The 144179-nt window shown below is 44.6% G+C and overlaps 3 protein-coding genes and 1 long non-coding RNA gene across 4 annotated transcripts; 3 read left to right on the top strand and 1 right to left on the bottom strand.

The window, feature by feature from the left end:
* Positions 1 to 12066: 12066 nt before the first annotated feature.
* Positions 12067 to 40379, top strand: SLC34A2 (solute carrier family 34 member 2). The gene is made up of 13 exons (XM_081924491.1): positions 12067 to 12236; positions 18840 to 18933; positions 19060 to 19194; positions 21935 to 22063; positions 23720 to 23863; positions 25389 to 25500; positions 27715 to 27910; positions 29117 to 29212; positions 30371 to 30491; positions 32658 to 32825; positions 34813 to 34929; positions 36194 to 36318; positions 38222 to 40379. The coding sequence occupies exons 2-13, from the start codon at positions 18843 to 18845 to the stop codon at positions 38777 to 38779; spliced, it is 1992 nt and encodes a 663-aa protein (XP_081780617.1). The 5' UTR covers positions 12067 to 12236; positions 18840 to 18842; the 3' UTR covers positions 38780 to 40379.
* Positions 40380 to 40475: 96 nt separating this feature from the next.
* LOC309377422 lies at positions 40476 to 45529 on the top strand. The gene is made up of 2 exons (XR_014171553.1): positions 40476 to 45000; positions 45044 to 45529. It is a non-coding gene; the product is annotated as an uncharacterized lncRNA (long non-coding RNA).
* Positions 45530 to 57639: 12110 nt separating this feature from the next.
* On the bottom strand, positions 57640 to 103555 carry SEL1L3 (SEL1L family member 3). The gene is made up of 24 exons (XM_081924398.1): positions 103355 to 103555; positions 100342 to 100909; positions 97092 to 97218; positions 94101 to 94222; positions 91083 to 91198; positions 90184 to 90239; positions 89428 to 89560; positions 86180 to 86303; positions 84312 to 84458; positions 83447 to 83658; positions 80666 to 80845; positions 78423 to 78542; positions 76490 to 76630; positions 74576 to 74638; positions 73947 to 74123; positions 73575 to 73702; positions 72670 to 72753; positions 69036 to 69126; positions 68852 to 68936; positions 67771 to 67880; positions 66428 to 66555; positions 63702 to 63804; positions 63548 to 63620; positions 57640 to 58471 (listed from the first exon to the last, which is right to left on the bottom strand). The coding sequence occupies exons 1-24, from the start codon at positions 103427 to 103429 to the stop codon at positions 58305 to 58307; spliced, it is 3330 nt and encodes a 1109-aa protein (XP_081780524.1). The 5' UTR covers positions 103430 to 103555; the 3' UTR covers positions 57640 to 58304.
* A 6256-nt stretch (positions 103556 to 109811) lies between these two features.
* Positions 109812 to 115142, top strand: SMIM20 (small integral membrane protein 20). The gene is made up of 3 exons (XM_081924666.1): positions 109812 to 109987; positions 113526 to 113582; positions 114574 to 115142. The coding sequence occupies exons 1-3, from the start codon at positions 109879 to 109881 to the stop codon at positions 114609 to 114611; spliced, it is 204 nt and encodes a 67-aa protein (XP_081780792.1). The 5' UTR covers positions 109812 to 109878; the 3' UTR covers positions 114612 to 115142.
* The last annotated feature ends 29037 nt before the right edge of the window (positions 115143 to 144179 follow it).

Here is a 144179-nt window from a genome sequence, read left to right as displayed (position 1 = left end):
TGTGCCAAAAACAATTACCTCAGCCCTTTTCCAGGTATTTGCTGGGGGTAAAATAAGACCCCACCTGGAAGTGGGATTAAAAAGGTAAAGGTAGAGGACTCCTGACAGTTAAGTCCAGTTGCGAACGACTCTGGGGTTGCGGCGCTCATCTCACTTTATAGGCCGAGGAAGCCGACAGTTTTTCCGGTTCATGTGGCCAGCCTGACTAAGCATGGCAAAACCAGAGCAGTGCATGGAAATGCTGTTTACCTTCCCGCCGGAGTGGTACCTATTTATCTACTTGCACTTTGATGTGCTTTCGAACTGCTAGGTTGGCAGGAGCTGGGACCGAGCAATGGGAGCTCACCCCGTCATGGGGATTCGAACCGCCGACCTTCCAATCGGCAAGTCCAAGGCTCAGTGGTTTACGCCACAGCGCCACCCTGGAGGTGGGATAAACATCCCGCCAAATTTCCATGGCTTTTGGAGGGTGTTGTCATTTCATGCACTGAACTTTAAGAGGTGGTTGAGGAGCTTTTTTAGTTAGTTTGTCTTGCTTGAAGTGATGAAGAAGAAGTCCTCGCAACTTGTAAATGTGAGGCTCCTTGAGCCTACCTGCTGGAGTAATTCTTCACTGCGGTCCACATTCAGCATATAAATGCCAGCTAAGGCTGACCCCAGGGTCTGCAGTTGCCCAAAGAACACCCCTTCCTGCCTGCCTGATTTAATAAAATTTTTGTTTTGTATGCTAACCTCTCTTTCAATGGAGTTTTCAAAGGACATGGGTGGCGCTGTGGTCTAACCCATTGAGCTTCTTGAGTTTGCCGATCAGAAGGTCTGCGGTTCGAATCCCCACGATGGGGTGAGCTCCTGTTGCTCAGTCCCTGCTCCTGCCCACCTAGCAGTTCGAAAGCACACCAGTGCAAGTAGATAAGTAGGTACCGCTCCAACGGGGAGGTAAATGGCATTTCCGTGCACTCTGGTTTCCGTCACGGTGTCCCGTTGCACCAGTAGCGGTTTAGTCATGCTGGCCACATGACCTGGAAAGCTGTCTGGGGACAAATGTCGGCTCCCTCAGCTTGAAAAGCGCCACAACCCCATAGTCGCCTTTGACTGGACTTAACCGTCCAGAGGTCCTTTACCTTTACCTTTTTTCAATGGAGTTTGCTTCTCCTGTGAGGGCAGAACTGTCTTGGCAAACACAAATTCCCAAACCTGATTTTTGACAGTTCATGAAAGTGCAGGAGTGATTAACCCTTCTCTTCCTTGGTTCGGCTGAGAGGCAGTGACTGGTCCAAGGTCACCCAGGGGGTTGCATGGCTGAGTGAACCCTTGTCTCCTAGGTTTTGGTCCAACACACTAACCACTAGGCCACACTGCTTCACATTATTGTTAATATACTGTTGATAGATTCTGGGGAAATGCTGTTGCTTTATATTATGTACTGTATCCCACCTCTTTAGGAATGATTTATTCATTCTTATTTCTTATTCACCATAGTGAACAAAGGACTGTATGCTGCAATCCCTTACCTGGGAGTAAGTCTTATCAATCCAGTGGATGAAACTTATTTCTGAGTTGACATGTGTAGGATTGCTGTGTGAAACGGCAGTTATCTGCACACCTCTCTGTGTGTAGGTGGTTGGACTTTTTCTAATTAAACATTAGATAGGATCAGCTTGCACATCGCCATACCAAAATACTCAGGTTTAAAGTATGAAACAAACCAAGGGTCAGATTTCAAATCTCCAGGTTTAAAAATACATGCCATGAAGCAATATAAAGATAACCTGGAAGATTGCAACAGAGGTAAAATCTGATAAGAAGCCCAATAAATGTTTACTTTCCATACATTTAGTCAGATGCAGAGAATTTATAAATAGGAACATCACTGTATCAAAGTTTGTAGGTCAAGGGCAGTACCATATATTTTTCCATTAAGTCTATCAGTAATAAAAAGTTGTGTGTTTTACCAATAAACTTCTTTTTTAAAAAAGGAAACGAACTTTCCCCCATAGTATCAAGGTCTTTCTTTTACATGTCAGCAGAAAAAGATGCATAATTACAAATGTATATATGACCAGTCACACCTGTTGCCTTTAGGTTAGAAAGTTTCATTTCTATGGAAGTCAGTAATTACATATTTGTTGACCAGATGGGAACATTTTCTGAGTGATACACTGCAGTGAATTAACATAGTAACTCCAGTACTTTCCTAAAATGTATCAATATTTTAGTATTATTGAGACTATGATCACAAATGGTGTACCGTGCAATATTACTTGCAATTGATTATTCCACCAAATAATGGTTTAAGTTCTAAAGCAGAGCACAGCTCAAGCCCCAATAACGCTCTACACTTGGTTAGGCAATGATATAATTTGTCCAAACCAGAGCGTGCATGTGCATAATAAACTCTGAGACTAACTAGGTGGATGGGCTCTTAAAAACGATGCAGCCAGACATTTAAAAATATCTTTTAAAAAGTGATAGTTCACAGCAAACCAAATTTAAACGAAAGGCAAGTACTAAAGGGGGAGTTTCCTGTAGATTTAATACAGGGATAACAAATAATCAACACAGCCCATCTTTCAAAGGAACAGTGGCAGTTGCGTGGACAGGCGGAGTCCCCAGATCCCGCGCGGTCCCCCCCGTCATGTGGAATAACGACTCATGACAACGTGCTATGGGATTAAATTGGCCACAACTTTATTAAATTTCAAATGTGGGTAGACCTTGGCTCAGGCGTTGGGCGTTCTCCCTCCCCAGTCCCCAGCCGGGGACCTAGGGAGCATCAGGGTTATCCAGTGGGGGGGGGGGGGTGGGCCGGCTCTGGAGAACATATGTTCAAGCAGAGATAGCCGCCCCCGTAACGCTGCCGCCGCAGGGGAGAGCAATGACGACCTTTTGGCGTACGGTCAAAGCCTCCCTTCAGAAACCCCTTTAACGGGGAACCCTGGTATCGCCGCCGCAAAGAGGAAGATGGACAAAAGGATTCCGCCCAGTTGTGACGTTTTGCTACGGGAAAGGCGAAACCTGCCAATGCAGGGAAATTCCTTTCCGGCCCTTTAACAGCGACCTTAACGTAGCAGCGCCCGCATACCTGTGAAGAAAAGTTAACCTGCAAAACCTGTGAAGAAAAGTTAACCTGCAAATAAGACATTAACTGAGGGTGGGTAGGGTGGGAGAAGCTCTGGAGCCAAGTGAGGATTCCCAGGTAAGATCCTCCCTCTATTGTGTGGGCAGGTAATCCCTCCCTTACCTGGCCTGGTCTCCTTGGCAACGCTTCCCCCAGGGGGGATTGGACAAGTGACTGAAGTAGGCAGAGACCTCCAGGTATCCCACCTGAGGGAAGGTAAAACAAGCCTATGCTGATGGAGCCGCTCCAGATCTAGGGGCTGCGCGCGTCCATGTAAAGGGCGCCCCCCGTTTTAAGCGGGGAGCGGTCATTCTAATATCCCTTATCCAAAATACTTTAAAATAGAAGGGAAAAAGAGGGACTTTGAGCTTTTCCTGGCTGGTGTCACTTTATCTATATGGGGATAAAAGTCTGGGCCAAGGTTCTGGTTGTTGACCTCAAGTGAATCTTCCACACTTTAATTCCTGATCTGGCAAGTTTCAAGAATCGAATGTTTCTAGTTGTCATGTCATAATCCTGCCCTAATCACATGAATCATCAGAATAATCTGAGAAGACTTCCGTTTTTTCTTCAAGTGCATGTAGATAAAGTATTTAATGGGTTTATATTTTCATGCAATATATAAGTATAATGTGTGTGTATGCACGCCACTCCTAGGGCCAAACTAGGCAGGATGACAGTTTGCAATTTTATTTTCCATTTTTGAAAAATTTCTACACTGCCCTTGGGTCCCAGGGCAGCTTCCAAAATAAAAATCCTAACATAAAATAAAAGCCATGTTGAAAAAATATATGCTACGTCTATTCAATCATGATAACAGTAGCATGAGATGGGCTTGATTTAAAAACAGATGGATGCAGCAGGCAAAAATAATTTTAAAAGTAGAATAAAAACAGAATAAAAGTACAGTGGAATAACACAAGACTTTGTCATCCTTCTGAAATGCAAAGGAAAAGTGGCAACTAAGCCTATTTTGGGAGGTAGTTCTGCAGTCTGGGTGCCAATATCAAGAAGGTTTGCACTCCCTTTCCCATCAATAATACCTTCAAAGATGAAAATAATACTATAATATAACACAACAACAACTCATCCATCCAGAATGCGGCAGCTAGACTGGTGACTGGGAGCAGCCGCCGAGACCATATCACACCAGTCCTGAAAGACCTACATTGGCTCCCAGTATGTTTCCGAGCACAATTCAGTGTTGGTGTCGAGCTTTCAAGCCCTAAATGGCCTCAGCCCATTATACCTGAAGGAGCGTCTCCACCCCCATCATTCTGTCCAGACGCTGAGGTCCAGCGCTGAGGGCCTTCTGGCGGTTCCCTCACTGCAAGAAGCAAAGCTACAGGGAACCAAGCAGAGGGCCTTTTCGGTAGTGGTGCCCGCCCTGTGGAATGCCCTCCCATCAGATGTCAAAGAAATAAACAACTACCTGATATTTAGACGACATCTGAAGGCAGCCCTGTTTAGGGAAGTTTTTAATGTGTGACATTTTAATGTGTTTTTAATCTTTGTTGGAAGCCTCCCAGAGTGGCTGGGGAAATCCAGCCAGATGGGCGGGGTAATAATAATAATAATAATAATAATAATAATAATAATAAGTTGTTGTTATCATCCTGTTCAGAAGGCAGGGAGTTACACGTGCAAGGAGCCATTACCAAAAAGGCTCTTCCCCAGACCCCTACACTACATGCTTATCCTGTGTTGTAGTCACTAGGTAAAGGTAAAGGGACCCCTGACTATTAGGTCCAGTTGTGACCGACTCTGGGGCTGTGGCGCTCATCTTGCTTTATTGGCCGAGGGAACCAGTGTATAGCTTCCGGGTCATGTGGCCAGCATGACTAAGCTGCTTCTGGCGAACCAGAGCAGCGCATGAAAACGCTGTTTACCTTCCCGCCGGAGTGGTACCTATTTATCTACTTGCACTTTGATGTGCTTTCAAACTGCTAGGTTGGCAGGAGCAGGGACCGAGCAACAGGAGCTCACCCCGTCGCGGGGATTCGAACCGCCAACCTTCTGATCGGCAAGTCCTAGGCTCTGTGGCTTAATCCACAGCGCCACCCGCGTCCCCGTTGTGGTCACTAGGAGGTCCTTAATTGCTAATCTTACAGCATAGGCAGATTGATATTGAAGAAGGCATTATTGCAGATATTCAGATCACATGCTAGTTAGGGCTTTAAACATCAAGGTAAGTGCCTTGAATTGGAATGCAGAAAACATCAGTGTAGCTGCTTTAAGACAGAGACCATATGCCTGCAGCTTGCTCTCCCATCAGCAATTTGAACTAGTCGCACGGCTAGCATCCCTGACAGATGGCTGTCCAACCTGAACACCTCAAGTGAAGGAGAACACAGCACCTTTTGAGAGAGTTATTTCATTGTCAAATAGCTCCTACTGTCAGGAAGCTTATGCTAATGTTCAGCCAAAACCTCCTCTCCTGCAATTTACACTCTACCCTTGGGAACGACAGACAAAAATCTGCTCCATCTTCTGCTTTGCGGTCCTTCAGATATTTGAAGACCGCTATTATGTCCTCCCTTAATCTTGGACGTTGAATCCCTCGTCTCCCTGGTTCTGCTTCTGTGTACCTGATGCAATTGGTCATTATCCTTCTTAAAACGTGGTACCCAGAAGTAGAAATTGTGCTTCAGATAAAGAACGAGGGAACAATTCAGCTCAGTTTAAAGATTTAAAGATGAACGTGTTCACACTTTCCAAAACAATACACGAAGCAAAATACAGCGGTCCTTTGAAATCCAATCTTCTCAGAATTTTGAAATGCGGTTCTCCTGCCAAGTGATGTGCTCCAAAATGCATATACTAGTGTAAAGTGTGCATAGCAATGCATACATTAGTGAAAACAACATTCAAAAATGCATAATATTGGGGAGGATTGCTTGCAAAAACATGTATATTATGCAAAATTGCAATATATAAGGATATATTTGCACAAATATACTTAGAAATTTTAATGTGGACTTTTTTTTAATCACTGAGTGACGTGAAGGGCTGAAGACTGGAAAAATGAGATGAAGAGAGTAACGAAAATTGACAGATTTGTCCGATTTTACTCTAGATGCAGTCTCTGACCAGTGTAGAATGGAGAGGAACTATGACTTTCTGACCCCATGCTCCCAAAAAACCATGAGCAGCAACTCAAATCTTTTTAATTTGATATGAATGGTCAAATTATTATAATCCTGTAAATATCTATGAAGCAGTGTTCAGTCTCACCCTTCTCCTTAATTTCTGGCGTTGACTAAATTGTACCCGTCTTATTGGTACACTCAGTGGCGTAGCGTGGGTTGTTAGCACCCGGGGCAAGGCAAGTAATTTGCACCCCCTAACCTGTGGATTTGCGCCCCCTAACCCGTGGATTTGACCCCCTAACCCCCAGATGTTGCGCCCGGTGCGGCCGGCACCCCCTGCACCCCCCACACTACGCCACTGGGTACACTTTTGGTGAAGTTCAGCTTCAAACATTCTTCAATTTCAGAGTTTCTAAGTTTACAACATTCCTCTTCTAACAGTGACAAGAAGTGGAATATTTAACTTAAGATTGCATTGTGGACAGGTTGAATTGTGTAGAAATGTTCAGGTAAATAAAAGTATTAGTATTTTTTTCTAGTTAGCTGCCTTTATTTGAAATAGCAGTATGTATCTTCTCTGCAGAATATACAGTGGTACCTCGGGTTAAGTACTTAGCTAAAGTGGTGCTTCAGGTTAAGAACAGTTTCAGGTTAAGAACGGACCTCCGGAACAAATTAAGTACGGTACTTAACCCGAGGTACTACTGTATTTGCACATAACCGGGGGTCACCGTTGCAGAATTGAAGGTGAGTCACCTCTTCACCCCCAGGTCATAAGAAAGACTAAAGGATTCTGACCAAGGCCTAAATTGCCAAAGTTGCAGCGCAGAAAAAATTCCTTCCCACCTCTGAATATGGCAACTGCTGAGAAACCATAGCAAAGTCTGCAAATCTGAAAAGGAAAGGTTAAAAGAAAATAATGAGAGCTACAGTGATTCCTAGAGGGTGGGCTAGGTGGTTGATGCTCCTCGCCGACTGAGCGGCTGAGAGAAGCGTCAGCCATCTTTTATGCCCGGGGAGCAGACCTAAATGAAAACTGCAAACCTCAGGTCTGCTCCCTAAGTCCCAGGCTGCCGCAGAATGGCCAAATTTGAACTGAGGGCCTGGCGATGCCCAAGATGCTCAACGGTGGCCGGGGGGGGGGGGAGAGCGAAAACAGCCTCTACAACATGGCAAGGCTCTGGAGGCAACAGCCACACACAGAGAATTGGACAAGTGACCATTCTCATCAGGAAAAACTCTCTGACATTAAGAGCTGTTTGACAGTGGAATGGACTCTTGTGAGAAGTAGTGGACTTTCTTGGAGGTTTTCAAGCAGAGGTTGGATGGACATCTGCCATGGATGTTTCAGACCCTTGGCATCCCTTCCAACTCTACAATTCTATGACAGCATCTTAAAAAGTAGAGACATAACCTTGCCAACAAAGGTCCGTATAGTAAAAGCTATGGTTTTCCCAGTAGTGATGTATGGAAGTGAGAGCTGGACCATAAAGAAGGCTGATTGCCGAATAATGGATGCTTTTGAATTATGGTGCTGGAGGAGACTCTTGAGAGTCCCATGGACTGCAAGAAGATCCAACCTATCCATTCTTAAGGAAATCAGCCCTGAGTGCTCACTGGAAGGACAGATCCTGAAGCTGAGGCTCCAATACTTTGACCACCTCATGAGAAGAGAAGACTCCCTGGAAAAGACTCTGATGTTGGGAAAGACTGAGGGCACAAGGAGAAGGGGACGACAGAGGACGAGATGGCTGGACAGTGTTCTCGAAGCTACCAGCATGACTTTGACCACCAAACTGCGAGAGGCAGTGGAAGACAAGAGTGCCTGGCGTGCTCTGGTCCATGGGGTCATGAAGAGTCGGACACGATTAAACAACTAAACAACAACAATGACCATATTCACCCTCTGTCCCTAGGACACACCCTTCACCAACCCAGCTTTTGCACCTTCCTGGAGAGTTTTTGCCTGGCTGGCACGTTTCCTTCAACTCAGTGCCTCTGGGCACATCCATTGCTCTGCCAACTATTTTCTCTGGTTCTTCCCTCTCCAGCTTGCAGTCCCGGAAGGTTGCAAAGAAGAGAATGATTCGACAAAGTTTTCCTTCAGATTTTCACATACTTGGCACTTTATGAATAAAGCATTGTTTTGAGATTGACTTCTCAAAACAAGCAGATGAAGCTCCTTAGGACACTTTTTTTGGTTTGCTCAATATCCGTCTGTATTACTTAACTTTTGCGCTGTAACATTGGGGAGGTCACCTCAACATTAAAAGACTAATCCCAAAGGCTTATTTTTCACAATTATGAGTCAGAGGTGTTTGCCCCTAAACTTCTCTGGTCATTTACGGATCTTTTACCTTGTTCCTCCTTTCTTCACATCTGACTAAAATTCTGGCATAAATTCAAGGTTGCCTTAGCAACAGATAGTGTCATCTCAACCTCCTAAACTCTAATGGGAATGGGGATTGGTTTGGGTGGTGACCAAATATAGTAAATTCCAGAATTCCCATGCAGAAGAAGAAGTTTTAGCAAGTGTGGTTTTTTAAAAAACCCTCATATTGCTTTGATAAAATGGCTGCACTTGCCAGAATTTCGTGTGTGTTTTTACATCTGTTTGACCCATTCAGTTCTCTTATTCTCCTATGCAGGCATCTGGTTTTCTCGAATTTGCATCTAATTCTGTTTATTTCTATAATGTGTAAATTATCTTTCCATTCTTTCCAACACTCCAAAATCTGTATGAGGTATTTTGAATCACAAAAACCTGTTTTGCCCTGTCTAGAGAACAGATTCTGACCATTTTTCACTACATTGAACTTTCAAAATTCTGATAACTTCAGTATTTGAAGAACAATTTTGCATGACAATGGAACTATATCAATTTATTTACCCCTGTGCTTGGAAGTGTACTTTCTTGGGGTGGGGGAAGAGAAATTGATATTTTGAATAATTATTTTATGTCATTAGATCTATTCTTTTTAGAACATTTATAAACTTTTTTCCAAAGTAGCAAAGAAATTTAGAAGAAGGTGCAAAATAAAGCAAATAGAACCAGAAACCTGCCAAACATAAATAATAACCAAGTTTACCACATTTAGAAGGGTTGTGAGAATAAATGAAGTTTAAGTAAAAAACCATAGTTGCATATAGTTTGTTCACTAACAACTCAGTTTAACCTTACAAGCTGTTTTCACACAGTGGCTAAAAGTATGATCCACAAACTAAGAAGTTTCAGGTTCAAATATTTTTTTCACCCCAGAACCTACTCACTTTGGTAAGCTACTGTCTCTCAACCTTGACCTCCCTACATCAGGAAAATGATGATGTTATCATAAATTGCCTTTCAATATCGTAAAGGTAAAGGGACCCCTGACCATTAGGTCCAGTCGCGGACGACTCTGGGGTTGCGGCACTCATCTCGCTTTATTGACCGAGGGAGCTGGTGTACAGCTTCCGGGTCATGTGGCCAGCATGACTAAGCCGCTTCTGGCAAACCAGAGCAGCGCACAGAAATGCTGTTTACCTTCCCGCCAGAGTGGTACCTATCTATCTACTTGCATTTCGACGTGCTTTCGAACTGCGAGGTTGGCAGGATTTCAATATTGTAGCAGGTATTAATGGGCAATTGTGCCATAGGTAATTTTAGACTCTGGACTGAACTGTCTTAGGGGGATCTATCGATGGCAATGCATATTATTTCTGTTGAAGATGTGGTACCCAGCCACGCAGTGCACTAATCTCTCTGCATCTCTTGCTTGTTCTGCTGAGTGGGACATTGGACTTCTGCCCCCAAGTCCCGCTTTGCTGTGATAGTGACTCTGGAATCTTTTGACACCTAAAATATGCTATTGCTGCATGCCACCTCAGTCTCCAATCGGTGATACTGTACATGTAATGATGTGTGGGATTCAGCCAGATAAAGGCTGCAAAACAAGTCATAGGCCTTAATTATTTCTGCGACACCCATGGCTGCAGCAAGATGATGTCACCATTACATGTGAACCAGTCCTGGGTAAATTCTGCCAAATACTGTAGCGTAACCAGTCCACATGCATGATATAAGGAGGACAATAACTAATCTGTTGTGTGTTCCGACACACAGAAGGAAGATGAGTGTGCTTGCCAAAGGAAACTGCAGTAGATGTTGCTAAAATTTACAGGGAATTTGAAGCTTCCTTTGGTCTGTCAGTTTGAGCTTTGTGCGACTCCTATTTACAAATTAAGGTATTTACTGGCAGTACAATCGCAACATGGCACATTTGGGAATGTGTACTTACTTTGAGTAAAGGGGGGGTAAAGGGCTCCCTGACCATTAGGTCTAGTCGCGGACGACTCTGGGGTTGCTGCGCTCATCTCGCTTTATTGGCCGAGGGAGCCAGTGTACAGCTTCTGGGTCATGTGGCCAGCATGACTAAGCTGCTTCTGGCAAAGCAGAGCAGCACATGGAAACGCCATTTACCTTTCCGCCAGAGTGGTACCTACTGATCTACTTGCACTTCGTGCTTCCGAACTGCTAGGTTGGCAGGAGCAGGGACCGAACAACGGGAGCTCACCCCATCGCAGGGATTCAAACTGCCGACTTTCTGATCGGCAAGCCCTAGGCTCTGTGGTTTAACCCACAGCGCCACCCATGTTCCCACTTACTTTGAGTAATACCATGCAAACACTGTTCTACTCGGACACTTACATCACTGGTAGTGCTTCCAGGTTGTGCTCCAAATCACAATAACCCAACTAGCTGCAGAATTACTTTGTCCTCATCACTTTGATATTTCATTGCCAGATATTGGGATTGGATTTGGAAGGTTTGGATATAAATGCTTGCTCAGCCCTGAAGTTCAACGGAACAACCATGTCACCACCTCTCAGACTACTTGAAGGCTTGTTCAGAAATAATAATAATAATAATAATAATAATAATAATAATAATAATAATAATAATAATTTATTATTTGTACCCCGCCCATCTGGCTGGGTCTCCCCAGTCACTCTGGGCGGATTCCAACAAAGATGAAAGATACACTAAAATGTCACATATTAAAAACTTCCCTAAACTGAGCATTATTTAGCTGTTAATCCACTGTTTCCCCTTCAAATTAATCAACACTTGCACAAATCTGCATTTGCATATGAGGAACAATTTAGGTCTTTCCCCTCATATCAATAGGCATTTCCTTATGTGCTTGTCTCTGCCTTCTAATTTGTTTATCCTGTCATGCTGCTTAAGGACCTTGTTTTTTTTAAAAAATCATTTCCCCATCTGGGAAGTGTTCAAATGCCTACAGTTAGGCAATTGTAAATTCTCAGCACACTGTTTTTAATGCGGTTTGCTTGCGCAGTTTTCTCAGTTTTGTGCAAGGCTGAGGGACCAAAACGCCGGAAATAATTACTAGCCCAGCTGGAAAAGAAATGAAAACATGAGTATTGGCCATGGAAGAGGAGTAGCAGGAAGTTACAGTTGATCCATCGCCAAAATAAATTGCCTGTAACCCTGAGTGAAGCAGTTCGGAGCCCAATTCCCCCCAGTTTATCTGACTATCTATGTATTGGGTGAACCTAAATTTACAGGGAGAAGGCATCAATATTGGTGTTTGAGCGTAACATCATGTGGACCGTGCAAATTAAGTGGGAACGAAAACAAAGTGGACGAGCTCTTATGTACTGTTGTGATGGCAAAATGAGGCGAAGGCATATTCTAGTTTGCCTGGAAGCCTTCAGCTAGGGTGGAGGAGAACGTTAATTATATTGTTGACCATGCAAATTGAACACCCTTAATCCAGAGATCCCCAGCACTCATTGGCTAGCTAAGGTGCAGCAGCAACAAAAAAAACTGTCTGTGATGCATGCAAAGGTAGACAGTTCTGTTTCCACCTACTCTAGGTGTGATCCACTCAGCAAGCTAATAGAGATAAAGGTGGGAGGTGCACTTGCTTATTTGGAGAGACATTGGAAGTTTTTGAAACACTGAAGATGGTTTTGGATGTAGGAATTTTACTGAGCAGAGATGTGTCTCAGCGGTGACTGACTAGGTATGTACACCAACTGAAATTCAGAACAATAAAATAGAGCAGTCCCAGTACTTTGCAAGTGACTTGCTTGTGAAAGACTGTTTTTTCCCCCAATACGAATCAGCATTGTGAACTTTCTAATTTGCTTACTTACCTTGCGATTCTTTGATGTCATTTGATTTCTGGCTTTGCCGGGGTACGATTACCCGGAGCGCATATAAATTTTTAAAATCTTTTCTAAAGAAAGGCAGTAGGACAGCAGCAGCGGCAGCTGAAACAAAAGCTGAAGTTTTTCTACCTCAGGAGAGCGAATTATGACATCATTTCGTTTTGAAAGGGGTTCTTAACGAGTTTGGAGAGAATTAGACTTGCTTTTTATCTGATCTTTAAAAAAGAAAAGAAAAAAAAAGATCTGCAGCAAGATAAAACAGTGCTCTACCAGTCAGGACAAGTTTTTATCTTAAATGAAAAAGAATAACAAAGGATGCAGTGGCTGGCAATTTAGAAGGATGGATGTAATCACCTTTAAACTTTGAAGCACAGGACTATTAAAGTTCCTTCTTTATTGCTGATGCTAAAAGTGCAAAGGAACTTTGTGCTGCCTGAAAAACTTCAGCAGGTAGGCAGAGGGTGCAATTGGAATTTAACCTGTGATGAAAGCAGAAGCAGGTTTTTGCCCAATACCTGCTCTCTCTATATATTGTAGCTCCCCACAGAGATACCTTTGTAAATCCTTCATTGTCTGCGAAGGAAGGAGCAGGTGAGTAAAAGGAAATCTGAGCTCAAACTTTCCATTGCCTTTATGCTTTCATTGATGTTTGCCTCCCAGATGCTCCTCTTAACTACCTACCAGATATAGCAGCCTGTTGTTCCAGTGCAGGAAATCTGAAAATTATATGGAATTCTGTTTTGAAGTCTTTTCTTAATTGTACGTCAACTGAGATATTGTAACCCATAGAGGCAGCCCACATTTATTAACCATAAAATAGCTCTTGGGTGAAGAATGTTTGATTTCTAAAGAGCAAACATATTCAAAGTACGGGATGTTCATATCAAATGTTGGGTTTATTTTTTATTGTTTGTACAGAACCCCCCTCCCCTCATTTTTTGGAAACCATTTTTAAAATATATTTCAAAACTTAAGTTTTACTCAGAGTAGATTCTCTAATATGAATGAACATGTTATGGCCATTGCTTTCAATAGGTCTACTGTGAGCAAAACTTTGCTGAATACCTACCACAATATATGTCTCGTTGCATTTTCAGGGTATTCGCAAAAAGATGCTTTTTCTGTGGCTAATTTGCTTTGATGCACTGAGATAAAGAGGTTACACTGTGCTAACACTGTCAGGTGAATATAACATTAGGCAGACATCCACTGAGATCAGGGTAATGGTTTTTCTATTAGATCTGGGTGCTTTCTTGAAGTGGTCATTACGTTTTCTTCCTTGGGATTCTTTACTTGGGTTTGAATGTACTGTATGTTTTATTCAGAGTGCTCTTATGGCCCCAAAGGATAAAAGAGGAAAGCAGCTAACATGATACTTTTAACCGGATCTTTATCTACCGTGAGAGTAGGCAGGCTTTTGAACTTCACAGACATCTTCCTCAGTGATGCAATCAGAGACCTCAAGATCCGTATTTAAATTTTGGGCATTGCACTTCCCCTTGCCTGCACCGAGAGGAACAAATTTAAATGCCGATCGGTCACTGGAGCAAGAAGAACTTGTCCCAGCCAATTTAAACTGGTGTGCACACATGCTTATTAAAATTATGACTTGTTGTATCATGTGCAGCGCTCTCTCTCTCTCTCTCTCCAGTGACATCACTAGGAGGGCTGAGCTGGGTAGGAAAAATAAGTCAACACCTTTTAAGTAATGAAGAAACAAAACACTTTTTAAAAAGCTGAATCTTTTAGTCTAATATTACAAAATTGAGACAGCTGAGCTAGATTCTCGTTTGGTATAAAGTTGCCTCATCCTGGAGCCATTTGTTGATACAGGCTGACTTGCACGAACTTTTTTTTTTTTTAATGTGAATTTGGCAACACCGCATCGTTTGAGCAGCAATTTTGTCTGCTGCGTCTTGGAAACATTAAAGTGCTTATTGTTATTCTTATTGAATATTTTTTTATTGCTGTGTGTGTGTGTGTGTGTGTGTGTGTGTGTGTAGGTACACCAACGTTTTATTTTCCAAGCGATGCTATTTCTGTTTTGAGATCCTAGGATGGAGTGGATAGCAAGTTGTCTTTAGATGATGGAGACCCAAGCTAAAATCTCTGCCCAGCCGTGAAGTTCAGTGGAGGACCATGACACAGTCCTTATCTCTCAGTCTAACCTACTTTAGGAGGTTATTGTGAGGATTAAAGGGAAATGGAGACACACAGTATATGCTATTTTAAGCATCGCGGAAGAAGGGCTGGGAGAATAACTTGTTAATCCTCCTCACAAAAACCTTGCGGCTAAAGAGTGTAATTTGTCCAAGCCCACAAAATGAGCTTCTGGAAACTTTAATATAGGTCTTTAAAGCCTAAGTAGGATGAGGTTCCTGCTGGATGTCAGTAGTTCTTCTTAGCTGTTTTGTGTGGCAGGAGAATTCCTGTGTGGCACGACAAAAAGCACAACCTCATGGACACAGATTCGAATAAGAGGCAGAATAGTGAAGGGAGTTTTGGGATCGGTTTCAGGAAAGCTATAATCAAATGCTTGCTCAGCCATTAAACTTGCTGAGTAACCTTGGGCAAGTCACGGTCTTTCATCTTTATGTACCTCACTGGGTGAAATTGGGAGAACCCCATGTACGCCTCCCGGAACTGGTGGAGGAAACTTTGCATGAGGATAATTGACAAAAGACAGGATAATTGGCATGAGTAATGAAAACTGCAGTTCAAATAGATTTCTGCAGCCAAGTACGTTTTCACAAGCATCCATACCGTGCAAGCTTTTACCATGGAATGTATTCCTGGCAAACATCGCTTTTGAAATGCAAAAATAAATAATAACAAAGATTTAAATATTGCTTGTGAAACCAGTCTGACAGCAGGTGTAGATAATCCATAAACAAATCGTAAACAACGACAATGAAGAAGGACCAAAGTGGCCAATCCCAGGTGACAGTCCAGTAGGCATTTTGGAACAATTAGTTGTTTTTCAAGCGCAACTCAATTACGGCAGTCCAGTCTGGAGGTTACGGAAACATTAATGTTGTTCATTAACTGGAAGGCCCTGACTGCATAGACAGTTGGCTTGGAGGGAACACGCATTGAAAATGTTCAACGCTTCTGTTTCTTCAACCTTGACCATGGAAAGTTAGCAAGTGTTAATATGTCTCTCCAAAGGATGCTTCAGGCCAAATATACAAGGTTTTGTTTTCCTCTACTTTCGTGAATCCTTCAATATCTGAAGAGAGTATTCACATATGAAACTCTAACTGCTTGCGGAGTTAATAAGTGGTTATGATTGATACTACTTTTCCACAGGAATCACCACTCCTGGTTTTGCTTCAGTTTCTCTTCGTCTGTTCCCCTGTAATTTTGAGTTTCCCAAATTGGGTTTCTTTACTGTATTCACTTGAAGTACAACTTGTCCTTTCATTGGGCTGTCATGGATGGCAAGCCCCAAACAATGCTTGGTAGTCAGATACAAGTCACTGGTTTTATACCTCTTTGTGTTATACCCAGGGGAGTACAAACAACCTCTTCTATGGGAGGGGAAAAAACACCGTGAGGAATCTAGCCAAAGAACGCTGACAGTGATACTCCTTGAGAGCCAATAAGTCATATTAAGGCTATTAAAGCTTGGGTATGATCCTGTCAGGTAGTTGAGTTCAACAGGACAGAGTTTCACCCCATAGTTTATTCTCCCGCTAGAAGCACTTTCATATGCTTGACATTGTTCAGTAGGAAATATTCGCTGTTATACATAAAACAGAGTGAACTTCCATGAAAAATGAGGCGCAAGGTGGCTGAATGATGTTGTTAGTGTTACAGACCCTCTAAGTGTCCTTATTTTCCAGGGACTTTCCTGATTTAGAAAAGCAGTCCCTGTTTCTGATTTGATCCTGGAATGTCCCACTTTTCCTTAGGATGTCCCTACAGTGGTACCTCGGGTTACATACGCTTCAGGTTACATACGCTTCAGGTTACAGACTCCGCTAACCCAGAAATAGTACCTCGCGTTAAGAAATCGTGCTCCAGTGGCGCGGCAGCAGCAGGAGGCCCCATTAGCTAAAGTGGTGCTTCAGGTTAAGAACAGTTTCAGGTTAAGTACAGACCTCCGGAACGAATTAAGTACTTACCCCAAGGTACCACTGTATTTTCATTGGAGAAATGTTGGAGGGTATGGAGTTATCTGACCCCTGAACTGTCTGAAGGCATCCTGTATAGGGAAGTGGTTTGGTTTTTGTTTTTTAAAAATGTTTAATGTTTTATTATGTTTTTATGCATGGTGGAAGCTGCCCAGAGCCCTGGGGCAATGCAATAACATGCGTGGGGTATAAATAGTAAAATTATCATTATGGAATGGGATGTCACTATTTCCACCAGAGAAATGTTGGAGGGCATGGTGTTATGCGGAGTAAGAATAATAATTTTTAAGTGTAGACGGTTCAAAGAGTTTGGGCTGCTTTGTGTGAGTTGGTTGGGGGGCTTTCAGTCACCACTATTTTTTTAATCTGAAACTTTCCAATTCTAAAAATAACCTATTGTTCTTTAAGTTGCATACACACCATACATCTAAAGCATACCCCTCTAAAAATGAAAAAATTCCTGGGAACTGTAGTTTGTTATGGGTGCTGGGAATTGTAGCTCTGTGTGGATAAACTACAGGTCTCGGGATTTTTCTTTTTCTTCTGACGGGTGTGTGCTTTAAATGTATGGTGTACTTTAAATGGCCTTCAATCAGTCCTGTAACAAATTAAAATTAAATACAACAAATTAAAAACCCTGGGTTTTGATAATTTTTAGGTGGGGCACTTATGCTTTAGTTTTTGAAAGTACACTCTCTAGTCCATGGGTAGGCAAACTAAGGCCCAGGGGCCGGATCCAGCCCAATCACCTTCTAAATCCGGCCCACAGACGGTCCAGGAATCAGCTTGTTTTTATATTAGTAGAATGTGTCTTTTATTTAAAGTGCATCTCTGGGTTATTTGTGGGTCCTGCCTCGTGTTTTTATATTAGTAGAATGTGTGCTTTTATTTAAAATGCATCTCTGGGTAATTTGTGGGGCATAGGAATTCATTCATTCCCGCCCCCCCGAAAAATCTAGTCCGGCCCCCCACAAGGTCTGAGGGACAGTGGACTAGCCCCCTGCTAAAAATGTTTGCTGGCCCCTGTTCTAGTTGCATCCTGGCTCAGGGATGGAATGAGAAAGATTGGTGGAAAAGTTGTAGAGAAGGACTAGAATTCAAAATCTGCAACAAATCTGCCTGTGAAACTCTAGTCCCAGTTACATATTGTCCTCATTCGGACATAACACTAAACTACAGTTTAGAATTACAAGGCTGGGCAAACCTCAGGCTCATGTATCTGCCATCTCTTCCTCCGACAAGGAAGAGATGTGCTTTTCTGCAGCGCATGACTAGAGAAGAATCACTGTGCTGAAAGCGATGGTGGTAAGAAGGGCTGAGATCTCACTTTGGTACTTGTGAGCTAAGTCGAAAGCACAGTAGCTTGTTAACTGGACACCTTTAGAATAAATGTACACCTTTCATTCTATTATAACACGATTACTATTACGTTAACTGTGTTTATTTGTGCTGGTTTGTGATCACTGTCGTCAGCAGCGTAGCAAGTCGGGGGACCTGAAGACCGCCTTTTGGACAGGTCACGTACTAAAGAAGAGACTTTGTACCTCTTCAAATTAATGCAACCTCAGGGTTACAACATAAAAGGAAAAGAGATTGGGAGGGAGAAAGAAAAAAACAAACCCAGACACTAGTTCTTGATTAGAGGGTTCTTGTTACTGCCAAATGGAATTGAAAAATTTAAAGGAAAGGAGGAGTAAAAAAAAAAAAAGGCTAATAACACTTTAATGTTCACAAGAATGAGCTAGTATCATTCCAGGAAGTCAATGGAATAATTAGGAACCAAGAAAGGGAGGAGGAATAAACCAGCCATTAGCACTGTCATTTTCTAAAAAAGATGAAATAAATGAATTAACACTGAGAGCATAATCCTGCACATATTTCCTCTGTTCAGTGCTGCCTTTGTTCAGTAAAGATGCACAGGAGTTCAGCCTAAAACTGTCCCCGTTTAGGTGACATTCAAAATGCTTAGAACTATGGTATTTTCCTCTTTAGAGTAGTAAGAGATGAAAGAGTCGAAAGTGAGAGACAATTGTTCATTCATTATTGCGTTCATGCATGATTGCTAGATCGATAAACGGGTAACTGTTTGGGTTTGTTCAGATATTTATTTGTAATGTGGAATGTGAGCTACCTTAGTTAAAATAAAGGGGTTGGGAAATATGTTGTTGGTGGCATGGCATTGTATAAATCCCTTGAGGAAATGGCATTGGTTCATACAGGTTAGTATTCAGAGTTGATTGCCTCAGATTCATATAATTAACCCTTTTGCATGGAAATGCCTTGGCTCTGACCTTTCGTTGGTGGATCATCTCTTTGCAGGCGATGGCTCCAAGGCCTGAGCTAGCAGGAACAGACGCAAGCAAAGCCCAAGAAAATCAAGTCATGTCGGACAGAGCAATGAACAACTCAAAAGGTACATAAACAGTTACCATCCCTATTCCTATATATCCTACATTAACAATCTGTTTAGAAGAATGTGAGTTTGTATACTCAAGGATAGGTAGGAAACAGTTATTGACTTGCTTGTTGGTTCTCTCAGGTGAAGCGGTTCCCGTAGGAAATCAACTGGAACTTTTGCCCGCTTACTCCACCATTGCCTTGGCAGCAGAACCAGCGCCAGAATTTGACCCATGGAGCTTGCCAGAGCTCCAGAACACAGGAGTAAAGTGGTCAGGTAAGAACCTGTCGTGGATATTTATACTTTCCCACCTTAATTTGTGCTTCCTGCATTGCAGGGGGTTGTTCTAGAATGGGGTGACCAACTCCCAAGAGACTGCGATCTACTCAAAGAGTTAAAGACTGGCAGTGATCTACCCCCTTTTTTGGAGTTCGGGTCAAAGTTTTTGAGCTTTTTTTTTTAGGAAGAAAAGCCCTGTTTTCTGGGCTTCAGGGCAAAGATGTTGAGCCTTTTTGAAGAGAGACAAACTTGTTGAGCTTCTTTGGGGGGAGCCAGTGATCTGCCAGTAATCTACCCCACATGTCCAGTGATCTACTGGTAGATCACGATCTACCTGTTGGACGTGCCTGGGATCCTCCGGGACCCTTCCAACGCTATGGTTTTCAAACGTTAGCTTTCTAGAAAAAGGGACAGCAAAGGCCAGGTGGAAGTTGTTTTAATCATTGGCTCTGAATCTTTGTGCCTTTATTTACCTATCAGTACACGGGTGGCGCTGTGGGTTAAACCACAGAGCCTATGACTTGCCGATCAGAAGGTCGGCGGTTCGAATCCCCGTGACGGGGTGAGCTCCCGTTGCTCGGTCCCTGCTTCTGCCAACCTAGCAGTTCGAAAGCACGCAGTGCAAGTAGATAAATAGGTACTGCTCCAGCGGGAAGGTAAACAGTGTTTCTGTGCGCTGCTCTGGTTTGCCAGAAGCGGCTTAGTCATGCTGGCCACATGACCTGGAAGCTTTATGTTGCCTCCCTCGGCCAATAAAGCGAGATGAGCGCTGCAACTCCAGAGTCGGCCACGGTGGACCTAATGGTCAGGGGTCCCTTTACCTTTACCTTTAACACCAAACTATCTGTATTCTCTGATTTGACATGCTTTGTTTTAAAGGTGGACAGCTGAGCAGGCGAAAGAGCAAATCAATGTATCTGCTAATGAAAGGTCTCCCATTGAACATGTTGCGTTTCCCATGTTAGGGAAGCAGGGGAATTCTCTCAAGCTGCAACCTTCTTTTCCATTTAGGGTATTCAAATGCCACTGGGTTCTGCAAGCAGGTTGTAAACAAAATTGGTATTGCTGTTGGCAAACAGATCACCTTGGGCTCTAAGCTGTGTCCATTTTTGATGGTGTCAATGCTGACCTTACTTCTCAACAATTCATTCCATATCTGTTGGTTTCTGCTGGTCTAGTAATCTCTCAAAGGTGGAAGGATGCGCCTTGTTATTCTAGGGAAAGTCATGTTCATTGCTGTTTCCGAAAAGCTGGCACTGCTCTCCAATTTTTCTTCTGCTTGGGCAGTCATTTGTGATTTACATGACCAAACTCTTATGGCTGACACATTCCCACTAAATATGTGTTTATTTGGCAACATTCAGGATCATTTGATATGCTTGGTACAAATATGAACCTTGTCTTCCACTACAGAATATATTGTGCACCACCCATTCTTTTTAAAAGCTTTCTTTGATTGCTATTTTATTATTTTGTAATTGTATTCTTCCTGCTATAGGGACATGGGTGGCGCTGTGGGTTAAACCACAGAGCCTAGGACTTGCCGATCAGAAGGCTGGCGGTTCGAATCCCTGCGACGGGGTGAGCTCCCGTTGCTCGGTCCCTGCTCCTGCCAACCTAGCAGTTCGAAAGCACGTCATGTGCAAGTAGATAAATAGGTACCGCTCCAGCGGGAAGGTAAAGGGCATTTCCGTGTGCTGCTCTGGTTCGCCAGAAGCGGCTTAGTCATGCTGGCCACATGACCCGGAAGCTGTACGCCGGCTCCCTCAGCCAATTAAGCGAGATGAGCGCCACAACCCCAGAGTCGGTCACGACTGGACCTAATGATCAGGGGTCCTTTACCTTTATTCTTCCTGCTGAACTCAGAGGCAAGACGTAATGCCATGTTGTCCAAAGAGCTCAGAATGGCTTCCATGTGGATTACCAGGCAGACTCCATTCAGGAATCTTAACAAGCTCAGAAATCCTTTGTTTTCGCAGTGGCTCGTGCCTCCAAACCATTATTTGGCCCCAAAGTCTGTTTCATTTTCCGGATCCCTTTAGTCCTTTAGTGAGGTCAAAGGCGGTTCTCCACTTCCTGTGGTAGGAAGATCCCCATCGGAGCTGCTTATGTTTTGGTGACAAATGGAAGTTTAGAGTTGTGGACTGGTTCTGTAGAACCCTCCTCTACCCATGGAAACACTTTACCTTCTGTATTTTCAGGGGTAGAAACAAGATGGAGAAGCCAACTAGGCAATTCCAACAGGCAAAGACACCACCTATTAGGGACATACAGTGAATTATTTAAATACGTATCGACCTGTGCTGATGTGTACCACAACAGGCAAATTCAGCGCGATCTTCCAACGCTTAAAAGTGCATGGGAACTCTGTTGTAATAATCTCCTGCCCCTTTTTGTTTCAAATTAATGATGCTATTTTCCTAATAATATTATGAAATTTCAGTAAAAACATAAATAAACTTTATCATTCTCACATTTTGCTTTAAGTAGGGTGAGAAGGGGCAATTGATTTTGTTGTTGTTTTTTAAAAAATCTTATTGGGTTTTTATAGCTTCATAAGAATCTTTTAGCTATAGTTAAATTTTAATAATGAGAACATTCCTTCTGGTTTATCATCCACCAAACTCACAGCATCAGCCTTGACTCCACAGACTTGCAGGAAACCGATTGACTGCTGAAAATCAAGTATTAGATTCTTTGCTGTTTTGTATATCCAAACTTGTTTTGTGTTTTGCAGAGCTGGATGCGAAAGGCAAAATATTCCGTGTGACAAAAGGATTTGGAAAGTTTGTCCTCTTACTCGTCCTGCTCTACTTTTTTGTCTGTGCCTTGGATGTGCTCAGCTCAGGCTTTCAGTTAGTAGGAGGTAGGAAAACACTTTCATCATGGTTACCTAAGTCTCTGTTTCTGTAAAAAGGATCTTGTTGAGTTAAGCCTCACCCCTCCAGAAGAGCCCACTTCAAACAGATGAACAGAAAAAGAAAGTGTCAGTAAATGAATGCTGACGCCCCTTTATTTGCAAAGGCGCCTTTTGTTTTCAGCATTCCAAGGGGGTGTTGACATTGCTTTATTTTAGCTTCAGGTATTAGTCTTGCATGGTATAGATGCTGTCAGTCATTGGGATGAATTATAAGTCAAGCTAGACTGTTCTATGGAACCTTAAACTTTTTATAAAGGCGTTATGTAGTGTGAGATTTTGTGGGTAAAAAAGGGGCTGGGGAAACCCAGCCAGATGGGTGGGTATGAAAATATATTATTATTATTATTATTATTATTATTATTATTATTATTATTATTATTATTATTATTTATTACCACTTTACAGATTCATGACAAAGGCAGTGAACACACACACACACACACACAATATTCTATGGTTCTATATAGTGATACCTTTCCCAAAACCCTGCAGCTGCTGTCAGAAAGGGGAAGAAGAACAAGGTCTACTGTTTGTTGCTGTCAGTAGTATCTGGACAAGGGATCTCCCACACATCTGCTTGTCCCATGCCTAGAAAGTACGGCTCCAAGCAGTTTCCCTCTTGCCCCTCTCCTTTATAAGGGAAAACCTGCTCTTTAGCAATAGATAGGAACAAACAGCAATCCGGGGGAAACCCAAATAGCTGTTTGCTTCGATTGAGCACCAAAGAGTGGTTTTAATTGGGGGGAAGGAATGGGACAAGAGGAAGTGTCGATATAAGCCCGAAGTCAGGAGTCCTCAAACTTGGCCCTCCAGATGTTTTTGGCCTACAACTCCCATGATCCCTAGCTAGCAGGACCAGTAGTCAGGGATGATGGGAATTGTAGTCTCAAAACATCTGGAGGGCCGAGTTTGAGGAAGCCTGCCCTAAGTCTTGGGGTGGTTTTGCCTTTGCATCAGAGCAAGCAGTTATTTTCTCTTCCTTACATGAATGAACGGCAGCCAAAATATTTTATACAGGAGGCATAAGAGTTGGGTTCTCTGGGGGGTGGGGGTAATCTCTATTTAATGGCTGATGAAATACCTTTGGTGAGTCAATAATCACCCCTGCCACAATACGCAGAGCTGCCCCCTGGCCTCTTCATCCTGCTCACAAAAAGCACGACAGAAAATTGGAAACTGGGTTTTCTACATATAGGTCTTCTTCTTTGGCGATCACTCGTAGCCAAGTAAGATTGTCTTCCATAAACATGGTTTTAACAATGAGTCCGTAAGTGACCGTGGAGGCCAGTTCTGGATCTACACATCCTTCCACAGTGGGGACATGTGTTTCTGGTTGGGAGTTGATCACGGTAAGGGTTTGCCAAGCGTGCCTTCCTCTTAGCACGTTTCTCCCTTTTGCCCTGAGTTTGAGCTTCAAAGCCCATGACACCTTTGGTCAAGGCTGTTCTCCAATTGGAGCGACCGCAGGCCAGTGTTTCCCAGTTGTCGGTGTTTATACTACATTTTTTTAGATGTTGGAACCATTTAGAAGTTGGAAACTGGGTTGTCTGCATATAGGTAGCAATTATGTTATTCAAAGACACAATCTATCTTTTTTTGTAGGCAAAGCAGCAGGGGACATCTTCAAAGAAGGCTCAGTGTTAGCAAATCCTCTTGCAGGCGTAGTGATTGGCCTTCTGGTGACAGTCATGGTGCAGAGCTCAAGCACGTCCTCATCCATCATCGTCAGCATGGTGTCCTCTTCAAGTAGGTTAATGGTACAAAGGTTTGGTAGTTAATGGATGTTTTAGTTGAAATTCTTGCATTGCAGGGGGTCATCCCTTGGGGTCTCTTCCAACTCTACAATTCTATGATTATAACAGCCATACAAGAAATATTTAAAATAAATAAGCAAGTATTAGACATCACCCCAGAATTGGCCCTACTAAACATCTTCCAAGACAACAATGCCCATTTACACCACAAAGAACTCATAACCCACCTACTTTCAGCAGCCAGAAACACCATAACCAGACACTGGAGAGACCTATCAGGAGTAAGCATGGACCAATGGTACCAAATAGTATGGGAAACAGCCCTACTAGAAAAATTAACCAATAAACTGAAACTGACACGGGGACAAACAGAAGAAGATGCATTTACCCCGGTATGGCCCCCCTTTATCACATACACAGCTCAACAAGACAATGACAACAATCCACCAACAGCATACAAATCAGTATGGCTAACCTGATCCAAAACACCCACCCACCCCACTCACACACAAAAACAAAGATCACCACAGCCAATCACAAACAAACAACCACACCCTAGGCCAACCCCAACCTCTCTCACCACCGAAGGAACACAAGTGAACAGCACAAGCAACGCTGACACCAAACCCTACATACATTGAGCATAATAGAAACATCGCCACCCCACCCCCACCCATCTTCCCCCCCTCCACCTCTTTTTTTCTCCCCCTAATGTCTCAACAAATGAAACGGATTTGTAAAAATGTTACATGGAAAAAATACGAGAGACATTACACATACTTTGGTAAACCAAGAAAATCTTTAATAAAAAAATAAAATAAAAAATTCTATGATTATAGATTTGTACAGGTCATCCTGAAAGTTGTGCACGCACAAATATAGAGAGCAAAGGGGATATTGGAAGAACATTTTCATAAAAAACTACTATGGGAATATCATATTGGAAACAGGAACGGATATTGGGTTTGGTGTGCCTTTCCCCGTTGTAAAGATAGGAGGAAGTACACCTGACAGAACGTTGCTTTTCTGAGCAACTCTTTTAAGTTGTGTGAGACTTGGTCTGGATTTTGTAACCCTGGGTAGGAAAGGACTCTTAGGAGCAATGTTGTGGGAAGAGCCAAGGTCAGTCTGTGGTTGCAGAGCATTTATTTCAATCATTTGATCCAGGGGGAGGGGGGAAATGACAGGGGGGAAGGCAACCCTGCAAGTTTAAAATATAAGACGGGGTCTAAAATATAAGACATAGAAAAATATTTTCCTGTTGGAAATTGGGTTGTAATGTTTTGGCAGATGACTTAGATCCGAACCCCACTGTGATCTCATTTAGCCATGTTCTAAACTCAACAGTTGGTGCTTTCTCCATATTCTGATTAGTGCAAAACAAGCTTTCTGATCCTCAAGTTAGTTACTTTTGTGTCTCAAGAACAAAGGAAGGTCCTAAGTTGGTTCAATGTACTGTAGATGCCAACACTGCCCATCCCTTCCATTTTTCATCTGTTGCTTCCAATATCTTGCAGTTCTCAGTGTTCGGCACGCAATTCCGATCATGATGGGAGCCAATATTGGTACTTCCGTCACAAACACCGTTGTGGCCCTCATGCAAGCTGGAGACAGGAACCAGTTTAGAAGGTACCAGTGTTTTAAACTTAAGCTACAATTGATTATAGGAGCAGGTTGTGATATTTAACTGTAGAAATTCCCAAAATGTATGCAATGACATTTTTATTTATGCTGCATTACAGTATTGCATGATATTCTGTGAACCCCCCTGAGATCTTTTGATGAAGCATGGTATATAAATTTGATTAAACAGTTTCTTTTACTGGGCAGTTGAGAAAAACACTGATTGCTTCCTATATTATCTATAAAATTAAAATAGTAAACAAATAAATTAAAGTACGCCACTCTGTTTTCCGCCTTTCTCACCCTACCCTCAGTGGCTACATGCTTAAGACAACTCCTGTTAGCACACAAGAATACATTATGCATCTGCAAAATGTGCAATAATTGGGCTAGATGAATATTGGTTGAAGCCTTGCAACAGTACTAATATGCAGGGGTGAAGTATCCCCCGAAATATGGGCCTTTATAGTCCGGGGGCCCTTGAGCACAGGATAGCAGCAAGTCCCTCAGCCATTCCATTTCTCCTCATACCATGTCCCTCTCCTTGACCCATTGAAACTAAAATGGTTGTTGCCCAGTAGGGCAGTTCTCTGTGGTCAAAGAAAAACACGAGCATTACTATTTCACTAGTTGTCTTTTTTTAAAAAAATGTTAATAGTATAACATCCTACAATACTTACAAGAAACTAACATGACTAGTGAAAGCACCTTCTTGTATAGGCTGCATCTGAACTGAGCAGTAAAGGGACCCCTGACCATTAGGTCCAGTTGTGACTGACAGTGGGGTTGCGGCGCTCATCTTGCTTTATTGGCCGAGGAAGCCAGCGTACAGCTTCGGGGTCATGTGGCCAGCATGACTAAGCCGCTTCTGGTGAACCAGAGCAGCACACAGAAATGCCGTTTACCTTCCCACCAGAGTGGTACCTATTTATCAACTTGCACTTTGATGTGCTTTCAAACTGCTAGGTTGGCAGGAGCAGGGACCGAGCAACAGGAGCTCACCCCATCGTGGGGATTCAAACTGCCGACCTTCTGATCGGCAAGTCCTAGGCTCTGTGGTTTAACCCACAGTGCCACTGAGCAGTAGCACAGCTAATTGTGCGGGGGAAGAGTTTGTGGTCTTATTCAGATGAATGAACTTTGTGTTGTTCCTGTGTCCATATGACTGCCACACCCAAAATGTGACATCACACACACACACCACATGCCAGGCACGTGATGCCGCAAGAGCGCATTGTGTGACAGGCCCCCTCAATCTTGGGCGCAACTTGGCGCCTCTGTTTTGAAAGCAGCATAGGTTTCCAGGGCTCTCTCCTCAGTTGTGAACCAGGACCAAGTAGCACCGCTCCTGAGAAGCGAGTGCTGGCCACATGACCCAGAAGTTGTACGCCAGCTCCCTCAGCTAGTAAAGCGAGATGAGTGCCACAACCCCAGAGTCGGCCACGACTGGACCTAATGGTCGGGGTCGCTTTATCTTTGAGGGACATGGGTGGTGCTGTGGGTTAAACCACAGAGCCTAGGGCTTGCCGATCAGAAGGTCAGTGGTTCGAATCCCTGTGACGGGTGAGCTCCTGTTGCTCGGTCCCAGCTCCTGCCAACCTAGCAGTTCAACAGCATTCAGTGCAAGTAGATAAATAGGTACCGCTCCGGTGGGAAGGTAAACGGTGTTTCCATGCACTGCTCTGGTTCACCAGAAGCGGCTTAGTCATGCTGGCCACATTACCCGGAAGTTGTACACCTGCTCCCTCGGCCAATAAAGGGAGATGAGCGCCGCAACTCCAGAGTTGTCTGCGACTGGACCTAATGATCAGGGATCCCTTTACCTTTACCTCCTCAGTTGTGAACCAGGACCAAGTATCACCACCCCTGAGACTTCCTGCCATCTGTGGAAGCCAGGAATGCTCAGCAATAGGAGGCTTGAGCACTGAGGTGGCAAATTTCCTCTCTTGTTCTTAATCCAGACCCTCCAAGTGTCCCTATGTTCCGGGGACAGTCCTAGATTTACAGAAGTCTTCCTGGTTTCTGACTTGATCGTGTAATGCCCCACTTTTCCTTAGGACTTCCCTAGTTTCATCAGAGAGGTGTTGCAGGGTATGTTAATCTTCCATGATAATGAGTAGATTACTTGCTCTTTTCTCTGAAAAGAATGTTAATTTACCTTTCCATGGTGTCTTCCAGCATGTGGGTTTACCCTTTTGTCTTCCTTTGCTTTTTCTGCAGGGCCTTCGCCGGAGCAACAATCCACGATTTCTTCAACTGGCTGTCAGTGGCTGTCCTATTGCCTATTGAAGTGGCCACACACTATCTTTACCACCTCACCAATGTCATTATGAACTCGTTTCAGCTTGAAAGTGGGGAAGATGCCCCTCAGCTGCTGAAAGTGATCACTGATCCACTTACAAAACTTATAATCCAGGTAGGCTCTTTCCTCGGTTAGTTAATATTTGCCGAAGCATCTTTAGGTACTCAGATATGACTTGTCCCTCCCTAATAGTATTGTCGTTCTTATGGAGGGAAGGCTTCTGAGCAGACGTTATTGTTATTCCCATGAGTTAGAATCTTGTTTTTGAAAAATATGCTTCTTAGAATGTGCACTTTGCCTTCATAGCTTGACTTCAAAGTATAAGAGGGAAAACAGGATCAGTCGCTGAGAACTGATTATAAACCCTCTCTCTCTCGTATTTTTTTCATGTATAAGACGCCCCCTATTTTTAGGGACTCCAATTTAAGAAAATAGGGACTCCAACTTAAGAAAATAGGGTTGAGATTGCCCCATGTATAAGACAACCCACAGTTTTACGCATAATTCTAAAGAAAAAAACCCTGAGTCTTATACACAGAAAAGTACGGTGTTTCAGTTTCCTGACATAATAAACATGAAAGCCTCACAACATTACAATAAAAATAGATTAGAATTGGTTGGAAGGAGTGGTGGAGGTGAGCTAAAGCAAGCTCTGTAAAACACAGAAAATTCAGTGCTTCAGCATCCCAAACTAATGGATGAATATTTTCAGCAAAGGGAGTCTACCCCACCAGCCCTGGTCATAGGTTCCAATGTTGAACAGCTGTTAGGGAATTTCTTGCAAGGAGTGCAGATAACCACTTGCCCCTGGCCAGGTTTTAAATGAGACCATTCCTATCTGCCTAGCTTGCCCTGGATAGTGTTATTCGGTTCTAGTAGAGTGTGACAAAGAGATGCAACTTAGGAGGAATGTACAGTGGTGCCTCGCAAGACGAAAGTAATCCGTTCCGTGAGGCTCTTCGTATAGCGGTTTTTTCGTCTTGCGAAGCAAGCCCATTGACAGCTTAGCGGATTAGCGCTATTAGCGGTTTAGCGGCTTTTAGCGATCAGCTGTTAAGCGGCTTATCATCGGATCAGCTGATAAGCGGCTTAGCGGCTTAGGAAAAGGGGGGGGAGGGAAAAAAACCCTCAGGAACTCGCAAGACATTTTCGTCTTGCGAAGCAAGCCCATAGGGAAATTTGTTTTGCGAAGCGCCTCCAAAACGGAAAACCCTTTCGTCTAGCGGGTTTTCCGTCTTGCGAGGCGTTCATCTTGCGGGGCACCACTGTATTATTAAATGATGAAATAAACCAAACCTTATTTTCCATTTGCTTTAACAGCTTGATAAATCGGTGATAAGTGCAATTGCTACAGGTGATGAGGAAGCAAAGAACAAAAGCCTAGTGCTAACTTGGTGCGAAACCAAGACTGAAGTGGTAAGTATTATGTTCCTGTGTTCCATAATGTACATTAGATATTGTATCATCATTAAATAAGCAGTCCATCTGACTATGAACCTTCAGAAGGGGAGACTTCATCCAGCCCTATATATATATATATATATATATATATATATATATATGCAGGTTTTGGTGTCCTCGGGTGTCTTCCCGTGTAAAAGTTGGGGTGTCTAGGCGACGTTTCGACGAGGTCTCACTCGTCATCTTCAGGCTGGTGCTTTCGGCTTCTTGTTACTGGAACAGAGCATTCTTGTTACTGAAACGTCGCCTAGACACCCCAACTTTTACACGGGAAGACACCCGAGGACACCAAAACCTGCATTCCTGTACCCGTGAAAATCTACGAAAGCATATATATATATATATATATATATATATATATATATATATATGCTGAAATTGGCTTTACAATTCTTCTTTCGAAGATTATAAATATTGCGTTGGGATATCAGATCACTGCCTTACAGCTACTGAAATCTAGATCTTTGAAACACAATTTTATTCTAATTTGATTAATACCAAACTTTTCATTAAATTTGATTATTATGAAACAATTTAAAAAATAAAAAAATAGGGAAGGGAAGACCTCCCAGGGTAAGAGACGAGGATTAAGAGCTAAGAGAGGGAGAGGAAGGAAGGAAGGAAAAGGAAGGAAGGAAGGGAGATTTAGCTTTGAGATTCATTGTTTGGACTGGAACAATCATACTACTTAGCAATTGTATAATGCTTTATAGTGTTCAAATACATTATTAACTTGGCAAGGTAGATTAATAATATTATTATTAGCCTCATTAATAGAATATTTTTCATTATGATGAGTGTGGGATAGAGGCCAATAGAGGACTCATCCATTAGAGGTATCCTACTTTCACCATTTTAATGAGTTCTTTGTTGTAGTGCTTTTGAGACGTGCAATAGATCATTACAAAAAAAAAAACCCCTGAGATCTTTCCCAGTCTGCATCTGTACTGGAATTGTTTTAAATACATTATTATCATTAATAATTATTATTATTTCATCACATGTTTGGCAACGCTGGGCTCCTTTGCAGGGAAAGGGTGAGATTATAAGTTTAATAAATAAATAAATGTGGAGCGTTTATTTCATTGGTCTGCTTTATTTGTTGATGTCTAGGATCCAATGAATGTTACTATCCCACCGTGGGAAAATTGCACCTCCCCAGACCTCTGTTGGAGAGATGGAAACTTGACCTGGACGATACGAAATATTTCCACCACAGAATATATTAAAAAATGTAAGTGAAATACCGCTTTCTGTATCTCGTAACGCAGAGCTTTTTGGAGCTTTCGAGTCCAGCATCTCTGCCCCTTGCATTGTAAAACCTCTTCGCAGAGACAGCACAATATAAAATATTATGGCAATGGCTCTCTTTCAATGGGTGTGATTCAAATGTTGCAGTGGTGGCATTCTGAGCAAAGGTATGCCTGTACAAAAATGAAGTGTTCAGTGTGAGAGAGAGTGTTGGGGGGGGGGAGGCGATATACCGTATTTTTCGCTTTATAGGACGCACCACAGTGGGTGACGCTGTGGGTAAAAGCCTCAGCGCCTAGGACTTGCCGATCGAAAGGTCGGAGGTTCGAATCCCAGATGGGTGGGGTATAAATAAATTATTATTATTATTATTATTATTATTATTATTATTATTATTATTTACAAAGAATGTCAAGTACAGAATGCAAAAGTAATGCAGCAAAGTTAACAAAAATAGTCACATTAACATTTCAAAAGAAAACATTACTAAAGGACATTAGATATAAAACACACATTAGAAGCATAATGAGCAAGAGAATAAAGTATTATCTTTTCTAATATTAATATTTTATTGAAAGAATGTAAATGATGAAGAAATAAATGATATAGAGAAAAAAGGGGGAAGGTGAGGGGGAAGGATGTGTATAAGGAAATATATATATATATACAAAAATGCAATGTAATAAAGTATTACCTTAAGCATTGAACATGGGTAGGCAAACTAAGGCCCGGGTGCTGCATCTGGCCCAATCCCCTTCTAAATCCGGCCCACGGATGGTCCGGGAATCAGCGTGTTTTTACATGAGTAATAATAATAATAATAATAATGTAGAATGTGCCCTTATATTTAAAATGCATCTCTGGGTTATTTGTGGGGCCTGTCTGGTGTTTTTACATGAGTAGAATGTGTGCTTTTATTTAAAATGCATCTCTGGGATATTTGTGGGGCATAGGAATTCGTTCATTTCCCCCCAAAAATATAGTCTGCCCCCCCACAAGGTCTGAGGGACAGTGGACCGCCCCCTGCTGAAAAGGTTTGCTGACCCCTGGCATAGAACATATTGGCTGCTATTGCTGCCAGTCTGCCTATGGCAGTTCAGTGTGAGCAGCGGCTGTGGAAGTTCAGACTTGATGACCTGGGGTTGCACTCAGAGACAGCCAAGACTAGTAGTTCTTCAATGCCAGGCATGTCCAATGCGTCAATTGCGATCGATCAGTTGATCGTGGGATGAATGTTCGTAGATCGTGTACCTGCCCCCTCAGGGGAAGCAGCCAGTACCTGCCTGCCCACACTGTACCCATCCCTGGGTGGTAGATCACTGCCAGTTTTCATATTAGATCGTAGATCACAGCCTACTTCAAGTTGGACATGCCTGTTCTATGCCATTGATGTTGTCAAAACCGCAAAAGTTCAAACGCAATGTAATACATGCAGTGTATCTCATCTATCTGCCCCAACGCATGCCAGAATAGGTAGACCCCTTGGGAAATACAGTGGTACCTCGGGTTAAGTACTTAATTCATTCCGGAGGTCCATTCGTAACCTGAAACCGTTCTTAACCTGAAGAACCACTTTAGCTAATGGGGCCTCCTGCTGCTGCTGCACCGCTGGAGCACAATTTGTGGTCTAATCCTGAAGCAAAGTTCTTAACCTGAGGTACTATTATTTCTGGGTTAGCGGAGTCTGTAACCTGAAGCGTATGTAACCCGAGGTACCACTGTACAGTCATACCTCAGGTTACAGCCGCTTCAGGTTGCATTTTTTTCGGGTTGCGGACTACCGAAACCCAGAAGTACCGGAACGGGTTACTTCCAGGTTTCGGCGGTCGCGCATGCGCAGAAGTGCTAAATCGCGCTTTGCAAATGTGCAGAAGTGCGGAATTGTAACCTTCGCATGCGCAGACACGGGTTGCAAACGTGCATCCCGCACGGATCATGTTCACAACCCGAGCGGCCACTGTATAGCAATGGTATTTTTGGGATGGATAGATATAGGAAGAGGTTTTTTTTATCATTGTTTCCACGTGCAGCATGGAGGTGAGGGGAGTCGCACTTGCATGGGGAATAACATGCAAACTTGACAGCTCCCAGAGCAGACTAATTGTGTGTGTGTGTAACTAAAAATTCTGTATCTCTCCTCCTCCTATAGGTAATCACATTTTTGTAGACTCCGGTCTCTCAGAAACTGCCATCGGCCTCATCCTCCTTGCCTTCTCGCTGCTCTGTCTGTGTGTTTGCCTGATCCTCATCGTTAAATTACTGAATTCCGTACTGCAAGGACAAGTAGCAAATATTATCAAGAAGACATTCAACACAGGTAACAATCTCTCTCTTTCTTTTTATTACAAGTAGAAATACGTTAAGCACAATGTATTATGGCTTTTCTTGTCCATAATGCAGTGGAATCAATAAAAGCTAGTGCAACATGCACCCAAGTGGGTCATATATTTTTGTCTCAGGAGGGACAGAACGGTTTTTATCCAGCTCTTGTCCCTGGTCATAAGTGGCCAGGCAAGCCCATTCTGTCAATTTTTTTTAAGGCAAAATCCAAAAGAAAGAAACAAAAAAAACCACACCTGCATAATTTAATTTTTTTTTAAACTATAAAGTGCTTAGAAAGTGGTCTGAAGGCTTCCATGGCTCTTTCTCTTTCCCTCTTAAAAATCATTTGCTGCTGCTTGCCAGGCTTGTTAAAAACTTTTGACTAATAAGTCCCTGGAAGCAACAGTATGCTATGGGGTACCATCTCTCCGTTGGTAATTGTATGGAGAGAAAAACCCAGTTGCTTCTATGTACCTGTGGGGATGAGTTTACAGGGACACTGTATGGAAAAAAGAAAGAAAGATGGCTGCCTGATCCATTGGATACAGACCAGGAAGGTTCATTCCAAATTGTGGAGCAAACTGAAATATTTCCCCATTCCTGCTTTTGCCTGCACCTATAAATCACCAAGGGACGCGGGTGGCGCTGTGGGTAAAACCTCAGTGCCTAGGACTTGCTGATCGCATGGTCGGCGGTTCGAATCCCCGCGGCGGGGTGAGCTCCCGTCGTTCGGTCCCAGCTCCTGCCCACCTAGCAGTTCGAAAGCACCCCTAAGTGCAAGTAGATAAATAGGGACCGCTTTATAGCGGGAAGGTAAACGGCGTTTCCGTGTGCTGCGCTGGTGCTGGCTCGCCAGAGCAGCTTCGTCACGCTGGCCACGTGACCCGGAAGTGTCTTCGGACAGCGCTGGCTCCCGGCCTCTTAAGTGAGATGAGCGCGCAACCCTAGAGTTGGACACGACTGGCCCGTACGGGCAGGGGTACTTTTACCTTTTACCTTTTATAAATCACCAAGGGACGCGGGTGGCGCTGTGGGTTAAACCACAGAGCCTAGGACTTGCCAATCAGAAGGTCAGCGGTTTGAATCCCCGTGACAGGGTGAGCTCCCATTCTTCGGTCCCAGCTCCTGCAGGTAGATAAATAGGTACTACTCCGGCGGGAAGGTAAACGGTGTTTCCGTGCGCTGCTCTGGTTCACCAGAAGCAGCTTTGTCATGCTGGCCACATGACCCGGAAGCTGTACGCTGGCTCCCTCGGCCAGTAAAGCGAGATGAGCACCGCAACCCCAGAGTCAGTCATGACTGGACCTAATGGTCAGGGGTCCCTTTACCTTTACCTTTATATATCACCAAATGAAAAGGACTGGGCTGCATAGAGCGGGGAAATGTTAGAAGCCCTAGAATTTTTTTTGACACTCATCATACATGAATGGAGCTGTATGGAAGCTGCTTCCTGTGGTCCTTTTCAAATTTGGATATGTGAGTTTTCCCAACCAGTTGGCAATTTTTCTCCTGCTGAGGGGCCAGTTGGGTGGAAGAGACCCATCTGTTTGGCCTTTACAGAATTTGTACACTTACTGAAGTAGCAGATCAGAAGTATAGGACAGGATGTTTGTGAAAGAGCAGTAAATTTATGAGGCAGGGGACATTTCAGCCTGACCCAGTAAAATATCCCTCAACCTGATTCAAATAATATATAATGGTTGCACTCCAATCTCTGTGATTCAGAAGGTAGGGTTCAAAGCAGGAAAATGCAACAAATTTACTTTAAACTTTCCAAACACAGAAAGTGTACTATGAGGCAAACATACCTAGAGGACAAGTCACCACCTTTTAGCTTCTTATTTCAGGTAAAGATCAAATGACTTTCAAGTTGCCTGGCAAGTGGTTTAAGTAGGGCACCTTGGTGTTTAGCTAAACAGTTCCACACATAATTTTGAGCAGGATATTCTGACTCTGATGCCTCCTGTCCTTCTGTTTTCCAGATTTTCCTTATCCATTTGCTTGGCTGACAGGATACATGGCCATGTTAGTTGGTGCTTTCATGACTTTTGTCGTTCAGAGCAGTTCCGTGTTCACATCTGCTATTACTCCACTTGTTGGTAAGTGTTGTGTGGAAGCATTTTCAGTAACGGTTTTTGGGGTGGGGGTGTTGAATTAGCCTAACTTTCAGCTGCTAAAGTTAGGAGCAAATGAGGTAATTCCAGCTTTTTATATAATACCATGGATATTTTTGTCAGATCTTTTAAAGAAACAAAAACAAATCTACACGATAGACCTGCCTAGATCTCTAGTGGTAGACTATGGCATAACCCCCGCTGCTCCCCATTTCTTATGACTTGTGGCTTTAGACTGACAGCCCATTGCCATGCTTCCAAAATGGGGGCTTGAAAGAAATGGAGTCTTGCTGTAGACACAACAGTGGCGTAGCGTGGGTTGTCAGCATCCGGGGCAAGGCAAGTAATTTGTGCCCCCTAACCCGTGGATTTGTGCCCCCTAACCTGTGGATTTGCGCCCCTAACCCCCAGATGTTGCGCCCGGTGCGGCCGGGCCCCCCTGCACCCCCCACGCTACGCCACTGAGACACAATAATACAAATATTCTATTCTATGCATGGGACTGCCTTTAATGACGATTCAGAAAATTCGGCTGGTGCAGAATTCAGCGGCAAGATGTTTTCAGCATAGAACACCGATCCTGGCCCAACTGCACTGGCTGCAAATTAATTTTTGGGCCCAATTCAAAGGGCTGGTTTTGACCTATAAAGCATTAAATGGCTCAGAACCACAATGCCTCAAGGATCCCATATGAACCAACGCAGACCCTGCAATTGCAATCTGAGGTCTTTCTTTGTGTGTCTCCTCCACAAGAAGAGGTCTGGAGGGTGATAACAGGAGAACGAGCTTTTTCTGCAATGGCTCCTGCAAACGCTCTTCTCAGAGAAGCTAGCTTGGTGCTTTTGTTAAATAGCTTTAGGTGTCAGGCGAAAATGTTCCTCTATAACCAGGCCTTGGGCTGATTAAACCACCCCTGGCCTTTTAAATGTCTTTGTGGGAGAAGAGGTATTGGGTATGTTTTTGTTTTCGTTTTTTTGCTTTGTTTTTCCATTCTGTCTTTTTATGTTGTAAAAAGTCTTCGGATGAAGGGTGGTACATAAATTTAAGAAATAAAAAAACTGTATATAAAAATGCAGCAATGTTTTGATATAGCTGTGACATTAAGTGGTGGTAGGTAAATTGCTATCTCTTAACCTTATAGTTTTAGGGCCGTCGTAATGGACGTCGCAAACACGAAACACTTTGGAGTCTTCAAAGTGCCATATGAATAATGATAAAATTCACGTTGTTGTTTTGCCCCCTCAACTAGGAATTGGTGTTATAAGCATCGACCGAGCTTATCCCTTAACTTTGGGGTCCAACATTGGTACAACTACAACAGCGATTCTTGCTGCTATGGCCAGTCCAGGGAACAAATTAAAGGCTTCCTTACAGGTTAGTTGTGATTTCTGTTTTATATTATTTCCAAACAGAGAGTAAATGGGAGAATTTGAACAAGACTTTTACTCTAGTCAGGACTGTTTTATCTCTTCTTTAAAGAACTGTGAGTGCAATTCTAGTACTTGGGGTTTTTTGATCCAGAGAAGTCCTTTGAGCATGAACTTAACAATAAGCTTGTAGCAGGGGCGCCGACTTATAAAAAATATTGGGGGGGTGGGGGCCCATAATGACTTATAAAAAATATTGGGGGGGCCCAAGACCTCCAAACCGCTGCTGCTGGGGGAACGAAAGGGGCAAGCCCCGGGCTGCCCCGACCTTAAGTGAACCTGTGAGGGCCCGCCCTTTGTGGCAGCCGATTGGCTGCCGCCATGGGCGGTGAATATTAATGAGCTAGGGGGAATCCCCGCTTCTTGCGGGGCTGACGCCAGCCCCGCGAGATTGTTGATGGGTCGAGAGCCCGCAACCCCACCCCCTCTCTAGATCGGGAGTGGCTTTGTTTTAACTCATTACTGAATGTATTTTAAAAGGTAACTATCGTCAAACAAGGAAAATAAAAAATACCAACATAATTTTGTGATTTTACAAAGCATAATATAACTAATAATTTTCTTAAATTATTGGGGGGCGGAGCCCCCCCAAACAAATTTTTGAGGGGGCTCGGGCCCCCTCAGGCCCCATGGAGTCGGCGCCTATGGCTTGTAGTTGTTTTCCTGGGGCTCCAAGAGAGTCTTTAACATGCTACAGTAAGGTGTAAGGGAGAAGGGACATGGTGAATGTGGCTGCGTGTATATTTTTTGCTACATTTCATTTTAAAGTCTCCATGTCTGCAAGGGTCAGTAAGGAAATGCTAAAGGAGGTGCTTGCTACTTTGTTGTTTTTGTGCAGGAAATTATTTTCTCCTGGAAACCATGTTACACAATAACGTTTCCGAGTTGGATAAAAATAAATGTCTTATGCTATTTGAACACACTGCACTCATTGGAGGGCAAAAAATAGGAACAGAAGATCGCCCATATTTACTTTTTGGATGAACCTGATGATGTTCAGAATGACATCTCTTAGATTCTTGAACCTGTGATGGTTTGGCATTTATATAAGCCCTGGACTCGCTTGTTTCCTTCGTTTCCCTTTCCTTTTTTCCCCTTGCACACTCCAATTCACTTCCTGTCTCAAATGGCAAATTATGGTTTGTGCTTGCCCTCCAAACCAGAGTTGGAACTCATGGTTTGAATGTCGTTCCCAGTTTTGTTTCGGAGGACAAACATAAACCATGGTTTGCGCTTTCAGATGTAATGTGTGCTACACAGGAAGTAAGTATGTAAGTGTGTAATAGGATGAAGGATGGGACGATGGGAACATGCACACCCAAGGCTCGTTCATGAAATGCCAAACCATGGTCTGATGTTGTGACTAACCTCATGTGTTGAATATTTCCTCCCATGGTTCTTTAGCTCAGTCTATTTGACAGATGACCATGATTCATTTTATACAATTATGAATGTAGGCTTTAATATGTTGGCTTGCTTTTTAAAACACAAATACCTGGTATATCAGGTATAGCTGTATGTTTGCTGTGGGACAGATAACAAATTGGGGAGATCTCCAGTTGGGAAAATTAGTACAGGGCACCAATCCAACTTACCCTCCCCATGGCAAGAATTGTTTTATTTCCCCTTGAAACTCCAATGCCATGTCTAGTTTGGCCCTTACTTTGATTTTGTTTAAATAAATTATTTAATTTAAAAAAAAGTTTTGAAGGTCATAAAAGGTGGAATTGTAGGAGAGGATCCAATGAAGGGAGGAAAATAGTGCTTTCAAGGGTATTTGTACAAAAATCACACTTGGTTTAATGTTCTTCTGACTAGTTCTCTTTTTGCTTCATTTTGTGTCTTTTCAGATTGCTCTCTGCCACTTCTTTTTCAATGTTTCTGGGATCCTCTTGTGGTACCCAATCCCTTATACACGCATCCCAATCCACCTGTCCAAGGTTTTGGGGAACATAACAGCCAAGTACAGGTGGTTTGCTATTTTTTACCTTTTCATCGCCTTCCTTGTGATTCCCGTTGGTGTCTTTGGTCTGTCGGTGGCCGGCTGGGAGTACCTCGTGGGTGTCGGTGTTCCTATCCTGGTTCTCTTTTTCGCTGTGATCATCATCAACTATCTTCAAAAGAAGCGGCCCGAGAAGCTGCCTGAGAAGCTGCGAAATTGGGACTACCTTCCCTTGTGGATGCGGTCCTTGGACCCGTGGGATGACGTTATGGTGTCTACAGGCGCCACCTGTGAAAAATACTGTTGCAAATGTTGCAAACGCCGGGGAGGCGAACAAATGGCAAGCGTGGCGCCGGGGAAAGCCATGGAAGTTCACGAAAACCCAGTTTCGCTGGCCGATGAGAAAAACGCCTTTTCAAAGACACCGCAGGCGGCTGAAATGAACTTGTCCACCACCCCCTTGTAGCAGAAGACAGGACTTCAAGAGCCGAGGACTCAGGGGCAAAAAAAAGTGGGGGGCAAAATGTAAAGGGAGAGGAAAGAAGCAAAGGAGGGAAACGTATGCCGTCTTGCACCCGGCGAAAAGTGTGTATTGCTCTGGTGGTAGCTGACCATTTGGGCGAGCAGGCGAGAAGTCAAGTCCAAAATATCAGACACACACACTTAAGGACACATGCGGTCTTGTGCACGAACTTGCCTCTAGTCTGCTGAGCCAGGATACGGGCAGCAGTACAGTGCTGGAGTGAAGGTCTGACTCTGTGCCATAGCCAGGCCTTTGGGCCTTCCTGCTCCTGGCCAGTACTGCTACAGACCCAAACTGCGTCTGCCACCTGTGGTTGCTCAGCTTCTCATCAGTGGACCCAAAATCAGGTACACAGGGCTTGAGGCAACATTGGTACAGAAGGGATCTAGTCTGGGATTAGTAGCGTTGCGTCAAGAACTTTTGAGATAGTACCACCTCCCTTCTGGCGGTTTCGAAAGTTAAGGCACAGGGCATCCTAAGAAAATCTTAAAGGTACCAAACTTTTTTTTAAAAAAAGAAACATTACTGAAAGAAGCTGGGAGTGTAAGAATAGGAATTTATAATTTTTAGCTTGATGCTTCCAGTAGTTTGTGTCTTCTAGCTAGAAATCAGAATAACTTCCCATACCCTCAGCATTTCTCCAATGAAAATAGAGACGTCCTATTCTATAATAATAATATTAGTCATAATCATAATAATAATTTTATTATTTATACCCCATCCATTTGACTGGGTTGCCCCAGCCATTCTGGGCGGCTTCCAACATATATAAAAACATAATAAAATATTAATAAAACTTTCCTATACAGGGCTGCCTTCAGATGTCTTCTAAAAGTTGTACAGTTGCTTATCTCCTTGGTTCAGGGATCATATAACTCCATACCCTCCAACATTTCTCTGATGAAAATAGGGACGTCCTCAGGAAAAGCGGGACATTCCGGGTTCAAATCAGAAACTGGGACGGCTTCTGTAAATCCGGGAATGTCCCTGGAAAATAGGGACATTTGCCCTGACTTTCTAGGGCACTTGTCTTTCCTGTGCCTGAATTTTTTGAGGATCAAATTCAGAAAGAGAGAACAGTTGCCGGGTCTAACCATTACAGACCTGCTTTCCTTCAGACGGAGCACTTTTTCAGAAGAGAGAGCAAAGGGACTTTATGGTGGAGAGATTTCCATTGAGGCCCACATGTCTGCTCTTGGCAAAATTAAATTGCATAAAAATGGAATGTGATTTAAAACTATTTGCTATGATAACTTTTCTTTTATACCTCATCATAGCCAGGGACATAGGAGCTCCTAACCCTCCTGTGACCCCGAACTTAGAGCATGGCAGAAACCGGCCTTTCTAAATAGCACCCCAATAACAGAGTGCACCTTGTCCTATGATTTCTGGCTGCAACAGCCAGCATTTAAGCAATACATTTTTGCAAGTACAGTCAAACCTTGGTTGTCGAATGTAATCCATTCTGGAAGACTGTTCGACTTCCGAACTGATCGATATCTGAGACGTGGCTTCTGATTGGTTGCAAGCCTTCCGAAAAACGTTGGCAAACGTCTGGGTTTTAGGCATCCTGGAGCTGAAACGTACAATAATGGAGCTGTTCAAGAACAAAGGTTTGGCTGTAGTATCATGCAATATTGCGTTCAGGTAATTTTGTAATGAATTCCAGGCCAAAGTGTTTGACAACCTGCCGTTTTCCCAAGGGGATTTTGGAGGGGCTTATGAGAATCAAACCCTGGAAAATATTATGGGGCTGGGAATAACATGTCCTAACCATACTGCTGCGTGGATGGAAAACCAAACCATCAGTTGATTTATGTACCATATTTGCATCTGATGTGCATCATTTATTTATTTGATAAAAAATAATTTGAGGTGAATTTTAATTGTTAGCTAAGACTGAGCAGGAAATTTTAACATATACATCTGGCATTGTCTAAGCTTTGATCTCAGGGGATGCACAAGTATGAAGGGGACATTTATATCTGCAAGATTAAGTAAAAGTGAAGGATTCTTCGCCTCTAGTTGTTCTCATGGGAAATATTTTACCTTTTCCTGTGGGGATCATTAGGGACTTAGAAGTGTCCACCTGTGGCCAGATCTTTAAAAAGGTTCAAAAGAAAGTCACTCTCGCTTGTTAACACATCAGAGACGATAAAATGATGTTGAAATACGCTAGCTAAAACTCTAAGTCAGAACCAGCCAGATTTATACACCTTTAAACTCCATTGTTTCTGCCGGACGCCTCCCTCTGAAATCAGTGCTATTTAAAAGTGCTTAAATTTGTCTACATATTTTTCTTCACTATAATTTACAATGAAAGTGAGAAATCAAACATGCAGCTCATTTACTTGGACAGTAACTCCTACCACGTTCAGGAAAGCTTAATCATAAGCAAATTTTCACTGAAGAACAGTATTACATTTTTTTTTTAAAAAAAATAGGGTATTGTCCTGTGCACAGACTTTCTGACACCCTCACTAGCATTTTTGCTTGCAGTTGTTCTTAAAGAAGTGGGTTTCTATCTTATAGTTCCACTGATATTTGAGGTTATATATGGCTTTTATATAACTTAAAGCAGTCACCTGTTTTATATAAGAAAAATATTCAGATTTTATACAATGGATTGCACCTGGCACAAAGGACAGAGTCCATCCAACACGAAGCACTTTCAGTCTCATTGTAATTTTAGGCTGCTTTCATATTACCACTTACCTGGAAGTCAGCTTCACTGAGCTCAGTGGAGCTTACTTCTGAGTAGAAATATGCAGAATTGCACTGTTAAGCGTACGCCTTACCCTCCTACTGAATTTGATAGGGCATAATCCCATTGTACCTATATTCTTTTTATGTAATGTTGTTAATTGCTTGTTTTTTCATGGTAAATGTTGTCTTTATGCTTAATCATTACTGGTTTATTTCACGTATCTGTCAGAGAATGTTGACAAACTTATTTTTAAGTGAAACCGTGTTACTTTGCAATAACTCTGGGATAGAGGCAAGCAGCTTATCTGGTTTCTGGAGAACTCAGTCACAGACCATATTATTTGAACCTCATCTACCTCCTTCTCTCTAGCATCATCTACCTTTAGAAGGGGTGTTCATAAAAGCTTATAAACGACATGTTCTCTAGTCCAATATTGAGTTTTTAGGAGGGAAAATCTGATGCTCTGAGGCTAGGGTAAACTGATTTGGATGAGGGTCTCAACTAAAAAACACTGAGAGGAGGCTGGGAGAGTTACACTTACGAAAAGGAGAAGAACATTACTAGTATTGTGTTTTTCTTGATGTTCCAACACGGAGCTCCTTTCTTTGAGAGTTAAATGGGAGTCCTGATCAGTCAGTTTCATTCTGGGCAGTTTGTCGAACTTAAGGCCAGTTTGTACAACTGGCAGAATAAAGTGGTGAAGCTTTTCCTGAACTGTAACATTTCATTTTGGATGGAGGGTACACCTGGTTCATCGTGAAAGAAAACCCTCTTTGCACACTGAAAAACAGAATAAGGGAAAGAAAGGTACTGTAGAGACCAAGCTAGATGTGGCAGCAGAATGTCTCCTATCAAGATCTCTGTAGAAACCCAGTTATTTTGAAATGACATAGATAGAGCGGGGCGATATAGTGATAAATTGTCCAATATGGTGTTCAGATCACGATACTGGTCTCAGACAATTTGAGATCCATTCCAGAGCCAGACATCATGATATATCAGCATATTGCAGTATTTAGCTGCTGATATATCACAATGTTGAAAACCAAATATCGGCCAGCCCTCGACATAGACAGTGCTGTAGATGGGTCTAAGGCTAGGAGCAAAAAGAACATGCAGAGGTCAGATCCCTGGAAACCAGTTTTCTTCCCACGTGGTTCACTTCCAGTATTGGTGAGGGGAAGCCATGGAGGAAGGAGGGAGGCTGCCAGAAGCTAAAACTTTGGATGTACCATTTTCTCCTAAATCTACACGATTTCTACAGGTCCAGGTTTAAGCAAACAGATCTGCTACCGCTACAACTTTTTGGGTCCTAAACTGGTGCTTTTGTCTATTGCAAACCTTCAACCCTCCACCCCAGTGGAATCTACACATGTATTAAAAAAATGCTGTGAAAATATTAAAAAAACAACAACCACAAACACGTTTTGACAAACGCATTGAATTTTGCATAGCTCACTTTCGCCATCTAGTGTCACATTTGAATATTGCACTTTACAACACATCTAAAATGTTTTATTTGAAGCTGCATAGCTGAGTCTCTGCTCTCCGAAGTGATACAATTCTGGAAAGGCTTTTGCACTCGGTTCTACTGTTTTGAACATGAGTTGCATGCTTTAGAGAAAAAAACTTCCTCTTCCCTAGGCAGTAATAGGAAAGGCCTGTTGAGTGTTTTGCTGCTGACTCTCACCCCAACCCAGCAAAAGGTGTTCCATGTGGAAGTAGGTTGAAGTGTAGGTGGGTTCCCACGAGGCAAGACACAGTGATAACAGCAAGAACCTTTATTGAACTAACAGAACTGGACAACAGGGGCAAAACCAACTGCTTATATACATTTCTGAAGGCCTGGGCCACTCCCACTCCCAACGTGATTGGCTGCCTAAACTTCCAAGCTGCGAATCACGACTCAAAGTTTAAGGGCCAATGGCAGAGGCCCAAATCCTGAAATGTTCTTCGATTGGATATCATGAATCTGAACACAGGGGCTCAGAATCCTTAGTCCAGACTCAAGCTCAGGCAATTCCAGACCACTGAATACATAACATAGGTTTCCATATGTATCGTACGAGCTGGATTGGGACCTGTGTGTGTTACAAATAGATGCAGCTTTTGTGTCCATTTGAAAGGTTACATTTCTGCGGAAAAGCTTCTCAGGAAAGGGAGAGTAAGGAGGCTGAAACCAGCTTTCCCCATTCCCCCATTCTGGCCAAACCAAAATATTTGTGCTCCGTGGGTGCACAGTCTAGATCTTTTGATCTTGGTGCATTTTGAGCCACCCACCCCACATGAAATTAGAAACAGCAGCTGTATTTTATCCCCTCTGTGACATCTCATGAACCCCACACTGCCATCATCAACACATTGGAGGGGGACGTGTGAAGAGGGGTCCCTTTTTCTCCTAGATTTAGAACACTGGCCATGCAAGAAATTTAATTATCTTGAGTGCTATGTACATTAAGCTGCCCCTGTCTTGCAGTGTGAGTGAAGTCGCCTCTCCTTTGTGTGGAAATCTCAGAGTCCTCTTATGGAAACGTCGACTCCTGTCATACCTTTTAGCTTTTTAGACTCTTATTTATAATTGTTTTTAGTGTATAGTTGTTTGGTTTTTTTCATAAGTTGTGTAAGAAGCACCTCAACTTGAGATGTGACTTTTATATTGAACATTCCAATTTGGCGCACTGTGGTAAGAAATGCTTTTAAAGAACAGAAATGGCTTTCGAAATGGTATTTTTTTGTGTTCGCACACTTGGTTCACATGCACATGTCATGATAAGCCACGGTTTTCTTCCTGGTCTCACCTGCTTTGCTCCTCTGCAGCCATAAGTGGGAGAAGCAAAGCAGAAAGATGTAATAAGGGATGGGGAGAAATTTGATCTAGTTTTTATAGGCAAACCATTCTCCGAAACAATACCTGGACTGAAACACAGCCAACCTTGCAATTCGGGCTACAGTTCTCCAGCCAAGAAATGTGTTACAAAAATGCATATACTAGGTTAAACTGTGTATTACCCTGGTATGTATTTGTGGAAATAGCTTATAAAATGCATTATATTGGATAAAATTGCATACTAAGATGCGTATATTAGAAATTTTCAGTAAAATGCAGAATGTTCACAAGGACTTGCTTTTTAAAAAGTCACCAACTGATGAGGAAATGTGGAGAGCTGAACTGAGGAGAAAAATTTAGAAACTGAGGGAAAAAGCAGAAATGACAGATTCACCCACCCCTGAACACAATTATGTTTGCTTTCCCGCTACATCTCAACCCAGGATTGTGATTTGTTGCTCTGTCACAAGTGAGACGATCCATTAACCAAGAACAAACCAGAATTAAGGCTGGCTACTTATCCTGGCTTCTCAAGGAGAAACAAAACATGATTCTGGATTCTGTTGCAACAGAAAGCCAAGCTTAATTGCCACTTCCTGGTTTGTTTGCTGTGGCGCAATGGGTCCATGTGTCTGGCTGTTAATCACAAAGTTGGTGGTTCGAGACCACCCAGGGATAGCTGTGGGCAGGATTCCTGCACTGCGAGAGGTTGGACTAGATGACCCTCGGGGTCCCTTCCAACTCTTCAATTTTATGATTCAGTTATCCTCCTGCTTGCGCAAGGGGAGTAATGAAACATGCGCTATAAACCACATTGTCATAAACTCTGGCTTGGCTTATGATGTGTCTGAATGTGGCCAAAAGTGTGGGTGGCAATGTTATTTTAAGTTGTAATGAGATTTGCTGATAAAGCAAAATTAAAACCATTAAAAGATGAAACTATATCTGCAATGTATTAAAATATTTAACTATTTTTATGGACTGTTCCCTTTTTTTTGCTGTGAATGAAACTTCTCTTTTTGTATTAAGATTTCTTCATAAATTAGGAGGATAGTATGTATGACCAGCAATGGGGAAAGATGTGATTTTGTAGTCTGATTTTGTTCTTTAAAGGAAGTACAGGCCATTCAATGAGAAATTAAAGATTTTTAAAACAGTTCCATAATCTACATTTTTATGCTGTCAACAAAAAGCTTTAGCTCATATTCTCTCTCTCTCTCTCTCTCTCTCTCTCTCTCTCTCTCTCTCTCTCTCTCTCTCTCTCTCTCGTGTGTGTGTGTTTCCTGTTGGCTGTTAGTGCTGTTCCTGAATGGAGGAAGCAGGGAATACCTATTTTTTGTACAAACATGCAAACAGAGCATAGCGGAGTTAGCTAGGCTCTCACAGCACCACAAATTAGGGATGTGAGAATGTATCGATTTCCATTCTGACCCGTGTTTGTCACATACAGAGCTGTTTCCGTTCTACTGCAGTTCGGCTTCCAACAAAAACTACATTCTTCATCTCTCTGTCCTCAGAAAATTCTGTGGCAGAATTTTGCATGATTAATTATGTACTTGATTATATTATTACACACAATTCATTCCAATACAAAGAAAACACAGTGCAAATGAATGGGGGTGGTTATCAGTTAAAATATAGTTTGCATATTTTGAGATTCTGACAAGGTCTAGAATTCCCAGACACCTTTTTATATAATTTGGCATTCCTTTATGGCATATACAGTGGAACTATCATTTTCAAGACTTGCCAAATCTAGAACTATACTTGATGATCAAATAACGTTGGTAGTCTTTGTGTGGACAGGCAGAGTCCCACAAACCCTGGGGGGCCCCGTGTGGAATAACGACTCAAGTCAACGTGCTATGGGATTAAAATTGGCCACAACTTTATTATGTTTCAGATGTGGGTAGACCTTGGCTCAGGCATTGGGCGTTTATCCCTCCCAGTCCCCCGCCGGGGATCTGGGGAACATCAGGGTTATCCAATGTGTGGGGGGATGGGCCAGCTCTGGAGAACATATGTTCAAGCAGAGAGAGCCCACCCCTGCTACGCCGCCACCACAGGGGAGAGCAATGACGACCTCTAGGCATACGGCCAACGCCTCCCCTCAAACAACCCCTTTAATGGGGAACCCTGGTATCGCTGCCATGAAGAGAAGGGGGGCGTGGGTCACCCCTGCATGCCCCCCCCCACCATTTAGGGAAGATAGACTAAAGGATTCCGCCCGAGGCCTGATACCGCCAAAGTTGTGACGTTTTGCTATGGAAAAGGCAAACCTGCCAATGCAGGAGAATTCCTTTCCGGCCCTTCAACAGCAACCTTGACCTAGCAGCGCCCACGTACCTGCAGAGAAAAAGTCGTCTTAACTGAGGGTGGGTAGGGTGGGAGAAGCTCTGGAGCCTACTGACGATTCCCAGGTAAGATCCTCCCCCTATTGTGTGGGCAGGTAGTCCCTTCCCCTACCTGGCCTGATCACATTGGCAACGCCTCCCCAGGCAGGATTGGGCAACTGGCTGAGGTAGGTGGAGACCTCCAGGTATCTCACCTGGGGGGAGGTGAAGGTGAAGCCAAGCCTGTGCTAATGGTGCCGCATAGGATCCAGGGGGCTGCACATGACCACGTTAAGGGTGCCCCCCATTTAATGTGGGGAGTGGTCATTACTTGGACTTTCTTATTTAAACTCATGTTGCAACAACTTATTCTGTGTGCCTATTTTAGAGTTTTGTTTTGCATCTTTTAATTTTCATCTGTTGTTAGAATTGTTCTCTCTGCTTTATATACATTATAAAATGAAATAATAATAATAATAATAATAATAATAATAATAATAATAATAATAATAATAATAAACTTTACCAAAAAAATTCAAAATAATGCAGCCAATCACCCATAAAACAACATCCATTGGCACTGACAGAATCATATGAAAACTAAAACCCCAAATGCAAGCTAAATGTATTCACCATCAGACTAAAGAGAAACTAAAATTAGAGAAATTACCGTATTTTTTGCTCTATAAGACTCACTTTTTCCTTCCTAAAAAGTAAGGGGAAATGTGTGCGCATCTTATGGAGCGAATGCAGGCTGCGCAGCTATCCCAGAAGCCAGAACAGCAAGAGGGATCGCTGCTTTCACTGCCCAGCGGATAATCCCTCTTGCTGTTCTGGCTTCTGAGATCCAGAATATATTTTTTCTTGTTTTCCTCCTCCAAATACTAGGTGCGTCTTGTGGTCTGGTGCGTCTTATAGAGCGAAAAATACGGTAAAAGAATATTGAGATCTTTGCACAAATGTGACAGTTCGATGAAAACACAAGGGACTATGATTTCCTTTTAAATAAACTGGCACATATATCAGGAAAGGAAAGTTGAAACTTCTTTGGCAGAGGCCATTCTTGCAATTAAATGGTTGTAAAAGAACCTGAATTGCACGATAAATTATCTGGAACCTGAAGTGCACTATAAATTATCTTATTTGCCAACAGCAAGTAAACAAAAGAAGAAGTACTTTGAATGCCACTGGGCACTTCACTTGTGAGAGTCGGGCTTCCCTCATTTAGCGTCAAGAACAGGAAGAAACAGTTCCATCACACCGGGTTAGCTTTGCTCCGGGGGAACAGCCAGGTAGCTCAAGCAGCAGAGAGGACAAAAGGCAAGCTCTGGTGTATATACTTAACACATTTTACATTGTGCCTTTAATAATAATAATAATAATAATAATAATAAAATTTATACTCCACCCATCTGGCTGGGTTCCCCAGCCACTCTGGGCGGCTTCCAACAAAACACTAAAATACAATAACCTATTAAAGGCTTCCCTAAACAGGACTGCCTTCAGATGTCTTCTAAAAGTTTGGTAGTTATTTTTCTCTTTGACATTTGGTGGGAGGGCGTTCCACAGGGCGGGTGCCACTACCAAGAATGCCCTCTGCCTGGTTCCCTGTAACTTGGGGCTTCTCACAGCAAGGGAACCTCAGCGCTGGACCTCAGTGTCCAGGCAGAATGATGGAGGTGGAGACGCTCCTTCAGATATACTGGACTGAGGCCACTTAGGGCTTTAAAGGTCAGCACCAACACTTTAAATTGTGCTCAGAAACGTACTGGGAGCCAGTGTAGGTCTTTCAAGATCGGTGTTATATGGTCTCGGCAGCCGCTCCCAGTCACCAGTCTAGCTGCTGCATTCTGGATTAGTTGTTGTTTCCAGGTCACCTTCAATGGTAGCCCCACGTAGAGTGCATTGCAGTAGTCCAAGTGAGAGATAACCAGAGCATGCATCACTCTGGCAAGACAGTCTGCGGGCAGGTAGGGTCTCAGCCTGCGTACCAGATGGAGCTGGTAATCAGCTGCCCTGGACACAGAATTGACCTGCGCCTTCATGGACAGCTGTGAGTCCAAAATGACTCCCAGGCTGCACACCTGGTCCTTCAGGGGTACAGTTACCCCATTGTGGACCAGGAGTCCTCCACACCCACCCGCCTCTGTCTTGTCAGGATTCAACCTCAATCTGTTAGCCGCCATCCATCCTCCAACCGCCTCCAGATACTCACACAGTGGGTACAGATTTTTACCCAGGGCTTACTCCCAAAGCCTTTCTTACAAATGAGAGGATGAGGTTTAGGGTCACAGTTGTCCGTCTGCTAGATGGGCTACCTTCCCAGTTTGACAAGCCCCATCTGCCCCTCATATCCCTCTGCAGCATGTGGAGAAACCACCTTCTTGACCATTGTATTCACTATTGGTCTCATCCACTCAATCCACCAGAGCCTGTCTTCGCATGCAGGGAAAGCCCTTCACTCACTGAGGGTTTGAGACCCGCCAGCTACCCTCACCTGGTTTAGCCAGCCAATCAAAGCCATTTTGACTGGGGTGTGGCGGCTGCATGCTTACAGCTTCTCGGAGCCACAGGTGAGAGCCTAGTGCAGGGTGGGGACCAAAGGTGGACAGAAGGAGCACGACATGTCCCCCACCATACACCCAAGCAGGAAAAACAATGTGGCAGATCAAAGAAGGTATGAAAAGAAGCTGAAAAAGCGTGTTCTCATTAAAAGAGAGCATGTGTTGCGGTGGGGGCCAGACAAGACACCCCGCTGTTGCTAGGCATGTTTGGGATGGTTGGCCCTGGAAGGGATTGGTATCCTCAGTTTCTGGGGTAATTTTAATGTTGCCAATTTGGGGGTGGGAACAGAGGTTTTTTAAGCAGTGCACACAGCAATCTGCTTTCTCTTTTGCTGTGGGCACCAGATCACCCGCCCACCTACCCTTAATTTGGGTCTTGTGCATTGACCTCGCTATGCCTGTCATGGGGTCGTCTGCTGTTGGGGCAGGGGCCTGGTAGGAATTTTGTCCATCTGGCTGATTGGCTGGTGCCATTTGGTTTTTGCCTACTGTGTAGCAAATCGTCACAACTTGTAAGGTTGCCGTTAAGCATTGGTTAAAATTGGTTGGAGGAGGGGTATGGATTGGCTGTGCCTGCCCCTCCAATGCTGCTGCTGCATGGGAATTCCATTAAAGGAATTCAGGGGCTTGCCATGCTTTCGTCCAAATCCCTGGAATCGGGTTTGGGCCGCGTAAGCCCCTGGGAGCATGCGGGGAGAAGCTGAGGGCCTGTGTCGCAGCTCCAGTTTCTCCTCAGTATTGTTTCCCCTCACTGACTTTCGCTGGAATCCGGAAGTCAGTTCTGTCCCAGGCGGGGGGACAGATGGTCCTAACCAATGCCTAAGCAACCACTCACATTATGTATGTTAATAAAGTTGTGGCCAAAATTATGCCAAAAACCTTAAACATAAATTCTGGGTGATGTGTGAGCTATTGGGGTAGGGGTGTCTTGGGGACCTCAAAACTCAACTGGCAGAGCATTCAACATGGTGTAGGCAAGGCAGAGGAGAATCTTCTGGACCACCTGACTGCAATGTCCCAGGCATCACACTTTAGCCTGGGTATGTTTAGAATGCAGAAGACAGGGAAGACATGAATAAGGTTTTCAAATATACAGAATTGTTCTCTCTTGCTTCAGAGGGCAGGACTGGAATCAGTGGGTGGACAGTGTGCTTTCCCAATCATAGCTTCAATGCTGGAAAGCAAATATTTACTGGAAATAGAACTTTTTCTACATTTATAACACCCGAGAAGCATATTTACACATTTACTCAGATATTTGTTCCATTGTGTCAGTGATTGCAGTTAGGCAATTTTAGTTACCGTATTTTTCGCTCTATAGGACACACCTGACCATAGAACGCACCTTGTTTTAGAGGGGGAGAACAAGAAAAAAAATTCTCCCCCTCTCCGCTCAGCGCCCCTTCAGCGAAGCGGCAGGAGAAACGGAGCCCCCTCTGCTGCTCTCCCTCTCTGCTGAAGCCAGGAGAGTCTTGCTCTCCCGGCTTCAGCAAAAGGAACCTGAAGCCTCCAGAGCGCAGTGGAACGTCCGGCTGCGCTCTGGAGGCTTTGTGTTGCTTTCGCTGAAGCCTGGAGAGCAAGAGGGGTCGGTGTGCACCAACCCCTCTTGCTCTCCAGGCTTCAGCGAAAGCAACACAAAGCCTCCAGAGCGCGGAGGGAGCGCTCCCTCTGCACTTTGGAGGCTTTGCGTTGCTATCGCTGAAGCCATGGAGCCTGCATTCACTCCATAGGACGCACACATATTTCCCCTTAATTTTTGGAGGGGGGGAAAGTGTGTCCTATAGAGCGAAAAATACGGTATGTCATTTAATGCTCTTGCTCCCCCTCCGCTTTTACGATGGTAAACTGCACTACTTCACTTACTTCCAAATGTGCTAAGCCAGCCCTGGAGACCCACCTTCTCATTCTGCTGAGTGTGACCCTGGACTTCTGCCCTCAAGCCCTGCCCTTAGTGGCACCAGTAAATTGTGTTCAACAGGATTCCCCTGCAGCCTCGCAGCGTGACCCACTGTATTCAGTGGGGATTGCTTTTTACGGACTGAAAGCACATGCACCCATTGAACTTCCCCTCACTGTGGGGATTATTCTTGAACTTCTGACTTGGACTTCAACACAGACCCCTGTTTGCCCAACATCCTTGATGCTTCTAGCTTAGCAAATAGAGCTGGGAGCAATAGTGTTGCCAGAATACACACCCTGTCTTAATCTTCCTTCCCAGAATGTCTCAAGTGAACTGAAAACTAAGCTTTGGGTCAAATGATGTATTTTTACATAACTGGATGCTGTTGACTTTAGGAGAAGCAATTGAAGAATACTTAATCACTTTGATCAGTCTGCACTTTAAAATGACCTTATCCAAAGTCAAATAGAACACTTAGGACCAAGTGCTAATCTACTAGGATTTATGTTCACCACACTGCTACGAAGACCAGAAATTCGTTGGAAATGGGGTTCCCCTTTAAAAAAAATTGTTACCCACAACGGGTCTGTAAAAGGAAGAACATCAATAAGATACTTGAGAAAATGAGATTGAGCCTAATCAACATGAAATCACCGCTGGATGGCTCATTCTCAGCTTGAAATAGTACTGAATTCATGTAACAATGTGGGTAAGTGTTCTTCCAGGTAATTCCTTTCTTAGCAAGTTTTTGTTGAATTTACATTTTTGACACACCTTATTGGAAGCTTGAACCTTTTGACGGGAGATGGGCTGGGCAAGGCCACCCATGAGAACACGTGAGCCTCAGGTGGCAGACCCAGCCTTCTCTGCATGTGTCTGGGTTCAGAGAAGACAGTACTGGCAGCATACATGTAGATTAGGGGCAGGCAGAGGCTACAAACTCCCCTCCAGCCAAGACCAAGGCCTAACCTCACAAAGTTGTGACGGGTGCCCATTTGAAGAAGAAGAGTTTGGATTTGATATCCCGCTTTATCATTACCCTAAGGAGTCTCAAAGCGGCTAAAGCTCTCCTTTCCCTTCCTCCCCCACAACAAACACTCTGTGAGGTGAGTGGGGCTGAGAGACTTCAGAGAAGTGTGACTAGCCTAAGGTCACCCAGCAGCTGCATGTGGAGGAGCAGGGAATCGAACCCAGTTCACCAGATTACGAGTCCACTGCTCTTAACCACTACACCACACTGGTAAAAAAATCCTGCCTTGCCTCAAATATGGCAGCCGATGTGATCCATAGCAGGGTTGTAGTATGAACTGCAGCAAAATTAAAGGGAGGGACAGTGGGGAATCTGGCGGGGAAAAGGGGCAGAGGAGGGACTGCCAAGCCAGGCTGCAATTTATCTCCCAAGAAGTGGGCCCAGGTGTTGCTGGTTGACCAGCCAGGCCCACCTCCACCCACCCCCCGGGAAAGCCTGCCTGCTCAGGCCAATTGCTGGTAGGCAACCGAACCCTGGCGCCCTCGCCGGATCACTGCAGGGCCCATGGCGCAGCTGCAACACTACCCATCAGATATGGTGATAATGTGGCTGACCATTTGTGTATTACAGTCATACCTTGGAAGTCGAATGGAATCCGTTCGAGAAGTTCATTCGACATCCAAAACGTTTGTAAACCAAATCACGGCTTCTGATTGGCTGCAGGAAGCTCCTGCAGCCAATCAGAAGCCGTGGAAGCCCTGTCGGATGTTCGGGTTCCAAAAGAATATTTGCAAACCGGAACAATCTCTTCCGGGTTTGTGGCGTTCGGGAGCCAAAACGTCCGAGTTCCAGGGTATTCGACAACCAAGGTACGACTGTACTCAGTTTCTCATCAATGGACCCCAAACCGCAGGAGCTTAAGGTATCTACTCTATGATTAGTAGGGTTGTAAACAAATATTTTGCAACATTACCACCTCTCTTCCAATGTCACTTTCAGTACGCTTTTATAGCAATCTATATCTAATAATCAAGTACAATCCACAAAGCAGAACAAGCACGACCGCTGGCACCTCATGGGACAAGAATCGTAGCTGTCCAGTCATAGGAGTCTGAATGTTGGAAAGCAAAGATTTCCTGGAAATGAGACATTTTCTGCATTTACAACACCTGGGAAATATGGCTGTGTGCTGTGATCCTAAACATGTTTACTCAGACATTTGTTCCATTGTGTCAGTGATGAAGTTAGGTCATTTTGGACTCTGGACTCTGTCCTTAATGCTCTTGCTTCTCTGAAGGATGTATCACTTCAAAATGTGGAAAGCGAGCCCTGATGTGCTAGGCGTCCCTCCTGTTCATTCTGCAGTTTCTGCCATAAACTCCAGCCATCATTGTCATGACTGCATTGCGTTCAACAGGAATTTCTCCTGTAAGTGTGCTTAAGGACTGCTCCTAAGTGTGACCTGCTGTATTCAGTGCCTCTTGCCATGTACCCATTGAACTCACGGTGGGGATTATTCTTGAATTTCTGGCTCAAATTTCAACACAGACCACTGTTTACCTGACAACCTTGGTGCTTCTAGCTTAGCAAACAGAGCTAGGGCAATATTGTGGCCAGAACATACAGCAATGTCATATAATCTTCCTTCCCAGAAGGTCTCGCTGAACTGAAAACTAAGCTTGTTCTTTCACATAAAAGTGATTAAATTTCTCTTATCTTCCCCCCTCCCTCCACTTGAAGGTACATATTGATCCCTACCCTGACCCCAGCATAAATTTAAAGAAACATCCTACTCATCTTGCTGTGACCAGGTATGTTGGCCGTTATCTTCCCAAGCTCAGACGAAAACGCAAGACTGTGATAGTATTGCTAAATTAAGGCCTGCATGCAAAACGCCAGTTGGATGTCAATTTAACGACTCTGTAGAAAGGACTCTTCTTTCTGCCCCTTATCAAATGGGGTATTCACTTCAAAAACACAGTATGGCTGACTTAGAACTTAAATCTAGACCTTAATCTCTTCCGAAATTAGCATTTGCGGGTGGTCACATGTACGCTACTGAAATTGCATACCCAGAATTTTTTGAGCAGCTAACACAACTGCTTTGACAGAACAGATTAGGTATAGCAAGGCAACCCTAATAAATAGTCTTTAAAGAAACATTTCCCTCTGGTGGGAAACAAATTATGCCAGCTCTGGGGTAGTGTACATTTCTGCTGGATTTGAAGGCACACCAGTGATCTGGGAAGGCATTCAGGCATATGAACCCAAACTTTTCTGTGGTTGTCCCTGATACATCTCCAAACTAACCCCTTATTGGTCCCACAGTTATCAAGGGTACAAAGGTTTCTGAGGTGGTGGCAGAAAGGGGCTACCTGACATCTTCAAGGTTGGAGATCTATTTCTCAGAGGAGGAGGTTCAATGTCTCCTATGGCCCCGGGGCACCTTCCAGGGAATATAGGAAGGTGGGGAACTGGTTTAAGTTCCCTTTCTCCAGTGAACATAGAAAAGTATTCTTGGAAAAGGTGGAGGTAGGGATCTCAAAAAGACACTTCTCAAGAACCTCTGTAGACTTCAATCCTTGGGATTCCTAGGTAAAGCAGGTATAAACTATATATATATATATGTTGTTGTTGTTGTGACCCCATGGACCAGAGCACGCCAGGCACTTCTGTCTTCCACTGCCTCCTGCAGTTTGGTCAAACTCATGTTAGTACTTTCAAGAACACTGTCCAACCATCTCATCTTCTGTCGTCCCCTTCTCTTTGTGCCTTCCATCTTTCCCAGCATCAGGGTCTTTTCCAGGGAGTCTTCTCTTCTCATGAGGTGGCCAAAGTCTTGGAGCCTCAGCTTCAGGATCTGTCCTTCCAGTGAGCACTCAGGGCTGATTTCCTTAAGAATGGAGAGGTTTGATCTTCTTGCAGTCTCAAGACTCTCAAGAGTCTCCTCCAGCACCATATTTCAAAAGCATCAATTCTTGGGCGATCAGCCTTCTTTATGGTCCAGCTCTCACTTCCATACATCACTACTGGGAAAACCATAGCTCTGACTATACGGACCTATGTCGGGAAGGTGATGTCTCTGCTTTTTAAGATGCTGTCTAGGTTTGTCATCACTTTCCTCCCAAGAAACAGGCATCTTTTAAATTCATGACTTCTGTCACCATCTGCAGTGATCATGGAGCCCAAGAAAGTAAATATAGTTTATACCAATTGACCTGCTTTACCTAGAAATCCATAGTAGATGGATAATAGATATGGAGGTATATCTATTAAAATTTTAAGAATATATCATCATTTCTACGTGGTAAAAGTTTGAGAGAACCAGTATGGAGTTCAAATTGTGAGAATTTCATTTGCTGCCATTAGATTCATTCAGAAATAAGTTGAGTTATTTCCCCCAAAACAGATAAAAGCATCTTATTTCCAAGTCGATTCAATTTGAAATTAAACCCGCTCCAATGAGCCCCAGTCCTCTCCCCATACTTCTCGCTTATTGAACAGATGTGTCAGAAGTGGAAAGCTATGGCAAATGGAGCAAGGAAGACTGGTATCTCCTGCCCTTTCTGGCAGAATTGAGAAGGTCATTGGGTGTGGGAGATGGGGGGACACACCCCAATAGCCTGTAAGACATTGGGAAAATACCCAAAGAAGTTGGTGAAGGAAAGGTGGCGGCGGGAATATCAGTGCATGCCTGAACCAAACTGTGAGAAGAAATAAATAATGTACCACGTTTTTCGCTTTATAAGACGCACCAGACCATAAGACGCACCTAGTTTTTGGAGGAGGAAAACAAGAAAAAAAATATTCTGAATCTAAGAAGCCAGAACAACAAGAGGGATCGCTGCACAGTGAAAGCAGCAATCCCTCTTGCTGTTCTGGCTTCTGGGATAGCTGCGCAGCCTGCATTCGCTCCATAAGACACAGACACATTTCACCTTACTTTTTAGGAAGGAAGAAGTGAGTCCTATAGAGCAAAAAATACGGTACTTAATTTGTGCATTGCAGAACACCTTTCATTTACAGGGCACTTAAGTTAAAGGTTTGAAGTGTTTATCTTATTATCATCTTTTTATTACTTTAGTCCAATCAATAAACTGCTGGCACGGCATTTTTCATCTCTAATATCTCCAATTTGATATCACCATTGTCGTCACAATGGCGTCAAAACATCTGCTAGTATTTATTATGGCAATTTCTACGACCAATCTCGTTTCCGTTTCACATGTCAGTTTGCCCTTAAAAGACTCAGCAGCCTCACACTTGCATTTTGTATATTTTCAGTGGAAACAACATTTGATAATAATATGCAAGATGCCACGTGGGAGAATAACAAGCGCAATAAAATGGAAGCTTAGTTGGCTGTTTTAATGGTCAGGTCCTCATCTCTGCTCTTACTAGAGGTTACCATGGTTCACTTGTAGTCATTATCAACTGTTTACTAGTTCATACATTGCAGGCAAAGGCAACAAGCACAATAATAATAGAATTGCACCTTGCCGACAAAGATCCGTATAGTCAGAGCTATGGTTTTCCCAGTAGTGATGTATGGAAGTGAGAGCTGGACCATAAAGAAGGCTGATCGCCCAAGAATTGATGCTTTTGAAATATGGTGCTGGAGGAGACTCTTGAGAGTCCCATGGACTGCAAGAAGATCAAACCTCTCCATTCTTAAGGAAATCAGCCCTGAGTGCTCACTGGAAGGACAGATCCTGAAGCTGAGACTCCAATACTTTGGCCACCTCATGAGAAGAGAAGACTCCCTGGAAAAGACCCTGATGTTGGGAAAGATTGAGGGCACAAGGAGAAGGGGACGACAGAAGATGAGATGGTTGGACAGTGTTCTCGAAGCTACTAGCATGAGTTTGACCAAACTGCGAGAGGCAGTGGAAGACAGGAGTGCCTGGTGTGCTCTGGTCCATGGGGTCACGAAGAGTCGGACACGACTAAACGACTAAACAACAACAAGGAACCCTGAGGAGTCCAACCTTCTGCAGTGCAGGAATATGAAGCCATCCCAAAGGGAGATTGAACCTGCAACCTTGACATTCACAGCACCATGCTCTAACCAACTGAGCTATCCAGATTCGTAAACCACTTCACAGCCAGAAGCCACTTAAGCTGTATACAGCAATATTGCGTATTAATGAAACTCATGTGTAGATTTAATTTGTGTGTTAGAAAAGTTTCAATGTGTTGCCCATAAATTATCTTCATAATTGTTAAAATAACTCTATATGGTACAGCAATATCGGAAGCAGCTTTTCTAAGCTCAGATACCTCTTCAGTGCTGAAATACCAGTGGCCTTGACATACAAACATACATACATACATACATGCATACATACATACATGTGTGTGTGTGTGTGCGCGCGCACACACACACACACACACACAGTAGTACCTAAGGTTAAGTACTTAATTCGTTCCAGAGGTCCGTTCTTAACCTGAAACTGTTCTTAACCTGAAGCACCACTTTAGCTAATGGGGCTTCCTGCTGCCGCTGCGCCGCCGAAGAACGATTTCTGTTCTCATCCTGAAGCAAAGCTCTTAACCTGAAGCAATATTTCTGGGTTAGCAGAGTCTGTAACCTGAAGCGTATGTAACCTGAAGCGTATGTAACCTGAGGTACCACTGTATATATTTAAGGTGAACAGAATATTCCTATATACTGTCTTTGAAATGACATTTTGGAGCCTTAGCCCACCAAGGCAAAAATGATTTTGGAGCACACTACGACTGATTAAGACAAGTCCTTCTTCCCCAAACCAGGTCTATCAATTCTCTGAACTGAAAATAAAATCCTGATTAATTTTAAAGGAACAGAAAAATCCCTTTCCCAATAATACAATAGGACCGATTATGTTCTAGTTCACACTATTTCTGAATTTGACAATAAATTACCTCAAGTTCTACAGGGCACTAGATCTGAAGGTCATTCCTCCTTGAATCAAACTGTCCCCTTCCTAACCAAATTTTGGGTGAAACCTTCAAGGCTGCTTCAAGCTCAAGCGAGGAAATGCTACAACAAGAGCATAGCCTACTCCCATGGTGAGAGCACCCGCCAAGTCACAAAAAAGGGGGGGCATTTTCCAAATTGGCATAGAAAGGGGAGGTTTCTGTCTCCTGAAGACGTCAGAATGTCTCTTCTTGAGAAAATGCATGCCTCAGCTGCTGGAGCGGGGATGCTGAGGATTCAAGACATGCTCCTCTGAATTATTTGACGCAGTAGGTTCTCTGTGCTCTGCTGGTCCTGTCTCACTAGTAATTTCCTCTGTGGAAGAGATTTCAGCTGGAGCCTCTTCAGGCAGTCCTGATATCCGGCGATGAACAACTGTTGGAACACACAATATAATACAGCAGATAAAAGTAGTGTTATAGATTACCACACCCACTATCACTCAGGTGATGCAACTATTGGGTTGTGGCGCTCATCTCGCTTTCAAGCCAAGGGAGCTGGCATTTGTCCACAGACAGCTTTTTGGGTCATGTGGCCAGCAAGATGAAACCACTTATGGTGCAACGGGACACCATGATGGAAACCAGAGTGCACAGAAACACCGTTTACCTTCCCGCCGCAATGGTACCTATTTATCTACTTGCACTGGTGTGCTTTTGAAGTGCTAGGTTGGCAGGAGCTGGGACAGAGCAACAGGAGTTCACCCCATCGCAGGGATTCGAACCGCCGACCTTCTGATCGGCAAGCCCAAGGGGCTCAGTGGTTTAGATCACCTCTCCAACAAGGAGGACTACGCACACAGCTCCAGCTCCTGAAGACACCCTTTTATGAGTATGGAACCTGATTCAGCAGGGAGATTCACACACAGAACCCACGTTCCATATGCAGATGGCCTGAAAGAGCCCTAGCGTAGCATCCTTTTCTTAAACAGTACCTTGCATAGCAGAACTGTCAAATGTACTTTGCCCTTTTTAACTTCTGGATTCCTTTTCAAACATTTCATATGGTGACTCTTCTTTTGATTTAAATTTGATGGTCAATTCGGTTCCCCATATGATTTATCATTTGCTTAAAAGCACTTCTAAACCGCTTGATCTTTCAAAAGTCTCTAAGCAGTGTTCAAAAATGTCTGTGTGGCATCATCATTTATTCAATTTCATACCCACCCTTCCCCAAAATATTCAAAGGCACTTCACAGCCAGTGGAAATGACAATATTAATAGCAGTTCAAAACAAATACCAAATTCTCCAAATTTCCTTCCTTCACTAACATACTTTGTGTTATGTACTGAAGTTCTCACCCTCGGCCAGCAGGGGGATACTGTAGATAGTTATGCAAATAAGGGATCAAAAGTGACGTTCAGTGATTGGATAGTTTTAGAAAATTGTTACAGTTACGTTGTACTGGAGCTCTATATAAGCAGGCTGGCTGAACCCTTCAGTTCAGTTGTGTTCTGGCCTCTGAATAAACAAGAGCTGTTTGAAGAATCGCTGTGTCGACTGATATGTTCACCCACAACTTAACACTTTGCCTCCTTTGCCCATTAGAGTAGTGAAAGCTTATACGAATGGCAAAATCTAGCAAATGCTAAGCACAATCCACTGAAAGCTATGGAATGGGAGTTAAGTTGTTACTCCTGTTAAAATAAATGACTAAAGCACACTTAACATGTAGGATTGTGGTTTAAGCAGTCTGCAAAAATGAAGTATACACTTTCAGTGTCTCCCAGATTTACTACTGTGGTCAAAACATCTATCGGAACATGGTTACATATTTCAGATCACTCACTTGCTGCCTAAACACTTTAACTCCAATCTTATTAATTCTTGCTTAGAGCTTTGCACACTCCCTTCTCACCTCTTTCGGGGACTGATGCTTCTTCACCTCTTATTGCAAAATAATTTTCCTTTCTGGACTAATCTGGGATTTGCCATCCCCATCCCTATTGTAAAGGTAAAGGGACCCCTGACCGTTAGGTCCAGTCACAGACGACTCTGGGGTTGCGGTGCTCATCTTGCTTTACTGGCCGAGGGAGCCAGCGTACATCCCTATTAATAAAGGTAAAGGACCCGGGACCATTAGGTCCAGTTGTGACCGACTCTGGGGTTGCGGCGCTCATCTCGCTTTATTGGCCAAGGGAGCTGGCGTACAGCTTCCGGGTCATGTGGCCAGCATGACTAAGCCGCTTCTGGCAAACCAGAGCAGCGCACGAAAATGCTGTTTACCTTCCCGCAAGAGCGGTACCTATTTGTCTACTTGCACTTTGACGTGATTTCGAACTGCTAGGTTGGCAGGAGCAGGGACCGAGCAATGGGAGCTCACCCCATCGCGGGGATTTGAACCGCCGATCTTCTGATCAGCAAGTCCTAGGCTCTGTAGTTTAACCCACAGCACCACCTGTGTCCCGATACATCCCTATTATAGAAGTCATTAAACTCTGCACAGCAAGGTAAACGTTAAATTGCAGGTGAGGTTCCAAGTTCTTATGCTAAGCGTGCGTGTGGACTCGATGTCAATTTATGCTCTCTGCATGACATTTCAATACCATCCTTGAGTAAACCGCATTGATCTGAATCGTAGATAACCTTAAGATTACACTATAAAATAATCAACTCAATCACAATTCCATCAGGTGAGAAACATGAATGTTGTAAAGAAAATTGTCTCTTCCTGCTATATTGTCTTGTTAATATTCTACCAACAATCCTTTAAAAAAAATCTAGATGAATGCTTTAGTTGAATACTGACTAGAAACAGGTTTAAACCAGCTTTATTTGACTTTCTCACGCTCGGAGAGCAACTGAACCACAAGTAAAAAATAAAAAAATAATAAAGGTTAAATACCGGTTGCAAAAGGGACGTGGGTTAAACCACAGAGCCTAGGACTTGCCAATCAGAAGGTCGGCGGTTTGAATCCCCGTGACGGGCTGAGCTCCTGTTGCTCGGTCCCTGCTCTTGCCCACCTAGCAGTTTGAAAGCACGTCAAAGTGCAAGTAGATAAATAGGTACCGCTCTGGTGGGAAGGTAAACGGCATTTCCGTGCGCTGCTCTGGTTCGCCAGAAGCGGCTTAGTCATGCTGGCCACATGACCCGGAAGCTGTACGCCGGCTCCCTTGGCCAATAAAGCCAGATGAGCACTGCAACCCCAGAGTCGGCCATGACTGGACCTAATGATCAGGGGTCCCTTTACTGGTTGCAAATAAGACTGCACAAAATCTTTACACCCACCCATACTGGCAACACCTGCCTCCCTTTCCAGGATTGGTTGAGGGAACAGGAAGTGCTGTATAACGTAACTCCCCCCCAACGCTACAAGCTGTGTCATGCTTGTATCAGTGAAAGGAGAAGAAACAATTGTGGAAGTCCCCCTCTCTCACCCCATCCCAACTGATGAAAGAGGGTTGATTTCTTTTATTTAACGCCAGTCAGACTAAATCAAATAAACAAGGAATATTTGGTGTTATGTTGGCAAGGGATGCCAGGAAATCGGGAATTATGTTCACATGTTGTGAGGGTGTAAAGATGCACAATTTTTCTGGCAAAGGGTGTTTAAGGAGATAACAGAAATCACTGGCTTAAAGCTGACCAAAAGTCCAGAGGTAGCATTATTATCAATTTACGATGGGGTGGAAGGTTCGTAGGCTAGGAAGGACTTTCTCACAAATTTATTGACAGCTGTACAAATTGTGATAGCTAGTCAGTGGAAGGGGCAAGCAGAATATAAAATGGAAGAATGGTATAAAGAGGTGTGGGATATGGCTATTAAGGATAAATTAACATGTGCCTTTAAGGTAATTACGGGGAATATGCAGGAGAAATGATTTTGAGGAGATACGGAGGGCATTTGTAGAATTTGTACTGTTAAAACAGAAAGGAGTCAAACCATCGCAAGAGGGGTTGAAATTTTGGGAGGTTGGGTAGTTATAATGGAATGGTCTCATTGGTGGGATGCACATCTTTATTCTTATTTATGTATGATTGTTACTTTGTCAAAATAGAAGAAGAAGAAGAGGAGGAGGAGGAGGAAAGGAAAACAGAAAGTGAGTTGAGTCCCTCACAACGTGGAAATGCATCAGAACTACCCACTCTCAGAGTCCGTTGCTCACTAATCAGCCATGTGGGCAAGTCTTTCAATCAGGAGACACTTTTAGGTCTCTTGCAGAGACACCATTGGACTGTCTCTTTTGAAGGGAGAAGTGGTTCTGCACTTTTGAGGAGTAAGGTCAGTTCTTATTCTTGCACAGTATATAATCATGGGAAACAAAATGAAACAACAAACCCTGTGCCTCAGCTTAGAAAACACTGATGTAGAACCTCAGCCTTGCTCATATTCCTTTTATTACTCCATGGGAAGTTCCACAATTACTTGTCTGGAATTTATATAAGCAATATATTGAAAAAGGGAGGTCTCTAGTTACTGGAAGGGATGTGGGTGGCGCTGTGGGTTAAACCACAGAGCCTAGGACTTGCCGATCAGAAGGTCGGCGGTTCGAATCCCTGCGACGGGGTGAGCTCCCGTTGCTCGGTCCCTGCTCTTGCCAACCTAGCAGTTCGAAAGCACGTCAAAGTGCAAGTAGATAAATAGGTACCACTCCGGCGGGAAGGTAAACGGCGTTTCCGTGTGCTGCTCTGGTTCGCCAGAAGCGGCTTGGTCCTGCTGGCCACATGACCCGGAAGCTGTACGCCGGCTCCCTCGGCCAATAAAGCGAAATGAGCGCTGCAACCCCAGAGTCGGCCATGACTGGACCTAATGTTCAGGGTCCCTTTACCTAGTTACTGGTGGTATCGGGCTAGGCTATACAGTCATACCTCGGGTTGAAGTAGCTTTGGGATGAGTATTTTTGGGTTGCGCGCTGCAGCGACCTGGAAGTAATGAAGCGCGTTACTTCCGGGTTTCGTCGCTCATGCACGCACAGACGGTCAAAATGACGTCGCGCGCATGCGCAGAAGCGGCAAATCGCGACCTGTGCACACGCAGTCACAGGTTGCGTTCGCTTCTGGATGTGAACGGGGCTCCAGAATGGATCCCATTCGTATCCAGAGGTACCACTGTACGTAGTAGCTTTTTAAAGAGCTGCTGGTTCACAAGGCGTGAACCAAATGAAATAAATAAATGAATCAAAATGTGGATCAAAATGAAATAAAAATAAAATATGAATAAAATCAGAAGTGTGCAAGGCTACATTTTCATTCCACGCTTTTATTATTTAAGCTGGCATCCGATCTCAATTCTTTTCCCTCTGTAGTGAAAAAGTAAACTAGGCTTTTCGACCTGTAGTCTTTAAAAATCTAGTTTGATTCCTTTTTCTATCGAGGAAAACAAATGGGACAGAGCAACAGCTTATGTAATCAAACACATGGAATATTCTATTTTAAAAAAGCCTTGTACACCTGTGATATTGTTATTATTTTTTTGTTCTTCAGCTCTATGGCTGCTGCTAGATACTTACCCAACAGAGCCCGGAAACACTGTATAACAAATACAACCAATGCGGAGACGAACAAGGAGCCCAGGAAGTAAATCTGCAAGGAATTCAGAAGCTTGTATTAGTCAGAGCACAAAATGCCAGGCATTTACTCAAAGAAGAGTGGAGTTGTACGCACCAGACTAGAATGCAAAGTCGTCTTCCAGAAAACACGCAGGTGGAAATAAATCAAAGCTAAAGTACATGGACTGATTGATTCTTGGTTGCTATAGCTCCAACACCTACAGACAACAATAAGAAAGACATCAATGTCAAATAAAAAATATGCCTAGGATCCTCGTACCTACGGGACCGCCTCTCCTGGTATGTCCCACAGAGGAACTTACGGTCTTCAAACAAAAACATCCTGAAGGTCCCATGCCACAGAGAGGTTAGGCTGGCCTCAACTAGAGCCAGGGCTTTTTCGGCTGCGGCTCCGATCTGGTGGAACGCTCTGTCACAAGAGACTAGGGCCCTGTGGGACTTGACATCTTTCCGCAGGGCCTGCAAGACAGAGCTGTTCCACCAGGCCTTTGGACAGGGCACAGCCTAACTCCCTCCTTTGGCTATCCTCACAGAACTCCAGCCCGATGGTTGCCATCAATTTGATTTGAATTAATTTTATAATGAAATGATTTTAGAATGTTGTATTATTTTATTGTTGTTAGCCGTCCTGAGCCCGGCTTCAGCTGGGGAGGGTGGGATATAAATAAAAATTATTATTATTATTATTATTATTATTATTATTATTATTATTATTATTATTATTATAGCTCTCAGCAGCCTGTCGCAAGAGCAGACAAGGACTATGCAGATGAAGGAGTAAAGCCAGGCAGATAGAAGGCTTGAGTCTTAACTGGGGCCATCAGTGATAGGACACAGACTTTCCTTCCACATCAAAGAGCCCATCATATGGTCTTCCACCACCACCTTATGACATGTTCTCATTTATTAGTTGAGTTACTGTGATTAAAATTACGACCAGCTGTTCAGGTAACTTGAGGAAATGGCTGCAGCTCTGATGAGAGGTGAGGAACAGTCAAAAGGCAGCCGGTTTCTCAGCAGAGCTGAGAGTTCTCAACCATCTAGAACTTAAAGATTGCAGTCCTAAAGCTACTTCCATTGATGTCAAATTCAGCTTCTTGACACGAAATTTTGAGCAAGCATGCTTCCTAGGCTTGTGGGGAAGTTTTGGATCTTGTGTTGTTTTGGAGAGAGGTCTTCTCAGTCAGTGGTGGCTTCAGAGCCTCCTTCAGGCATTCTCACCTGGGTAATTACAGTCATGAGGTGGAAGAGAGTGGGACCGTGTCCACAGGCCCCAGACCTGTCATCCATATGTTAGAAGGGAAACTCTGAAGAGCGAAGCCTTTTTCTGTGCATGTAGGTTCTCCTCGTGATTTAGAACATGGCAAACTCCATACTCAGTCAAAGGCCAGCAGGAGGAAGGAGATTTGCACAGAGAAGGTTGTTCCTCTTCAGGCCTTCTCAGTGTGGAGGACTCCATGGTCCTGAATGGGGTAACTGTGCCCCTGAAGGACCAGGTGCGCAGCCTGGGAGTCATTTTGGACTCACAGCTGTCCATGGAGGCACAGGTCAATTCTGTGTCCAGGGCAGCTGTTTACCAGCTCCATCTGGTACGTAGGCTGAGACCCTATCTGCCTGCGGACTGTCTTGCCAGAGTGGTGCATGCTCTGGTTATCTCCTGCTTGGTCTACTGCAATGCACTTTCCATGGGGCTACCTTTGAAGGTGACCCAGAAACTACAACTAATCCAGAATGCGGCAGCTAGACTGGTGACTGGGAGAGGCCGCTGAGACCATATAACACCGGTCCTGAAAGACCTACATTGGCTCCCAGTACGTTTCTGAGCACAATTCAAAGTGTTAGTGCTGACCTTTAAAGCCCTAAAGCCCTCGGCCGAGTATACCTGAAGGAGCGTCTGCACCCCCATCGTTGTGCCCAGACACTGAGATCCAGCTCCGAGGGCCTTCTGGCAGTTCCCTCACTGCGAGAAGCGAGGTTACAGGGAACCAGGCAGAGGACCTTCTTGGTAGTGGCGCCCGCCCTGTGGAATGCCCTCTCAGCAGATGTCTAAGGAATAAACAACTATCTGATTTTTAGAAGACATCTGAAGGCAACCCTGTTTAGGGAAGTTTTTAATGTGTGAAGTTTTGTCGTGTTTTTAATATTATTATTTGTAGATGTCAAGGAGGAAGGCCAACAGACACAGTTGGGTGCGGTTTAAATAATAATATATTGTTGTTATTATTATTGTTGCTATTATTATTATTATGTGTAGATGTCAAGGAGGAAGGGCCAGCAGACACAGGAGAACAGTTGAAGAGGCCTAGCATTCTTTTGGAAGAGTACTGCGGCCCAACAAGCCATCCTGTTTTCCTGTTCTTGGTGGCTTGTGATAACTTTTCCATTCCCCAGGACCAGGGATTCCCAAGCTTTCTACCTTCAGGAAAATATTTTCCCCAGGATTTGCTTGCCAGAGGAACTTCATGGAGCTTAGGGAACACTATCAGTTCATAATGAGCATGGGCCCATTCTGAGGGTGCTCAGAGCTTCTCCTGCAACTTGCACACTGCATGGAGAAAATAGTGGCAAGGAAGAGAGTTGTCTTTCAGGAAAGGATTTGCATTACTGATCTTCTCTTTGAGGAACTCTTGGTATGCTTCTGACAGACCCCAGGGTCTCCTAGAATATATTTCGAAGACCACCATTTTAGGCATTTTAACGTTGTTGCCAATTTTATGGCACCTTGCTATTATTTCTGTTGCTTCACATTTCACACCGTGCTAAATAAAAACCTGCTCTTAACGTTTTAAGGACGGCAATGATGGACGAGAACAGTCTCACCTTTCATAAAGCTCCTGGAGCACGTTTGCATTACTGGAGTTGACGGTCCTGTCAATTCCTAAATGGTCTAAAATGTGATGAGGGATGGAATAGCCTTCTTCCAGGAGAACAGCCAAATTAAAGAACCCCTGCAAGGTGCAAAACGAAGGCATTTCCAGTCAAACAAATAGCACTTCACGGCTCTGTGGCGAAAGGTGTTGGGCGTTTTGCTTTTAAAGGGGGCAAGGAGCCTGAGAAGCTGGTGAAGAATTCACCAAGGCAGATAATGCAGCCCTGGAGCAAGAAGCTCCCTTGTCAATTCATAAATTACAACCTGCAAGAAAGCTCAACAGCTTTAGCCTCCCCCACCCCCCAAATTGGGGGCACTGGGTGTTTTTTTGCACCCCGGCGCTGCATAGTGTGTTCTCCCTCATGGAGAGCACAGGTTGCGGGCGGGGCTGACGAGACACCTTACTGTTGCTAGGCAAATGGTTTGGCTATCCTTTAAGCAGGGGCGGGCTGCTACTGGGGAGATTTATATGTTGCCATTTGTTGATTGACAGCCCTATTTATTAAATACAATGCTCGCAGCGACGAATTTCCTCTTTTCGCTGCTTAATTCGGATGACCCGCCCTTCCTTCCCTAATTTTCGGCTGTTTGCTTGACCTTGCTATGCCTGTCATGGGGTCACCTGCTTTGGGGGCAGGGGCCCGGTAGGAATTTTGTCCATTTGGCTGATTAGTGTGTGCCACTTGGTTTTTGCCTACTGCGTAGCAAATCGTCACAACTTGTAAGGTTTGCGGTTAGGCATTGGTCTTGGAATTGGTTGCTGGAGGGGTATGGATTCGGCTGTGCCTGCCCCTCCAAAATGCTGCTGCTGCTTCAAGGGTTTTACCGTTAAAGGAACCCAGAGGCTCCCCATGCTTTTATCCGAAACCCCCTGGCAAGGGGCTAGGGCCACGCAAGCCCCTGGGAGCATTCTGGGGAGAGGTGAGGCATGGTTCGCAGTCCTGTCTCTCTCCCCAGGTGACTTACCCTTTCTGACTTTGCGGGTGTGTGAATGTCAGAGCTGTCCCCGTGTGGGGTCAGTTAGTGCTACCAATGCCTAAGCAACCACTCACATTGCTGTAATTTGAATAAAGTTGTGGCCAAAATTATGCCAAAAACCTTAAACAAAAATTAAGTGTCAATTGTGTTTTTCTTTGGGGGGGGGGGGTGTCTTGGGGACTCGACGCGCAAATGCTAAAGACGGCCCTGAACGTGACAGGGGTTTGTGGGACACTGCAGATCTCAAGAGTCTTCAGAAAAGGCCTCAGGTTTTCTGATGATCAGCCCTTTCATTTCCCAACCAGCAAGAACCTACCTGTGCGTCTCCATACAAGGCAGCTTGTGCGTACATCTGTACTGAGACATCCACGTTTCTGGACTGATTCCGATATCCATAGTAGTAGAAATCTCCCACCTTCAGATAAGCTGTGGAAAGAAGCAGCTGCATTAAAGACTGCGCAAGTGATTCCCTCCTTCGCAGCTCAGGCTATGACAAATTCCAGTGGTTCTGATCAATGATCTTTTGCAATGATCTTTGATTGATTGCAACCAAGCCAGGAGGTGGTCATTTTGCGCCCAGAGATGGAAAGAAGATAAAGTCCCTACCAGAACAGAATGGCAAATTAAGTTGGTGGATTATGCCGAACTGGCAAAAATGACTGAAGGAATCAGAAATCAGGGAGGCCAGGATTTTAATAAGGATTGGGGAAAATTTGTCAGTTATCTTAAACACCCATTGCAAACAGTTAAAATCATTAGTAGGATGGGAATAACACACGTAGTTTAATTGTGAACTTTGGACACAATGGAGATGTAAAATATCTGGATTATCATAAAAGATGCCGGAGGAAATGATTAACAAAGGGGAGGAGAGAAGTCCAGGAATATTGTTTTTATGTTATATATTGGATAAAAGGGTAAAGGGACCCCTGACCATTAGGTCCAGTTGTGGCCAACTCTGGGGTTGCGGCGCTCATCTCGCTTTACTGGCCGAGGGAGCCGGCGTACAGCTTCCGGGTCATGTGGCCAGCATGACTAAGGAGCTTCTGGCGAACCAGAGCAGCGCACGGAAATGCCGTTTACCTTCCCGCCGGAGCGTAACCTATTTATCTACTTGCACTTTGACGTGCTTTCGAACTGCTAGGTGGGCAGGAGCTGGGACCGAGCAATGGGAGCTCACCCCATCGCGGGGATTCGAACCACCAACCTTCTGACTGGCAAGTCCTAGGCTCTGTGGTTTAACCCACAACGCCACCCGCGTCCCTTGTATATTGGATATATGATTGTAAAACTTTTATCTGAAAACCAAATAAACCAATTATTGGAAAAAAGGAGGTCCTTTTGCAACACTCAAAAGCACATGAACGACTTTATCTTTAACAGGTTGTTATACGTACCAAATGAGGGAGCATTTTTCTGAGAAACCGAGAAATTATAATATCTCCAAATGCAGTCAACATTCATGTATCTTTCTGTCATATTCTAGAACACAGGATGTGGGAGAGAAAGAATGACTCAGTATGCTTCCAGGAAAATATTTAAGGATTTAAAACAAGAGGGAGTGGAATCACATATACTTACTGGCCTCTCTTCGCAGAGATGGGCCAGGTTTGTCTGTGACACCTCAATTCCCGTCTCTGCAGACAGAAGGTAATAAAACAGGGCTTCATGCCTAAAACCAAGGGGTGTGAGAAAAAGAAATGCAAGGTGAATACAAGGAAACTTCAGAAATAGTTTGGCACAGTGGTTTCAAACAGAGGCAGAACACCGATAACTGGGAAACACTGGTCTGCGAGTGCTCCCATTGGAGAACAGCCTTTGCCTGTTCAGACCTTTAAACATCCGCCTTAAATAAATTCAGATGAGACTCAAATTTTTGGTTTGGTTTTCGGCAGAATTTAGGCCACAACTTTATTGATTACAGCAAATGAGTGGTTGCATAGGCTCTGGTTCGACTAGCTCCCTGCACCGTTGCAGGTAGCGCTGACCCAGGGCACCAGAATAGGTCAGCCTAGGGTGAACACCTGGATAAGCAGAAAGCCGGGTACAGGCTATGTCCACTACCCAGATGTCCCCCTGGACTCAGGCATGGGCACAACCCCCTCACAGGGTTGACCAAACCATTGAGTCCCTGGATTCCTTTAATGGAATACCCTTCACATAGGGATGGCGAGAGCGTTCTCCCATCCCTATCACCTGAACCAGAGCCTATCCGCAACCTTACAAGTTGTGATGATTTGCCATGCGGCAAGCGAAACCCCAATGGCACCAGCCAATCAGGCAAGTGGGGAAAATTCCTGCCGTGCCCCTGTCCCAACGACAGATGACACATGACAACATAGTAAGGTCAAGTGCAAAGCCTCAAATATAGGGAGAGGTGGGCGGGTGTTCCCATGCACGCACCGAAAGAGGAAGCTCTGAGTCACGTGCATAGGTATATTTAAGTCCCTTGATCCATTTAGCTTGCGTCCCATTGGCCTGATTGAACCCAGCATCAAGGGACCTACCAATTGGGTGTTGTGGATATTCAATCAAACCCACCCACAACACAGGGTTTGGTTGCCAGATCTCACCGCAATACGTGCCCTCTTTAAGGGAGGACCCAATTTACCAAAGGTGCCATGGGCTTTGAAGATGCTCGAACTCAGGACGAAATGGAGAAAAGTGCTAAGAGGAAGGCACGTTTGGCAAACCCTCACCATGATCAACTCCCACCTGGAAACCTATGTCCCCATTGTGGAAGGATGTGTGGATCCAGAATTGGCTTCCACAGTCACTTACGGACTCACTGTTAAGACCGTGTTTATGTAAGACAATCTTACTTGGCTATCAGTGATCGCTGAAGAAGAAGAAGAAGAAGTTGAAGAAGAAGAAGAGGAGGAGGAGGAAGAATAGAGACAGATTGTTCAGCAGTACTGATATTCCTCCTGGAATGTTCCACAGCAAAAGAGTATTGAGTACATTTTAGGGCACATTCTCAATTCACGAAGGGTAACAATAAGGCCCGAGGAGCTCACGGCAGCCACATTCGCTCTTCATTCCCACATCACAACATCCCTGCGAGGTAGGTTAGGCAGAGAGACAGCGACGTGACAGGTTAGAGTACACACTCTAAAACATTCCACAGAATCATCTGCGGAAGACGGGCCTTGCTTGGAAGAGAAGGAAGGGTTCTGAGAAGACAACGGGTTTAAATTAAGGACAAAATTAGAGATGACATTGGCATAGCTCAATTCAGCTCCTGCAGAACTAATACAAGGTGGGGAGCTTTTGAAGTGCAACAGTGTTGTGCAGTTACAGATAGGTAGCCGTGTTGGTCTGCCATAGTCAACACAAAAAAAATTCCTTCCAGTAGCACCTTAAAGACCAACTAAGTTAGTTCTTGGTATGAGCTTTCGTGTGTATCTGAAGAAGTGTGCATGCACACGAATGCTCATACCAAGAACTAACTTAGTTGGTCTTTAAGGTGCTACTGGAAGGGATTTTTTTAGTGTTGTGCAGGTGGCAGAAGTTGAACATCTGACCTACCCATGCAAAAAAAACAAACACAAAACAAAAAACCTTCTAAGAAAATCTCTCCTCCCCTCTGAGTGGTGCAGCAGTAAAATGGATAGCAAATTTGCAAAGCTAAGCAGGGTCCAGTATGGTTTCAAACTGGATGGGGAACGCATATTGAGATTCCTGCAATGCTGCTAGATGATACTTAGGGTCTCCTCCAGTTCTCTGATTCTATCCTGATATTTCTTTCCATTGAGAAAGAAAAGACTGTCTGAAAAAGCTGAAAGCAGGGAAGAGTTCTACCTTAGTCCGCTTCATGTAAATTTGAGGATTATCCAATTCAGATACATGAGTCCACTCCTATTATGTCTAGTTAGGCCCTAACAGTTTCGGTAAAATGACACATGATGCAAAATGCATCACTTGTAGCTGAATTAATCTTAAGAAAGCAAACTGTAAATAGCTGCTTGTGCTCCCACCCTGACCCCAGCCCATTGGTCATGGTTAGGACTATGTCATGAAAACTCTCCCTGCCTGCAGAGATGCTATTAGATCTTGAAAAGAAGATTCCATTGGTGCTTCCCTCCAATCTGAAATAGGCAGTGGCTTTTACACAGAGCTGGGGAAGAAAGGTTGGCACTCCGAATCAACAGCTACATCTACTGGTCAAAACTTAAAAGTGAAGGATAAGGATTAGCAACTGGTTTAAACTTTGGCAATCTGCCTCCTAGCTTTCACATGGATCCTTTGCATGTAGAGTTTCACCAAACTGTAGCCAGAAAATGCTCTGGGAGTTCTGCATGTGGACTGAGATACACTAAATTCAGACTATCATTAAAGGGCAGAAAGTTGTCTGTGGTGGTGTTTATTATTATTATATTTGTGATGTAAGGGTGGGGCTGTGGTCTAAACCACTGAGCCTCTTGGGCTTGCTGATCAGAAGGTTGGCAGTTGATGGGGTGAGCTCCCATTGCTCTATCCCAGCTCCTGCCAACCTAGCAGTTCAAAAGCACGCCAGTGCAAGTAGATAAATAGGTACCACTGGGGCGGGAAGGTAAACAGAGTTTCCATGCGCTCTGGTTTCCATCATGGTGTTCTGTTGCACCAGAAACAGTTTAGTTATGCTGGCCACATGACCCAGAAAGCTGTCTGTGGACAAACGCCGGCTTGAAAGCAAGATAAATGCCGCAACCCCATAATCACCTTTGACTGGACTTAACCTTCCAGGGGTCCTTCCCCTTTACCTTTATTTGTGCTATAATGGAGGGTTCATTGGGTTTTTATGCTTTGAGCACTGAATTGTCTTAGGTCATGTTGAGGGCCAAACTAGAGGGAATGGTGGAGATCTGATTTGTCAAAACTTAGGAGACTGGAGATCTAATAATAGGTTACAAATGTCTCATCTAGTTTGTCCCTGAGTTTTTCATATCGAGCTAATGATTTGGCCTTTGCGCAGATATATCTGTTGGGAGTACAGTGTTAGGAAATGGATAAATCAGTCAATTGTTCTAATTTACTATTAGGCGGCCATTTCACAGCATAGAAGTATAGAATTCCCATTCTGAATTACATTTATCTTTTGCAGTCATTGTGTTATTTTGCTTTCTCAGTTAACACACTTCTTGCATTAATAATAATAATAATAATAATAATAATAATAATAATAATAATAATAATTTTATTATTTATACATACAGAAAAGGAGCACCAGACCTACCAAGACAATTCCAGATAAGCGTTGAGAGCTTTTTGAATGACGTGGCCTAAATAGCCATTCTTTTCTGCCACATATTTTGCCCAGCTGAAAATAAGAACAGAAACATTAGCATTCGAAGTCTGCAGACAACTTTGTGGCAGGCAAATGCCTGCACATACCTCAACCCAAATCAATGAACTCTAGGAGACCTTGCTATACCGTAGTGGGTCATCTGCTTTTGGGGCAGGGGCCCGGTAGGAATTTTTCCCACTTGGCTGATTGGCTGGTGCCACTGGGTTTTGCCTACCGTGTAGCAAATCGTCGCAACTTTGTAAGGTTTGTGGTCAGGCATTGGTTAATGTGTGTGGAAGGGACGAGGCGTGGCTGTGACTTGTCCCTCCAATAGTTGCTGTGTAGGTATAATAATAATAATAATAATAATAATAATAATAATAATAATTATTATTATTATTATAATTATTTTCCATTAAAGGAATCCAGGGGCTCGCTATTCATTTGTCCGACCACTGAAAGGGGGATAGGGCCACGCAAGAGCCCCTGGGAGCACTCTGGGTGTGATCTTAGGGATCTGCACCCATCCCAATCGATCTCCCGGGGTGCTTATCTTGACTGACCTCTGCAACTGGCCGTTGTCAGTTCTGTTCCTGTCCTGGATAGTCTGGGACAGGTTCAGATAGTCTGAACCAATGGCTAAGCAAACCAATTAATAGCCTGTAATCAATAAAGTTGTGGCCAAAATTATGCCAAACCTCAAACTAAAATTTGAGTCATGTGTGAATTTATTTCAAGGCAGTTTTGGTGATCTTAACATGCAACCATATATTTTTTTGCAGTCACAATGATTCCTGGTTTAATAAATTTGATTTTTTGTTGTTGTTCTCTATGCATTTCTTAGCACTACTTACATTACTGCCTTTTCAGGATCCCTGGGGAAGCTTGCTAAGTTTCCTGTAATATAATATTGCGAACACCGTAATGTGCCTTCCATGTGACCACTTTCTGCCGCTTTCAAAAAATAGTCAGCAGCAACAGTCTGCAAAGCGAGGGAAAAGCAGTAGAAAAATAAAACATCTTTCCATAATGTCAACAATGTGTGCATAAGGAAAAATGCAAGTTTTTTTAAAAAATTGAAACAGAAGTTATTTGTGTACTGATCGCCATTTGAAATGGCCACCTCTCTATTAAAATTTTGAGAATCCAAAGAGAAGAATGTTGTTTAATACTTATCTGTGCTGCAATATCACCAGAAGGTAAATAAACAAGCTATTTGCACTCACTTTATTTCTCCCAGTTATTCCTGGATAAGCTCCATCCAAATATAAGACGCCAAGGTTGAAGGATGCGTCAGGATTGCCCATAGCTTCGGCTTTTAACCAGTATCGGGCTGCTTTCGCATAGTCCCTTTTGAAGTTATGATAATACCAACCCAGGCCATTCAGTGCTTGAGGCAGTCCCTGCAGGCAGAAAGGGAGCAAAAGGGGAAATCTTAAGATCTTTCCAGCTGAGAGTGTTTCAAGGGCTGCATCTGTACCTGACCATTTCTGGAGCCTTAAGCTGTGTACACACTTAAGAATATTCAAAGCATATTCGAAGGACATTATTTCTCTCAAAGAAGTCTGGGCATTGTAGTTTGCCCCTCACAGGGTTACCATTTTCAGCAGCGCTCAACAAGATACAGTACCCAGAATTCTCTGAGAGGGGAAAAAAAAGTCCTTTGGATGTGCTTCAACGGTATACAAAGCCTTAGACTGCTGCAGCAAAAATAACAATCTAGTGGGACCTTTAAAATTAGCAGATATATTGCGGCATGTCACTGTGCTGAAGCAAGGGGACGCTCCATCAGGCAAGAGACAGTGCTGGACAGCGCAAATTTCCCTACAGAAGCTGGTTTTTTTGTAGAAGTTACCTTGGATGCAGCTTTCTTCATCAGATGTAAAGCAAGTCTTCTGTTCTTTTTCACACCTTGGCCCTAAAGCAATGACAAAAATCAGGATTATACAAAGCCTTTCCTATTCCTGCTCGCTGAAAAGTCACATTAGCTTAAAGGGACAAAAATGCAGATGTGACTTTCAAATGTGCAGGATTCTCCCATGATTAACTGGTATCCTTGCAAAAAAAAATGGAGTTTCTTCCTCTTCAAAGGACCCATATATCTTTTATGCTCATGAAACGTCAAAAACCTCATATCCAATTGACAAATGGAACCACCTCATCCCACATTGATATTAATGTGTAAAAGGTAAAGGACCCTGGATATTAATGTTTAAAAAAGGTAAAGGGACCCCTGACCATTAGGTCCAGTTGCGGACGATTCTGGGGTTGCGGCGCTCATCTCGCTTTATTGGCCGGCATACAACTTCTGGGTCATGTGGCCAGCATGACTAAGCCACTTCTGGCGAACCATAGCAGCGCACGGAAACGCCGTTTACCTTCCCGCCGGAGTGGTACCTATTTATCTACTTGCACTTTGACGTGCTTTTGAACTGCTAGGATGGCAGGAGCAGGGACCGAGCAACAGGAGCTCACCCCGTCATGGGGATTCGAACCGCCGACCTTCTGATCGGCAAGTCCTAGGCTCACCCAATACAAGATGCAAAAAAAAAAAAAAGGGTGGGGTGGGATTAAGACCAGCAATAAATGGATTGCTTAAGTAAATCAGGAAAGTGGCTAAGGAAGAAGTCAGGACATTTGATGGCAAGCAGTGAAAGGCTTGCTAACAGAGACTGCAGAGAAGTTGCAGAATAAGGAGGGCAGAGACTTGTTCCTGAAATGACAATTTCCAGCATTGCTATTTTCGCTTCCTCCTCCAGTGCTATGCAAAAGCTAAAAGGTAAAGGACCCCTGGATGGTTGTGTCTAGTCAAAGGCAACTATGGGGTTGTGGCGCTCATCTCGCTTTTAGACCAAGGGAGCCGGCATTTATCCACAGACAGCTTTCCGGGTCATGTGGCCAGCAGGACCAAACCGCTCCTGGCACAATGGAAGACCATGATGAGTGCCAGAGTGCACAGAAACACTGTTTACCTTCCTGCCACAGTGGTACCTATTTATCTACTTTCACTAGCGTGCTTTCGGACTGCTTGGTTGGCAGGAGCTGGGACAGAGCAACGGGAGCTCACCCCACCGTGGGGATTCGAACTGCCAACCTTCTGATCGGCAAGCCCAAGAGGCTCAGTGGTTTAGACCACAGTACCACCTGCGTCCCAGCTCTATGCATTTTTCAAGGGGATGGGGGCAGACAGCACCACCTTGTGGTGGGAGTGGGAGGGTACCGGGGGAAGGCTACCTGTCCAAATGTGGTATTTAGAAGCAGAAGAAATAAAACAAGGGGCTCGGCTGGATTGCTGAGTTGGTGGTTGTTATGTACTGAGTTGAATAGGATCCAAAATACAGCAGTCTGATTAGTCCTAGAACAATAGGATTCAGAATGCAGCAGTTTGATTGGTCCTAGAACAATAGGATTCAGAATGCAGCAGTCTGCTTGGTCTTAGAACAACAGGACCCAGAATGCAGTAGTCTGATTGGTCCACAGGAGCCACCCAATCCAGCTCCAGGTGGAAGTGAATAGGCAACCTGATTGGCCTACAGGAGAATCCCGGAATTAGCCAATCACGTGGGGCCCCTTTTGTAAATAATGTATATAAAGCAGACATTCTGGGGGGAACTTCCATTCCTCCTCACCACTATGAGCTGAAGAAAGAGTGGTGGAAATCACTCATTTTACACTGGAATGTTTATTTTGATTATGTAAGGTTTGCAAAGAATGCTTCTCTGAAATGCTGTCACATTCTACAACAAAAGCAACAGTTTCTCTATTTTACCTTGAATAACACGATGGAATAATCATAGAGAGATACAAGGTCTCCTGTCTCCAAGGCACCCTTTGCATACCACTCGACAGCTGCTTTGGTGTTTTTCCCCACTCCTTGCTGGCCCCAGAAAAGCATCTGTCCTAAACGTTGCTGAAACAAAAGGAAAGATTTTCGTAAATCTCAGGTGTGTGCTTGTCAAGATCCATTTCAGAATTTCGCGAATCTATGCGAGTTTTCGTAAGTCCAAGGGTGGTGCTTAAAGTAATCTAAAAATTTCCTACCAGACAAGAGTGGCAGATCAAGTTGATGGACTATGCTGAAATTGCAAAAATGACTGGGGAATTCAGAAATCAGAATGATCAAATCTTTAATAAGGAATGGGTACCAACAGTAGCAAACTATCGAAGGCTTTCCTTCTGCAGTGTTGGATGGCAGGTTGAGAGGAGTTCCCTACCAGGGAATGTTATATGTTTCCATAAAACATATTTTATTGCACTGTGCAAAATATGAGCAAACCAGGGCTGTACCCTTGCTGGTACCTTTCCCGGGAAAATCAGAGGCTCACTATGTCGGGTTCCTATTGGAAGACCGGACAAACGCTAGAACATTAGCAGTGGCAAAGTTTTTATCGGTGGTTGCAAGAACGAACGATCCCTATATTCTGAACAAAATGCTTGTTTAACCTGGAGGTAGGCTGTATGAATTGTGTATTGCTTTGTAACGATTTGTCGGGTCTCTGGACCGTAATAAAGATTGATGATGATGAATAAGGAATGGGGGAAATTTATAACTTATCTTGCAGACCATTGTAAACATTTAAAATTGTTAGTGGGTTTGCAGTAACACTTGTGATGTAACGAGAACTATAGATGTAATAGAAACATAATAATTTGGATTACTATAAAAGATGCAGCAGAAAACGTTTTAAAACAGGACCCATGGAGGGGTGGAGGGAAGTCCAGGGATTCGTGGGAGTCTTGTATTTATGGAAGGTGTTGTTGTGGTATGGGTGTAAATTTTAATATGTAAAACCAAATAAACAGATACATAATAAAATAAAATAAAATACAATAAAATAAAATACCGTATTTTTGCTCCATAAGACACACTTTTTTCCTCCTAAAAGGTAAGGGGAAACGTCTGTGCATCTTATGGAGCGAATGCCTATGGATGGTGGGGAAATCCTGCTGCAGTCGTGAACAGAGGATCCATGATTCCCCTTCCTTCCCTCCTCCGTGGCTCGCTTTGAAGCAGCAAAGCGGGAGAGGAGCTGTTTACACGGCTGTAAGCGGCTCCTGTCCGGTTGGCTTCGTTAAAGCACATGGATCCTCAGGATTTTTGCATTGGGTCACCCCAAGTTCACCATCAGATCACATAGCATGTCCATGGCTACAGCCTGCACCAAAAAAATCACACACCCATTGTTGCCTGGGGCCGCAGTGGCACAAAAACATGGTTACAAAGGACAGATCCACATGGATTCTCAGGATTTTTGCATTGGGCTACCCCCAAACTCGCCATCAAAACACATGTCTGTGGCCACAGCATGAACCACAAAAAACATACATCCACTGTTTCGTTCAGAATATTTTTTTCCCTTGTTTTCCTCCTCTAAAAACTAGGTGCATCTTATGGTCGGGTGTGTCTTATGGAACGAAAAATACGGTAATCTAAAAAATACAGCTAAGCAGTCAAATGAGGAGAGGGCTGTTACGACAGGCTAATCACATTATCTTGCAGTGGTGGGAACTGTGTATATCTGAATCCCCTTCAGTGTGGTTTGGAATACAGTGTAAAACCATGCGTCCCTGCTAGCTGTTGTGGGTTGAGCATCTGGCTTTGCATGCCTCAAGCTTGATTTTAACCAAGTTAGAAGAAGTTGCCCTTCAGCTCAGTTTCTAGAGAAAGGACAATTGCTGAGGTCTACTAGCAAACACTCCACCTGCGCAGCTGCGTTTCCTCTTGTTGCTTCATGCTTCAACCACATGAAGATGTCGCCATTTTCTTTCGTTTGAGCTTTCAACAACTCTTCGTCCCGGAGCCTGATGGTTTCTACAAACGCCTAGGAAAGAAAGAAAACATTAAACAAACAAATGGTGAGAGGGAAAGAGGAGATCGAATTCATAACACTGAAAATGTTAGGTGCTGTCTAAGCGCTCTTGCACTCGGAGCTCTTGACAGTTTGCCTTTGAGTCAGTCAGTGCTAAGGAAGGCCAAAGAAAATGGACTATGATTGGCTTTGCCATCTTGATTCAAAATGTTCCCCAACACCCATGTATTCATGTAGACCGCCCCTCATCCCCACTCAGGATTCTTCTTGTCAAGTAGGGAAATGATATATTGAGAGGTGGCCAAAGCTATGTCAAAAAAGCAGTGTCATGTCAAAGTGACATTTTGGTTTTTTAAATACCGTATTTTTTGCACCATAACACTCACTTTTTTCCTCCTAAAAAGTAAGGGGAAATGTCTGTGCGTGTTATGGAGGGAATGCCTACGGGTGGCATGCCTACGGATTTCCCTCCTCTAAAAACTACGTGCGTGTTATGGTCGGGTGCATGTTATAGAGCGAAAAATACGGTAATTTTTTATTGGAAATTTTATTTACAACATAACACCACCCCCACCCCCAACACAGAAATCCACCCCCCCCATCAGACACAAACATAACAAACAACAGGCATAATATACAACAATACAAACAACCAAATAAAAAAATTCCTTTATCCTGTTTCTGGCATCCTTATTTACATCTTATAAGCTGTTTCCTTTATGAATAATTATTAAGATTTTTCTAATTATAACTTAAATAGCCACAAAGTCTCCTGCAGACATTAATCGAAACAAGTCCAGGTATGAATTTTAGGGCACTGTTTTGTGAAATATTCTCTGCATTTCCCTGATGTTTTTTTGAAATTCTTGTCTAGTATGATCTCTAATTGCCTCTGTTCAATATACTCTAACAGTTTGTCTTGCCATTCCTTTTTTGTTGGCACAATTTCTTTTTTCCAGGAAGGATCCTAATTGCTAAAAACTGGAAAAAAGAAATTGTGGCAACAAAAATGGAATGGCAAGACAAACTGTCAAAGTGACATTTTGGTCTGCCATCTTGATTCAAAATGGCACCCAGTGTCTGAATGGCCACAAAATATCCCTCTCCACTTCAGGAACCCTCATGCTAAGTGTGGTGACAAAATATTGAGAGGCAGCTGAACCTATGCAAAAAAATTTTTGGGAAAGTCACACAAAAGTCACTTTTTGATCTGCCATATTGATTCAAAATGGCATCCACCAAAGAGCAATGTGTTACATGCAGAAAGCACCAAAGTTATTCTGGGATGTCTCCCACCAAAGTGGGGTTTGGAGCTAGTAAGATGGCTGCCCCTCACGAGAGGGTTTTTTTTGTCTGCCTCTCTGCAAGACTGATTAAAAGATCACAGGCAACAAAGTTGAGCAACAACTTTTCCCCGAAACTGATTGTAACCAGTCAGAGTTAATAACAGTACTGGGCTCAGTGGGGAGATGTTTTGAATTGAGCTCAGGCAACCCTGTATGTTCAAGCTGAACTTAGTATCAACATCGTCACTTTCTTTCTGGAATTATAGGGAAAGAACTACCTAAACTGTATAGAATTTTATTTATGTATGCTACTACAGCAGCAAGAATACTACTCGCCCCAAAATGGAAAAAAGCAGAAGTCACAGCAAAGGAAGAATGGATACAAAATCTTATGGAATATGCAGAAATGGCAAAACTTAGCGGAAGAATAAGAAATCAAGAAAACGAACTTTTTATAAAAGAATGGAAATGGCTTGTTGAATATTTACAGATAAATTGCAAACAGATAAAAACATTGGCAGGATTACTGTAATAATCTGCAGTTTCATAAAAGTTTATATTTAAAATAGATGAATTTGGATATGCAGAAGATATTAAGAAATAAATTTAAGGAACTGCAGAAAGAGGGGGAAGGAAGTCAAACTTTGAAATGTTCAAATGATTGTAAAATTAATGAAATGTATAAATTTGAAAAGTATAAATAAAAACTTTTTTTAAAAAGGCATTGTCACTTCAGGTTTCGGTCAGGAGAGTCATTCACTACAGTGATTTGTCAGAAAATTTCCCAGTAATGTCTTTGGAAACATTCCATTTTCAGAAATGGAATCTCAACTGCACGTTTCTTTTTACCTGGTCTCCTTCGGAAGCATGTTGATCTTGTGGCGTCTTTAAGGCGACATCACTATAATAAGCATAGGACAATTCCAGATCTCGTGGGTAACCATTAATGGCTTGGTAATGCTTATATCCGAGGCTCATCAAGGCCAGCCTATCACCGCCCTGAGCTGCAACCAAACTGTACAGTAGCCCCTGGTAAAAATTAAAAGATAGGAGCGTAACTTTAATCGTGGCCAAGAGAAAAACCCCAGAGAAATGAGAATATCTACATTGCGAACCATAGATTAAGTTCAGTACAGTGGTACCTCCGGATGCGAAAGGGATCCGTTCCAGAGGCCCGTTCGCAACATGAAAAGAACGCAACCCGCAGCGGCGCATCTGCGCACGTGCGGGTTGCGATTCACCGCTTCTGTGCATGATGTCATTTTGCGCTTCTGCGCATGCACGAGCAGCGAAACCCAGAAGTAACCCTTTCCGGTACTTCCGGGTTGCCGCGGGACGTAACCTGAAAGAACGTAACATGAAGCGGATGTAACATGAGGTATGACTATAAATAATAGCAAGCGTAGAACGACAACTGTAAGCTCTGAGGGGTTTTTTGCAATCCTGGCCATAGCTGTCAACTTTCAGATTTGAAAATAAGGGATCAGCAGGCTCGAAAATAAGGGATCAGCAGCCTCACCTGTCCCGGGGACAGGCTATGGGATATCTAACAATCCGGATAGCAGCGGGAAACAGCGCTGGAATAAGGGAATTTCCCGCAAAAAAAGGAAAGGTTGACAGCTATGATTCTGGCCCTGCCATGACTTTGTCTGAGAGCCAGTGTGGTGTAGTGGTTAAGAACGGTTCGCGTCTCCACTCCTCCACACGCAGCTGCTGGGTGACCTTGGGCCAGTCACACTTCTGTGAAGTCTCTCAGCCCCACTCACCTCACAGAGTGTTTGCTGTGGGGGAGGAAGGGAAAGGAGAATGTTAGCCGCTTTGAGACTCCTTAAAGGGAGTGAAAGGCGGGATATCAAATCCAAACTCTTCTTCTTCTTTTGTGCCTCAGATGAAGATGAGGAAGAATAGGTGAGTTGTGAACGCCCGCTTCCATTATCTGTATTTCTCAAAACGTTGGACTACAACTCCCATCATCCCTGACCGCTGGTCCTACTAGCTAGGGAAAAGGGGAATTGTAGTCCAACAACAGCTGGGCGACCCAAGTTTGAGAAACGTTGCATTAGCGAGAGGGCTGGCTGCCACCCTTGTGGCTGATGACTCCCACAACTGCCACTGCGCCTCCCTCTTTGCCACCCACCCGCTGCCCACCAACGAAGTAGCAGCGACGCCGGCACACCATGCCTTATCCTAAGGAAGGGGTCCTTCTGGGCAAGATCACCCTGCCTTCCTGTGCTGCGAGAGCAGCACATTCTCGTTTCAAGTTAGCGTAAAACTTTCCAGCTGAACTTCTAAAAGCAACACACTGCCGTTTGCGCAGGCGGCAGTGGCACAGGCCCTCTCTGGATGATCTCACCTGCGATGCTTTGTTCTGAGGAAGGCTAGGTGTCTCCTCAGAATGAGACACAGAGTGGCCATGCTGTCACACAGGTGGCGCTGTGGTCTAAACCACTGAGCCTCTTAGGCTTGCCGATCAGAGGGTCAGCGGTTCAAATCCATGCGACGGGGTGAGCTCTGTCCCAGCTCCTGCCAACTTAGCAGTTCGAAAGCACGCCGGTGCAAGTAGATAAATAGGTACCACTGTGGTGGGAAGGTAAACAGTGTTTCCATGTGCTCTGGTTTCTATCACAGTGTTCTGTTGTTCCAGAAGCGGTTTAGTCATGCTGGCCACATGACCCAGAAAGCTGTCTGTGGACAAACACCGGCTCCCTCAGCCTGACAGTGAGATGAGCGCTGCAAGCCCATAGTCGCCTTTGACTGGACTCAACTGTCCAGGGGTCCTTCACCTTTTACCTTACCATGCTGTTGAAGCAGGAAAGGAGGAGGACGTGAGGTGGCAGTGGCAGCAGGGAGCATGCGGAGATGTGGTCTCAGGTGGCACATTGCCTTGTGCCAGCTCTGCTTACAGTTATGTAAAGTAATAAGGCCAGTAAGGGGCAAATGAAGCAATGGTTTTTCAAGAGAGCTGAAAGGGATATAGCAGAACCTTTGCTTCCCAATGTATAAATAAACGTTCCTTTGTCTCTCTGTCTTCTTTTGACACACACATACACACACACACACACACACACACACACAGAGAAAGGAGTATCAGAACAAGATTGTGAGAACAGTCAGTGTGTTTGTAAGAGGGAGCTGAGAGGGATAGGCTGTCCTCAGTCCTGCCCTATGCTGATTTTGAGTCGAAGAACAGAGACCAAAGTGACTCTTAGCAGTGGCGTTGCGTGGGGGTGTAGGGGGGGCCGGCCGCACCGGGCGCAACATCTGGGGGTTAGGGTTAGGGGGCGCAAATCCACGGGTTAGGGGGCGCAAATCCACGGATTAGGGGGTGCAAATTACTAGCCATGCCCCGGGTGCTGACAACCCACGCTGCGCCACTGACTCTTAGTCCTACTCTCTGGAGGAAAAGGGGACCCAGAACACACTGAGGGGTTGTGGCCTTGCGGAGAACATCACAAATAGAAAAAGATGCCAAGTGTTTCAATCAGAGGTGAAAGGTGGAAGTGTGGAAACACCACCTTTGACTCTGAAAAAACCGTCTCCAACCTAAAAGTGGGATTTGGGAGGCGAGATAGCAACTATTGCTAATTCTCAAGCTGTTCTTAGGCAAATGTGAGCCATCCAAATTCTTACCTGAGCTGGGTCTGCAGGCCTGCCCAGTCCTATTTCAAAGATAACGCTAAGAGCATAGGATGCTCTGTGATCGCCACAGCAGCTGGAATCCATCAGAGACAAGACAGAAGAGTTTATATAACGTAGGCCATCAGCTCTGGAAAGATTTTGAGCCGCCGTCTCAAATAAGCTGCGTCCAATTTCTAAAATGGCGTCCTTTTGGCCTTCAGAGGCTAAAATCATAAGATATAAATGTTCAATTAAACTATTGGCTGTGAAAACAAGCAGGTTCCAATTAGGTAGCTTTAATTTCCCCACACACTTACTATTAAGTAGATTCAGTGCCTAATCCAAAGTTACTATAAGGGGGTTGCCCTCCATCCTTCCCAGCTTCAGGGTCTTTTCCAGGGAGTCTTCTCTTCTCATGAGGTGGCCAAAGTATTGGAGCCTCAGCTTCAGGATCGGTCCTTCCAGTGAGCACTCAGGGCTGAGTTCCTTCAGAATGGATACGTTGGATCTTCTTGCAGTCCATGGGACTCTCAAGAGTCTCCTCCAGCACCATAATTCAAAAGGCACATGCTAGTATCTGCCTGAATGTATCAGAACTCCCCACAAAGTGTGGAAGGAGCCAAAGATATCTCTTTGGGTCTGGCATCTGATGTGATTTTCTCACTGTGCCACTAATGGGGGCTGGATGCCACAATGGAGAGCGTAAGACCAGAACCTTATTCCTCACACAATTGTTTGTTACAATGTGGTCCAGGGAGAACCAGCAGTCTCTAAGATCACGGCGAAAACGAAAGAGGAAAAAGCTGAAAAGCCGCATGTTTCTTGCAAAAGTTAAGTGCTAGTTAAAGGAAAGGAAAGAAGTAAAATCTCCAATTACCTCCTGATAACTGTAGACTTGTCTCTTGCAACCGTTTAAACATGCTGTAGTATTTGTCCAATAGTTCTTGTCTCCAGCTGAAGGCTGCATCCTTGGGGTGTCTTCCATATTTATTGATCATTTCCAGATAGTAGTTTTCATAAAGGCCTGGAGAAAATGAAAGCGAGTCATCTGAAGGCAGCCCTGTTTGGGGAAGCTTTTAATGTTTGATGTATTACAGTATTTTAATATTTTTTTGGAAGCCGCCCAGAGTAGCTGGGGAAGCCCAGCCAGATGGACGGGGTATAAATAAATTATTATTATTATTATTATTATTATTATTATTATTATTATTATTATTATTATCCTAGCTGTATCTGTGAAACTTCTCACATACAGGTGTCCACCTTCCCACTTCTGAATTACTTAATGGCGTCACAAAATCACTTGATTTTGGTTTTAGATTGTCGATTTTAAAGTGCCTGAACCTAAGACTGTTGACACAACTACACCAAAGACATGCAACATGATCCTAAACTGTCAGGTTGCATTTCTTAGTGCAGAAAGGATTGATCTGATGTGTAGAGATCTTTCCTATTCTAATTAGTTAAAAAGGGTTCTGGAAGTTTTTCTGTGTGAAAGAAACAAGCAAAAGTTCATTGTGTTTGGGTTATACCTTCAGAGAAGCTGAGTACAGCTGGATTAAACTGACTTATCTCTTTCTGTCAAGGGCATGATGACTATAATAAGAGGCCAGAAGGAGCCTGGGTTTCACTTTTCTCTTTCTATCTCTTTTCCTTCTGGTGTGGTGTTGTGTACATACTATACTTAGTGTTAAGGTTTAGACTTATTATGAGTTACTGTAAGTTTAAGTCAAGTCTGCTGCAACTGGATTTCTTATGGACAGTGCCAATCCTGAATGTATTGGATTTGTGACCATGATGCTCATTTGCCTTCAGTAGCAGTAAAGCTCTGCTGGATGAAATACAATTGCCTCTGGTCTATTTTGGGGGGATCCTGTAACATTTAAGTTTTTACTCTACTAACTATACATTGGAATCTGCTCTGGATCAATATTGAGTAGAATTCCATGACATAAACATCTCCCAGTGTTAAGCCCTACTGAATTAAATAGAATTTACTCCCTACTCAATGTATTTAGGATTGCAGCACTAACCTGGTTTACAGATTATTCCTAAATTCTGTGTGGGAATCCAAATACCTCTAACAGTGAGCTCTCAGTACCATTAGCAAAATTCGATTCTCAAGATTCAGAAACAATGGCAGCAAAAGTTGCACAGAATAGATATAGATTTGAGGCACAGAGATGCTTAATGAGTAAACAAATATCTATTTCAATCAACATGGAACAGAGAAGGAATACCTTTAGTTCCACATAAAGGTAAAGGTAAAGGTAAAGGAACCCCTGACCATTAGGTCCAGTCGTGACTGACTCTGGGGTTGCGGTGCTCAACTCGCTCTACTGGCCGAGGAAGCCAGCGTACAACTTCTGGGTCATGTGGCCAGCAGGACTAAGCCGCTTCTGGTGAACCAGAGCAGCGCACGGAAACGCCATTTACCTTCCCACCAGAGCGGTGCCTATTTATCTACTTGCACTTTGACGTGCTTTCAAACTGCTAGATTGGCAGAAGCAGGGACTGAGCAACGGGAGCTCACCCCGTCGCGGAGATTCGAACCGTCGACCTTCTAATCGGCAAGTCCTAGGCTCTGTGGTTTAAACCACAAGTGCCACCTGCATCCCCTTAGTTCCACATATTCAGCCTCAATTGCCTATCCTCACAGCTTCTTTTAAATTAAAGAAACAAACAAAGAAATGATAGGAGATCCTGTAACCCTACATGATGCCAAGTTCAGTCCTTGCTACTTGCATTTTTGCTCTTTGTGTTTCTGCACAAATCCATGCCTGGGTGATGTGCTCTGGACAGCGAAACATTTTTGATAGTAAAGGTCAATTCTTTCCAAAATGTCTTCTTTGTAGAAAGGGTTAGAAATCTGTGGGTGAGGGGAAGAATAGTAATCATATGCGTTTCCTATAAGACAGTTGTGTACCGTATTTTTCGTCCCATAGGACGCTCCGTCCCATAGGACGCACCTACTTTTTGGGGGGGGAAATAAAGGAAAAAATTTTTTCCTTTATTTTCCCCAAAAAAACCAGGTCGGGGAACAGTGGGATGGCGGTGCTGTGCCTCCCCGCTGTCCCCCGAGCTTGCCGACACCAGCGCGGAGCACGGGGCGTCCTCCGAAGGGCACCCCGTGCTCCGCGCTGCCGGCTGCCGCCCACAAGCCATGCGCACCCGGGGGAGATCCCCTGGGTGCACAAGGCTTGCCGACAGCAGTGCGTAGCACGGGGCGGCCTCCGAAGGGCGCCCCGTGCTCCGCACTGCCGGCTGCCGTCCGCAAGCCATGCGCGCCCAGGGGGAGATCCCCCGGGTGCGCAAGGCTTGCCGACAGCAGCGCGGAGCACGGGGCGGCCTCTGAAGGGCACCCCGTGCTCCACGCTGCCGGCTGCCGCCCGCAAGCCATGCGCGCCCGGGGGAGATCCCCTGGGTGCACAAGGCTTGCCAACACCAGCGTGGAGCATGGGGCGGCCTCCGAAGGGCGCCCCGTGCTCCACGCTGCTGGCTGCCGCCCGCAAGCCTTGCGCTCCCGGGGGGAGATCCCCCGGGTGCGCAAGGCTTGCCGACAGCAGCGCGGAGTAAGGGGCGGCCTCCGAAGGGCACCCCGTGCTCCGCGCTGCTGGCTGCCGCCCGCAAGCCTTGCGCTCCCAGGGGGAGATCCCCCGGGTGCGCAAGGCTTGCCAACACCAGCGCTTCTGGGTGCCGGCAAGGTCTCCGCTAGCCGCCTCTCCCAAGGCTAGCGGAGCGCTGCGCTAATCCCGAAGCTTGGGGCGTGCGGAGCTCAGCGCACCCCAAGCTTCTGGGTGCCGGCAAGGTCTCCGCTAGCCTTGGGAGAGCTGGGTCTCCCACGGCTAGTGGATAGCTTCCTGAAGCCTGGAGAGCGAGAGGGGTCGGTGCGCACCGACCCCCCTCGCTCTCCAGGCTTCAGGGAAAGCCTGCATTCGCCCCATAGGACGCACACACATTTCCCCTTCATTTTTGGAGGGGAAAAAGTGCGTCTTATAGGGCGAAAAATACGGTATATTTTAAGAAACTGCTAAAATGCAGGAACACCATTTTTCATTCCTACTGCAGAACACAGGCAAGTGACCACGGACGTTTGCAGATCGGTGTAATACAGACAAACTGCCTATTTTGAACACTTTATTATAGATGACGAGATTCTCCCTATCCACCTGAAAGGGGTATAAAGTATACTTGATATACATTTTTGATATAAATGCTAATGGGATGTTATTGCTACATATTCATGCAAGCTTCTAAAAAATCTGCCTGGTCAAGTTCTCACATAGAGGAATAAACTATTCCATCCAAGTGGCTAAACGTCATCAGACTGTCTGTGTGGATTCTGTCATTTAGTTATATATTTTTCTTATTTTAATAAATTATTAGTATATTTAAGAATAATATAAAGTTCATCAACTTTTTTTATTTTAAAAAAGCTTACATGGTTCCATCACAACAGTATCACAACTTTGATATCATAAATAAGGAAAAAAATATAACTAGTTTATTTATATAAAACATGTCGGGGGGATGAGTGTTCAGACCCCTGGGGTCTCACTTGTGGGGTGCCGCAGGGTTCTGTCCTCTCCCCCATGCTTTTCAACATCTACATGCAGCTATTAGGAGAGATCATTAGGGGGTTTGGGCTGGGTGTCCATCAATATGCGGATGGTACCCAGCTCTACCTCTCTTTCAAATCAGAACCGGTGAAGGTGGTGAAGGTCCTGTGTGAGTGTCTGGAGGTGGTTGGAGGATGGATGGCGGCTAAAAGATTGAGGTTGAATCCTGACAAGACAGAAGTACTGTTTTTGGGGGACAGGGGGCGGGCAGGTGTGAGGGATTCACTGGTCCTGAATGGGGTAACTGTGACTCTGAAGGAACAGGTGTGCAGCCTGGGAGTCATTATAGACTTGCAGCTGTCCATGGAGGCGCAGGTCAATTCTGTGTCCAGGGCAGCTGTCTACCAGCACCTGGTACACAGGCTGAGACCCTACCTGCCCACGACTGTCTTGCCAGAGTGATGCATGCTCTGGTTCTCTCTTACTTGGACTACTGCAATGAGCTCTATGTGGGGCTACCTTTGAAGGTGACCCGGAAACTATAACTAATCCAGAATGCAGCAGCTAGACTGGTGACTGGGAGCGGCAGCCGAGACCACATAACATCGGTCTTGAAAGACCTACATTGGCTTCCAGTACATTTCCGGGCACAATTCAAAGTGTTGGTGTTGACCTTTAAAGCCCTAAACGGCCTCAGTCCAGTATACCTGAAGGAGCATCTCCACCCCCATCGTTCTGCCCGGACACTGAGGTCCAGCACTGAGGGCCTTCTGGCGGTTCCCTCACTGCGAGAAGCAAAGCTACAGGGAACCAGGCAGAGGGCCTTCTCGGTAGTGGCACCTGCCCTGTATGAACACCCTCCCAGGTGTCAAAGAGAAAAACAACAACCAGACTTTTAGAAGACATCTGAAGCCAGCCCTGCTTAGGGAAGCTTTTAATGGTTGACGGACTATTTTATTTTAATATTTTGTTGGAAGCTGCCTAGAGTGGCTGAGAAAACCCAGCCAGATGGGCAGAGTATAAATACTAAATTGTTGTTGTTGTTGTTGTACTTTTGGTTGCCAAATGGTTTAGGCACTAGGTGGCATTGGATTTAATTGGATTTAGATAAGTCAGGTGTTTCCTGTTCTGTGCTTGTTGGAGTGGCGAAGCTTTAGCAAAATTTCCTTCAATTGCTCAGTGTCAAGTCAAGTTTTAAACCTACAGATTTCTAACAGGACAAGGAAAATGGCACAGTCCTTTGCAGCAGTAGCCTTTGCCTTTAATAGTCCTGCATTCTGGCCAAAAACGACTGAAGGAGGAAGGAACAGCGAATATGAGTTCATAACCGATAGCCCACCCAAGTTACAGTACTGCATTGGGAATGAATGTCAAAGGCAGGCACAGGTAACTCTAGATCTATATTGACATACTTGTTACCTTCTGTTCACTCACCTTTCTGGTCTCTAGGCCATTAAGACGATAGTATTTCACTGGACCAAAGTATCCTTCAATACTTGATGAATAGCCGCTGCCTCCAAGAGCCAAATAACCGGAAGTGTCATCGAAATAGAAATCCTCCCTAAAACTAGAAAAGTCAATGTTCTGAAACATTCTGAAGCAAATAAAACCTCTGATTTCCTGGGCAGGCAGAGGACTCTGTTGTGGAATAGTCTGGAATATATTTTAAACAAGGTGGTTTGGAGGCTTACAGGGACACAAGCAGAGTGTTCTCTCTAAAGACCCCTGCATTGTGATGAGAAATCCAGTTTGATATTGGTCAACAGAAGCGCTTTTTAAAATTAAATCTGGAAAGGTGCCTTAATAATAATAATAATAATAATAATAATAATAATAATAATTTATTTATACCCCGCCCACCTGGCTGGGTTTCCCCAGCCACTCTGGGCAGCTTTCAACAGAGCATTAAAAACGGAATAAAACTTCAAACATTAAAAACTTCCCTAAACAGGGCTGCCTTCAGATGTCTTCTAAAAGTCAGATAGTTGTTCATTTCCTTGACATCTGATGGGAAGGCGTTCCACAGGGCAGGAAGAAATGATTAACAATAAGACCCACAAAGGGGAGGAGGAGATTTTGTCTTTTTGTTGTATGTTGGATATGTGATTGTAAAATTTTAATCTTTTTTAAAAAAGAAAGAAAGAAAAGAATACACACTACTTGTTAGAATGGAGGGCTAGTTAGTCTTACATAAAAGTTTGATGCTGATGAATTTTCAGATTCTTTCCAACACTGGTAATTTCTATCTAAAACAAAAATAAATTAAATTTTAGTTTTGAAAACATACATGTGAACCAATGGAAAATAGGTTTATTTCATCACGGTTTGCAAAATGCAACAAAGTCTTGCCAGGATGGTCTGCTGAACCACAAGAATTCACTGTCTTTATATATGGATGAACCTAAGGGCTGGAAAAAAAGCATAAAGCCGAAGGCAGACCTAATATAAGATCGGGGTAAGAGCCAAGTCAGTCTTCAGTCACAGCAGGAATTTCCCCCACTTGGCTGATTGGCTGTTGCCATTTGGATTTTGCCTGCCACGTAGCAAATTGTCACAACTTGTAAGGTTGCGGATAGGCTCTGGTTCACGGGATAGGGATGGGAGAACAGTCTCGCCATCCCTATGTGAAGGGTATTCCATTAAAGGAATCCAGGGACTCGATAGTTTGGTCAAGCCCTGAGAGAGGGTTGTGCCCGTGCCTGAGTCCAGGAGGGCATCTGGGTGGTGAACATAGTCTGTTCCCAGCTTTTCGTCTTCCCAGGTGTTCACCCTAGGCTGACCTATGCTGGTTCCCTGGGTCAGCGCTACCTGCAACGGTGCAGGGAGCTAGTCGAACCAGAGCCTATGCAACCACTCTCTGTAATCAATAAAGTTGCGGCCTAAATTCTGCCAAAAACCAAAACTAAAATTTGAGCCATGTGTGAATTTATTTAGGGGGGAGGTCTTTGGGTCTGAACATGCAAATATGTTGATTGTCCTTACAATTCTGACAAGGCTACTTGAGCATCTCCATTCTCAGCTGCTTGCAACCCCTAAACACATTCTCCTCGTGCTCAGCTACGAGAGAGCAGCCGAGGCAACATAGATACCTGCCCGCCGCTAACGGAGAGATCAAGTCGAAGCCACTGCTTCAGAGGAAGGCTGAAGGTCGTCTTCACTGCCACATCTCTCCCTTTGAGAAGATGCATCTGGATATGAACGTCACCTGAAAAACAAATCCCAGGGCAAGAACCTTGTCAGTTATGCGAAGGCCGCAAATATATTGACTTGATCGATCATCATCATCAATCTTTATTAGGGTCCAGAGACCCAACAAATCATTACAAAGCAATACACAATTCATACAGCCTACCTCCAGGTTAAACAAGCATTTTGTTCAGAATATAGGGATCATTGGTTCTTGCAACCACAGATAAAAACTTTGCCACTGCTAATGTTCTAGCATTTGTCCAGTCTTCCAATAGGAACCTGACATAGTGAGCCTCCGATTTTCCCGGGAAAGGTACCAGCAAGGGTAGTATCAGTTCAGCCCTGGCCTGCTCATATTTTGCACAATGCAACAAAATATGTTTTATGGAATCGATGTCTTGAGCACACGAGCAAAGTCTGTCCTGGTAGGAAACTCCTCTCAACCTGCCATCCAACATTGCAGAAGGAAAGACGTTTAGTTTGGCTTTGGTGAAAAGCCTTCGATATTTTGGTACTGTCAGGTTTTTAATGTAAGATGTTAACTTAAAGACATACCCATATTGTACTCCTACTGCCAGCGGACTACAGACTACGTGTGATCGAGAACGCAAGTCACTGTGTGCATTATCCCATAATCTTTGCTTTAATGTCTTTAGGGTGCCTTCATAACCCAGGTAATACAGTTGGGGGGGTGACAGACCAATAGAGGTGGCTTTTTTAGCCATGGTTTTCTGCCATTTGCTGACAAATTGGTCAGGTGTTGGTCCTTGATCGATCAAGTTTACACCTGCTTTGCTTCGGCAATGTCAAAATCACCAAGTGTTTCCAGAATATTCATTGGGTCCAAAACTGCCTAGGGTCAGTTCACACAAGGTGGTCCCTACATAACTGCCTCAGGAAAGAACGGGGGTTCATACAACAGATAATTTCAGTGACATGGTACTTTTGTATCGGTTGTACACACGCAACTGGCTGCCATTTTTTAGTTGTGTGCTTAGGGATGGCCGCACAAAGGCTGCTTACAAGAGTGAGCTTCTTCTTCTTTCTACAGCTTTTATTAATTTTTTCTAATTTACATTTCAAGAGATTCATTTAGACAACCTTACATCAATGACTTCCCTTCTTCTCTTTCCGTGGTTCATTTTGTATACCATACTTTCCTGCATATTTTACATGAACTAAACCATTCAGTAATCCATTATTACACCATTGAAACGTATGTACGCTGTTGGTTATCTTAACATCACCAGCGTTTTTAAATGTACACAATTTCCACCCAACTAATCAGTAAACATTTTTCAGCCTTGTGTGCCTTGGGGTGGCCGCACAAAGGCCACTGACAACAACACACACTTTTGTGAAGACTGCGTGGAGAGCACCTCACAGGTAAAATGTCCCAAAGACACTGATTAAGCACCTGATAAAAGTTGCCTAGTTGAGTGTTTCTCAAAGGGCATAGCTATACTGCAGTCCTGTATCAGTTTTATACCTCTTTAACATCATGGTTCCCCAACCAGCAAATAATTTTAGTCTGGTAAAAATTCTATTAAAGATCTGTTGCCATCCTTCACAAAATTAGGCTTTCCAGAGAATAGAGTCCTAACTTAAGTCTAGGGCAGTGGTTCCAAACATTTTTTATTTTTTTGCCATGCTCCACCTAAGCAATCCTGGTGCATGCCCCCCCCCCCGGTGACATATAATTCCGATTATTCAAAAAGTGAACTCCAATTCATGTGGAGGAAGCCTAGGTAAAGGTAAAGGGACCCCTGACCATTAGGTCCATTCACGCACGACTCTGGGGTTGTGGCACTCATCTTGCTTTACTGGCCGAGGGAGCCAGCGTACAGCTTCCGGGTCATGTGGCCAGCACGACTGAGCCGCTTCTGGCGAACCAGAGCAGTGCACAGAAACACTGTTTACCTTCCCGCCAGAGCGGTACCTATTTATCTACTTGCACTTTGATGTGCTTTCAAACTGCTAGGTGGGCAGGAACAGGGACCGAGCAACGGGAGCTCACCCCGCCGCGGGATTCGAACCGCCAACCTTCTGATCGGCAAGCCCTAGGTTTAACCCACAGCGCCACCCGCATGCCTGGAGGAAGCCTAAAAGGCCATTAACTGTTAATAACTCATTCTCAAATTGCTCCCCTTAAAAGTCAAACAGCCCCCCTGTGGGGCGTGTACCCTACGTTGGGAACCATGGGTCTACAGGCTAGTTGTAGCAAAAGTAGAATGCGGGCTCTCCTTTGACATTGCAGGCTACCTCCTTTGTGTGTTTTGACTAAAGCAGTACAGTGGTACTTAAGTACTCCATTTGTTCCGGAGGTCCGTTCTTAACCTGAAACTGTTCTTAACCTGAAGCACCACTTTAGCTAATGTGGCCTCTCGCTGCCGCCGCGCAGCTGGAGCACGATTTCTGTTCTTATCCTGAAGCAAAGTTCTTAACCTGAGGTACTATTTCTGGGTTAGCGGAGTCTGTAACCTGAAGCGTACGTAACCCGGGCTACCACTGTACTTGACTATTCACCCAGCCATTGCCAGTTCAATCTCCCTAGTCTATATAATGCAAGAGCCTTGAGTTTTCCGCTCTCTGTGTTAGTGTGAGCACTTGGAGGGACAAGGGTAGAATAGAATCAAATGCCTCTTTTGCACATACTTCCCCCCCGTCCCCATACAATCCTATGGCCCTGTTTGCTCCCTTATTCCATCCATTTGACCACCCTTCTTTGAAGGCTAGGGAGGATTTTGAATAATAATGTGAATTAAATTTACTTGAGAGAAGGCATTACAAATTAAACTTGGTTGTTGCTTTGGGTTGCCTTGAAGAAGAGAAAGTGACATATTGTTGTTGTTGTTGTTGTTGTTGTTGTTGTTGTTATTATTATTATTATTTCTGTCTGGAGGCCCCCCCCAACTTACCTTCATTCGTTAGAAACACAGCAGGAGTACTGTACATTTCCTCAGAATCAATGAAATACAGTATTCCACACAGTGGTTTTTTGCAGTAACGGAGTAAATAAAGCCAGACTGAAAAAGTAAAGCTGTACAAACAAAAAAATCTGATGAGAAACAGAATATTGGCAACAAAGACAACTTTAACATTATTCAGGTCATTGGTCTTCGGTGTGGAAATAGCACAATTTTATGCTGGCAAGTAAGGGGGGGCGGAAGAGGAGCCACTTTAGACAACCCCTATTAAAGTAGTATATGTATGTTGTTTTTTAGTTGTTTAGTCGTGTCCGACTCTTCGTGCCCCCATGGACCAGAGCACGCCAGGCACTCCTGTCTTCCACTGCCTCCTGCAGTTTGGTCAAACTCTCATGAGAGTTTGACCAAACTCTCATGAGCTTCGAGAACACTGTCCAACCATCTTGTCCTCTGTCGTCCCCTTCTCCTTGTGCCCTCCATCTTTCCCAACATCAGGGTCTTTTCCAGGGAGTCTTCTCTTCTCATGAGGTGGCCAAAGTATTGGAGCCTCAGCTTCAGGATCTGTCCTTCCACTCACACCTGTTCCGTTTTACCGTATGTCTGTTTCAGCAGCAATACCATCAAAGTTAATTTTTGTAAGGTCGCGAATTTAAGCCGCGCTTTAACTTTTCACAGTCGGAATTTGGAAAAAAAGAGTGTGGCTTATATCTGGGCCAATACGGTATTTTAAAGCAGATTTCAACTGCAACTATTTCCCACTTATTCATGTATACATACTCACATGTATATATACATAGACACACTTTGGCTTTGTTCATTTTCAATTTGTAACAGCATTAAAGTAAAAACAAAACAAAAACAGATTAACAAAGAGGCTATGGTTTATGCCAAAACACAAAATCTTGACTCATGAAGATTAGATTCTTACGGAACATTTGCTCAATTATGTCTGGGTGGGTCAAAATTTTCCCGGTGAATTTTTAAGGACTTAATTTTTTTTTTATTCCTGCTCCTTAACGCCAAACTGACTGTTTCTCTCTCCTTTTGTCAGGAGGTGATTGGGGATGGAGGAAATCTCAAACTGGGCAGATTTATCACTGTGGTCCAATGAGGAAGAAGTGTGTTTCAACATCCTTTGCCGCTCAGTGATGCCTTCCTGAGGGGCAATTCCTTTTCAGAGTCCGGCATCGTCATCGGTCCATGAGATTGAGCAAGTCCTGCAAATGTGTTGCAGGGCAAATAAAGGTGCAGCTTGTAGAGATTGCAGGAAGAAAAGAACGTACACAAAAAGCTACAGTAGTGTAAATATCCGGTACCTTTCAGAATACAGAATTTGATAGCTATGGTAGTTGGTTGTGTTTTTTTAAGCGTTTGCTGAATGTGTTGGACTACCCTCAAAATTCCATACCTGCATCAATAGCAACTGCCAGGGGTGCATTTAACACTGACGATTGGCTATCACTGGCTATCTTTGCATCCTTTTTGTGAGTTTGCCAGAGATATCTGGCAAGAGATATCTTGGAAACAGAATGCTGGGCTGGATGAATCTTTGGTCTGGTCGTCCAGCAAGGCCATTTATTCTTATGAATTACATTTTCGGGCCAATATTTAGCCTCACACTTTCACATGCAGGTGAAAGATTTTGGGTACAATATACAGCTTTCATCATGGGAGAAGTTATGGAAAGAGGGTTTGAAATGTACAGCACGTTGCACGTTGAAAGAAGATTATATGAAAATGATGTACCGTTGGTACTTAACTCCCAGTAAGTTAGCAAAAAATGTATATCTGTTGGAAATGTAAGGAAAAAGAAGGCACCTTTTATCATATGTGGCGAACATGTAAGGTAACAAAAACTTTCTGGGAAACAATATATAATGAATTGAAGAAAATGTTTAAATTAACCTTTACAAAAAAGCCAGAAGCTTTTCTTTTAGGAATTTTAAGTGCTGAAATCTGAAGGGAACAGAAAAGATTCTTTATGTATTGTGACCATGGCTGCGCGGATGTTATTAGCCCAGAGATGGAAAGAAGACAAAGTCCCTATGAGAGAAGAATGGCAAATCAAGTTTATGGGCTATGGCAAAAATGACTGGAAGAATCAGATATCAGGAAGACCAGAACTTTAATAAGGAATGGGGGAAATTCATAACTTATCTTAAAAACCATTGCAAACAGTTAAATTTGTTAGTGGGATTGGAATAACCCTCATAGTGCAATGAGAACTATGGATGTAATGGAGATATAAAAATTTTGGATTATTACAAAAGATGCAGTAGGAAAGGTTTAACACAGGCTCCTTCAACCTCGGCCCTCCAGATGTTTGGAGACTACAATTCCCATCATCCCTGACCACTGGTCCTGCTAGCTAGGGATCATGGGAGTTGTAGGTCAAAAACATCTGGAGGGCCGAGGCTGAGAAAGCCTGGATTAACACTAAGGGGAGAAGTCCAGGGGATTCGTGGGATTTGTGTTTTTATATAATATGTTGTGGTGTGAGTGTAAATTTTTATATGGAAAATTAAATAAATAAATTGGAAAAGAAGAAGAAACTTTCACATGCTGCACACTCCAGTACAGTATTAAGATAGTACTACTGTTGATATGTTTGGCAGTCTGGGGTCCTTTGGAGGAAGATCTGAGGTAAAAATCTAATAAATGTTTAAAAGAAATTAAAAGCTTTCTATCAGTTGAATATCTATAACTACACCCCCATGTGTCTCACAAGCTCCACCAGGAGGTAGTATCAGGAACGTAGCGTACAAAACCTGGAAGGAACCGACTGAAGTTTCCTCAGGGGAGGGGAACTGCATAAACAAACCCACAGCATCCATATACTGTAATTTATGACATTTTCCACGACAAAATAGGATTCCGACAAACAGAAAGGCAGCCAGAAGAGGGAGACAGCTGGAAAGAAAATAATGCATGCTTTAAAAGAGCAAAGGCAGTTATTTTTTACGGCATTTTAAATTTTCTTACTTTGGGTAACCGTTCTGGCGCTTTCTGATTATTTCAAGCTCTCTGTTCTCAAATTTCTGAAACTTCTTCACAATTCCCGTCATCTCTCCACCGGAGGCGTACGGAAAACTGAGGATCTCAACGACATCTGCAAAATGCAATCATTCTTAATGTGCCAGAAACTGCAAATAGCTGGGAGTTGTAGTCGAAATGATTGGGAGGGCACCAGGTTGAGGAAGCCTATATGCCCTATTGTCATAGGTAAAGGGTAAAGGGGACCACTGACCATTAGGTCCAGTCGTGGCTGACTCTGGGGTTGAGGCGCTCATCTCGCTTTATTGGCCGAGGGAGCCGGTGTACAGCTTCCGGGTCATATGGCTAAGCCGCTTCTGGCGAACCAGAGCAGCGCACAGAAACAATGTTTACCTTCCCGCCAGAGTGGTACCTATTTATCTACTTGCACTTTGATGTGCTTTCGAACTGCTAGGTTGGCAGGAGCAGGGACCAACTCCTATTTCTATGCCAGTGCATAGCTGAACACTTAACTTTGCAACACGGGACAGAGGTTATAATTGAACTGCTTTGTAAATAATGGAGGTTAGGGTGAGACTATCTTAACATCTCCCTAGTTTATAATAAGTTACAGTATTGGAAAAGATTATTTGGCAGGTAGTGCGTGAGATTTCTGGCTGCTATTTAAGACTGTAGCAATTGTGTGTGCTGCGTACTTTGAGATAACAAACTGTGACAAAAATGAACAGCAGCTTGCCTTCATCCTATGCATGTTTGCTCAGAATTAAGTTCCACCGAGTTCAGTGTCTCAGATGATTTCCCAAATAATACACCAGTAAAAAAGGTAAAGGACCCCTGACAGTTAAGTCCAGTCGCTAACGACTCTGGGGTTGCGGTGCTCATCTCGCTTTACAGGCCAAGTGAGCCGACGTTTGTCCGCAGACAGTTTATCCGGGTCACGTGGCCAGCATGACTAAGCCACTTCTGGTGAAACAAGAGTAGTGCACGGAAACACCGTTTACCTTCCTGCCAGAGCGGTACCTACTTATCTACTACTATGATGTGCTTTCAAACTGCTAGGTTGGCAGGAGCTGGGACTGAACAATGGGAGCTCACCCTGTCACAGGGATTCGAACTGCCGACCTTCCGATTGGCAATCCCAAGGCTCAGTGATTTACACCACAGTGCCACCCGCATCCCAATACACCAGTAAGGTAAAAGGTAAAGGGACCCCTGACCATTAGGTCCAGTTGTGGCCGACTCTGGGGTTGCGGCACTCATCTCACTTTATTGGCCAAGGGAGCTGGCGTACAGCTTCCGGGTCATGTGGCCAGCATGACTAAGCCACTTCTGGCGAACCAGAGCAGCGCACGGAAATGGCATTTACCTTCCTGCCAGAGCGGTACCTATTTATCTACTTGCATTGGCATGCTTTCGAACTGCTAGATTGGCAGGAGAAGGGACCAAGCAATGGGAGCTTACCCCGTCGCGGGGATTCGAACCGCCGACCTTCTGATTGGCAAGTCCTAGGCTCTGTGGTTTAGACCACAGCGTCACCCGTGCCACAGTATCTGGACCTTATTAAAATAACAGATCTGGCAATGAAGTACTGAGGGTGAGGGCAACAATGGCTGGACCATCGCAAAGCAGCAATGCCAACTGATTCAGAACATTGCACTGGTGGAATGATGTGGATGGGCCTTTGTAATAATAATAATAATAATAATAATAATAATAATAATAATAAATTTTATTTATATCCCGCCCTCCCCAGCCGAAGCCGGGCTCAGGGCGGCTAACAACAATCAAATAATCAAACAGTCAGCCTTCTTTGCTACCTACAAAACAGTATAATTGCACTAAATTGTTGCATGGCACAGCGCTGGGCAGGGGAGAGCCACATCAGATAATCCCACATCACATTACAATTATATAATTCTACATTGTTCATAAATCTTTGCTAATGAGATCGCGCATGGCAGGCAGTTTAATATGTTTGGCACCATGAGTTCAACTTGGAACTTCACTGCAGGTGAGCTTTATGCACCATTCCAGTGACATTATCTACAGGATCTAGGTTCCAACATGAATTTTTGTTCTTGGTAGTGTTTACAAGTAGAGATGCATGAGATATCGTTCTGCTGTTTGCACACCAGGGTTTGTTCGCGCTTCCTCTTGTCCTGCCACTTTCTCCCAGGAAAGCCCCCCTGTTTACGGCTGAATCAGAACAAACGGCAATTGGTTTTCCCCAACATTTGTTCCGATCCAGCGGGAAACAGTGGGTTTTCCTGGGGAAAGTGGCGAGACAAACAAAAAACCTCTTGGAAGCAGAAAAACTCTTGAACCTGTGCTTTCTAGTGTGGAGAAATGACACAGCAGCTTTCGTATCCCTCTTACAGAGCCAGGATGAAGTTCCTTTTAATTCTGGATGCAGTTTCAAAACAAGTCAGGATCTGAAACCAAGGTCTGATCCTAGCTTGTTCAAACATACAATCATCTAAATAACCCACAGTTCCTTGAGTCCGGATGTTAACAGAGAACAGTGGTTTGTTTAAAAATGGAAATGAATGGCCCGTTGACTAATATACAATTTCTATGATATTGCAAGTGGGAGTTTAGTCACGTACATGCCCTCGGCTTTAACCATTTCATGTGGGCAGGAGCGATGCCTTCAGAAAACTGAGAAGGAGGAAGATCAAATACAGACATACCTTGGGAGTTAAACAGAATCGATTCCGGAAGTCTGTTCGACTTCCAAAATGTTCAACTTCCAAGGCGCAGCTTCTGATTGGCTGAAGGAAGCTCCTGCAGCCAATCAGAAGCCACAGAAGCCCGGCCGGATGTTTGGCTTCCAAAAGAACGTTTGAAAACCGGAACAATCACTTTGGTTTTCAATCATTCGGAAGCCAAAATGCTTGGCAACTAAGCCGTTCAAAAACCAAGGTACGACTGTACTCAGTTAGGGCAATCTGTCGTCTTTCAACTCAGAGGCTTTCAAATGTCCCATCGCTCTAAGAAAAGCAGTAATGAAAAGGCTCTGTAAATGCTCAGTTAAGGACCTTTGCAACACCATCAGCCAGTAGACAATTCTACTCCCTAAGCTCTCTCCTCGTACGCTTGAAAAATCCACACACACAAATGTCAATTGAGTCCAGGCTGCAGATTTCAAAGATGCGCCACCAGGTGAGCTGAGCACCTTGCTAGTTGCAAATTCAGTCACACAATGTGCTGTTCCACTGCACGTAAGAAAAATACTTACCATTCTCATGGGGACACCAACGCATTATGTTTTCCTGCAGCCTCCAGGTATATTCCAAGCTCCATTTCATACACACTCGGTGTTCTTTGTAGGGACGTTCGAAAGGCGGAACAGATTCCAGCAAAGTGTAGTCCTTTGCAATTGCCTGCAAGTAGCCTTCTTTTCGTTTACCATGGGGGATCCCTCTTTGTTTGTGAATAATCCATGCGTATAGTATCACTGTGTGTACGATGACGGAGCGCCTGATGAAATAGTCATCTCTGAAAACCATGCTGTTTGGAAATTTCAAGTTCACGGTTCTGTTTCTAGTGGTGTGGAGATGATGGTCGTTCTCCCACGTCTCCTTATAGACGGACACACCAGTTCTGAATTCCAGTGACGCTATGGCTTCTATAGTAACAGTGCAAGGTTCGGAGCATAAATAGTCGACGGAGATTTCAGTATCATTGAGAACTCTTTTGTTCAAAACATTCAGATGAATGAAATCTTCATAAAATACATCAGGTTTCGGCTGCGGGGTGACAGGTGTTGTCAGCAATGTGTCCTTTCCAAAAGATGGCACACTTTTCTAAGGGGGTGGGGGGAAAGATGCCATATGTTAACTTATTTAATATTTAAGGGCAAATGATGCAAAAGTGAGCTCTAATTATCTTCATTAAGATGTTCCTCACTTAGAATTTTTGCGGAGTTGTAAACCAAATGGTTACAATGGTACCTCTGGTTACGAACAGGATCCGTTCCAGAGCCCCATTCGCACCATGAGCAGAATGCACCCTGCGTCTGCGCGGGTCGTGATTTGCCGCTTCTGCGCATGCGCGTGACGTCATTTTGAGAGTAACCCTTTCCGATACTTCCAGGTTGCCACGGGACGCAACCTGAAAAGATTTATCCTGAAGCAAACGTAACAAGAGGCATGATTGTATTTGATGTTGGGAAAGACTGAGGGTGCAAGGAGAAGGGGATGACAGAGGACGAGATGGTTGGACAGTGTTCTCGAAGCTACAAACATGAGTTTGAGCAAACTGCGGGAGGCAGTGGAAGACAGGAGTGCCTGGCAGGCTCTGGTCCATGGGGTCACGAAGAGTTGGATACGACTAAACAACAACAACTATATTGCTATGCTATGGCTTTGGGGGGGGGAATGTACAATGAAATCTTGGTTTCAAAAAGGAGGAGGAGGAGGAGGAGGAGGAGGAGGAGGAGGAGAAGAAGAAGAAGAAGAAGAAGAAGAAGAAGAAGAAGAAGAAGAAGAAGAAATATGCACAACTTGCAGACTTAACATATAGAATAAGAGAACAAGAAGAACGTACACTTAGAGAAGATTGGAAAGCGCTTATTGAATATATGGGGAATAATTGTGTACAGCTGAAACCGCTGGCAGCATTAAGATAAATTCAACAGTGTAAGTAAGTTTTGATGGGTGCAATAATGGAATACTAAATGGTATAGTTTTTGTAAAACATGTAGGGATTTCTGATACGCAGTGCTTTTCTTTCTTTAAAAAATGTTTAGGGGTACTCTCATTTTCCCACTCATATTGAAATCCAGTGGTACCTCGGATTAAGTACTTAATTCATTCCGGAGGTCTGTACTTAACCTTAAACTGTTCTTAACCTGAAGCACCACTTTAGCTAATGGGGCCTCCTGCTGCCGCCGCGCCGCTGGAGCACAATTTCTGTCCTCATCCTGAAGCAAAGTTCTTAACCTGAAGCACTATTTCTGGGTTAGCGGAGTCTGTAACCTGAAGCATCTGTAACCTGAAGCGTATGTAACCTGAGGTACCACTGTACTGCCCCTCAATGAAGCCAAACTTAGATTCACAAAATATTTAGGGGTATGCGTCGTCCCCCCCCCCCGAAAAAAGGCACTGATATGTAAAATGATCCATGGAAAGAGAAGAAAGGAAGTCATGGACATCTTAAGGATGTAAAATGAGTATTTTAGATTGTAAAAAAGAACATGTAATAAAAATTATATAGAAGAAGGAGAAGGAGAAGAAGTGAAGTGAAGTGGGCGCCAAGCACCCCAAACCGATGGCACAATAACTTTGCCCCCCTCTCCCCCAGGCGAGCACCCACCTGCCCACCCCACAGTGGCGTAGCGTGGGGGTGCAGGGGGGGGGCCGGCCGCACCGGGTGCAACATCTGGGGGGCAGTGGCGTAGTGTGGGGGTGCAGGGGGGCAGCCGCACCGGGCGCAACATCTGGAGGTTAGGGTTAGGGGGCGCAAATCCACGGGTTAGGGGGCGCAAATTACTTGCCTTGCCCCGGGTGCTGACAACCCACGCTACGCCACTGTCTGGGGGTTAGGGTTAGGGGGCGCAAATCCACAGGTTAAAGGTAAAGGTACCCCTGCCCGTACGGGCCAGTCTTGACAGACTCTGGGGTTGTGCGCCCATCTCACTCTATAGGCCAGGGGCCAGCGCTGTCCGGAGACACTTCCGGGTCACGTGGCCAGCGTGACATCGCTGCTCTGGCGAGCCAGAGCCGCACACGGAAACGCCGTTTACCTTCCCGCTGGTAAGCGGTCCCTATTTATCTACTTGCACCCGGAGGTGCTTTCGAACTGCTAGGTTGGCAGGCGCTAGGACCGAGCAGCGGGAGCGCACCCCACCGCAGGGATTCGAACCGCCGACCTTTCGATCGGCAAGTCCTAGGCGCTGAGGCTTTAACCCACAGCGCCACCTGCGTCCCCTAATCCACGGGTTAGGGGGCGCAAATTACTTGCCTTGCCCCGGGTGCTGACAACCCACGCTACGCCACTGCCTGGGGGTTAGGGTTAGGGGGCGCAAATCCACAGGTTAGGGGGCACAAATCCACGGGTTAGGGGGCGCAAATTACTTGCCTTGCCCTGGGTGCTGACAACCCACGCTACGCCACTGTCTGGAGGTTAGGGTTAGGGGGCGCAAATCCACAGGTTAGGGGGCGCAAATTACTTGCCTTGCCCCGGGTGATGACAACCCATGCTACGCCACTGCCACCCCACGTGGCAGGAAAACCTAGGAACCAACTCACCAGGAGCAGCCAGAGGAGACAGAGGCAGCCCTCGGCTGCCCGGAGGCGCACGGTGCGCCCCACGGCGCTCTCCATAGCTGCGCCCGCTTCTCCTCCCTCTCTTTCTCGGGGGTGACTTGGCCGAGCCGGGAAACCCTGTCCCGGAGCGCGATGGGTGTGTGGCTGTGTTTGCGACACGGATCCGGCTTCCTGCCGAGCGATGCCTCCGGCTTGGAGGAGGAAGCAGGAGGAGCCAGCCGGGCGCGGCAGGTGCGCCTTCGGCAGGGCGCGCCACGGCGGCGAAAGGAAAACCCCGATGGTGCGTCTGAGCGCGTGCAGAGGATTTTTTCCCCTGGGCGGCTGCAAGCAGCTGTCAAAGGGCGACCAAGAATCGTTGCTAACTGGGCAGGGGACCCGAGGGTCATCTAGTCCAACCCCGCGCAACGCAGGACTCTCAACCAGATCGGACATGGCAGGTGGCTTGGAGCAAACGCTTTCGGGCTAAGGTCCCTTCGGGCGCCCCCCATAAAATATTCCAGGGGGCTGCCCCCCCTCCGAGTGCCATTCAAATGTGTGCGCGCTGCGTCTTGTGATCAATTATGTGGGGGCCAAGCTTACCTGCCCCCCACCAATATTTTAATTCAAGTTGGCACCCCTGGAAGCTGGTGGCCACCACCTCTCCTTCCGTTGTACTAATGGGTTGGGTCCCTCCCCCCAAACAAAGAACTCCCTGAGACATTAAAACACCCCTGTGCCTCCTGTATAATAATAATAATAATAATAATAATAATAATAATAATAATAATTTATTTATTTATACCCCACCCACTGGGCGGCTTCAAAAAAAAATTACTGTAATACATCAAACATTAAAAGCTTCCCTAAACAGGGCTGCCTTCAGATGTCTTCTTACTGTCACAAATTATAGTCTGTCCAGATCTGGCATGGCAGGGGGTTGGGATGAATGACCCCCGGAGACCCTTCTAAAGCAAAGGGTGTTGGTACGCCGATGGCAGCCCTTTTCTTTATTCATCTATGCAAAGACACGCACGGAGATGTTTAATAGAATGCTGAGCATCCTTAAGACCCACTGGGCTGCCTCTCCCCCAGTGAGTGTGCAAAGGATGGTGCGCGGAAGGTTAAAGATGCCTCTGCCAGCCATTCGGAGATTTTAAGTTTTTGAGAGGTCCAGATGAGGATGCTGAACCCCGAAGAGCTACAAAGGAGGGTTGTGGCTTTTCAGTGCTAAAACACCATGCTTTGGGGTGCAGAAAAGTCCCAGATCTGGCACCTTCACCGGCAAGAATGTTAAAGGTAAAGGTAAAGGGACCCTTGACCATTAGGTCTAGTCATGCGGCGCTCATCTCGCTTTATTAGCCGACGGAGCCGGCGTACAGCTTCTGGGTCATGTGGCCAGCATGACTAAGCCGCTTCTGGCGAACCAGAGCAGCGCACGGAAACGGCATTTACCTTCCCGCTGGAGCGGTACCTATTTATCTACTTGTACTTTGACGTGCTTTCAAACTGCTAGGTTGGCAGGAGCAGGGACTGAGCAACGGGAGCTCACCCCGTTACGGGGATTCGAACCACCGACCTTCTGATCGGCAAGTCCTAGGCTCTGTGGTTTAACCCACAGCGCCACCCGCGTCCCTAACAAGAATGTTACTCACCCGAAAATGGAAACCAGCAGAAGTCCCAGCAAAGAATGGACACAAAAATGTATGGAATATGAGGAAATGGTGAAACTGACCGGAAGAATAAGAAATCAAGATAACAAACTTTTTATAAAAGAATGGAAATGGTTTATTTAATATTTACAGATAAATTGTAAACAGATAAAAACATTGGCAGGGTTATTGTAATAACCTGCAGCTTTATAAGATGAAAGAAGATGAGTAAATGAGCAAATTAAGTTAATTTGGATATGCAGAAGGTATTAAAAATAAATTTAAGGAACCTCAGAAAGAGGGGGAAGGAAATCAAATTTGAAATGTAAAAATGATTGGAAAATCAGTGAAATGTATAAACCTGAAAAGTATAAATAAATATTTAAATAATAAAAAATGAGATCTGGCACCTTCACTTGAGGGGTCTCATGTGGCGGGGCTGGGAAAGGCAGCTGTTGCCAGTCAGAATAGACAGTGCTGGTGTAGATGGAACAACAGGGTGACTCAGTGATGGCCAAACCAGAGAGGTGCTTGAAAATAGTAAAGGTAAAGGGACCCCTGACCATTAGGTCCAGTCATGACCGACTCTGGGGTTGCGGCGCTCATCTCGCTTTATTGGCCGAGGGAGCCGGTGTACAGCTTCCAGGTCATGTGGCCAGCATGACTAAGCCGCTTCTGGTGAACCAGAGCAGCGCACGGAAATGCCATTTACCTTCCCGCTGGAGCGGTACCTATTTATCTACTTGCACTTTGACGTGCTTTCGAGCTGCTAGGTTGGCAGGAGCTGGGACCAAGCAACGGGAGCTCACCCCGTCATGGGGATTCGAACCACCGACCTTCTGATCGGCAAGTCCTAGGCTCTATGGTTTAACCCACAGCGCGACCTGCGTCCCATTGTGTCTAACCTGGCCCTTAATAGAAGGACTGACGTTCTGTTGTTTTCTTATGGAACAATAGTCATAGAATCACAGAATTGTAGAGTTGGGAGGGGCTTTGATCTGGATCTTGAAGACATCTGTAGATGTGAGTGATGTTTAAAATGTGGTTTGCACCGGGGGGGGGGGGAAGATGAGCATCACACAAGGAAATAGTTCACACCACACTACATAATTGTCTCCCTGCTTTAAGTTGTGTTCCCATTCTGGATTTCCTTAAAGACAAGTTTGCACCTCAATAAAGAGTTGCAGGCTGTGATTGGAGGTCCTTAGCAAACAAAACCTCTCCTTCGGCTAGGAAACATATCCATGCAGGTTAACCCTGGAAACAAATGGATTGTGAAGCCTAAGGGCTCTTATACAACATCCTTAAGATGCTCTGGCTGGGTTCCTGCTGCAACTTCACAATGTGTACATATATCCCAACTCTTTCTTTATAAGGTGTCTTATTTTCAAGCACGGATGCGGGTGGCGCTGTGGGTTAAACCACAGAGCCTAGGACTTGCCGATCAGAAGGTCGGCAATTCGAATCCCTGTGACGGGGTGAGCTCCCGTTGCTCGGTCCCTGCTCCTGCCAACCTAGCAGTTCGAAAGCACGTCAAAGTGCAAGTAGATAAATAGGTACCACTCTGGCGGGAAGGTAAACAGCGTTTCCTTGCGCTGCTCTGGTTTGCCAGAAGCGGCTTAGTCATGCTGGCCACATGACCCGGAAGCTGTACGCCGGCTCCCTCGGCCAATAAAGCGAGATGAGCGCCGCAACCCCAGAGTCGGTCACGATTGGACCTAATGGTCCGTTTACCTTTACCTAGACACAATGCAAGGGATTTGTAAAGAGGAGGAAAGAAAATTTGCAGCAGAACTACAGGGAGGTGTTTGTAACCTTTCCCTGCAATGTTTTTCCTGTTTAAATCATCACACAGAGAGATAGAAACCATAGGAGCAACTACTGTATATGTTTTCCCCTGCAAGGCAAATAGCATTTAATTAAGGGAAACACTGCAGAGGGGTTTAAAGCCCCCCATGGGCTCCTTAGTGAACCCTCTGTTGTGGTTTTTTTTTCTTTTTAATTAAAAGCAGGAGATCTTGTTCACATCAAGCACTACAACAAGTCTGATTTAGCTGCAAGTGTGTAAAGAATAATGTGCCATATTTGGTAGTATTTTCTGGATTTTCCTGTTTAGATTTGTCATCAAAATGAAGACGAGAGTCAAGCTAAAGTAGAAAATGCTTTTTTTAAAAAAAGAATCGCTCCCTTTCATGTGATGGGAAGTAGTAAAAGAGAAAAGATTTTTCCCTTGAAAAGATTTTATCCAGCCTCAGCTGACTTTATGAGAGGCTTGAACCGGTTGAGCAGGAAACGAAACCATATTCCACCGCAGGAGCGATCTTCTCATATTCTTGGCCCCATGCCCTTCAAGCAGTGCTCCCCCCCATGCTGCAAAAACAACCAATGTTGCAATTGCGCACTATAAAATGTGTATTGCCATTATCCCCGCCCCCCCCCCCACATTTAATATAGTAAAATTTAAAATGGGGGAGATAGCATAGAACAGTGACTTGTCAAAGTGTGTTCTGACATACGCTGGGGTTCTGAAATATACTCGGAGTCAAGAGTCGATTTCATGCTCATAGTAGTGATGACACAAAATGTACACAGTTCCCAATATGGCTGCACCATAGATTTGGATAACAACATTATATCGGCAATATTTTACAGGTGAAGGAGAGGGTTGAGGCAGAAAGATGCACAGCACTAGGACTTGCTATTGCTAAACAGTTTGGGCATCCGAGGTTTTCTGCCTTCCGTCATTACTGAACACAGCCACCAGCACACATATGGCAGGAGAAAATGGATAGGCAAGCTGTCTTTCAGTGAACCTTGCCTGCCATTATTTGTCTTCTTCATTGGGGAATCATCACAACCTATAAGCTTCTGAGGAAGGTGTTATGTACTGAGTTGAATAGGATCCAAAATGCAGCAGTCTGATTGGTCCACAGGAGCCACCCAATCCAGCTCCAGGTGGAAGTGAATCCGCAACCTGATTGGCCTACAGGAGAATCTCGGAATTAGCCAATCACGTGGGGCCCATTGTATAAATAATGTATATAAAGCAGACATTCTGGGGGAACTTCCATTCCTCCTCAACACTATGAGCTGAATAAAGAGGATGAAATCCACTCTTGACTCCAAGTATATTTCAGTTAGATATCCCGTAGACTGTCCCTGGGACAGGTGAGGCTGCTGATCCCTTATTTTCGAGGCTGCTGATCCCTTATTTTCAAATCTGAAAGTTGACCGCTATGCCCCAGAGGAAACCTACTGGTCCTTCCCTCCCCCTTTTCTTGGCTCAGGGAGTGCTCCCCACAAGAAAGCAAACAAACACATGCTTGCTGTTTCAGAAATGGTTTTCCGTTGAGGACAGTGCCATTAGTTTTAGCAAGTTAGTGAAGGGCTTCTCCTGCAAGGATTTATTTATCAAGGTGCTGGGAAAACTGAGTGATCATTCTGGTTTGTTTGGACAGGAGAGCCTGCAGGATCAGGCCAGAGGCCATTCAACGCGGGACAGCAGCTTCCCCTCCCAGGGGAGCAGCAAGCATTTATTTGCTCAGGGCGGAGAGCTGCTCCAACCTGTTGCCGTCACTTTCTACGAAAGGCTGAAAGAGAGAGGAGAGTCGGCACAAGGGACACTTATGCACCGATTGTGGGGAGCCTGGCTGGATGCGCCCTTCAGAAATGTGCGCCCAGGGCAAATTTTGTTGTTGTTTAGTCGTTTCCGACTCTTCGTGACCCCATGGACCAGAGCACGCCAGGCACTCCTCTCTTCCACTGCCTCCGGCAGTTTGGTCAAACTCATGCTGGTAGCTTCGAGAACACTGTCCAACCATCTCGTCCTCTGTCGTCCCCTTCTCCTTGTGCCCTCCATCTTTCCCAACATCAGGGTCTTTTCCAGGGAGCTGTCTCTTCTCATGAGGTGGCCAAAGTATTGGAGCCTCAGCTTCACGATCTGTCCTTCCAGTGAGCACTCAGGGCTGATTTCCTTCAGAATGGAGAGGTTTGATCTTCTTGCAGTCCATGGGACTCTCAAGAGTCTCCTCCAGCATCATAATTCAAAAGCATCAATTCTTTGGCCATCAGCCTTCTTTATGGTCCAGCTCTCACTTCCATACATCACTACTGGGAAAACCATAGCTTTAACTATACAGACCTTTGTTGGCAAGGTGATGTCTCTGCTTTTTAAGATGCTGTCTAGGTTTGTCATTGCTTTTCTCCCAAGAAGCAGGCGTCTTTTAATTTCATGACTGTTGTTACCATCTGCAGTGATCATGGAGCCCAAAAAAGTAAAATCTCTCACTGCCTCCATTTCTTCCCCTTCTATTTGCCAGGAGGTGATGGGACCAGTGGCCATGATCTTCATTTTTTTGATGTTGAACTCCAGACCATATTTTGCGCTCTCCTCTTTCACCCTCATTAAAAGGTTCTTTAATTCCTCCTCACTTTCTGCCATCAAGGTTGTGTCATCTGCATATCTGAGGTTGTTGATATTTCTTTCGGCAATCTTAATTCCGGCTTGGGATTCATCCAGGGCAAATTTACTAATATGCATTTGGGAAGATGCCACGATTTTTATTTATTTATTTCCTCCTCTGGAAATCTCCCAAGAGTCGCATCCCCCCAAAAGAGGAGAATTTCCAAGGTCCCCTGTAATTAGAATCGTTGCACGAGAGACCTGCAAGCTAAGACAACTTTAGACGGCAAGTCTGCACCTCGTTTCGCGGACTTGGGTTGTTTCCGTCCTCCGCCGCCAGGGGGCAGTCAAGCGAACTCGTTGCTCCTCTGTTCCGAGTGAGTCCGCTCTTCGCTCTTCGTCGCCCGGAAGCGGAAAGAGTTTCCTCCGAGGGCGGGAGGGGAGAGAGGTCGTGCTGGGCTCCGCGGCGTCTCCTCATGGCTCGCGTGCCGCGCACGCTGCTGATCTTCGGCGGCTTCGTGGCCGTGCTGGGGGCGGCCTTCTACCCCATCTACTTTCGGCCCCTGATGCACCTCGAGGAGTACAGTAAGTCGAGCGGGGAGCGCGTTCTGCGCACGCGCGGCCTTCTGCCGCTTGACCGCAGCCCCGCCCCTGTTCGAATCTCGGAGGAAGGAAGGAATGGCAAGCGGCCGTTGGCTGCGCGCGCAGCTTTTCCTCAGCGAGGCCTTATCCCTCCCGCTCTCCGCTTTAACTGACGCGGGAGCGGGGCTGCACGTGTGAACCCGACATCGAGGGTCTTGTCGCGGACCCGGGTGCAAGGCAAAACACGGCTACCTATCTGTAACCGGGAGAGTTAGATGCAAGGGAGAGTTAGATGACGAGCCGCTTTGGGCGATATGAAGGGAACTTCGGAACTCCCTGCCTCTTGAGAAATCAGGCAGGCGCCTTCGCTGTTGTTGTTTTTTAAAGGCGCCTGCTGACAAGAATTCTTATTATTAGAAAAGCCTATCCAGGTGCTCAGAAAGCTGAGGGGATGTTTGATCCTTAAAAAAACAAAAAACGTATTTCTCCCTTGTAGGTTTGTTAATTAGGGTTGTATATCCCCCCCCCCAGTAAATAACAACCACAATAATAATAATAAAGTAGGGTTGTAGATTTCCCCCTCAAAATAATAATAATAATAAAAAGTAGGGTTGTAGATTTCCCCCTCAAAATAATAATAATAATAATAATAATAATAATAATAATAATAAGTAGGGTTGTAGATTTCCCCCTCAAAATAATAATAATAATAATAATAATAATAATAATAATAAAAAGTAGGGTTGTAGATTTCCCCCATCAATATATAATAATAATAAAGTATGGTTGCAAGAACAACAACAATTGCTATTATTAGTATTTCAGTGAATCTACTGCGCCTATGACTTAGTCAAACACAGCTCTCTGACCTTGTTACCTTTTTGTTTCAGTCAATGGAAAACATTATTTCTATTATTTCAATGGAAACACACCCACACCCAGGATAGAACATTCCACACATGGATTTGTGATTTTTTTGGGTGGGGTGTTTGGCTACAGTGTAAATTGGCTTCTTTGGGGGAGGCAAGTGAGATGGTCCCCAAAACAGCCTATAGGGCTTTTTCTTCCTTAAAAAAAAAAAGCCTTATGCTTCTGAGCACAGTGAATGGACATCTCTATTACGTACTATGATTGCTTGATTTTAAAAAAACAAAACACAAACACAAATAAGCCACTATCCCTAGATGAATTACCGTATTTTTCGCCCTATAGGATGCACTTTCCCCCCTCCAAAAATGAAGGGGAAATGTGTGTGCGTCCTATGGGGCGAATACAGGCTTTTGCTGAAGCCTGGAGAGCGAGAGGCATCGGTGCGCACCGACCCCTAAGACGTGGGTTTGCGCCCCCTAAGACGTGGGTTTGCGCCCCCTAAGACGTGGGTTTGCGCCCCCTAAGACGTGGATTTGCGCCCCCTGAGACGTGGATTTGCGCCCCCTGAGACGTGGATTTGCGCCCCCTGAGACGTGGATTTGCGCCCCCTAAGCTGTGGATTTGCGCCCCCTAAGCTGTGGATTTGCGCCCCCTAAGCCGTGGATTTGCGCCCCCTAAGCCGTGGATTTGCGCCCCCTAAGCTGTGGATTGGCGCCCCCTAAGCCGTGGATTGGTGCCCCCTAAGCCGTGGATTGGCGCCCCCTAAGACGTGGGTTTGCGCCCCCTAAGACGTGGATTTGCGCCCCCTGAGACGTGGATTTGCGCCCCCTGAGACGTGGATTTGCGCCCCCTAACCCTAACCCCCAGATGTTGCGCCCGGTGTGGCCGGTCCCCCCTGCACCCCCCACGCTACGCCACTGGGCCGGGGGAAGCTCGGGCTTCCCCCGCCCCAGCCCCGCGCCTGGGGGGGGAATGAATTCCCCCCCCCCCAAATCTAGGTGCGTCCTATTGGCTGGTGCATCCTATAGGGCGGGAAATGCGGTATGTCATAAATCTCCTTCTGAGTAAATTCTATAATGAAAAGAGCATCACCCTGTATAGGACGCTGGTGGTTCAAGTGTCATGTTCACCATCACCTAAGATACAACTTCAAACCTCAATTTAGTGGACCAAATAAGCTTTTCCTTTGAGGAAAAAGGAAAGCTCTCTCCGAGGTGCTGATACCCTAAGGCACATTCACATATGAAACTCGTCACTTTAACTGTGCAGCTATGAACCGAATATGCTTTGTGTGTTCTCTAATTCTAATCTATGATGATTAAAATGTGTAGTTCAGCTCTGGAAGTAATTTTACTAAAAATAAAATGGGCAAATTGCACAGGCAGTGCTTTCTATTATAAAACCAGCAGAGGGAGCTTTGACTAATGTAGTCTGATTTCAGAGCCTCAGTATACTTACACTGTAGAAATGAATGGTACATATAATACGTCCTGACTCTCTCTTCCTTGCTCCCTAAAGAAAGAAGGCATACATTGGAAAGATGGTGAGAAGGAATATTAAGTACAGTAATACGAGGATGTATTTCCGACAGTGGTTCAGAACCTTTAGCATTGTATCTGACGCAAGAATGTTACACTTCCTACTGTGAATATTCCTTTCTGTTACAAACAGAGTCAGATGATTAATTGTTAAAGATAAGCAAAGCGGTAATAGTACACAGTTCAGGCTCTTTGGCTCATTTTTCCCTTTTACTTTGTTATCTGATTTAAAAATATTTTCCCAGCATTTTCATTTACTATGGTGCTAATGTTTCCTGCCCACAAATCCAGTATTTGTTGGTGCATAAACCAGTAACTCTCAAGCTGTGTGCTGCAATAAATACCTCAAGTCAGGGGTCAGCAACCTTTTTCAGCCGCCGTGGGCCGGTCCACCGTCCCTCAGACCATGTGGTGGGCCAGACTATATTTTGAAAAAAAATATGAACAAATTCCTATGCCCCACAGATAACCCAGAGATGCGTTTTACATAAAAGCACACATTCTACTCATGTAAAAACACCAGGCGGGCCCCACAAATAACACAGAGATGCATTTTAAATAAAAGGACACATTCTACTCTATGTAAAAACACACTGATTCCCGGACCGTTCGCATGCCGGATTGAGAAGGCGATTGGGCCGCATCCGGGCCTTAGGTTGCCTACCCCTGCCTTAAGTAATGAAAGATACCTGTGGGACCAGAATACCTACTTATAAAGGAGGCTGCATCCTTGAACAACTTACTGCTCTGCCCGTATCTCTTTCTCACCAGCTTCATTGGTCTAAAGTTATTCTACTGTGTTTGCCTGTGCGATAGGATCATTCCGTTACCCTGAACATGGAGCAGAATTACATGGCTTCAGAGGAGGCACAGCTAAAACTTGTGGGGACTCTATACAGTAGACCAGGCTCTCCGCTGCAGATGGTTGCCCTTCATCTTGTGCAGGATGAAGAGGAAGGAACAGAAGAGCTGGGCGAGGGGCAGTTGTGGGTCAGAAAAGTGCCTCATATATTCTTTTAGAGATAGAGATTTGGGTAGACGGGTATTTTGAGCAGGCTGGTGTCCATCATTTTCTTCCCACACTGAGGGATAAATGTACTTTCTTACCTACTCTAATGTTTTGTGTTTACCAGAAAAGGAGCAAGCAATAAATCGAGCTGGTGTTATACAAGAAGATGTTCAGCCTACAGGTATAGCTCTAAACGCTTAGTTGAGCTGTGTTTATGTAAATTATGTATATCTTAATACTGTATTCCAATTCCAAAGAAGTTGACATGCAAAGGAGCTAATTTAGGAATTCATCCAAATGACCTTTAGTACGTTTCTAAAACGATTACTTAGACAAGTACAAGGTGAGCCTGTTTCATACAAAAAAAGATGCAACTGGATATGAATGCTTCAGTACAAAGTATCCATGTTGTGATTCAAATAGAAGAGCATCTGTATGTGTTTTTCACTCTGTTCCACCTTTCAGCTACAGGCTGAGGTTATTGTACAAAGATTGGACCATAGCTTTTAAGTATTTTGGTGAGAAGCAGAGTTATGGATATACACAGATCCCCTTCATACAAGGTCCAGAACATTTTATTCTGTACTAATATAGTCATATGCCTGTGCAAGAAATTCTGTAAGAAATTACCTTTGATCTCAGAAGAACTGTTGAAAATACTGTTCTATCTTTCATATAATTCTGGTAATAGTCACTTTATCTATTTGAATGAGTAATATTCCAACTGGTGTTCTCAATTGCAACAACTCAGTCAAAAATATCCCTTTCTCGAGCAAGATGATCAAAATGTTCAGATTATTCAGAGGAGGCAAATTATTGTGACTCATTTCAGTCTGCATTCATGCCTGGTTTTGGCACAGAAAAAGTTTTGTTTGCCCTGATGGATGACTTGCATTAGGAGAAAGATGGGGTGTGTAACCCTGTTGATTCTCCTTGAGCTCTCAGTGACTTGATAACATCTGTATGCTGTCCTATGCATGTGGTACCAAGAAGATCACATTCCATATTTCAGAATCTCTTCAGACATGGTCCTTGTCCAGTTGTTCAAAATATGTAATGTACTCACATGTATAACTTCATTCAGAGAAGCTAGGTTGTAGAGAATACATACATTTATTGACATTACAACAGCCTTCTAAAATGCTTTTTTATCTCTCCTGTTTTATCCAAAGGATTAAAAGTATGGTCTGATCCATTTGGAAGAAAGTAAGGACTTCTTTGGGTAGGATCTCACCAATGAATGTATTTTCCCTTATTCCATCAGTGATGCTTCTGGTTCTTTGAGTCAACCAAGATCATGCAGAAAAAGAACTCCACACGTGGAATTGTTTTATAATATCACTTTAAATAAAGAGCAGTAGCAACTGTTGGCTCTCAAGAGATAAAGCCCACGGTTTCCCCAGTAGTAGGAAACGCTGCACTGAATGTTTTCTATTAACCAAATGGAATAATTGCCTTTTTCTTCATTGGAGGAATGAAGGAGAATTGCTTTGGTGAATGTAGTGCAAACATTACCAGAGTAGATTATGGAACTAATGAGGTGTGAGAGAGTTTTAAATTATGTACATTGATTGTAACATTTTTGTTGAACTAAACTGTAGTACTGCAGTTCAATTTTCATGGATTTTGTTGTTAAGAGAAAAACTCAGTTTCAGATAACTTATTCATGTGTAAACTCGCTGTTCAAAAGTAAAGATTTGGATGCGTTGACTTATTTCTGTATATAAATCTTTTGAATGACTACACAGCTTTTTGTCTTTTCCTGGAACTTCTGTAAGTAGTTCTTTTCATAGAAAACCTGGCAATGCTTTAAATTTTTTCTACTAACCTGTTTTCAGTTTGAAACTGCAGGAATGGGCAACTACTGTCTTCTCAAAGGTCACTATAGTGTCCAGACAGTGGTCCATATGTCATAAATATATGTGCTTCACAAGCTGACATCCAGATGGGTCAGTTGGCACCTTGTAATAATATGGGCCTTGTCCCTTTAAGCCATATAGACAAATGAGTAACCAGTTGCATACAAAATTCAAATGAGATGCAGTATTGTTGGCAACTTGAGTCTAGAGAGAATGGAGTGCACCTCCAAGAGCTAAGTCAAACTGCTGTGTTAGCAGCATTGAAGTGACCTCCCTAGGTCACAAATTTGAGTAGTGTGCATGGAGGTCCTGAGCTGCCCTGACAACAAGACGTCCCTCTCAGCCTCGCTGGTGTGGTCCCAAAGGAAAACAGAGCAATATGCTTGGCACAGCTTGGCTGCAGGAGTTGCCAGCAGGTGCCATCCAACCATCTTGGGGACTCCACTCTGGATTTGTGCAGGGTTTACTCCTGAGCCTTCTCTTGAAGATACAGTGGTGCCCCACAAGACGAATGCCTCGCAAAACGGAAAACCCGCTAGACGAAAGGGTTTTCCGTTTTGGAGGTGCTTCGCAAAACAAATTTCCTATGGGCTTGCTTCACAAGACGAAAATGTCTTGCGAGTTCCTGCGGGTTTTTCCCCTCTCCCCCTTTTCCCCAAACTGCTAAGCCGCTTAACAGCTGATCCGCTAAGCCGCTTAACAGCTGATCCGCTAAGCCGCTTATCAGCTGATCCGCTAAGCCGCCAAGCCGCTAATAGCACTAATCCGCTAAGCCGCTAATGGGCTTGCTTCGCAAGACGAAAAAACCGCAAGACGAAGAGACTCGCGGAACGGATTCTTTTCGTCTTGCGAGGCACCACTGTATCCCACAAGCAGCAAACGTTTAAGACCAGAATTTTCCTTCTCCTAGATGAGCGACTTTCCCAGTTTGACAAGCTCCATCTGCCCCTACCTTCCCTCTACAGCACGTTCAGAAACCACCTTATTGACCATTGGACCCACTATTGGTCTTGTCAATCTGCTGGAGCCTGTCTTCGCATGCAGGGGGAGTCCCTAACACACTGAGGGTTTGAGACCTATCGGCTACCCTCACCTGGTTTAGCCACCCAGTCGAAGCTATTTCCAAGGGTGTGGCCACTGTCTCATGCTGACAGCGTCTAGGAGCCACAGGTTGAGAGTCAAGTTCAGGGTGGGGACCAAAGGTGGACAAACTACCCCGGAAGGAGCATGATGTGTCCCCCACCCAGAGGTACTACACCCCCCTACACCCTGGTGCAGTATTAAAAGTGTGGGAGCTATATTTGTTATTGCTTGGCAACATTTCCCAAACCTTTACTAAATATTTAGTAGGGCTACTATGGACAAATTGCTTTGGAGGCTAGGTATATTTTACTAGTAGACCATTCCTAGATGATAATAAGAGGCTGCCTTATACAGTCTTTTTTCCGCTGCCTAGGGATGATGGCAATTGAACCTTGGACCTGTACATGTGTTCTAGGAATTCTGAGGTCTTAAATATAGAATAAATGTTGATAATTGCACAAGGTAAACACACATACTTAAGTATATAAACCACATGTCTAATATAGTACAGGAGAGCAATCCAAAAGCCATCTTCGCTCTCCTAAAAACTCTCAATATTTCCTCTGCCTCCTTAATCTCCCTTACCTGAGAACAGGTAGGCAGATAGCGATCGATCGGGAACTTCCTGAAGGGATTCCTCTGCTATATCTATGAACCTCCATTGTTTGTCCAGATGCTCTGCATTGAGGGATGTCTGACGGGCATCCTGATTCACTTATCAAACGTTAATATTCTGTGTAAACTGTTTGGAACTATGTAAAACTTGCTAAATCCTCAGGAGTATCACACCTCAGCCTGGGTATCACATCAGGAATCACAAGCCAGAGAAACCAGTAGGAGAACACTTCAATCTCCCAGGACATTCTATACAAGATCTCAAAGTAGCTGTTTTACTACAAAGGAATTTCAGAAATAGACTGGAAAGAGAAGCTGCTGAATTGCATCTTATTACCAAACTTAAAACCATGGAGAGACCTGGTCTGAACAAAGACCTTGGATTCTTACCTCATTATACATGACAAAGCCATTTTTCACCTTCTCACCCCTTGCTTTTTCCTGTAAGACCTATTGCAGTCATTAAGAGTCGTCAACAGGCTCATCACAGCTATCTGCCAATCACCCATTCCCACCACCCTTCTGAGTAATACCCCTCCCCACCTTCTCACTATATAGAAGGGTCTGGTAACTTCTGTTTCAGTGTATCTGAAGAAGTGTGCATGCACACGAAAGCTCATACCAAGAACTGACTTAGTTGGTCTTTAAGGTGCTACTGGAAGGAATTTTTTTTGTTTTGACTATGGCAGACCAACACGGCTACCTATCTGTAAAAACAACACCTCAGCCTGCCTGAGCCACAGCAACCCCACCTTAAATGTGTAATTTCTGACTGTAGAGGGGATGTCCTTCTCCACGCCAGAATGCAAACCCTTAAAAGAGATGTTTCTTCTTGGTTCTGGATCTCTCTTGCCTCCTTGATAGGAGTGGAGGGAACTCTGTTGCAACAGAAAAATAAAGATCTGCCTTGCTTTCACTGTATCCTGCCTCCATCCATTCATGGACTTAGGGGACTCAGTCCCTTGGGGAGCTGGAAAGCAGATGCTCTGTTACTGACCTAGGACACCTCCAGATTCCTGCCATTAAGGATGTAAATCCTTCCAAGTAAAATTAAAATCCAGTAATAAAAAAACAAAGGCAGTACTGGAACATAACTTGTCTGGACATGCCAGGTGGAACCGCTCCTAGTGCCATCTTTCTCGCTTCCAAATGTACATTGTCCAATTAACTGTCTTTCAACCATTGCGCTGCTGGGAAAGACTGCTTTCCATTTATACGTCTGTGCTTATAGATGTGAAGCTTTCTGCAGCTGATTACCAGTGCCTGTCAATGACTTCGATACGGGATCTCTAGAAAACAACCACCGATAAAGTACGTATGTCGCCAGCTAATACCAACTCTTCATAAAGGTTTTATGAAAAAGCAAGTGATACTTGGAATGAAAGTGAAAGCAAATGTCATTCTAAATACATTTGTCACCCCCTTTGATCCTAACAGAAGAAAATTCAGAGGTGTCAGACGCAAAAGCTGATGGAAAAGGTTCTCTTGTTCATAATGCTTCTAACTGGCGTTATAGATATTTGAAGGCGTATTTGGCCCATTCTCAGCGTGTTCATTATTCAACTGCAGCAGCAACAACAGGTTTTTGTTATGCGGGTGAGTCATCCACAGAAGAGTGTTTCTATGCTATGCAGCAAGGATGCAGTGATGTGCTTTTGTAACCTTCCACAAGTAAATTTCTAGAAAAATACATTTCTTTAGCCATGAGCACAAAACTTTGCATAAGAATACATGTAACAACTGCTGGTGTTCAGGCTCTGAGTCTGATACACAGCAGTGCATCAGAGGGGTAAGATAAGCATGTTTGGCCCAAGATGTGTTCAGGTTAACAGGCTGAAAGCTGAAAATATATCGCTTGCCTAGCTTGTATTTGTTTTTGTCCCAGAACCACTTGTGGGAGCTTTCTTGCATTGTGCTTTAGCAATGATTAACTGCCATTTTTCCCAGAACTGTGTACAGTCAGTCTGACATCAATTACACGGCTTCATCGGCAAACGTAAACCAAAAGCAGCTGTGTTTGGCCTCTGCTGTGCTGTAGCTGAGTTCAATAACATGTTTTGCTAAAGCAAGGTCACACTTTATTTGAGAAATTGGTGTTTCTAAGCTTTTTAGGAACTACTGCGGACTTCGGTGCCGTTGATGCAATGGGTTGAGCTAGCAGGAAGAAATGAAGCTGTATCATCAAATCAAATCTTTATGGTTGAAGTTAATGATCAGCATTAAAGAAGCATGATAAGAGGCACATAAAACACATCCAAGTGTGAAGAACAATAAAAAAGGATAAAGTAAAGAGAAGTAGCATAGAGTTAAATAAATAGGGCATCAACCTTTTAAAAGATCTAATCATTTTAAAAGATCTAATCATGCAGAAGGTCTGAGGTCAGTTCCTGGAGAATTTAGCTTGGTGTAGCACAGAAATTAAGGGACGCGGGTGGCGCTGTGGGTTAAACCACAGAGCCTAGGACTTGTCGATCAGAAGGTCGGCGGTTCGAATCCCCGCGACGGGGTGAGCTCCTGTTTCTTGGTCCCTGCTCCTGCCAACCTAGCAGTTCAAAAAAAGTCAAAGTGCAAGTAGATAAATTGGTACCGCTCCAGCGGGAAGGTAAACTGTGTTTCCGTGCGCTGCTCTGGTTCGCCAGAAGCGGCTTAGTCATGCTGGCCACATGACCCGGAAGCTGTATGCCAGCTCCCTCGTCCAATAAAGCAAGATGAGCGCCGCAACCCCAGAGTCGGTCACGACTGGACCTAATGGTCAGGGGTCCCTTTACCTTAGCACACAGAGTGATAGATGCATCTTGTTTGGAAAGGAGTAGAAGGCCATAGAATGCTGCTGATCATCCTGGCAGATTTAATAAGAGCTGCTTGATAAAGATTTCAGGCAAATCTTGATATATAGAGCAGTGCAGGAGGATATGGGTCACTGAACTCTCCAGAATTGCAGGGGCACCTGTGTTCACAATAGGGCTTTTAAAAACTTCCCGGTATCTTCCCTCTGGAATACGACAGAAGTTGTACCATGACGGTCATTGGTAAAAGATCTGAGCTCCAAATTCAGACATTTGACTAGTTGGCTTGGTCTGCCAAGCCTTCCTTTGCCTTGCCACAGTTGTATAGAGTTCAAAATACCTTGGTTTGGTTGTGGGTGAGAGTAGTCTGTGGTACGGTATAGCCAAATGGTTCTTCGTGTATACAAGATTGAATTCAAATATCGCCTGACAAACTGAATTTGAGCCCAAGAGCCACTCACCACATTATATCAAAGATTTCCCCTACAGCCAATCACAAATTTTCTAACACACCTTTGCACGCCAAAAGCATGCAGCAAACATGCCCCAAGACACTGCCCACGTTTGTGTTCTATGAGCATTTTCAGAAAGCTGGATACCTGTCCAATATTGTGGAAAGTCCATATTTCTGGCCATCTGAAATGGAAATGTAGGGCTCTATTTTTGCTGTAAAGTTGCCCAAAGATATTTGAACTAAAAAGTTCTTATTGAATGTTGTTCTTTCTTTGTCCACTAGATAGAGCCCTCAAACCCCTTCTCATTATTTAGGACTCGGGGCAGAGTGAGTTTCTTAGATCATACTGTATTCTCTTATGTACAAATCTGTGGATTTGGGGCAGCCAAATGACAAACTGCAAGGACAGCTGATGGGGTTGCTCTGAAGAACTTGACAAGGAAGGAAGAAGTTATGTGTAGAGAGATAGCCAAAGTACAAACATTTCACAAAAGTAAGAGTAGCAGCCATGCGTTCCTACGAAGCTTCCAACTGAAGGCATCCAGGCACAACCCTTCAGTACAAAAACCACAGATTAAGATCAGGAAAGAATAATAAAAAAGATCACATCATAACTGCGTAATAAAACCTTTGTCAAATACCTCTCTTGTAATGTGGCATCGTGAATAACTAACTGAAAAGCTAGTCAAGACACTTAAAAAGATGAATGTACTTTTGAGTTTCCTAGAATCTATCAAATTTTCCCTGACAATTATCAAATGACTTCAATATCATGTGTTAATTTCTACAGTTATTGTGTGCAAGATGTAGGTTTGCTGTAAGATGTCTGCCAAGCTGTCAACCTTCCCATTTTTTTTGCGGGAAATTCCCTTATTCCAGCGCCATTTCCCACTGCTTCCTGCTGCTATCCTGGATTGTTAGATATCCCATAGACTGTCCCCAGGACAGGTGAGGCTGCTGATCCTTTATTTTCAAATCTGAAAGTTGACAGCTATGGCCAACAGATCAGCTATAGTGACTTAGGTAAAGGTAAAGGGACGCCTGACTATTAGGTCCAGTCGTGGCCGACTCTGGGGTTGCGGTGCTCATCTCACTTTATTGGCCAAGGGAGCCGGCATACAGCTTCCAGGTCATGTGGCCAGCATGACTAAGCCACTTCTGGTGAACCAGAGCAGCGCACGGAAACGCTGTTTACCTTCCCGCCAGAGCGGTACCTATTTATCTACTTGTACTTTGATGCGCTTTTGAACTGCTAGGTTGGCAGGAGCAGGGACCGAGCAACGGGAGCTCATCCCATCCCGAGGATTCAAACCACCGACCTTCTGATCGGCAAGCCCTAGGCTCTATGGTTTAACCCACAGGGCCACCTGCGTCCCTTATAGTGACTTAGAGCATTTGCTAGTACTGATGCTACTAGGTAACAGCCCAAACTTAAAACATGCTAGCTTGGAATCAAGTGATCTGAAGTTCGGCATAAGTGCATCGTTCCCTCCTTCAAGACTTGTCTGGGTTTTCCCCTGTCTAGCAGAACTAAAACTCTCTGCCCACTTGCAAATGCATAGGTGTGCGCTTTTAACTTCCTGCCTACATTTTCTCCCCACCCACTGCAAACAACAAATGCAATTCTAGGAGGACAATTGGTTTCAAACTGTTCACCACACCAAGGTGACATCTTTCCTGCCTTGTGTGTCACTATTCAGCCTGGCCATGCAAACAAGTCGCTGCCCTTTATCTTCCCAGACTCTCTCAAAATGATACTACTATGTTGTGTCTGTGTGGGAAACAATTGCACAAAGAAGATGTGTCCTTGCGTATGAGTTGACATGTGTAAGAGAAAGAAAGAGAAAGAGTTTGGATTTGATACCCCGCTTTATCACTACCCGAAGGAGTCTCAAAGCGGCTAATGTTCTCCTTTCCCTTCCTCCCCCACAACAAACACTCTGTGAGGTGAGTGGGGCTGAGAGACTTCAGAGAAGTGTGACTGGCCCAAGGTCACCCAGCAGCTGCATGTGGAGGAGCGGGGAATCGAACCCAGTTCACCAGATTACGAGTCTATCGCTCTTAACCACTACACCGCACTGGCTCTCCATAATAAAATGAGTCAGATTTTTATTTTTTTGAGGCCAATGGCCATTGCAACAGAAATCACAAAATGCAAACACGGTAATTTAAGACAGAGTAAGTTAAAAACCTATCAATTTTCCAAACTGTAAATTATCAGAATTCAAAGTTCCCTAAATTATTTAGATTAAAACAATTCCCCTGGAGATTGACATTGTTTTGGATTTTTAAAAATCAACTTTCCTGTTGCTAATGCATAGAAAGCTATCCTGTAGGTAACAAACTTGTCTTCATCAAACCGCAACTGTCTAATTTTGAAATCGTCTGATCTAGAAAATTCTGAAATGAACAGAGGAAGTTGTCCCGAGGTGAAATATCTCTCACCTGATCTACATACACAAAGGCAAAATTTACTAGCCAAACACTTTGTGGGCATCGCTGGAAATCTAAGCTGGGAAAATGCATGCCTTAATGTGGGGAGGAAGTTAATTTCTGCAAATAAACAGCTCTTTTGTGGTTCAATTTAATTTTAATGCAGGTAGCGACTGTTTTAGGCATATCCAATACCTGTGCAACTGCACACACACGCATCACAGCAAACCCGGAAATATCTTCTGCTGTGCAGGAGTCTATAAACACCAGGTAGCAGTTAAGAATTCACCGTACAACGGTATACATGGCTACACTGAAGTAAGTCTCTTTGTGTTTAGTGGGACTTACTCCCAGTTAAATGGATACAGGACTGCAGCCAAGGCTTAGGTTTACGGTTAGCACTGGGGAAAACAGGTTTCTTGTGCCTTTGACTAGCAGATGTGTGAGAAGCAGAAATCCAACAGGTTAAGTCCTTTCTAGCATGGAAAATAAAAAAGGCTGATCGCCGAAGAATTGATGCTTTTGAATTATGGTGCTGCAGGAGACTCTTGAGAGTCCCATGGACTGGAAGAAGATCAAACCTATCCATTCTGAAGGAAATCAGCCCTGAGTGCTCACTGGAAGGACAGATCGTGAAGCTGAGGCTCCAGTACTTTGGTCACTTCATGAGAAGAGAAGACTCTCTGGAAAAGACCCTGATGTTGGGAAAGATGGAGGGCACAAGGAGAAAAGGATGGCAGAGGATGAGATGGTTGGACACTGTTCTCAAAGCTACCAGCATGAGTCTGACCAAACTGCGGGAGGCAGTGGAAGACAGGAGTGCCTGGCGTGCTCTGGTCCAAGGTGTCAGGAAGAGTCGGACATGACTAAACGACTAAACAACAACAGCAATTATGGGGGGAAAGCAATTATGGGGGAAAGCTTCACCTCTTCACAGACATTTTGACATGGACAAACGGCACAAATTATGCGCAAATCTGTGTCCTTTGCAAGTCAGAGGGGCCAATCCACAGGCATTGTAGCCTTCTCTGCAGTGGCTCCCCGTCTGTGGAATGCTCTCCCCAGGGAAGTTCGCCTGGCGCCTTCATTATGCACCTTTAGGCGCCAGGCAAAAACGTTCCTTTTTAACCAGGACTTTAGTTGATATTATTGACATCCAACACCCTTTTAGAATGTGGCTCTTTGGGGGGGGGGGCTATTGGGTTGCTCTTTTTATTTTTATTAGGTATTTTGTGGTTTTATATTTTATATGTAAATTGATAGCCATAGCCCTTTATATACTAACCTTTTCTGCTCTTCCACATCCATTTAATGCTCCTAAACCTTATTTTAGCTTCTTTGAGATTTTTATAGTCTTTTATATATACCTTCTGTTTTAATAATTTTAGCTTTCCAAAACCTTTTACAGATTTTTAATGATGGTAGCCCACCCTACTTGTGCTGGTCTATGTCCATAATAATGATTTGATTGATTGATTGATTTTATTTTGTGAACCTCCCTGAGATCCCAGGGTATAGGGTGGTATATAAAGTCAATAAAATCATCATCATCATCAACAACATCATCATCATAGTGATGATGGTGATGATGATGCCGTGCCCAGAAAATCCTGTTGCCCAGGTGGACAAAACTGGGATAGAGCCATACCTTTCAAATCACGAGTGATGGATATGCACTCTAAGGGAGCATAAGACTATAAGGCAAGTTGGCAGGGCAACTAAAAAGATCGCTGGTTGGGGAAGCACCAGAAGAGTGGACAGTCTTAGGTGACTCACCACCCTTTCTCCTGACTGGTCTATCCAACCCACACTTCCCTCTGTCATTACTGAAATAGGTGGGCTTTCCATTTCTCTTCCCTCTTGATGACTTCACTGCCCAGGCACATATTTGTAATGCCACGGGTTGATCAAGTGCAATCAAAGAGTCAACATAAAATAGAGCAGACCAGAAAAATGCATAATCCTTTTTTTTTTTTTGCTTTGTAGAGTGGTACCTCAGGTTACAGATGCTTCAGGTTACAGACGCTTTAGGTTACAGTCCGCCAACCCAGAAATAGTACCTCGGGTTAGGAACTTTGCTTCAGGATGAGAACAGAAATTCTGCGGCGGCAGCGGGAGACCCCACTAGCTAAAGTGGTACCTCAGGTTAAGAACAGTTTCAGGTTAAGAACAGACCTCCAGAACCAATTATGTTCTTAACCCGAGGTACCACTGTATATTAATCCCATGCTTTCTTTCCCTGTGGATAATTTTGTGTTTTGGAGTAGGAGTGGGGGGGATTCACTAAAATATCTTTTCACAAATACAGCAAATGAAAACATATAAAAACAGTTGCCTCTTACTACAAAGTGAAGAGATAGGGGTTGACATGGGCTTATCGGTGAAATGCCCCCAAACTTAGGTGCTAAAGCAGGCATCCCCAATCTGCGGCCCTCCAGATGTTTTGGCCTACAACTCCCATGATCCCTAGCTAACAGGACCAGTGGTCAGGAATGATGGGAATTGTAGTCCAAAACATCTGAAGGGCCGAAGGTTGGGGATGCCTGTTATGTACTGAAGTTCTCACCCTGGGCCAGCAGGGGGATACTGTAGATAGTTCAGGTCCACATATGCAAATAAGGGATCGAAAGTGACGTTCAGTGATTGGATAGTTACAGAAAGTTGTTACAGTTACGTTGTACTGGAGCTCTATATAAGCAGGCTGGCTGAACCCTTCAGTTCAGTTCTGGCCTGTGAATAAACAAGAGCTGTTTGAAGAATCGCAGTGTCATCTGATACGTTCACCCACAACTTAACACTGCCTGTGCTAAAGCATCTAAAAAAAACAGTAAAGTGCTAAGGCAGTAAAATGTTAAACTAATAAAAATGCTAAAATGGCTGAGTGCAGATTGCAACCCAGTACAGACTTGTGGGCATACGATGATAGCGCAAAGTGTAGCAGCACCTTATGACAATAAACGCAAGAACCTTTCTGCCACTTCTTCTTCTTTCTCACGCAGAAAGCAAAACTGCACCCAGCCAAAAAAAACAAAAACAAAACAAACAAACAAACATAAAAGTTTCCCGTTCTTGTTTTCAAATCACACAGGGTGCTGCCTTAAGGCTGCCCTTGCTGGAATTCCTCGCCAGGGCCTCTAAATAATTTCCTAGCACCAAAAGTTAGAAAGCTAAGGCAGGTGAGTTTGTATAATACATTTTTCTTGTTGTTTAGTCGTTTAGTCGTGTCCGACTCTTCGTGACCCCCTGGACCAGAGCACGCCAGGCACTCTTGTCTTCCACTGCCTCCCACAGTTTGGTCAAACTCATGCTGGTAGCTTCGAGAACACTATCCAACCATCTCGTCCTCTGTCATCCCCTTCTCCTTGTGCCCTCCATCTTTCCCAACATCAGGGGCCTTTCCAGGGAGTCTTCTCTTCTCATGAGGTGGCCAAAGTATTGGAGCCTCAGCTTCAGGATCTGTCCTTCCAGTGAGCACTCAGGGCTGATTTCCTTCAGAATGGAGAGGTTTGATCTTCTTGTAGTCCATGGGACTCTCAAGAGTCTCCTCCAGCACCATAATTCAAAAGCATCAAATCTTCGGCAATCAGTCTTCTTTCTGGTCCAGCTCTCACTTCCATACATCACTACTGGGAAAACCATAGCTTTTACTATACGGACCTTTGTTGGCAAGGTGATGTCTCTGCTTTTTAAGATGCTGTCTAGGTTTGTCATTGCTTTTCTCCCAAGAAGCAGCCGTCTTTTAATTTTGTGACTGCTGTCACCATCTGCAGTGATCATGGAGCCCAAGAAAGTAAAATCTCTCACTGCCTCCATTTCGTCCCCTTCTATTTGCCAGGAGGTGATGGTATAATACACAGAAGTGCATAAATGGGGTGGTAGTAGGAGTTCACTTAAGAATAATGTGAGCATGTTTTCTGTTTTTAAAAATTGGTGTGGAATGGTACAGATTGAATTTATGGAAGACCAAATGCGAAACTGATAGGGTCTGCTCTCTATCCTTCCTATAAATCAAGAATAAGATTATTCCTTATACATGGCAATGACTGTGAGAGATGGCTGGGATCGTTGGCAATTAGGTTCCAGTTTGTTTTTTCCCCTTTTTAATCATAATACCACTAAACTAACAAAAAGAGAGCAGCGGCCAAACTGGAGTGCTGGATCTGTTTCCGTGTGCAATCGGGTTTATTTGTTTAGGTCTTATTTTATTTGCTTTCCAGTGATTCAGAGAGGAGTACTGTGGTCCTTTCCAAGTCAACTTGCACATTCTGTATATTTTGGGCCTCTGGCTTAGCCAAATACAGAAAGACTTGGCTGCTCAGTTGTATTTTCCTATCCAGGGTTTTTGCAAACTTTCAAAAGGAACTGAAGGAATGTCTTTTCCAAGCCAATTTATTTTTCTAAGCAACTTCTCTCCATTCTTGTAAAACTGCACAGGAATTTGAAAAACCCTTCATTGCACAATCATGTAAAATTGCTGCCTTTAATCATTCTACTATATTTAAGTTCTCCTTCTTGGTGTCTTTTTGTAAAATGCAGCCATGTTTCTTTTCGTAACCTATTCTGCCACAAATGTAGGGCACTTTCTTTATGTCTTGGGTAGACTCTAGTTTGTGTCTACTGTAGTAAGATTGCTTCTTACTTACAGAGTATACACATGGGCAATAGATCTAGCTAACATGAGTTTTCATTAGCCCCTCTAAAATCAAAGGAGCATATGAGTCATCACTAATTGAAATTACTAGGGCTTTCTGTTCGACTTAAGTTGCAATCCTATACATGCTTATTTTGGGGTTGTTGTTTAATCGTTTAGTCGTGTCTGACTTTTTGTGACCCCATGGACCAGAGCACGCCAGGCACGCCTGTCTTCCATTGCCTGTAGCAGTTTGGTCAAACTCATGCTGGTAGCTTCGAGAACACTGTCCAACCATCTCGTCCTCTGTTGTCTCCTTCTCATTGTGCCCTCCATCTTTCCCAACATCAGGATCTTTCCAGGGAGTCTTCTCTTCTCATCAGGTGGCCAAAGTATTGGAGCCTCAGCTTCAGGATCCGTCCTTCCAGTGAGCACTCAGGGCTGATTTCCTTCAGAATGGAGAGGTTTGATCTTCGTGCAGTCCATGGGACTCTCAAGAGTCTCCTCAAACACCATAATTCAAAAGCAGCAGTTATTCGGCAGTTATTCCGCAGGTCAAGTTGTGGAGGGCTCATAGGCGCCGACTCCATGGGGCTTGAGGGGGCCCGAGCCCCCTCAAAAATTCGTTTGGGGGGGCTCCGCCCCCCAATAATCTCCGGCGCCCCTCCAGCAGAGCGCCATCGCCGCCCCTCCCCCAGCCCAAAATGCACAGGGAGGGGCGGGCTGCATGCCTCCTGCCCTCCCTCCCGAGCAAAAGCTCCACCCAATTTCCTTTGGAGCTGATTAATAGGCGCAGCACGCTCTCCCCTATTCGCTCACGAGGAGGCGGCGCCACTTTATTTGCATATTCATGAGCTTATTTATTATTCATGAGCTTTCCCGGGCCCCCCCAATATTTTTTATAAGTCCGCGTCCCTGGGAGGGCTGATTTCTTGTCCTGTGATAAAAAGCCTTCTGTTTCGACCACCAAACCTTTCAGGGGAGCATTTGCAACCGTTAGGCACCATTTTTGAGTGAATTGGAGAAATTGAGATTTTTGCAGAAATTCTGACCCCGGGGCTTAGGGATTTTTTCAAAAAAATCTTTTTCCACAGGTCAAGTTGTGGAGGCCTGATTTCTTGTCCTGTGATAAAAAGACTTCTGTTTCGACTGCCAAACCATTCAGAGGAGCATGTGCAACTGATTGGCACCATTTTTGAGTGAATTGGAGAAATTGAGATTTTTGCAGAAATTGTGACCCCGGGGCTTAGGGATTTTTTCAAAAAATTCTGTTTCTGCAGGTCAAGTTATGAGGGCTGATTTCGTGTCCTGTGATAAAAAGCCTTCTGTTTCGACCGCCAAACCTTTCAGGGGAGCATTTGCAACCGATTGGCACCATATTTGAGTGAATTGCAGAAATTAAGATTTTTGCAGAAATTGTGACCCCGGGGCTTAGGGATTTTTTCAAAAAATTCTGTTTCCGCATGTCAAGTTATGAGGGCTGATTTCTTGTCCTGTGATAAAAAGGCTTCTGTTTCGACAGCTTTCAGGAGAGCATTTGCAACCCTCAGGCACCATTTTTGAGTGAATTAGAGAAATTGATATTTTTGCAGAAATTGTGACCCCGGGGCTTAGGGATTTTTTCAAAAAAATCTTTTTCCGCAGGTCAAGTTGTGGAGGCCTGATTTCTTGTCCTGATAAAAAGACTTCTGTTTCGACCGCCAAACCTTTCAGGGGAGCATTTGCAACCGTCAGGCACCATTTTTGAGTGAATTGGAGAAATTGAGATTTTTGCGGAAATTGTGACCCCAGGGCTTAGGGATTTTTTCAAAAAAATCTTTTTCCACTGGTCAAGTTGTGGATGGCTAAATTCTAGTCCTGTGATAAAAAGCCTTCTGTTTCGACCGCCAAGCCTTTCAGGGGAGCATTTGCACCTGATTGGCACCATTTTTGAGTGAATTGGAGAAAATGAGATTTTTGCAGAAATTGTGACCTCGGGGCTTAGGGATTTTTTCAAAAAAATCTTTTTCCGCTGGTCAAGTTGTGGAGGGCTGATTTCTTGTCCTGTGATAAAAAGCCTTCTGTTTCGACCGCCAAACCTTTCAGGGGAGCATTTGCAACCGTCAGGCACCATTTTAGAGTGAATTGGAGAAATTGAGATTTTTGCAGAAATTGTGACCCCAGGGTTTAGGGATTTTTTCAAAAAAATCTTTTTCCACAGGTCAAGTTGTGGAGGCCTGATTTCTTGTCTGTGATAAAAAGCCTTCTGTTTCGACCGCCAAACCTTTCAGAGGAGCATGTGCAACCGATTGGCACCATTTTTGAGTGAATTGGAGAAATTGAGATTTTGCAGAAATTGTGACCCCGGGGCTTAGGGATTTTTTCAAAAAAATCGTTTTCCGCATGTCAAGTTATGAGGGCTGATTTCTTGTCCTGCGATAAAAAGGCTTCTGTTTCGACAGCTTTCAGGAGAGCATTTGCAACCCTCAGGCACCATTTTTGAGTGAATTAGAGAAATTGATATTTTTGCAGAAATTGTGACCCCGGGGCTTAGGGATTTTTTCAAAAAAATCTTTTTCCGCAGGTCAAGTTGTGGAGGCCTGATTTCTTGTCCTGATAAAAAGACTTCTGTTTCGACCGCCAAACCTTTCAGAGGAGCATTTCCAGCTGATTGGCACCATTTTAGAGTGAATTGGAGAAATTGAGATTTTTGCGGAAATTGTGACCCCGGGGCTTAGGGATTTTTTCAAAAAAATCTTTTTCCGCTGGTCAAGTTGTGGAGGGCTGATTTCTTGTCCTGTGATAAAAAACCTTCTGTTTCGACAGCCAAACCTTTCAGGGGAGCATTTGCAACCGATTGGCACCATTTTTGAGTGAATTGGAGAAATTGAGATTTTTGCAGAAATTGTGACCCCGGGGCTTAGGTATGGTGCCGATTGGCACCATTTTTGAGTGAATTGGAGAAATTGAGATTTTTGCGGAAATTGTGACCTTGGGCCTTAGGGATTTTTTCAAAAAAATCTTTTTCCGCCGGTCAAGCTATGAGGGGTGATTTCTTGTCCTGTGATAAAAAGCCTTCAGTTTCGACGGCCAAACCTTTCAGGGGAGCATTTGCAACCGTCAGGCACCATTTTTGAGTGAATTGGAGAAAATGAGATTTTTGCAGAAATTGTGACCCCGGGGCTTAGGGATTTTTTCAAAAAAATCTTTTTCCACAGGTCAAGTTGTGGAGGCCTGATTTCTTGTCCTGTGATAAAAAGACTTCTGTTTCGACTGCCAAACCATTCAGAGGAGCATGTGCAACTGATTGGCACCATTTTTGAGTGAATTGGAGAAATTGAGATTTTTGCAGAAATTGTGACCCCGGGGCTTAGGGATTTTTTCAAAAAATTCTGTTTCTGCAGGTCAAGTTATGAGGGCTGATTTCGTGTCCTGTGATAAAAAGCCTTCTGTTTCGACCGCCAAACCTTTCAGGGGAGCATTTGCAACCGATTGGCACCATATTTGAGTGAATTGCAGAAATTAAGATTTTTGCAGAAATTGTGACCCCGGGGCTTAGGGATTTTTTCAAAAAATTCTGTTTCCGCATATCAAGTTATGAGGGCTGATTTCTTGTCCTGTGATAAAAAGGCTTCTGTTTCGACAGCTTTCAGGAGAGCATTTGCAACCCTCAGGCACCATTTTTGAGTGAATTAGAGAAATTGATATTTTTGCAGAAATTGTGACCCCGGGGCTTAGGGATTTTTTCAAAAAAATCTTTTTCCGCAGGTCAAGTTGTGGAGGCCTGATTTCTTGTCCTGATAAAAAGACTTCTGTTTCGACCGCCAAACCTTTCAGGGGAGCATTTGCAACCGTCAGGCACCATTTTTGAGTGAATTGGAGAAATTGAGATTTTTGCGGAAATTGTGACCCCAGGGCTTAGGGATTTTTTCAAAAAAATCTTTTTCCACTGGTCAAGTTGTGGATGGCTAAATTCTAGTCCTGTGATAAAAAGCCTTCTGTTTCGACCGCCAAGCCTTTCAGGGGAGCATTTGCACCTGATTGGCACCATTTTTGAGTGAATTGGAGAAAATGAGATTTTTGCAGAAATTGTGACCTCGGGGCTTAGGGATTTTTTCAAAAAAATCTTTTTCCGCTGGTCAAGTTGTGGAGGGCTGATTTCTTGTCCTGTGATAAAAAGCCTTCTGTTTCGACCGCCAAACCTTTCAGGGGAGCATTTGCAACCGTCAGGCACCATTTTAGAGTGAATTGGAGAAATTGAGATTTTTGCAGAAATTGTGACCCCAGGGTTTAGGGATTTTTTCAAAAAAATCTTTTTCCACAGGTCAAGTTGTGGAGGCCTGATTTCTTGTCTGTGATAAAAAGCCTTCTGTTTCGACCGCCAAACCTTTCAGAGGAGCATGTGCAACCGATTGGCACCATTTTTGAGTGAATTGGAGAAATTGAGATTTTGCAGAAATTGTGACCCCGGGGCTTAGGGATTTTTTTCAAAAAAATCGTTTTCCGCATGTCAAGTTATGAGGGCTGATTTCTTGTCCTGCGATAAAAAGGCTTCTGTTTCGACAGCTTTCAGGAGAGCATTTGCAACCCTCAGGCACCATTTTTGAGTGAATTAGAGAAATTGATATTTTTGCAGAAATTGTGACCCCGGGGCTTAGGGATTTTTTCAAAAAAATCTTTTTCCGCAGGTCAAGTTGTGGAGGCCTGATTTCTTGTCCTGATAAAAAGACTTCTGTTTCGACCGCCAAACCTTTCAGAGGAGCATTTCCAGCTGATTGGCACCATTTTAGAGTGAATTGGAGAAATTGAGATTTTTGCGGAAATTGTGACCCCGGGGCTTAGGGATTTTTTCAAAAAAATCTTTTTCCGCTGGTCAAGTTGTGGAGGGCTGATTTCTTGTCCTGTGATAAAAAGCCTTCTGTTTCGACAGCCAAACCTTTCAGGGGAGCATTTGCAACCGATTGGCACCATTTTTGAGTGAATTGGAGAAATTGAGATTTTTGCAGAAATTGTGACCCCGGGGCTTAGGTATGGTGCCGATTGGCACCATTTTTGAGTGAATTGGAGAAATTGAGATTTTTGCGGAAATTGTGACCCTGGGCCTTAGGGAGTTTTTCAAAAAAATCTTTTTCCGCCGGTCAAGCTATGAGGGGTGATTTCTTGTCCTGTGATAAAAAGCCTTCAGTTTCGACGGCCAAACCTTTCAGGGGAGCATTTGCAACCGTCAGGCACCATTTTTGAGTGAATGGGAGAAAATGAGATTTTTGCAGAAATTGTGACCTCGGGGCTTAGGGATTTTTTCAAAAAAATCTTTTTCCGCTGGTCAAGTTGTCGAGGGCTGATTTCTTGTCCTGTGATAAAAAGCCTTCTGTTTCGACCGCCAAACCTTTCAGGGGAGCATTTGCAACCGTCAGGCACCATTTTTGAGTGAATTGGAGAAATTGAGATTTTTGCGTGGCGAGTTCCCGCCCCCACCAGGATAAATAAAGACACCAGACACTGTATGTAAGGTTAATTGGGCGAATTAGGCCACAACTTTATTGAATTCAGGAATGAGAGGCATTGGCATAGGCATTGGTCCTATCGGCTATCCGGCTCCAGCCCATTTGCTGGAGACACGGGGAAGGGTTAACCTTATATCGGGGGAGACTCCCGCGAGGCACGTCGACTAGGAGCTCCCCCGGGTCACCGCTCTGGGGCGTGCCTTTGGCCCACACCTCCATAGGCTTCGGACAGGGCCACGCCCCCCGGGGTCCTTTAACGGACCACCCTTCGCTCGCTGGGGGGAGGTGATGGCGTTCCTCCCCCCCCCACATCGTCTTAACCCCATCTTACCAATGCCTACCGCCACACGAGCAAACGCTCGCCGCCAATCCTCTCATGCCTGAAACCAATCCCTTATCCCCGTAGCTATATCCTCCAGCCATATATCATTTCCTGCATCAGACAGATGCACGCCATCCAACCGGTAGAGGGCCTCACAACTGAAACGAATGCCCGGGTGTCGTATGACCTTTCCCCCCAGGGCTGCCACTCTACGCACCACCGCCCGATCCACGGCTTTCCTCGCCCTATTTATGGCCATCGGGCACCTGCCATCTCTCCAAACCCGCCTTTCCATCATGGAGGCCCAAATGATTGTGAGGTTTGGGTAAGTGGCCTTGAGCTCCTCCAAGTCACTGAAGATGCTCCACTGCAAATCGACCGCCTTTCTATAGGCTAGGTCGTTTTCACCCAATTGTATAAGTAACGCATCTGGGGGGCCCTCTCTCGCGACTCTGGTCTTGAATGCGGGCAACATCTCAGCCCAACGCATTCCCCTCCGTGACACCCAGGATAACGTGATGCCATCCGGCAAGCCCAGTCGCGGCCCACGGCCGGAATTGATGGCGTGGACCCTGGCCCAATGCACGATGCTGTGGCCAATTATCCAGACTCGCACCCCCATATTTCCTGCAAGAAATCGAGAAAAGAAAACAGGCCATGGTCAGTTACCCCTGGCTGGGAAATCATAAATTATTTCTTAGGTAGCGTTTGTATGCGTCTGACTTCCAGCGGCCTAGATCCTTAATCCTCTCGGCTGTAAGGCCCAGGTGCATTGCCGTGGTGGCTGCTCCAATCCTAAAGGAGTGCGCCGCGAAATCTGCTGGTGGGAGGCCACATGCTTTAAGTGTTAAGCGCATGACCCTGGTGAACTGGTGCCGCGTCAAGGGTACGCCGTCCGCATGGATCAAAAGAGGCCCCGCCATGTCAGGTCTCATAGACAAGAAGCGCCTGGTGTCCTTTACCGGACACGGACCTCGTTCCCCTGTTGCCGGTAGCCGGACCAGTGCCCCCCTCCCGAACTGGTCAGTCTTGGAACTGCGAATCCGTACAACCAAATCATCACTTGAAAGTGTGATGTCGCTCAACAGTAAGCCCCGGGAGGAGCCAAGCTGACCATCCTCAAAAACCACCTCACCCACACGCATCGCCCCGAAAAAGGCGATGGAGTATGCCGCTGAAAACAAGCGTGCCTCATACTTTGACCAACAGACCTTTCTCAACCTTTTATGGATTTGGGAGAGTATGTCAAAAGAAATAGGCCTCCTCGAGTCCCGGGCTGGGGGCTGCAGTCTACGCCAACCCTCTAGGGACTTTCGTATGACAAATTCCGCGCATGGATCTGTCGAAAATAACACTTTGCAAAAGAAAGAAATTGCTGAGGCCTGTAGATTGAGGGTTTTTGGGGCACGCCCCAGGCGTTTCAGGTGCACTAAATAGGACAGGACCTCAGACCTAACGGGAGGGGCGTTGTTCCTGGTGGCACTGGATTTTGCACGGAACTTTAAAAAATCCGACCAGGCCTTCTCATAAGATCTCAATGTGGAGGGCGCCAGTGAGGCCAATACTCCCTGAATCACTTCTGGTTCCCAGGACTCTGGTCCCCAAGTCTCCACAGCTGTTCCGGGAAGGGCTGAGGTAGTAACTGAGCATCCGGTGCTAACGAGCGGAAGCGGTCCATCTGAAAACGAGATAGGGCATCCGCGATATCATTGTTAACACCAGGCACAAATTTGGCGGAAAAGTGAATATTAAGTTCTAAACAGCGGAGAACAAAGGAACGCAGGAGGGCACCAACCCTAGAGGAACGCGCGGCCTGCCTGGTAAGGACTGCTACTACCGCCTGGTTGTCGGTGTGGAAGCAAACCCTATGGTTACTGAAAACCTCTGACCATAAGTGGACTGCCACTACAATCGGGAAGAATTCTAGGAAGGTTAGATCTCTGGTAATGGGCCCTTCCCTCCAGGCTTCAGGCCAACGCTGGGCACACCATTGCCCTTTGAAATAAACGCCGAACCCAAGGGAGCCTGACGCATCCGAATGCACTTGAAAGTCCACCTGCAGCGACAAGTTCTCCTGCCATAGGGAAATACCATTGTAGTTCTCGAGGAACTTCAGCCAAACTTGTAGGTCAGATTTTACTTCCCTAGAAAGCCGGATCCTGTGATGAGGGGAACGCAGGCCTGCCGAAAGCTTCGCGAGGCGACTACAGAAAGGACGGCCAGGAGTAACTACGCGGCAAGCGAAATTTAGGTGACCAAGAAGTGATTGTATCTGCCTAAGTGTAACTTTTTTAAGGGGGAGGAGTTGCCGAATGAGGTCACCAAGTGCGACCAGTTTCTCTCTGGGAAGTTTTGAGGTCTGCGCTACAGTGTCCAACTCGATGCCTAAGTAGACCATGGTTGTTGCTGGGCCCTCTGTTTTGTCGTCGGCTAGGGGAACTCCTAGCTCCCCCGCCAATGATATGAAAGCTTTGAGGAGCCCAGCACACCCCTGTCTGTTATCAGCTACGAGGATGAAGTCATCCAAGTAGTGCGACACGCCCTCTGAGCCAGTTCTGAGGCGGAGGGCCCAGTCCAGGAAGGTACTGAATGCCTCAAAGGCTGCGCAGGCCACTGAGCAACCCATGGGCATAGCTTTGTCCACGAAATAAGCCCCTTCAAATTTGAATCCCAGCCACCGGAAATCCTCCGGGTGCACTGGGAGAAGCCTAAAGGCTGATTCGATGTCACATTTTGCCAGCCACGCGCCCCTTCCAAATTTGCGAATGACTTTGACGGCTTGGTCAAAGGTGGCGTATCTCACTGTACAGAGCTCATGCGGTATCGCATCATTGACGGACCCTCCCCTTGGATAGGAAAGGTTGTGAATCATGCGAAACTCGCCCGGCACCTTCTTGGGGACTATGCCTAAAGGTGATACATGAAGGCCAATGATTGGAGGAGCTAAAAAGGGGCCGGCTACCCTACCTGCCTTTATTTCTTTGCTAATTTTCTTACGGGCAATCTCCGGCATCTCCCTGACAGACTTCTGATTAGGGGGATCGCCCGCATTGGGTGGAAATGCAACCGGGATTCTGAAACCAGTACTAAAGCCCTCCCATAGGTACCCTGCTGCTGGCCTGTTGGGGTAGAGATCTAAAAGGTCTTTCAAAGGGTTCAACTTGATGGGGGAATAGGCCAGGGTCAGCTTGAGGTTACTGCCTGTTCTCTTGAGGTGTGAGAGAGGCTCCGTGACCACCTCTGGGTCCTTGGTTGTAAGAACCCCTTCCACCCCGAAAGGACTGCCTCCCTTTCATGCAGGCAGTGGCTGGGTGGTTGCCCATGCATCTTTCACATTCATGGCTGTACTTACAGACCGGCCTTGCACAAACCCCTTTATTAAATTCCCAGCATAAATGCTTCTGCCTCGTAGTGGTCTTCCAGGATCTTGATGGGTCCTGGTGCTTCTTTTCGACGAAGGGGCCCACATGGTCGGACCAAATGTTTTGGTCCCTCTGGTCCCAGCGTGTGGAGGGTAACAATGACGCATTTCTACGAAAATCCTCATCATAATTAAAAGCAGCAATATCACCGGCTAACTCCCGAGCCCTCCTAACGTGAGACAGGTACGCGATTAAGTGCATAGCCCGTTTAGGATAAGCAGCGCTGACGACACCCATGAAGACCTGGAAACCACTGAGCCAATTATCAAAGGTACGCTCGACCCTCGGTCCTCTGTACCTACGTTTCCCGTGGCTGCGCCTCTTTTCACCTTTACCCATCACCTTAGCCGGGGGCAGCAACCTAAGTACGTCAATATATTCCCCGTTGAGGATTTTTTCCCTCTTCCTTTGTGATAAATGATTACCTATAATGACATCTGTAGACAGATGAGTGGAGGTTTTGACATCAGGCACTAGAGCACCATCTTTCCACTCGAGGGTCCCATTGAAGGCCTTACGGTAGGAGTTGGCCCTCCTTTCATGTGCCCATGCAGGAAGACCCACACAATCCTCCCCGTGGCCCCAATATTCCTCCCTAGGAACATCACTGTCAGTATCGGTTGAGGAAGAAGTACCTGAGTCCTCCTCAGATTCCGACCGCCTGCTCTTCTTGCTCTTCTTGGACGTGTGCTTCCTTTTCTCCTTCCTCTTCCCCGACGGGACCTCAGGAGGGGCCTGCTCCGGCACGCTATTTGCAAGTACCGCCTGTTGATCGTGCACCTCCTCATCAGACGATGATTCTGACGCGCCCTCGGCTGGCGCCACCTGCGGGGGCGGGACCTGCAAGAGACTAGGTACACCTGGGACCTTTTTAGGGTTAGTACCTTTAGAGCTCTGGGCGCTAGCCTTGCCCTTCCCAGCCCCCCTCTGGCCTCCCCTTGGCTTGGCTGAGGAAGCCGACTGAGAGCCGGTGCTTTTCTTAGGCCGTCCTGCAGACTTCTTTGCCGCAGACAACACTGCCACCGTGGATGCAGAAGTGCCAGGAAGTACCACCTCACTAAGCTGAGAGTCTTCAATGTAATCCTGGGAGAATGCCATTGGCGCGGATGGCCCCGCAGCCGATGTCGTAGGCGCCACGATTCCCGGTGCAACTGCTGTTGGCGCTGCTGTCAGTGCCGCGATTGCCGCCGGAGCTGCCGCCCCTGGCGCGGGTGCCGCTTGGCCTGCAGACCTTTGTTTATAAAAATCCTGAAAGGCAGAGAAAAACTGGGCCAAAGCCTGAGGGTTACTAGGAATAATAAAAGGTTGTGACTCCCCCTGAATTTCTTGGGTCCCCCCAGCTACAGTGGGATTCACCTGGTTATCTTGAGCCGACATAGCTGCACACTGGACTGGATTACTGGTCTGGTCAAGAAGCTAGCTACTGGTACTGGATTTAGTTCAGTATTGACTGCACTGGACGGACTCAAAATAAGTTAAAATCAATAGGATTTAAATGGTAAGTATAAGACACACTAATTAATGAAGCCCGATTCGAAACGTATCCTCAGCTATAATTTGATAGCACGTTAACCGAAACTTGAATTGCAATAACCGGGGGAGAATAGAACCTGTAGCGCGAGAGCAATCCCAAGCAGAGACGGCTGGACTGCCTTATGCAGAACCTTATGCAATATAATCCCTGGCAGTAAACACTTGCTCAAATAACTCCCCTGACCAGGTATGTAATTAAAATTATCAAAGTCACTAGTCACTGATGAATTGTCTCTACCATATGCAGAAAACCTTAATGCCCTTGTAATCTCCCAGCAAAATAAATCACTTGCGCAGTAAAATCACCTTTAACCCTTATGTGATTAAATGCGATTCCTACCACTCGGAAAACTGGCAAACTCTTTTAATCAACAATAAATTACTACCAAGCTAAATTAGAATTAGCTATAATAACAAGGAAATTGGATCAAATTAAGATTAAAGATGGATCAAATTAAGATTAAAGTAAAGTAATTTAAATCGAAGTACAGTAAGGCCAATCTCGGTAAAATTAGGGCCAATCACAGTAATACCCACGAAGTAAATTAAGGTAATCAGGCAGAAAAACCCAATAGTACCAGCAAAATAAATCAACTAATAAGGCAGCAAAGGAGTGACCTGAGTCGCCTATGCAGCACTTTACTGCAAAGGATTGAATGCTAGTTGCTGCTCTGCCAGAAATAAATTGCTCCCAAAAATACCCTTCAAATGTAGTGAAGAACTAAGTTAGGATTTTGTTATTTATTTATTTATTTATTTATTTATTTAATTTTATTATTATTATTATTTTTAAATGATAAGAACACTTGTGAGGCAATTGCCAAACACACACTCCCACGGGTGACTGCCTATCCTAAAATGGCGGCCGCTACGGAAGCCACGTGTTCCAGCAAAATGGTGGGAGGACCAGCTGTCCACTAGGCAATGATGGCGACCGCTGTACAAAGTTCAATTAGTCCCTTAGTCCCCAAGCCACAATCGTTGTATTCAGATCCCAACAAAAACGAATGAGCGTTGCACAAAGTAAGAAGTTAAACCCACTTTCCTAGTACGCTCCAGAATTAGCCAAAGCAACTATGAAGACACAATAAAGACTTAGCTTCCACGTGGCTTGCCTCACTTAAAATGGCTGCCGCCGCAAGCCCACGTGTTCACCACAAATGGCTGCCAAATGCTATCTCGTCGCCTAGCGACGCCACACGATCTCCAAGCGGCAGCTAGCTGAAAGGAACTGCCCTCACCATAAAGAATAAAAGAATTAGAAGCACGTGGTCACCCTAACGCCCTGGGCAAGGGACTCAGTGCTCTGCTAACCGCGGCTAAAAAACTCCCCTCAGAATCAAAACAAATTAAGGAGATACAACCTGATGGCGAAGCCCTCTTCCGGGAGTCAAGCAGAGCCACGGAAAGTGAACAGCTGGCTGGCGGCGAGCGGAGCACACTGTGGGAAATTGGCTGCGCGATCTGGGGCAAGACGGAGGGTGCGAGCGTGCTGTTGGGTGAACGATAGGGTTGGCTAAGCGCAGGCGAGGCAGGAAGCCAGCCAGACAGCTGAGCGCAAAAGCGCTGACCTGCAGGAGGAGGGAGGAAGGAAGGAGGATGAAGCGCAGGCAAAGCGGGAAACTGGCTGGGTGAGCTGCAAACCCGCCAGTCAGCTGATGGCAGTAGCGCGCAAGCTGGAAAGATGCGCTCCGCTGCGGCAGAAACCCCGCTCCTGGGGTAACGATCCTGCAACGTGAAATCCGAAGGCAACCAAGCACAAGCGCGAGGCTCCAAATCCGAACCAAAAAAGCGTGGGGGCGAGCCGGCGAAAAGAGGGCGAGCCCCCTCCGCGCCGGCTATACATAGGGCAAGCCACGCCCCCCCGCCGGCCAGCTGATTGGCCGGCTGGGGGGGTGGGCCAGACGGGGATTCCCCTGCTCTCGCGGGGGCTGGGGCCAGCCCCCGCTCGCGTGGGTGGGCGTGAAGCCCGCAACCCCACCTCCTGGGGCAGGCCCGGAAGTGGCTTTGCAGAAATTGTGACCCCAGGGTTTAGGGATTTTTTCAAAAAAATCTTTTTCTGCAGGTCAAGTTGTGGAGGCCTGATTTCTTGTCTGTGATAAAACGCCTTCTGTTTCGACCGCCAAACCTTTCAGAGGAGCATGTGCAACCGATTGGCACCATTTTTGAGTGAATTGGAGAAATTGAGATTTTTGCAGAAATTGTGACCCCGGGGCTTAGGGATTTTTTCAAAAAAATCGTTTTCCGCATGTCAAGTTATGAGGGCTGATTTCTTGTCCTGCGATAAAAAGGCTTCTGTTTCGACCGACAAAGCTTTCAGGGGAGCATTTGCAACCCTCAGGCACCATTTTTGAGTGAATTGGAGAAATTGATATTTTTGCAGAAATTGTGACCCCGGGGCTTAGGGATTTTTTCAAAAAAATCTTTTTCCGCAGGTCAAGTTGTGGAGGCCTGATTTCTTGTCCTGATAAAAAGACTTCTGTTTCGACCGCCAAACCTTTCAGAGGAGCATTTCCAGCTGATTGGCACCATTTTAGAGTGAATTGGAGAAATTGAGATTTTTGCGGAAATTGTGACCCCGGGGCTTAGGGATTTTTTCAAAAAAATCTTTTTCCGCTGGTCAAGTTGTGGAGGGCTGATTTCTTGTCCTGTGATAAAAAGCCTTCTGTTTCGACCGCCAAACCTTTCAGGGGAGCATTTGCAACCGATTGGCACCATTTTTGAGTGAATTGGAGAAATTGAGATTTTTGCAGAAATTGTGACCCCGGGGCTTAGGTATGGTGCCGATTGGCACCATTTTTGAGTGAATTGGAGAAATTGAGATTTTTGCGGAAATTGTGACCCTGGGCCTCAGGGAGTTTTTCAAAAAAATCTTTTTCCGCCGGTCAAGCTATGAGGGGTGATTTCTTGTCCTGTGATAAAAAGCCTTCAGTTTCGACGGCCAAACCTTTCAGGGGAGCATTTGCAACCGTCAGGCACCATTTTAGAGTGAATTAGAGAAATTGAGATTTTTGCAGAAATTGTGACCCTGGGGCTTTTGGATTTTTTCAAAAAAATCTTTTTCCGCAGGTCAAGCTATGAGGGGTGATTTCTTGTCCTGTGATAAAAAGCCTTCAGTTTCGACGGCCGATCCTTTCAGATGAGCATTTCCAGCCCATTGGCACCATTTTAGAGTGAATTGGAGAAAATGAGATTTTTGCGGAAATTGTGACCCCGGGGCTTAGGGATTTTTTCAAAAAAATCTTTTCCCGCTGGTCAAGTTGTGGAGGGCTGATTTCTTGTCCTGTGATAAAAAGCCTTCTGTTTCGACGGCCAAACCTTTCAGGGGAGCATTTCTAGCCGATTGGCACCATTTTTGCGTGAATTGGAGAAATTGAGATTTTTGCAGAAATTGTGACCCCGGGGCTTAGGGATTTTCTCAAAAAAATCTTTTTCCGCAAGTCAAGTTGTGGAGGGCTGATTGCTTGTCCTGTGATAAAAAGCCTTCTGTTTCGACCGCCAAACCTTTCAGAGGAGCATTTCCAGCCCATTGGCACCATTTTTGAGTGAATTGGAGAAATGGAGATTTTTGCAGAAATTGTGACCCCGGGGCTTAGGGTTTTTTTTTTAAATTTTTTTTTCTGCAGATCAAGTTGTGGAGGGCTGATTTCTTGTCCTGTGATAAAAAGCCTTCTGTTTCGACCGCCAAACCTTTCAGGGGAGCATTTGCAACCGATTGTCACCATTTTTGAGTGAATTTAAGAAATTGAGATTTTTGCAGAAATTGTGACCCCGGGGCTTTGGGATTTTTTCAAAAAAATCTTTGTCTGCAGGTCAAGTTGTGGAGGGCTGATTTCTTGTCCTGTGATAAAAAGCCTTCTGTTTCGACAGCCAAAACTTTCACGGGAGCATTTGCAACCGATTGTCACCATTTTTGAGTGAATTGGAGAAATTGAGATTTTTGCAGAAATTGTGACCCCGGGGCTTAGGTATGGTGCCGATTGGCACCATTTTTGACTGAATTGGGGAAATTGAGATTTTTGCAGAAATTGTGGCCCCGGGGGCTTAGGGATTTTTTCAAAAAAATCTTTTTCCGCAGGTCAAGTTGTGGAGGCCTGATTTCTTGTCTGTGATAAAAAGCCTTCTGTTTCGACCGCCAAACCTTTCAGAGGAGCATGTGCAACCGATTGGCACCATTTTTGAGTGAATTGGAGAAATTGAGATTTTTGCAGAAATTGTGACCCCGGGGCTAAGGGATTTTTTCAAAAAAATCTTTTTCCGCATGTCAAGTTATGAGGGCTGATTTCTTGTCCTGCTATAAAAAGGCTTCTGTTTCGACCGACAAAGCTTTCAGGGGAGCATTTGCAACCCTCAGGCACCATTTTAGAGTGAATTGGAGAAATTGATATTTTTGCAGAAATTGTGACCCTGGGGCTTAGGGATTTTTTCAAAAAAATCTTTTTCCGCAGGTCAAGTTGTGGAGGCCTGATTTCTTGTCCTGATAAAAAGACTTCTGTTTCGACCGCCAAACCTTTCAGAGGAGCATTTCCAGCTGATTGGCACCATTTTAGAGTGAATTGGAGAAATTGAGATTTTTGCGGAAATTGTGACCCCGGGGCTTAGGGATTTTTTCAAAAAAATCTTTTTCCGCTGGTTAAGTTGTGGAGGGCTGTTTTCTTGTCCTGTGATAAAAAGGCTTCTGTTTCGACCGCCAAACCTTTCAGGGGAGCATTTGCAACCGATTGGCACCATTTTAGAGTGAATTTGAGAAATTGAGATTTTTGCAGAAATTGTGACCCCGGGGCTTTGGGATTTTTTCAAAAATATCTTTTTCCGCAGGTCAAGTTGTGGAGGGCTGATTTCTTGTCCTGTGATAAAAAGCCTTCTGTTTCGACGGCCAAACCTTTCAGGGGAGCATTTCTAGCCGATTGGCACCATTTTTGCGTGAATTGGAGAAATTGAGATTTTTGCAGAAATTGTGACCCCGGGGTTTAGTGATTTTCTCAAAAAAATCTTTTTCCGCAAGTCAAGTTGTGGAGGGCTGATTGCTTGTCCTGTGATAAAAAGCCTTCTGTTTCGACCGCCAAACCTTTCAGAGGAGCATTTCCAGCCCATTGGCACCATTTTTGAGTGAATTGGAGAAATGGAGATTTTTGCAGAAATTGTGACTCCGGGGTTTAGGGATTTTTTCAAAAAAATCTTTTTCCGCTGGTCAAGTTGTGGAGGGCTGATTTCTTGTCCCGTGATAAAAAGCCTTCTGTTTTGACCGCCAAACCTTTCAGGGGAGCATTTGCAACCATCAGGCACCATTTTTGAGTGAATTGGAGAAATTGAGATTTTTGCGGAAATTGTGACCCTGGGCCTTAGGGATTTTTTCAAAAAAATCTTTTTCCGCCGGTCAAGCTATGAGGGGTGATTTCTTGTCCTGTGATAAAAAGCCTTCTGTTTCGACGGCCAAACCTTTCAGGGGAGCATTTGCAACCGTCAGGCACCCTTTTAGAGTGAATTGGAGAAATTGAGATTTTTGCGGAAATTGTGACCCCGGGGCATTGGGGGGTTTTCAAAAAAATCTTTTTCCGCAGGTCAAGCTATGAGGGGTGATTTCTTGTCCTGTGATAAAAAGCCTTCTGTTTCGACGGCCAAACCTTTCAGAGGAGCATTTCCAGCCCATTGGCACCATTTTAGAGTGAATTGGAGAAATTGAGATTTTTGCAGAAATTGTGACCCCGGGGCTTAGGGATTTTTTTCAAAAAAATCTTTTTCCGCTGGTCAAGTTGTGGAGGGCTGATTTCTTGTCCCGTGATAAAAAGCCTTCTGTTTTGACCGCCAAACCTTTCAGGGGAGCATTTGCAACCATCAGGCACCATTTTTGAGTGAATTGGAGAAATTGAGATTTTTGCGGAAATTGTGACCCTGGGCCTTAGGGATATTTTCAAAAAAATCTTTTTCCGCCGGTCAAGCTATGAGGGGTGATTTCTTGTCCTGTGATAAAAAGCCTTCTGTTTCGAGGGCCAAACCTTTCAGGGGAGCATTTGCAACCGTCAGGCACCCTTTTAGAGTGAATTGGAGAAATTGAGATTTTTGCGGAAATTGTGACCCCGGGGCATTGGGGGGTTTTCAAAAAAATCTTTTTCCGCAGGTCAAGCTATGATGGGTGATTTCTTGTCCTGTGATAAAAA

This window comes from Podarcis melisellensis (assembly GCF_964234715.1).
Source record: "Podarcis melisellensis genome assembly, chromosome: 9".
Taxonomy (NCBI): Eukaryota; Metazoa; Chordata; class Lepidosauria; order Squamata; family Lacertidae; genus Podarcis; species Podarcis melisellensis.
This window is presented reverse-complemented; position numbering and strand designations above follow the sequence as displayed.

Coding starts and splice junctions, on each gene's coding strand:
- SLC34A2 (XM_081924491.1), top strand. CDS start 18,843: ATGGCTCCAAGGCCTGAGCTAGCAGGAACAGACGCAAGCAAAGCCCAA. Junction 25,501..27,714: donor GACAGGAACCAGTTTAGAAG/GTACCAGTGTTT, acceptor CTTTTTCTGCAG/GGCCTTCGCCGGAGCAACAA. Junction 29,213..30,370: donor GCGAAACCAAGACTGAAGTG/GTAAGTATTATG, acceptor GTTGATGTCTAG/GATCCAATGAATGTTACTAT.
- SEL1L3 (XM_081924398.1), bottom strand. CDS start 103,429: ATGGAGAGCGCCGTGGGGCGCACCGTGCGCCTCCGGGCAGCCGAGGGC. Junction 91,199..94,100: donor TGTGTTTCTAACGAATGAAG/GTAAGTTGGGGG, acceptor TTTGTTTTTCAG/GTGACGTTCATATCCAGATG. Junction 69,127..72,669: donor GCTTATCTGGAATTGTCTTG/GTAGGTCTGGTG, acceptor CCTTGGTTTTAG/GCATGAAGCCCTGTTTTATT.
- SMIM20 (XM_081924666.1), top strand. CDS start 109,879: ATGGCTCGCGTGCCGCGCACGCTGCTGATCTTCGGCGGCTTCGTGGCC. Junction 109,988..113,525: donor GATGCACCTCGAGGAGTACA/GTAAGTCGAGCG, acceptor TGTGTTTACCAG/AAAAGGAGCAAGCAATAAAT. Junction 113,583..114,573: donor AGAAGATGTTCAGCCTACAG/GTATAGCTCTAA, acceptor TTTTATCCAAAG/GATTAAAAGTATGGTCTGAT.